We start from the raw sequence: 129,400 nt of genomic DNA on the forward strand, positions 1-129,400 counted from the left end.
AAGTTACTTTCTTTTTGTTTTAAGTTACTTTTATAATTTATGTAATAGTGAAATCTAAAAGTAATTTAGATATATTATAAAAGTAATTTGTAATTTTTCATCAAAGTATAATCATGTGAGATCTTGTTATAAAGATTTAATTGTTATGAATACAACGGCGCAATCGGATCATAGATCGGATAAGTAGTTTAAGAGAAAATTTTAATTTGAAGTATAGGTGGTTCCTATTTGCTTGAAACATAGGGATAAACTACTCTCTCTCTAGCGTAACAGAGTGCGTCACGTGGCTTCCGATTCGGTCTGTTCTGGCCTTCTCGGCAATATCGACATGTGGAATAGACGACTACACCAGCGTGTGGGATCGGACGGTCCTAGATATGTCGCGTGATAAGACCAAATCAAGAGGCCTCTCAAGATAAATTTTACGTTTCTTTTTGATGGATTTTCACGTCGACATCAGGTAAACTATCTCCAATTATTTTTCAGGTCCAAGTTGCCTTTCTTCAATTATTGTTACGAGTCGTAAGCTGCATTCATGCAGACTGACGGTGCCCGCATGGAAGCATAACATAAAAAAATTCTGCCAGCTGCTAGTTTACTTTGCCGTATGCCCGTATGGAAGCATGCATGCATGGAACACCATTCTGTAATCAGTCAAAACTGTGTTCTCGGAATTAACTTGTCATGATTCTCTCACAGATGCTTCTCAACAGGGCGGTTGAATTTGCATAGCCTGCAGTGCACGCCACTCCTGTTGTGAGATGAGGAATCGAACTTTTAAGTTGCGATATGTTCGGTAGCATTATCGTCACTGACGTGTTTTTCTTTAGATTTTTATTTTTCCTTTTTGTGTTAGGTGTTCGCTTTCAATTGAGTTCAGTTGTCTCTACGAGCCACCAAAATATCAAACTTGTCAACGTCAGATTGAATTTTAAAAATCCTACAGATGTCGATCGGCGTCTCTTTTCATCCGGAACGACTATTGACCCAACAGCTGCGGGGGAAAAAAATCCACGACGCCGAAGAGTGTAGCACGTCGCGATAGCAAAACAGTGTTCGTCCAATGGCAAGTGCTAGTACTAGTAAGATCAATATCACTTTTGCTTAAATTGCAAAGCTCCAGATAGCTTCAAATCCTCGGCCACCGTAAAAGCAACGCCACAACAACACAGACGAGGCTTGTTGATGGATCAACTCGTGCCGCGTTCCTTTCGAAGCGAAAAACGATAATGATATGTTAACTGTTGCATTGTCGCTCCCCCTAGTTAATTAAACCTGCTCTATTTTCGTCAAGAGACGCGATTAGCTAATTATCTCGATGAGTTTTATGTCTCATAGGACAGGTGACAACGATGGAAAACGGGAGACATAAAACTCGATGGAGCGCTACGCTGTTCCTCTCCTAGTTCTGTACCAGCAACATCATAGTACTAGCAGTACACGGAATATTCGCGTGGACAACGTGGGAAACAGTAACAATTTTACCCAATCCGGGATCGCGAACCGCGAGCGGCAGCACGGCACGGCGCTATGCCTATACCTCGCTGGAATCCTGAGACGAAACGAAGCGAAGTGAGCCGCCCGGGAGGAGGAAAACCCAATCGCATCCGGTGTCCACGAGCGCACGCGCGGAATCAGGCGGCGGATAGCGCCAAGGCCACGGTCGTTTGGTGCTCTCGTGAATCCGATCGGGCCCAGGGCGGGGGGCGGCCGCGGCTTCCGTCACCGCGAGCACACACACCCTCATCCGCACGGACACGGGGGCGTGCGCGTTCTTATCCATTGGACCATTTCCCTCTTCTTCCGCCGCGGTGAGCCGGAGCGGCGCGGAAGGGTGGGGCACGCACGCCACGCGGCGGAAGCGGTGCGCCCGATCTCCTTTGCCCGCGTCGATCCACGTCGACCCGGTCAAGCCATTATCCCCAACCTCACCAATCCTCTACCACTATTATTATATCATCACACACGTCATCGCGCCCCCTTCTCCTTCCTCTCCTCTTCTCTCCTCTCCTTTCCCCAATTGCTTCCTCCTCCTCCTCCTCCTTCTGCACCTGTTCGATTCGGTTCGATTCGGTTTGATTGGGTTCCAATCTGCGGAGGAGCGGCAACGAGCTAGGCGGAACAGAGGTTGGTCGTCGGATCCGTGGCATGGAGATCTCGTTCGAGGCGTGGGAGGGCGTGCAGCGGCACGGCCAGGACATCGCGGACCGCCTCGCGCAGGGGTTCACCGGCCTGCTCCAGGCGCAGCCGCCGCAGTTCCCGTGGCCGGCGGCGTCGCACAAGCGGATTCCCTTCGAGATCGACCTCCCCGTGGTCCCCTTCGGCGCCTCCCGCGGTGCCCGGGCCGGGAAGGAGTTCTTCCCCGCCGCGGCCGTCGCCTCCGTCATCGACATCGGCGGGAGGCTCGGCCAGGCTGGCGTGGAGATTGGGGCGTCCGTCGGTGGCGCCGTGCAGCACGCCGTGCGCCAGCTGCCCCTGCCGTTCCGGAACGGCCAGATCCGGCGCCGCAAGCTGCCGCCACAGCCTCAGGCGCCCTCGCCCGCGGCTGCGGTGGGTGAGGCGGCGGTGGGGCTCTCGGTAGAGAGGGCTGTCGACAGGTGCCCTCTAGAGGCAGCTGCGGCGGCCGCCGCTGCCGCAACCGGTAGCGCTGCAGCGTCCACGGTCAGTGGTGCTGTGGGCGGAGATGACGTAGATGAGGAAGATGAGGGATTCGGCTGCGAGATTGGTACTTTTGGAAACTTTAAGAAGTCTAAGGTACGATCCAATTCGAATTTTTAGCACGGATGCTGGCTTTTAGTGTAATTTGCATCTCAATTTAGTGCGCAGCCATAGTTTAGGATTGTCTACCGTCAGAACTGAAATTAATTATTCAAATATCCTTATAGGAAGGGTGTGATTTGTCTCGATGTTCAATCTAATTTAGGTGTTTCATTTACTAAAATGTTATGTTTATTATTAGAACAAATATAGGCAAATGGTCACGCATCTGTGACGAATTAATTTAAATCAGTGATGCTTGGAGGTGTTTGGTAACTAAGTTGTGATGTCTTGTTGGCAGTGCGCATGGTAAATGGATGATTTTACATGTAATTTATGAATTGAATACATAACTTGTAACTGCAGTTTAGTGATACTTTTAGTATTAAAGTGTTCTTTTGACTGATCGGACTTACAGTTGTCAGTAAGTACTGAAATTAAACTTCACAAGTATGAAGAAATAGGAGTGTTAATTCTTCTGCGAGTTATGATTATCTCAGCTAGACTTCTAGTGTGAGGTGTTGCAACCCTATACCTGAATTACTCAACATAGTACTTAGCTCTTCTGTTGGTCTTCAGGGTACAGTAAATGTCTCGGCTTCATACAATACCAGGAACCACGACATTGAGAGTTCTGTTGTTGCACGTGGAGACCTTTGGAGGCTGGAGGCATCACGCAGCAGTTCAACTTCCGGAAACGATAGCTCACCTCTATACCTTGTTCAGTTGGGACCGTTACTTTTTGTCCGAGACTCTACACTCCTTTTGCCTGTTCATCTATCGAAGCAACATCTGCTTTGGTATGGTTATGATCGCAAGGTACTCATATCTTTCTGTTTCTTTACACATACTGATTTTCCCTATGAGCCGTTATAATGCTTTTTCTATCCTTCTGTGTTCTCTTTCTTTTATTATTTTCTTGTAGTTAGTAAATTTCTCACTAAGAATGATATTATTACAGAATGGAGTCCATTCTCTCTGCCCTGCTTTTTGGTCAAAACATCGGAAATGGTTGATGATGTCAATGGTTTGCCTCAATCCAGTAGCTTGTGTAAGTATGACTATCTTTTGGTTGAATTCTGCATTATAGTGTTCACATTATCTCATATCTCGTCACTGGTTATAATGAGTTTACCAGTAATCACCAACCTACATGAATAACTCTAAAAGCACCCAAGATTTACTGACCTTTAAGTTTCTTTTGTTGCATTCTGTTGTGCAATTGAAGACCGTGCTTCTTTTTTATGTTGATAGTTTGTGTGTGAAGTCTGTTTAGTCAGCTTCTGCTTCATGCTTAAGCATGCATTATCTTCTTGGCAATCTGCTAGATCTGTTTAATATAACCTCCCACCATTGTTTTTTGTATTTGAAACTGGAATATTGATACTATCTAACAGAGTAACATGGTTATTTGTTGCAGTCCTTCATGGACCTGCAGTTCCCCAATGGACAACTAACATATGTTGCTGGCGAGGGGATTACGGCAAGTGGTTTTCTTCCATTATTTGGTGGGTTGCTTCAAGCTCATGGGAAATACCCTGGAGAAACTAGAGTCAGCTTCTCTTGCAAGGTTAGCATGCTCCCTATTTATCATTTTCTCATAAATTAGTTAATTGTGATCTCTGAAAATTGTGAGCTGCTCCTGCAAAGCTGCAGTGCCCCTGCTTTTTCTTAGAAAAAAAATTCTAATGCAGTGTGGAGTAACGGTATGATTTAAGCAATGACTACTTTTAAACTTCACATCATTGTTAATCGGCTTCTGATCAGAAATATGTTATGTTTATTGATAGTAACACAACCTTTTGGTTGGAACACTCTGCACGCTCAGATGTTTCTCATTGTTTATAGTTCATTTCATGAATTAGGAAGTGTGCACACTTGCTTTCACAAACATGGCTATTTTCTGTTATTTGTGTTATTATTTATTACTATGACAACTTCTATATGATCAGTGTACCATCATCTTTTCTTTTTACAGCATAACCAGCACTGATCTGTTTTAGCTCTCTTCTGCTGTGTTCGTTCTATATGGTAAAGTGGTCTTTCACCTGTGGTAACTCTTTTTTTTTTTCTTAAAGAATAAGCAAGGCACCAGGTTCACTCCTATGTTTCAATGGCCTGACAAGTCTCTGTCATTTGGAGTTACTCAAGCCATAGCATGGAAAAGATCTGGTCTCATGGTGAGGCCCAGTGTGCAAGTCAGGTAGTTTACTTAGAACACTCAAGCAATTCCAATCACTTTTTTTTGTACCATAATTTACCACTTTTGAGCCGTTGAACAGAAAACAAACAGTAATTACTTTGCATTATCTCTACAATTTTAGCCTTGGTATCATGCTAAAGGCATGCATCTATTTTGGTTGAATTTGTTAAATGACTAGCCTCGATAGATGTTATTGTTTTGACCTATTGCAGAGTTGATGCTTCTTTGCCGTTGCTCGCTCTTTTTATTACCATGTAAAATAGTAGTTCTTGTGCTTGCCAGTATATTGTATTGATTGCTAGTGATCATTTGTTGAGTCCTATAGCAAGCACCCTTTTTTTAGTTCTCTATCCTTGATTTTCCCTTTTTTAAACACTCATGTTAATGGTATTTTATTGAACAGTTTATGCCCTACATTTGGAGGAAATGATCCTGGGGTACGTGCAGAGGTTATCCATTCATTGAAAGATGAATTGAATGTAATGTGCGGTTTGTCTTGCTCAAGACATCCATCAGCCTTTACTGCTCTGTCTGTAAGTTCTTATCGAAGCAAAGCCTCTGCTTGGTTCTATTGAGTTGCTTGGCTCTAACTGAACTTTTAAATGACAGATTGGGAGATCCAAGTGGAATGGTCAAATGGGCAGTTCCGGAGTGGTCGTTACCTTGGAAACACCCCTTAATAACATTGGAAGGCCATCTTTATCCGTTCAATTGAATGGAGGTTTTGAAATTTAGCATTCTGCGCAGTAAGTTGTACATACCACTGTACATAGCCCTACTAATGTCCATGTCCTATCTCTGTGGAGATGGCTGTGCAACGCCTATGAATGGTATCTGGAAGTGGTTTCTGCTCGTTTTTGTTGTCAGACTCATAGGTGATAAGTCTCAGCTCAACAAATCAACTGGTTTATTCCCCATGCCAACAAAGGCATCCATATATATACCTTAAAGAGATGGTGATCAAGTGTGTAGGCAGTTCAAGGTTTCTTTTGAAGAAATTGGAGAGAAAAGCTGCAAGATCAGCACTTAATACTTTTTGGAAGTTGGGAGAAGGAAAAGGCTATGAGGTGTTTTGCGGCTGTGCAAGAAGCCAAGACGAATGTGGCTTTGCAAGAAGCCGAAGATGTTCACCCAGAAGCTATGTTCCTTTGGAGCAGGACTGACCATACTGGATGTTTGCTGATAGTGAATTGCTTACTGGCTTTTGCTAATTGTGATGGATAATTATTATCCATCACAATTGATCGTTAGACGGTCTCATTGCTGAGACAAGCTTTGATGGATGAATTGGTGTGCTTTTTTCCCCTGCACTCTTGTATTCCTCATGTAAAGACTCATGATCAGTGAAGCTAAGAAATGTCTACTGGGATGGGATGGAGGACCTGTCTGGTGGCATTGTCAAACCCACATTGTTCTTGAACACATGCTGAGTGATTGCTGTTTCCAGTCACTGAAAAACGAGTTCTGAAGCTCAAAAACGAGTTCTGTTTTCTTCAGAAGGAACAACAGATCGTAGGTAGATTTCTATCAGAAGAAAACGACGTAGGCCAGAATAAATTCTACTCCCTCCATCTACTTTTAATAGTCATATTTTTAAATCTGAAATATATTTTTGATAGGCATATTTCATTCCAACAACTTATCATTTTAATGGCTTTCTTGGATTTAACGTGTGATTTTTCATTCTTCCACACTATATTGGCTATATGTGCATCGAGAAATGTAAATATTAATGAATCGCTTGTTTACGAGGAATGACTAGTAGCATACTTCCTCCGTACTCGTAAAGAGTCGTTTAGGACAATGTTTAAGTCAGACCTTGGGAATATAAATCATAAATAATCCCCCTATTCTAAATTGATCTACATATTTCATAGGTACACCAAGACCAAGAAAAGCTAATAACTCTTTCATACTATATTTACTCTAGCAACAAACTCAATGCATGCACCATCCGTAATATTTCCTAGCCAATAGCAAATCAAGATATTGCATGTGGGTTATAAATATTTGTGTGCATGGATGCATGCGCCATTGTCTATTTACTCCAATACACAAATAACGAATAGACTCTAATAAATGAACACAAATATGTAGATCATTTAGGAATAACCTCAACAAAACTATATGTAGATCGATTTGGAATGGAGTAACTCTCAAGTTGTTGAGTTTGAAAATGTAAAAATTATATGAATATATTTGTCTTGAAAAATACTTTCATGAAAGTATACATATATCATTTTTAATAAATATTTTCATAGAAGAAAGAAGTCAAAGTTGTGTTTTGGAGACCATGTCGCTGTCCAAAACGACTTCCTTTATGGGTACGGAGGAAGTGTTTAAATAGATGATGGGTAGATATAAGCACGGAGGGAGCATTTAAATGGATGATGGTTAGAATTACTTATCTTTAGTCTGTGTGCCAAGATGAAATATAACTATTAAAAGTAGATGGAGGGAGTATTTAGTTTCTTTTATGTAAAGGCCGGAACTTTAATACCAAAGACTATTCATCGGTCATCTAATCTTTCCAAGAAACAGTCGATCTATAATCAGAACTGGATATTCAGTGCTTGCCATTTGCCTGCCCCTGATAACGTTAATTTAGAGCAAGTTTAATAGCATAGCTAACTACTAGCTCTAATTAATCTATAGTCAATCTAATAGCTCATTCATACAATAGTTACATATTACACTATTAATACTTGGTCCCACCTATCATACACACTGCGTCTTGGAGTTCGTGCTACAGCTGGCTATAAATCTATAGCCCGCTGCTTTTCTCTCTTCTCATTTATCTCCTTAAAATATTTTTGTAGCTGGCTTATAGCCTGTTATTATACCTGCTCTGAGAGCACCCGCAATGGTAAAGTAAGGCGCTCTTTATAAAACATATACATCTCAGAAATAGACTAGATTAATAGTAAACCACCTCAATAGTATGTCTACATGGGTATCTATAGCTCTCTTATGCATTGCCTCGTTTTTCTCTATAGACTATCTCTAAGTTAGTAGATAGCTTTGCTCTCTCTTTTCATTTAATATCTTCTAAGTAGGAAAATATGCTGACATATATCTCTTATAAAGAGTTTATAGATAACCATTGTGGGTGCCCTGATAAGAACGGAAGAGTAATTAAGAGACATGTAACCGGGCCATTTCCCATATAATAAAGGCACCAAGCATACGGATGGAGTAGTACTCTCTCTAGTCTTAACACTGGCAAGAACATCCTGCCCGCCGTTTCGGCCTCAAAGCCATGGAGATCGTGATCGTCGCTCCGTCCATTTTGCTTTCGCTTCTCCTCGTCCTTCACTCAACCGCCGCCGCGCGCTCTGCTGCCATGGCCCCTGCCGCCGCCGACGAGCTCGCGCCCTCCGCCTTGGGCCCTGCCGCCGACGAGCACATTTCGGACGTCTACATTGTCTTCGTTAGCCGCGACGACTACGTCGATTCGGTGGACTACGACGTCCGACTGCTCGCCTCCGTCATCGGAAGGTCACTGCTGCTCACTTGCTCCGGCGTGCACCGATGCACAGAAGACAACCTTACTTTAGTTCCCCGTCTTTCAGAGAAAAAACGGACTCTTTACTGACGGTTTCCCGATTTTCTGCTACATATGTACAGCGCATCGGAAGCAAAGACGGCGATGATCTACCACTACAGCGGCCTTGGGTTCGCGGCGAGCCTCGCACCAGAACAAGCTGAGCGGCTGTCAAGTGAGTGCCTTCTGCTGTAGCTCTGTATGCAGAGAAGTGTCAGCGAATTGGATTGACAGTTTCCAGTTGTTGTTATAAGCGTTGTTGTATTCCAGGGAAGGAGGGCATTGCAATCTTCAAGGACAGGATGTACCATGTCGAGAAGGAAGAAGATGGTCGCTTGCCTCGCTTCTTTGAAGAGAATGTCTGACCGACAAGGAAGTTTACTCGCTACGAATTAGACTGGGAAACCATGATTCAGTATACTAGCACGATCTGAAACTAATTATAAAGCTGTGGGCGATTTGCTAAGCTCATGATTATTCAAAATAAGTTCGTTCCTAAACTCGCACAACGTATATACTAGTAGCATAAAGCGTTGGTTTTGTGTATTGACGGGCATGCTATCCGAGCGAAGGGTGGGTTAGTAGGAATCAGTGCGAGCTCCTGTGGATGGACAACCAGGCGTACAGCAATAGAAACCGTCATAGCTTATAGCAAGTTTAGGAACGTTGACGAGAAACTGGACGTGCCGTCTCGCTTTCTTATGTTCGTTTCTATGAACTTACAATTGTGAAAAATAATTCTAGAACAACACAATCTGATGCTTTGCTCATGTCTCGATCTCAAACCTCCTATAATTATTCACTCACTTATTCATTCATAAATAGTATCTCCAAAAATGAAAACCTTCTAATTAAACCAAACGCATCCTGTTCTACAGCGATTTAACAAACTCTCAGTCCCCTAACCTCTTCCTTAGACATTATACAGGTAATGATAGTACTTCCTCTTGTACCACTCATGGTGGCTAACATCGTGATGATTATTCACCAGAGCGCCCTTGAAGAAGAGGAAACGAGCGTCCAAGGATGCCCGGCTGTCGAGGCACAGTAGCTCCTGCTGCTCCCTGACCCATTCTTCACCGAAAAGCTCGCTGCAACCTTTATCTCCCTGGCAGTGGAACTCCATGGCCTTGAGGAACCTGGCCCTGCCGTGGAGAAACTTGGCCATCTCCCTCTGCCACTCGTGCCCCCGGTAAACCTCAAACACCACCCTCTCAAGGTGGTTGTCGATGCAGGGGACAGATCTCAGCACGTCCCAGGACCCCGGTGCGGCGGCGCGGACCTTGGACCAAGTGTCTGACTGCAAAGGCAAAGAAATCAATAAGTGATACACCAGCGTGAGCAGCCATGATTGCAATGCAAGCGACAAAACTATTGTATTGTTAATGAACAATGCACTGAACAGGTGGGTGAATTTACCCTGATGTAGAGCGTTTCTAGGCAAGGGAACAGCTTGAGGAGCTGCATGAACCAATTGATGTACCCCTCGGACGTGTAGCTCAATTCGATAGCGAGTGTCTTCAGGCTTGGCATCAGGGTCTTTATATCGAAATCATCTTCCTGCATGAATTAATGCAATGCTGATAGATTCAGATTAAGATTTCAGGAGCCAAATACACCATGGCCATGGTTTGATTTCTGAATTCCTGTTGATCCATAGGTGATAGAGAATTAGAGACATGGAGTACGCTTACCGTGAAAACGGATTGCCCAATCTCAATCGTGTCGAAGCTCATGCCGAGGTAGCCCAAGAACTCCAGCTTCGGTGCGTGCGCGACCTTGAGGTGTGTGCTTCTCATGTACATGTAGTTGCCGTACACCTGCTCGAGGTTAGGAGCGTGTTCGATTAAGAGCTCATCGAAGTCGCCGCAGCCGCAGAGGGTCTTGAGGCTCTCAGACCGGACGTGGATGCGGTGGCACCAGCCCATGCTCCGCATCCTCAGGTGTTCCAGCGCCGTGCACCGCGACAGCAGGGCGCCGAGCGATTCCTCGGATATGTTGACCCCGAACAGATCGATCTCGGTGAGGGCGGCGAGCGGCGCGGGGGCCTGGGTGGCGTCCGGGAAGGTGCAGCTGCTCGCGTGGAGGCGCTTGAGGGAGGTGCAGGCGAAGAGCGACGCGGGGATCTTCTGCCACCTCTCCCGGAAGGAGAGGGAGAGCTCCTTGACGCCGCGGCCGGCGAGGTCCCGGAGCCAGGCCTCGACGGAGGGGTTGTCCTCGGGCGGGAAGTAGAGCAAGCCGGTGCGGAAGGAGCGGACGAGCGCGGCGGGGTGCGCGGCGAGGATGGTGTTCACGGCGGCGACGACGTCGCGGCCGGGGGCGTAGGCCCTGAAGTCGAGGAGGGTGTAGGGGAAGAGGTGGCGCCAGCGGGTGGAGAGGACGGTGGACCGCGCCGCTTCGTCGAGCCGGAGGAGGGACAGGATGGTGACCAGGACGTTCTCCGGGAGGTTGCTGATGTAGTCGGAGTCGCACGGCGGTGCGTCGCCGCCGTCGTCCGCCATCTCCGGTGCAGTGGCGTGATCGCCGGATGCCGCGGCGGATTCTGGGATTTGGGGAGGGTTCCGGTGGCGTTGTGGGGGTACGGTCCTATATACTGCAGACGGGGCCACGGCCCACGGCCCACAGCGTTATACGATCGATCTCTGCCGTTGGATCACAATCGCATCCGAGTATCCGACGGCTTGGCTTCGGTGAACTAAGTAAAAAATCTTGTTTTCCGAGTTTAAACTTTGGAGAAACAGCTGCTGATTGGTGACCAACTTCTAAGTACTGAACTCTACAATTATAACTTCTTACAATCTACTAAATGAAAAGTTGAATTACTTAGGAGAGCTTGCCCAAAGCCATATGGTAAGTATTTTATTTTACAAGTAACTTTCACCTTTTTTGAACGGATTTGCTATTGCATGTCACCTGGCTAATTTTCTTCTACAATATCAATATACCATCTTTCGAATTCAGAGCGCCATCACCAGAATAACTGGAATTGAGCTATATAAAACGGCACATACACGTATGTTTTCATGCCGCAAAAATATTTTTAGGGCTCCTTTGAAACTCATGATTGAAAAAAATGTAGGAATATAGAAAACAAAGAAATATGATAGGAATGCATATGCAAAACAGAGGATTGAAAAACACAGAAAATTTTTTAAAAATGAGTATTTGATTAGACCGTAGAAAAACACAGGAATGGATTTGGATTAGAGAGCCCCTTTGTTTTATAGTATTGGCAAAGATTTTTCATAGGATTAAAATTCCTACGGATTTTTTTTCCTACATGTCCCTTTTGATTCATAGAAAAGAAAGTAAACTTTCCATAGGATTGTATTCCTATGCTTCACATTTCATAGGAAAATCAGCAAGATATGTGGCATCTTTGTGAACTTTTCCTTTTTTTTTCTCATAGCACTATCTACTTACACACATATAACCTACACTAATTGAATAGACAAGTGGCCATGAGCTTCTAGATTTGCCTCGATCCTAAGCGAGATAGAGCAAAAGCATGAGCTTAGAGTGGATGCTAAATTTCCTATATTTTTCCTCTAAAATTATAAGAATAGAAAAGTTTCCCGTGTTTTTCCTTTCCTCGTTTCTACGAATTAAAGGCATGAATAATGTAGGATTTCAATTCATTTGTTTTTCCTCTATTTTTCTTTCAATTCAAATGTGCTCTTAGGGCCCATTTGAATCGTAGGAATGAGAAAATGGAGGAATAGGATAAACATATGATTCTGACAGGATTAGAAGTGTAAAACAGAGAATTGTAAAACACAAAAATGATTATCTGATTGGACCGCAGAAAAAACACAGAAATCAGATGAGTGAGATAGACTCAAAGGAATTTTTACAAGAGGTTGGACCTCTTGTTAAATTTCCTCCAAAATCTACATGTAATAAGCCATTCCATAAGAATTGTATAGGATTTAAAAAACTCCAATCCTTTCAATCAAAGGATAAATAGCAAAATCTCCTACAGGATTTCAATCCTATGAAATTTCTGAAATTCCTCCATAAATTCTTGATTCAAAGGGCCCTTTAGCGTAGTTTGTACCGTTTGTACCGTACTATTGGAGTTGCTCTTGCCATCGTGCACCCGTGCAAGTCTACGTAGGAATCAGAACATTTCATTCAAGGATCAGATACGCTATTGACTAGTACTATCCACTGAGAAAATGATGGTCAGTTAAATAGCATCAGTCAACTACTTTCTTGAGATAACGATGGTTAGTTATATAATAATATTTTGAAAGACATGCTTCGTTATACAATCACCTACCTGACATCATCGTGCCTACGTCAGGAACCCAGTGTAATGGACTGAAACGAGTACTCCTTCCGTCCCATTTTAAGTGCAGCCATAAATTTCCGTATCCAATTTTAATCGTCTGTCTTATTTAAAAAAATTTTTGAGAAAATTTAAAAACATAAGTCACACATAAATTACTATTCATATTTTATCATCTCGTAACAACAAAAATACTAATTATAAAAAAATTTCAAATAAGACGGACAACTAAAATTGAGCACGGAAAGTTATGGTTGCACTTAAAATGGGACGGATGTAGTATTTATCATTTACTAGCTACTACCTCAGTCTCAAAAAGAATACATTTCTAGCTATGCAATAGCCAGAAATACGGATGGAGTATGATCAGTATTCCTCCTTTACTAACTATGAATTCTAATTAAGAATGGGATCTATGAAAAATTTCAAACATGACAACACATTGTTATATTGCTAACTGCTTACTGTACATCCAACGAGGACACCATTTTTTTTTCTCTCAAAAACACATGGACACATCTTTGATTCAAAGGAAATTCATATGATTTTAGAGGATTTTATTTTTATAGAAATTTTTCCTAAATAGCCCTTTGAATTAAAGAAATGAATCCTATGAAATTTATATGGAATGCCTAATGTCATACAAGGTTTGGAGGAAATCTAACAAGAGGCAGTGAATCTTTATCTCTCCTCTAATTCCTGTGGTCCAATCAAACTGTCATTTCTATGTTTTTCCTGTGTTTTGTAATCCTCTGTTTTTCAATTGCATTCAAATCAAAATCCTTCGTTTTTTTCTATTATTATGTTTTCTCAATCGTGCGATTTAAAAGGGCCCACAGACAGCTAGCCTGATTATAGTAGTATATGCCAATATGCAGCTTCTGAGATTGATCGCTAAACTAAATTAAATGCTGTTCTCGAGAACATGAAAACTAATCAAACTGTTCCTCAGATTCAGACACAAGAATCACATAACTTATGCAGCCACTGAATGGCGTCAGAAACTTTCAGACAACACTACGGATTAACCCACAATCGACAAAGGAACATCGCCACTTGTTCTTTGTGCTGCTTTGAACAATTGAACTACTCTCAGTCTCACACAGTTTCAGACCTATAAAACGTCAATAGCTTATATATACAAATTATATGAGAGCAACTATCTCTTCCTTTTGGCATCGCTGGGGGCAGCAATGGCACAGGTATAGGCTACTGACCGGCCAACTACTGAATCTGTAAAAATGGAACCTGACATCGGCTGAGGCTCTGTTTGTATAGGCTAGTAGCTCTATCTGGTTACTTGCCCAATCTTTGCTTTCTGAACAGTGGAAGTCAATATCCTTGAGAGCTCTAGCCATCCCAAGCAGAAACGTCAGAAACCTCCATTGGCAGTCTTCCCCTCCAAAATCCTCGAAGATCAATTTGTTCATGGAATGTTCAATGCACTGGACAGATGTTATTGTGTCCCACTCTTGAACATCGACCGGCCGGCAAATTGACCGGCTGTCTGGCTGCAAAGATCAAACGTTGCAGATGAACAATCAAGATTCAAGACAGAACCACCACGTTTTGATTTCTGACTCAAACAAGTGGTGCTAAACTGCTAGTAACTGCTAATCACAGCCAATGTATTTGATACCTCGATATGAAGGGCCTCAAGGCATGGGAAGCATTTCAGCAATTGGGCAACGAAGATGGTGTGCCCCTTCTCTGAGAAGGGCACCTGAATAGCCAAAGTTTTTACGCTGCTCATCAGGGTCCTAAATTGCACGATGCCTCCCTGCAATATTCAGAAAACAAAACAATGTCAGAGCAACAGCATCTGAGTGACAGAAGCAGAGGTGCAAGAAACAGAGGAGCCAAGAATTGTTACATCAAACACGGTGTCATGTATCACGAGCGGGCGGACGCTCTTCCCCAAGTAACCCAGCACCCGCAGCTTCGGCGCGAAGACGATCTTGACCTTCGCTGCAGCGAGCGGGAGGCCGATCCCCACCAATTCTTCGAGGTTGGGGGCATCCTCGACGACGAGCTCCTTCAGGTAACTGAAATCACCGAACAGGCGCACCAGGCTCCTCGATCGGACGCATATCTTGTCTAGTCCGGTGATGTTCTTCAGCTTTGTGCACTCTAGCGATGGGCAGTTGGACATCATAGCCTGCAGGAAGCCCTGGGACATGGAGACGTTGGACAGGTCGAGCGTCCTGAGGACGGGGAGCCGAAGCATCGGCAGGGAAAGATCGAGGAAGTTGCAGTTGAACACCCTGAGGATTTCCAGGGAGGAGAACTCGAGAATGGAACCCGGGAGGAGCGGTGCCGGGACCGTGTACAGCATGTCGACGTCGAGCTGCCGGACGCCGCGGCGCGCTAGGGTGCGGAACCAGCGATCGACGTCGGCGAGGTGGTCCGCGAACCCCTGCCCATACATGACGAAGCGGAAGCTGCGGATGCGGACGTCCGGGCGGGCTGCTAGGATGTCGGTGATGGAGCGGATGACCCACTCGCAGCCGCGGCCTTCCTCCGGCGGGAACGGCTGGCACGCGTTGAAGTCCAGCAGGGATTCGTCGAACAGTTTCCGCCACCGCCTGGAGAGCACCGCCGTGCGACCGGCGTCCCGGAAGGGGAGGAAAGAGAGGATCGACAGAAGGACGGCGTCGGGAAGGTCGCTGATGCGGTCCCTGCCGTCTCCGGCCGCCGCATCGGCGCCGCCACCGCCGCCGCCACCACCGGGAACCACGCGAGCGCGTTTGGCCGGCTTGGCTTCGAATTCCACCTCAGGGTGGACGGCCGGGGCCCGCGTCGACGGCGGCGAGTCGTCGGAGTACGATCGCAGGGAGGGCGGCGAGTCCGGGGCGATGATCTGACCCCGCCGCGACGAGGTCGCGGAGGCGGAAGGGGAAGGGCTCACGCAACACATGCCTGCGCGGGTCTCGCATGTGGCGTCATCAATTCTCTCATGCGAAGGGAAACCCTACGGCTTATTATATCACGTCTACTCCCTTTGTCTAAAAAGACAAAACCTGATTTTCGTGCCCAACGTTTGACCGTCCGTCTTATTTTAAAAAATTATAAAAAAATTAAAAAGACAAGTCACGTATAAAATATTAATCATGTTTTATCATCTAACATAAATAAAAATACGAATTATAAAAAAATTTCATATAAGACGAACAGTTAAAGTTGGACACGAAAAGTCAGGGTTTGTTTTTTTTTTTTTGAGAGAGGGAGTAGTCTTCTTCGACCGTGGTGGTGTACAGGTGTTACGCCAAACGTGGCTGGACAGGTACGGGTACGCCTGGCCGCCTGGGTACGATGTTGTGGCCTTGTGGGCTTGTGGCCTGCTATACTTTAGTACTTTCCAGGTGTCACGCCTATAATGTAAACAATGTGATCAATCAACGTTCCAAAAAATATAATACTAGAACGGTGGAAACCGGCCCATATAGTACGGACTGGTTAAGGGGGTTATGAAATCAATCCCTTTCTTTTCTCAAGTTTTGTCACGATCCAACTGGTTAAAGTTACATTTGAATTTGATTTTTTGAGGAAACTATGAAATTGACTGATTTCACCGTTGCCACATAAATGTGGGAAAACCGGTAGTCGAAATTTAAATGTGACCAGAGAAGCGTTCCTTATGGATGATTGGAAGGGATGTAATTACAAGTAGTATATATGTGGTGGTATATGTGCATGTGTGTCTTTCATGCAATTGAAAAAGAAAATTGATCTAGCCATTATAACCACTGACCGTGTTGAGAATCAGCAATGGTGATGACGATGGTTAGGAGTTCTTTAAAGGAAAAAGTTCGAATTGCCCCATGAACTATAATTGCAGTATGAATTACTCCCTCGATTAAAAAACAAGATATTTTCCACCTTCAACTTTTTATATCAGACGAATCACTCTCCTAACAGACTTCGGAGCGGTTTTGATCCTACGTGATGCACATATGGCAATCCAATCAGTATAAAAAAAATATAACAAGGGAGGGCCCATATGTAGTGACTGAGAGAAGATGCAGAACTGACAAGTAGACCCCACCATTTGTTATTTTTTTTATGCTGACTGGATTGCCACATGTGCGCTACGTATGTGCGCTACGTAGGACCAAAACCGTTTTGGAGTTGGCGAGGGGGTAATTCGTCCGGTATAAAAAGTTGAGGTGTGAAGAATTTCTGGTATTTTCATTAAGGGGTAATTCATACTTCCATAATAGTTTAAGGGAGCAATTGGGACTTTTTCCTTCTTTAAATGATGACATGGTTAAGAGTTCTTTAAATGAGATCGGCTAGAAGTTTATTCATGTACGATTGGTTTCACTAAGTAATTTAGTATGCCCGCGAGACCAAAGGTCTAACAAGTTGACATTCAAGGTCCACCCATGAAAGGGTACGGACGGCCCGTTCTATGGAGCGCCGAACTAACGGCCCAGGTTGCACCACGTTGTGCTGGTCCGTCGCTACCCAAGCCCAGCCTCGAAAGTTCCACTTGGCATTTGTTGGCTCTGCACCACGTCTGCCAATACTAGATTCGTTGTGTTAGAAAATATCACCTCGAATATTAGATTGGTTTTAATTTTAGGATGGATGGAGTGTTCATTTTTTAACGCTCAAAAAGACGTGTGGTGTTTTACATGCTTACCATCCTAGCTCAGCAATGCCTCCACCAGCTCATCGGCGTCTTACTCCCCCTCGCCACGTGCTCGTGCCTCGTCTCTACCACTGAACACCGTGTTCGTGAGGGTTCAGCGGAGCAGAGATGGCCTAGAATGCCATCGACGGTAGGTGGTCAGTGAACAATGCATTGCACTCCTTCAGTGTCGCCTATGTGAGGGATGCCTCATCTGGCAGCAAGCCTAGATGGCGGCAAGGGTAATTTGTTTTTGCACCACGACTGGCAGGTTCATGGATCTCTTATCTAACCTTGGGCTCCTACGGGACGGCCCCTCGTTGTTCTTGTTCCATCAACGGCGCATAATTGGTAAAGGCGGGTATAGTTTGCTTGAAGATGAAGGGCAAGGGGTAGGTGACGATCAGCACCCGGCCTAATCCCACCTCATCGCCAACCAGCTGAGACGAGACCGCATCCGCATGCATGCTATTGACCGCGGAGTGTGCTTGCATGTTCTCGCCTTGTTGGGTTCACACCGGTGTGTACTCGATGGGTGGCGGCTCTAGATCATCGGCCTGCAGTGGAGGCATCATGTCTAGCTGCTGAGAAAGAAACGAGGGGACGTTAGTGTCCCCCCGTGCCAATGCGTCCCCTAGCAATGTGACTGGATATTCATGCGGAGCCGGAGTATGGGCCATTGGTATTGTCAAAAATAATACCAATGGAGTACTCAAAATAAAAACGAATTTGTTTATATTTCATATATAAAACATTGCTTTATTCTGAGAGGGATGGAATCTATTAGTCTTCACTAATTTGTTGGTGTGTCTTTCATGTAATCGAGAAAAGAAATTGGTCTGACCATTCTAACCACTGACATATTGAGAATTAGCAATGGTGAAGACGATGGTTGAGAATTAGCAATGGTAATGACGATGGTTAGTAGGGTATTGCCCCACGTAGTTTTGTACGAAGCTAAATAATTAACGTAGAGTTAGTTTAATAAACAATTCTAAAATTTTTTTATAGGTACCATTATAAGTAGAAGTATATTTGGATTTCATATATTTTCTATAATGTTTGGATTTCATATATAATTCTTAGATCTTATTTCTATAGATTTAGTAGATTTTATATACACCACTTAACTTCTAATTTTATAGATATAATTGTATATTATGTATAAATATATCAATCAATCTATACTGTTATAATCCAGACACATCATGATATAACAGTTAAGATATTTTTATTTCTCGCCGATTATTTCTCTAGAGCGAACGAGATATCTTATTTTAAGGATGTCTAATACTTTATTCGTTCCAAAATAAATAAATTAAATACGGAATGTGACACAACCTAGATCTCGTAGTCCTACTAGGTTTGCTTGTATTAGAAACGGAGGAAGAGCGTATATGAGATTGCTTAGGAGTTGATTGGTTTCACTTTGTTTAATGCTGCCTGGCAAGATCAACAAAGGTCCAACAAGATAACATTCCGGGTCCATCCATGAACGAGTACGAACGGCCCAAATTCGTTCTGTCACCGTCGAGGAGATCCAAGCGCCGACCGCCCAGGCCGCGCCGCGTGGCGGCCTGGTCCGTCGCTGCCCTGGGCCACCCTTGAAAGTTCCACTAGGCATACGTTGGATCTGGACCAACGAGATAGACCTGACACTTATCTTAAGCTTTTGTAGTTGTAGGCCTCACCTGCCATACTCATCGACCAAGTGCACTTGCGAGAATATTTTGCAGATAGGGCACTTATCTACATCATCATTTTTCAACGCTCAAAAAAGCATATGGTGTCCTCCCTTCTTGGTTGTGGATCGAGAGGATTCCCAGGGGACCAAATTGTCGGCGTTTGATATCGCGAATGGTATGAGAATCGTTGGTATCAGGGTATATGCGAGATTGTAATAAAATAGATGGAGACAGATATTTGGATTTTTATACAGGTTCGGGCCCCTGAATTGTCAGTTAATAACTCTACTCCTGTTGGCCGAAGCCGGTTGTTGCTCTTATTCACCATAATCACACCAGTATAATATTTGGGGTAGTCTATCTAACTGTTGTCGACTTGGCGGTCTGAAGTGCTGACTCGTTGTTGACAACAAGGTAGCCTTCCTTCTCGAATCCACATCCGGCGAGATCAAAAACAACGCTATGTCTCTCCTGACAGTATCCGTAGACACTGTAGGGGACTAGCCATGCTTATCTCTGAAGTATCTTGTCTTGGCACATGTTGGCTTGTATGTTGATATCGTGTCTTGATATATTGTCCCGTGTCCCCTCTCCTCCTAGGGGCCTTGTATTTATACCCATATGTGTCCCCTTGTTCAAGTAGAACTAGGAAAATCAATATGGATACAATCTGAGCATTACTTGTCGTTTCAATGTAGAACTCTATTCATCCTTCCTCATATAAAACTCCTCCTATATTCAAAGATTGTTTCCATATAAGACATAATATGTGATAGGTCCTATCAAGATTTAGTCAACGTATATGGTATCCATAACTGACACAAACATTATCACGACGTTTTCACGGAGTACGCGATCTTTCCATCGCCGTGAGACCAACAAAAAGGAATTGCCGTAAGCTGGGGGCACCACCTCACCGGACCGAACCGTTCTCGATGTGCTAACCGAATTATGATAGCAGCGCCGCCCCCGCCCGCCCACGGCCGTCGAGCCGGCTGGAATGCGATGGCCCCCACTCACCGTACGGGGTGGGGCGGGCCCCGCGCTTTTGTCCGCGTCGGGCGCCTTCACGGCGAAAAGCTGCCAGGTGGGCCCACGGTCCCGCGGGTCAGTGGGCCGTCCAGCTCACGGTTCGGCGTGGCGCGGGGGTCTTATCAGTTATCCCAGCGCTGCACCCACGCCACCACCCCTTCCCATCCCTTCCCTTCCCTTCCGCCGCTTTCCAACGCGCACCCGGCACCCCACATCTCGCGTATTCCCGCATGTGCGCACGCACACTTGCGTCCATTAATTAATCTTCTTTACCCTGCACCTGAGGAGGAGGAATGGCTGATGCCCCAGGCGATTGAATCGAATCGGGGGAGGAGGGGGAGGTGGGGAGCGGGGGGGAAATCTGAGTGATCGGTTGTTCCTCGTCCGATCGCCGCCATGTTCTCGCGATCCTACACCAACCTGGTCGATCTCGCCAACGGCAACCTCTCCGCCCTGGACTATGGTGGCGGAGGGGGAGGGGGCGGCGGCGGCAACGGGGCCGGGGGCCGGCCGCCGCGGGCGAGGCGGATGCAGCGGACGATGACGACGCCCGGGACGCTGGCGGAGCTCGACGAGGAGCGGGCCGGGAGCGTCACCTCCGACGTGCCCTCGTCGCTCGCCAGCGACCGCCTCATCGTCGTCGCCAACACCCTCCCCGTGCGCTGCGAGCGCCGCCCCGACGGGCGCGGGTGGAGCTTCTGCTGGGACGAGGACTCCCTCCTCCTCCACCTCCGCGACGGCCTCCCCGATGACATGGAGGTCCTCTACGTCGGCTCCCTCCGCGCCGACGTGCCGTCCGCCGAGCAGGACGACGTCGCGCAGGCGCTCCTCGACCGGTTCCGCTGCGTCCCGGCTTTCCTCCCCAAGGACGTCTTGGACAGATTCTACCATGGCTTCTGCAAGCAGACGCTGTGGCCGCTCTTCCACTACATGCTCCCCTTCACCTCCGACCATGGCGGCCGCTTCGATCGCTCCCAGTGGGAGGCATACGTCCTCGCCAACAAGCTCTTCTCCCAGCGCGTCATCGAGGTCCTCAACCCCGAGGATGACTACATCTGGATCCACGATTACCACCTTCTCGCCCTCCCGTCCTTCCTTCGCCGTCGGTTCAACAGGCTCCGCATCGGTTTCTTCCTGCACAGCCCGTTCCCTTCGTCGGAACTCTACCGTTCCCTCCCTGTTCGCGACGAGATCCTCAAATCACTGCTAAACTGCGATCTGATTGGGTTCCACACCTTTGATTACGCGCGGCATTTCCTGTCCTGCTGCAGCCGGATGCTGGGGATCGAGTACCAGTCGAAGAGGGGATATATCGGTCTCGATTACTTTGGCCGCACTGTTGGGATAAAGATCATGCCTGTTGGGATTAACATGACGCAGCTGCAGTCGCAGATCCGGCTGCCTGATCTTGAGTGGCGTGTCGCCGAACTCCGGAAGCAGTTTGATGGGAAGACTGTCATGCTCGGTGTGGATGATATGGACATATTTAAGGGGATTAATCTGAAAGTTCTTGCGTTTGAGCAGATGCTGAGGACACACCCAAAATGGCAGCGCAAGGCAGTGTTGGTGCAGATTGCAAACCCAAGGGGTGGTGGTGGGAAGGACCTGGAAGAGATACAGGCTGAGATTGATGAGAGTTGCAGGAGGATAAATGCACAATTTTCACGGCCAGGATATGTTCCTGTGGTGATTATCAATAGAGCCCTTTCAAGTGTGGAGAGGATGGCTTATTATACCGTGGCAGAGTGTGTCGTTGTAACTGCAGTGAGGGATGGGATGAACCTCACACCATATGAGTATATTGTCTGTAGACAGGGATTTCCAGATTTGGATGGTTCTGGGGATGATGGACCAAGGAGAAAGAGTATGTTAGTTGTGTCTGAATTCATTGGTTGCTCACCATCACTTAGTGGAGCAATTCGGGTAAACCCTTGGAACATTGATACAACAGCAGAGGCAATGAACGAGTCGATTGCTTTATCAGAGAACGAGAAGCAACTGCGGCATGAGAAGCATTACAGATATGTCAGCTCACATGATGTTGCCTATTGGTCCAAGAGCTATATTCATGATTTGGAGAGAAGCTGCAGGGACCATTTTAGGAGGAGGTGCTGGGGTATTGGACTAGGATTTGGATTTAGAGTAGTTGCTCTTGACCGCAACTTCAAAAAGCTTACTGTGGATTCTATCGTTACTGATTACAAGAATTCTAAGAGCAGGGTTATACTGCTAGACTACGATGGAACGCTAGTACCACAAACTACAATCAACAGGACTCCAAATGAAAGTGTTGTTAAAATCATGAATGCTCTTTGTGACGATAAGAAGAATGTTGTTTTTATTGTTAGTGGACGAGGAAGGGATAGCCTTGAGAAATGGTTTTCCCCTTGCCAGGATCTTGGCATTGCTGCCGAACATGGCTACTTTATGAGGTATGTCCCAACTCGTTTTTTTTTTTTTTCACATATTTCAATCGGTACATTACCATTCTTTAGTGGGTCTTGATTGGTTTTGTGCCCTCTGGCATAGTTGTTATATAATGCTATGTAGTATGCCTGGTGATAGGTTGCCTGTATCAAATCCCTTTGCTGTTATTTTTTGTAAAACATATTAGATGATGACTATATTGTAGCATGTGATGTGCTGACATTGAAGAGTGATCATGTGAACAGACTACTTCAAAGCTCTTGTCATAACCCAAGATTTTGATGATACACATTTATTGAACTTTCTTATATGAGCAACATGTATAAATGATTTTTTTTGTGTAGAGTATGCTAAGGAATAACAAAAGTATTTGTTGTATATATATGTTTTTATTCACTGATTCATATGGTTTATGTGTCAATTTGATGAAGATGTTACCACTTGCTACATCAACAGATCAACTCATCAAAAACATCAACTAGAAGAGGAACCTAAAATTCTAACATGTTAAGTAGGTTAGCCTAACACATTTAACATTGTGGGAGTTGTGACATTGATCATGAAAGCGCTCACATTTTAGGGTTTTAGAAGCTGTAACAGTATATAGTTGGTCACTATCACTTGTGATTCCATCAGTTGGCAGTGATTAATTAACATTCATAGGAACACACTAAAATGCATTTCTTGAAATTCCAATTCGTTATCCTGCATTCCAGAAATTCTTCTTTGTGAAATCGAGCAAAGTACAGCCTGAAAATTTTGCATGCGTCGATGGTCTTACATTATTGTTCATGCTTATGACGGTTAATTCATCGAAAACATTTTACTTCTTTAGCAAGTTTTTATCAAATTCTCATCAGCTACCCTCTCTTCTGTAGGTGGACCAGAGATGAGCAATGGCAATTGAATAACCAGTGCTCAGAATTTGGATGGATGCAGATGGCCAAGCCAGTTATGAACCTGTATACAGAAGCAACCGATGGATCATATATTGAAACCAAAGAGAGTGCTTTGGTCTGGCACCACCAAGATGCTGACCCTGGTTTTGGATCTTCACAAGCTAAAGAGATGCTAGATCATTTGGAAAGTGTTCTTGCTAATGAGCCTGTCTGTGTAAAGAGTGGCCAACAGATTGTGGAAGTGAAACCGCAGGTATTTCATTTCTCACACATCATCCATCTACTTTTGTGGTGTTGGCATTGATAATTATTGTGTCAACTAATTTTGCTTACTACTTATAAGGAACCCTTAGAAGGTGCAATATACTTCTAGTAATGATGAATGGTTACATCATTACTCTGTTTTTTTACATGTTGAAATTGTAACTCTGCTTTGATCTACTGTGATTATGAGTTCATAGCAATAGCATCCAAATCCAATGCATGATAGTACATGATGTGGTGTGGTGGGCAACAGGGATAGTGAATCTGTGAGTGCTTAACTTTTATAGGATAGGAGTTGCACTAGAAAAAAAAAAGGTCCGATTTTTTGTCTACCAACAACAATTTACTTATCTTGCTACTTCAGAGTTTACATTCTTGCTTTGTTGTATTGCAGGGTGTCAGCAAAGGATTTGTTGCTGAGAAGATCCTATCAACGCTGACAGAGAACAAGAGACAGGCAGATTTTGTTCTCTGCATAGGCGATGATAGATCAGACGAGGATATGTTTGAAGGAATTGCTGATATCATGAGAAGGAGCATAGTTGATCCCCAAACATCATTATATGCGTGCACAGTCGGCCAGAAGCCAAGCAAGGCTAAGTACTATTTGGACGATACTAATGATGTTTTGAACATGCTTGAGGCGCTTGCAGATGCATCAGAGGAGACTGATTCACAGGAAGATGCAGAAGAGATAACATCTATCCCGGACCCGGAATAGGCGTGATGATGTTTTAAATCTCCTGGAGATGTCAATGCGTCAATTGCCACCAGCAGTCTTCCTGACTAAAATTGAAGCTGATTGCCATCAGCAGGAAGTGCAACTTTAGTAATACTCAGTTAGACAAATCAATGTCAATAATCTTAGCGCTGCTCGATTTTCTGCCATTTTTCTGATTTCTCTTATGATAGTTTTGGAGTAATTCTCATAATATTGGTAGATAGAAAGGAGCCTGGAGGGAAAGAATCCATGGCGTAGTACATCATTTTTCTTTTACCTTGCTTGTTAGGTACAGTATGGAAGATTGGAGTATTTGCGGGAGTACAAGTCGGAAATTTGGTGAGCAATTTTGTATTAGATCCTTTTAAGTTTAAAGCGATAAAACACTATTGCCATTTAAACTAGAGTAAATTTCATAAACCCTATTTATTATGGTCGAAGTTGCACAAAATCATAAGAATTTTAACATGTGGCACATAGCCTCGGTATTATAGTCATAAAGTTTCACAAAACCCCACCGTTAGCCATTTTGATATACACCTATATCAAAATTTTGAACGTGGATGTAGCATTACACCTATATCAAAATTTTGAACGTGGATGTAGCATTTATATGATAGATAAAATCCTCACAAGTTTAAAATGTGATTGTAGATTTTAAAATTGTGATCGATTAAAATCAAAATGAAAGTGTGGTTCTGTGAAACTTTAGATCACAATACGTGGAGTTATATGACACGATAAAATCCCTGTGGTTGTGCAAGGTTTTATAAAGTTTAGTACTACATGGAATTGGGTGGCTTTTTAGAAGGCCCAAGCCTTGTACAAACTACTGCTACTCCGACAAAAGGAAAAAATAAAAGGAAAAAAGAATAGTTTAAAACCATACACCGATAAGCTTAAGCAGACAAAAGGAACTTCTCACCCACGTCAGAGATCATAGAACATGAGAACGTGCAGTGATGTAGAGATAGCAACTTTTCTAGTGCGAGCAGTTAATTTTAAATAAATAAAAAATAGGAAATTATCGCACTACTTTAATTTTAAATAAATAAAAAAACAGGAAATTATCGCCCTGATGTTGAGTTTTCTAATGCTTTGGCTTCTACATTTTTTGATAGATAATGACAATTCTAGTCTTTGCTTCAACCCAAACTACAACCACTAGTTCTTTTGAAAAAATATATATATACGAGATGTTCTAGTTCTTTTGAAAAAATATATATATACGAGATGTTCTTCTACCGTCCCGTTTGTGTAGTGTTTAAAATTCTCTTCTATGTATTTAAAATGTTTTAGCAATAAGAAAGAAAATATTAGAGTAGTTACAAATATACGAGAAATAGACCAATGATCAACGGTAAATTACTGACCTTACTAAACTAGTGTTGAAAGTGTATCCGCATTTATCTAATATTTTAGGGTTCATTGATCTAGTTTGATGGGTCGGTAAAGCTATACATCTACAATTTTACCACGATATACTGTTTAAATTATTGATGCCTTTTCAATGTCTTGTATTGTGAAATGGTAGAGGTAGAATTAAGCGTATTCTATTGTAAAATACTAGTAGTATATTAAATTGAAACTTTGTTAGGACTGCGCACCATTGCACCACACCAACTATAACCAAATGGCAGATGCATAATAAGTGCAAGTCAAGTTGGAGCTTGATAACTACGAACTGGGGTGTGGCGAACTGCGTACACCCATGGCTCGCACCAAATATATATATAACCATCAAATGACATTAACATATTACACAAAGTTTATCATGTCAACTTATGCTACAAGGACACCTATATACAAATACAACGAGAAAAAGACGTACGTCGGTCCAAATGAAGCAACATGGTGGTGCTTTCGATTTCCTTTTTTAGTAACTGGATAGAACTCTGGAACAGAAGCAAATCTTATCTTATCTTATCTTATCTTATATAGTTTACTTACACGAGAACGCGCCACATCATCATAAATATATTAGCCGTCAAATAAAGGATTTGGATAAACAATGACCATTGTATTAAAAGGGTATAGTATAAAAAACCCACAAATGCCCCGAAAAAAAAGAGGACTTTTACGGTACACTGTATTGCAAGTATATACTAGCAGTTTAAACGATCTAACGGTAAAGATGTATCTGATATTCCACCCTATTAGCTTTGCAGTATAAATTCGAAAAGGGTATATTTGTCTTTTCATCTTTTTGCGTGGGGGTATTTTTGTATTTTCGCGTTTTGTTTCTTGGTCAGATCCCGATCGAGAGAAATCCAGTCGGTTTGTCGTTGGAAAGAAACGGCGGCTCGAGAGAAATCCGTTCCATTCTCCTTCCTTCATCACATGGGCTACCGCCGCCGCCGCCGCCGGCCACCGTGAGCACGCCGCGCCTCGGGCCACCCCCAAACCGGGATTGATTCAATTTACTGTCCTCCTTTCCTCCTCTTCTGTCATTCCCGCGCACCTAAGAAGCAGCAGCAGTGTAGGGCATCCGGGCGGCGGCAGCAGACCAGGGGCAAGGCGCACAGCCAGGGATGGGCAGGCAGTAGGAGGCAAGCCCAACTCGCCGCCTCTCCATGCTGGAATAGAACTGGCAAATCATCCCGTTACAAGTACTCCCGATTGAAATAAATTAATCTGAACTTCAAATGACTAAATAGCCCTTTCTAGCTGTTTAACAAATACCAAACATACCCTTTTATATACTGCTAGTATATACTTATAGTACAATGCACCATAAAAATCCTAAAAAAAACCTCACAAATGAGCTAAACATATGGAAATTTCCTGAGGTTTCTAGTATCTCATCTAGACACAGGATAAAAAAGAGAGGGGATAAAGAGAGAAGAAACATGAGACTTCTAGTGATTTCTCTTATAAACATATGGTACAACTTAGTTAAATCTATAATTGGCTAGGAAAATCAATACTACTTTGTTAAAAAAATAACTTAATATGTTAAAACCTTCTTAAAAGCTTAGCTAAACTAATAGACCATAAAGAAAAGTTCTTAAATAGGATTAAAGTCGTGCAAAGCGCGACTACGTGGCTAGTTAATTAATTATAGTGAAAGCAGCAAGTTTACTTACACGAGAACGCACCACATCATCACAAATATATTAGCCAGCCGTCAGATAAAGTATTTGGATAAACAATGACCATTGTATTAAAAGGGTACAGTATAAAAAACCAACAAATGAGTTAAACTTATGGAAATTTCATGAGGTTTCTAGTACCTCATCTAGACACAGGATAAAAAAGAGGGGATAAAGAGAGAAGAAACATGAGACTTCTAGTTATTTCTCTTATAAACATATAGTACAATTTAGTTAATTCTATAATTGGCTAAGGAAATCAATACTACTTTATTAAAAAAATAACTTACTACGTTAAAACCTTCTTAAAAACTTAGCTAAACTAATAGACCGTATAGAAAAGTTCTTAAATAGGATTAAAGTCGTGCAAAGTGCGACAACGTGGCTAGTTAATTAACATTTTGATTGGCAACCGGAGTCCGGAGAAGCTGATCAAGCGACCTACTCCCTCCATCCCAAAATGTTTAACGCCGTTAACTTTTTTAAAAATGTTTGACCGTTCGTCTTATTCAAAAAATTTAAGTAATTATTAATTCTTTTCTTATTATTTGATTTATTGTTAAATATACTTTTATGTATACATATAGTTTTACACATTTCACAAAAGTTTTTTTAATAAGACGAATGGCCAAATATGTTTTGAAAAATCAACGGCGTTAAACATTTAGAGAAAGAGGGAGTACGTACCTAGCTAGTGCCCAACACCAGGGCTCGGAACGGACCGCATCAGTCGCTCCGTCCTCGCCGCCGGAGGCGGCATTGGCATCGTCGTGCGCGCATCTTCCCCGTCGCTGGCCTGGTACGCCCTGACCACCACGCCAACGCTCGCTTCCAAGCACACCATCCTGCCTCCTCCCCATCCCATCCCCGGCGACATGCGGCCCTGGCACAATGAGCCGCAGCACAGCAGCAGGCCGCAGCACAGCGCAAGGAGCTGCACCGCACGTTGATCCCTGTTGCTGCCTACACCCCCGGCAATGAGCACCATGGCGAGCAAACGCAGGGGATCGAAGCAAAATTAACGGCCGCGGCTGGATCGGCTCGAAGCTAAGTAATAAGCTGAGGCTGAGCTGGTCGGGATCGAGATAATGTTGTTTGTTGTCTCGGTGACGGGTGAGATCGGTCAGGGTGATCTCAGAGGGTCGGGTGATGTGGAGTAGTCGGTCACAACTCCACGAGACGGCGACTGCGTGCGTGCGTGCGTCGGCCTCACAAGTCACACGCAGGGCGGAGCTAGAGTATATATTGAGAAGGGGGAGGGGTTGTGAGAAAAAATTATAACTATATATGACCTATTTTCACCATGTATATATCCTTAATATAAATTTAAACACTCACATTAGCTTAAACTTGATACTCCATCCATTCCAAATTGATCTACATATTTCATAGGTACACAAAGACCAAAAAAAGCTAATTAATAACTCTCTCATATTATATTTACTCTAGCAATAAACTCGATACATGCACCATCCTCATTATTTTCTAGTCAATAGCAAATCAAGATGTTCCATGTGGGTTATAAATACTTGTGTGTATGGATGCATGCATCAATGTCCATTTATTCCAATGCACAAATAACGAATAGACTTAATGAATGGACACAAACATGATGATCATTTAGGAATAATATAAAAAAAACTATACGATGGTCATTTTGGAACGGAAGGAGTATAAAGCAAAGTAAATTAAATAAGTGACATCCTCCTCCATACTCTCTCCATACTTATAAAGGAAGTCGTTTAGGATAATGTTTAAGTCAAACCTTGGGATTATAAATCATAAATAACTCTCAAGTTGTTGAGTTTGAAAATGTAAAAATTATATGAACATATTTGTATTGAAAAATACTTTCATAAAAGTATACATATATCACTTTTTAATAAATATTTTTATAGAAAAAATGTCAAAGTTATGTTTTAAAGACTGTGTCGCTCTCCTAAACTTTTTATTAGTACGGAGGGAGTACAGTTCTACCTCCACCCCTCCTCACACCACACCACCGGGTTGCGCGAGCCGCCGGTATATAAGAGCGCGCCTCGGCACACAGAAACTCACCGTTTCCGCCGGGTTTTCTCGCGCCAATTGGTCGCGCCGCGCGCCGCCGGGCATGTAAGCGTCGTTCTATTGGTTAACCAAACTACGCGTAGGCCGCGCTACGTGCGCCGGTCGGCCCCGGACGACGTGGCGATCAATTGCTCCTTTTCGGAACGGCGTGCGTGGGTCAAATTCTACTCCTGCCAGGGCTGCCGTTTTTTGCGACTCTTTTCATGGCAAAGCTCAGCTAATGCTGATCGAGTGCTGACGTTGACGTGCTACGTCGGGATTTGGTTAAAACTGGATAACCTTTGACCTCGCCACGTCGGTGAGCTTCTACACTTGGGTTACTCCATTGTACGTCTAAGAGCAGGTACAATAGCAGGCTATAAGCCAATTACAAACATATTTTAAGAAGATAAATAAGAAGAGGGAAGAGCAGTGGGCTACAGATTTGTAGCCATCTATAGCACGGACTCCAAGACACAGTATGTGTATGACAGGTGGGACCAAGTATTAATGGTGTAATATGTAACTATTGTACAAATAAGCTATTAAATTGGCTATAGATGAATTGGAGCTAATAGTTGGCTATACTATTAAACTTATTAAACTTGCTCTAATGTCTTGTCTTAATTTTATTCCTAAAATCTAAGGAACCAGCAACCCCAATATATCCTCTATATCAATCTAAAGCCACATTACTATATCATATCCCAGGTGAACTGAAAACATCCGCGAGTGTGAGAGGGATGTGCGTATACCTTAAGATGGATATGGGAGTTTTGGAAGTGACTGCTGCCTAAATAATCCCAGCTTGGTTCCAAAAGGAATGAACAAGGATGAGCAATTCCGTCCACATGAATTTGAGATGCACTCCAGCAATTACCACAACATCAACACGGCGACGTGACAACAAGGACCACACAACTTCACCGAGTGGATGACTTGTCCTCGAGATTTTTACTGATGTCTTGACCATGTTGGTCCTTTCTCCAGACGAGATAAACGAAAGCGGAGGCACACAGAATGCCAGATCAGAATAACATTTCTTTCATCTGTATGACTCCATGCCCTTCAATATCCAGATGATTCTTTCCCCTAGTACCCTTGCATGATGAATGATACAGGCATTTAGTACTAGTTTCTCACCTAGGACCCACACCCTCATTTCTATCCACATTTCTGTGCCCTTAAAACAAGAATATCGCCCATTTCTTTTTCACCTTTATTAAATTGAGCAAGGAAAATGACTTTTCACGTTCTTCCAGTGGAATATTTCTTCCAAGTGCTTCACATCTTGTCAAATGGACATTAGGGTCTACATAGGTAAAATTACTATGGGTGAAAAATGGATAAGGACAAACCATTTTATCTGATGATATTCATAAAAATAACACTGTCCGTGGTCACATAAGGAAAACTATCCGTATTAAAATTTAACAATTTCTACCACTATTTGGGAATATCTAATTTCACATGGAGGTTGTCCGTGTTAAGGAAAAAAAAAGGGGGAGAGGGGGGGGGGGGGGGGTGGAGTGTATCTATTCAACAGAAATAGGATACTATCAGGTGTATTATTTGTGTCCCATCCAAATGTCTTTTGTTCTTATTACATATGCATTTTTATATGAATGTTAAGCAAAACGTAGTTTTAAATCCTTTATATTAGCGTAACTAAACTCGTGTTTTACACAGTATTATGTAGTAAAGTATCTGGCATTCAACTGATCTGTGCATATATTCGACTTGATTTTTTGTCAAATTCAACAGCAAGATGCATATTCATTTTTGGCACCTTTTGAACACATGCGATGTTTAATATTTGATAAGTTCTCACGAACATTTTACATGATCTTGCGAAAATCATGCACCTTGAAGAAATCTTTTAGAGCTCAACCTTTTCAAGCTGCTTTGTTAGATGTTGGCAACTTTTAGCTATGCAAAAGTTGGGAGCGTATCCTATGCACACAGGCCCTCACGTGTACACACCGTGTACACCAACTAAAAATTATCACAAAAAATTCTAGGAAAATTCATACATGTACTTTCAATAGTATTACATCTACGTGCAAAGTCGCATCTTCAAATTCATTCTACATAGAGAATAACAAAAAAGATAAAATTCTGACAAAATTGTAACCTTAAAACTGTCAGATTTTTTGTTTTTTTTTGTTACGGCTAATATAATGAATTTGACGTTAAGATTTTAACCCTAGGTGTAATACAATTGAAAGTATGTGTATGATTTTTTCTAGATTTTTTGGTGACATTTTTTAGTTGGTGTGCACGTGAGGGCCGGTGTGCATAGGATATGTTGCCGCAAAAGTTTCATAGAGATGGAGGTCATCTACATGCATGCTTTTCAAGCAACAAAGTAAAAGTTGGCACTTGGCAACCATTCGTAGTGCTTGTCGCGGCTGCCTAATGTAATAGAATAAGCTTGTAGCTACCGATATGATAGGCCTGTTTGTTGACCCATACTTGGCCCAATGTGCCTGGTGATCTTGGAGTCACAATATGTGCAATACCACACATCTGGCCCATAATGTGGTAAAATGGGAGTATCTCTCTCTCTCTCTCTCTCTCTCTCTCTCTCTCTCTCTCTCTCTCTAGTTTTGACAGTTGCTGTGAATTATTTTGTGTGCGCACTTCCACACTAAAAGTATTTGGCTGATCAGCCAAAGCTACCTCCAATTCAGCCAAACTTCAATGCAAATTGGTTAGCTTATTTTTGCTTAAATGGCTGATCAGCCAAAGCATTTGCCATCCGATGAGGGCGTACTATTAAAGTTTCAGCTTCAAAGTTCAACTTAGCAAGACAGAATGAGAGAGATTAAAGGTGGAACTTTAGTTTCGAAAAATTATGTGCCAACACAAACCATGTCTTAGCCATCAGATCAAAAATATTTTGAGTAGTTCACAATATCAAAAACTAAAAAAATTATGACCAGTTCCGATCGAATTTCAATCAAGTTCACTGTTTCAAATTTGAAATTGATCTAAAAAACCATTCAAATTTCTCCTTGAGATCGGTTCTCGGATTGGCTGAGAATCTCAAAGTTCCAAGATTTTCTATCGGTTTTCATCGAAATTGTAAATCCTGGTTATTGTAACGCCAAAACTAAACTGAAATTTCGTCGACAGTGAGATGCTCGTGGTGGCTTCATCAATTTTAAGATATATCAGCCCAGTCTTTTGAAGGTACTTATATAGATAGGATATGCACGTGTGAGTTTAGTACTGCATTTATAAAAAGAAAAAAAGAAAAACTAAACTAATGTCATGGAGAAAAAAAAACATTCAAGGATCTCCACGTAAATATAAAAGATCGTAAAGGTCAATTTGCAAAGAAGAACAAACGAGAAAAATCGCGGGAGAGGAGTGGCCCAGAAAAACCAAAATAAACAGAGTCCGCCAAGAAAACCACCAAAAAAAAAAAAAAAACAGAGCAACAATCCCCGTTACCCCACGGGATCCAACCGGATTCTCCTTGTCCTTCTCCCTTCCTCCCTCGCCGGAGCCCGATCGAAGGTACGCCGCTTCCCATCGGATGGCTCCTCTCCTGTCGCCACCGCTGCTTGCCGACTCGGTTGCCAAGTTCCATTGCTCCTCCACACCCACCCCCTGCTCCGGCAGTGTCCGGCGATGGGCAATCACAAGGTTCGCCGGGGCCGGGAGGAGGAGAGACTGGCACCGGAGACGGCGGACGTCCGGAAGGGGGGTCCTGACGGTTTCCGCGGTGGCGGCGGAGTCGCCCAGCTCCGGTGGTGGCGTCGCCGAAGACTACTACGCTGTTCTTGGCGTTGTAAGTTTGATTTTCCATTTTCTGTGCATTAAACCCATATTACCTATTTTCAGTTTTTCTCTGTTTTATTTTCTATACTTTGGAATTGTTAGAAAAGAATGGTAGATGGTACATATATATTGCATTATTCAGTATTCACAGTTCTGCAGAATACCGAGAAGTTAATGAATTCAACTTTCAATGCTTTCAGATGCCGGATGCAACACCTCAGCAGATCAAGAAAGCGTACTACAATTGCATGAAAGCATGCCATCCTGATCTCAGTGGCAATGACCCCGATGTGACGAACTTCTGCATGTTCATCAATGAAGTTTACACGGTAATCTGGACTCTACAGAGATCGAAGTCTGCTGCTTTTTGGAGCATTCTGTATGTTTTAAAAATTTATATGCGAAATTAACATGAGCAAGGGACTGGCAGGTACTTACCGATCCCATCCAGCGAGCGGTGTATGATGAGATTCATGGCTATGCCGCAACAGCAACCAACCCCTTCTTCGATGACAGTGCCCCTAGGGATCATGTGTTTGTCGATGAGTTTAGCTGCATAGGTATTATTAACTACTATATAACCAAACAGGAGTTTATCCTAGTCTATGTACTCTTTGGTAGTTATTGGCTTCTATTTAATTTCTTCACGCATTTATACAGGATGTAAAAACTGTGCTAATGTGTGTTCTAAGGTCTTCGAAATTGAGGAAGATTTTGGTCGGGCAAGAGTTTACAATCAATCAGGCAATGCCGAACTAATTCAAGAAGCTATTGACACTTGGTGAGATTGTTGAATTTCAAAATTTTGCTAAAAATCAGGAAAAAATGTTACAAGTTTGCTGAACAAATTTCAGTGTTTCCCCCATTTGTATGCTAGACTAATATTACTGCTCTGAATTTCTGATACGCAGTCCAGTTGACTGCATCCATTGGACATCAGCTGCACAACTTTCACTCCTTGAAGATGAAATGCGAAGAGTAGAAAGAGTGAATGTAAGGAAAACATCAAAGATATTTCCAATAACCTCATGTCTATCAGGCAGTAGTTTATATGTTTGTTATTTCCAAACCTGCCAGATTGTGATATCTTGCAAAAGCATATTATTTTTTTCTTCCATTTGAGCAGGTTGGTTTGATGCTAGCTGGGATGGGAAGTTCAGTTGATGTGTTTCGGATGGTAATTTCCTAGTACTTAATTTGTAATTTTATTATCCATTCTAGTACCATTCTAGTACTATTCTGTACTTTTGCAACACTCCACACTCAATTCAAAACATGGCATAAGTTCATCGGAAAAGAACAGATTTTTTTTTTCTTTTGCATCCAGAAGTAGATACTCCTACCTGGTACAGTAGACTAGTACGGTGTGGATTTTCTGAAGTTTGAGCCACCGTTTCTTCAGAAAGTCCTTAATTTGTTTTTTTATCTTCTCTGTCTGCCAGGCAAGTACACGATGGGAGAAAAGACAGGCTAAAGTCTTGGTATAATTCTCTGTTTCAATACATTGCTTTCTTTAGACAAACATAAGAAATAATAATTTAAGATTTTTAGGATGAACCTTCGTTACTCCTATTTCATTGTAGTATGTAAACTGTCTGTTTTTCTTTGAAACCTGTCTGTCTTGTAGGAAAAGGTCAGAAGACGTGTGAGCCAAGAAGATTCTGGTAAGGGCAGCTCATGGAGTGATGTCTGGGGAGCACCAACAAGATATCGAAAGAACGGTAAAGCTAGCGTAATTTGCCATTGGCAATTGCTACTAATTTGCTCATACCATTTGGATTCCCATCCAGTACCCACATAGCCGTCTTCTTAACTCTCCTGCTAACACATTGAGCAGAGGACGAAGCAAGGGAGAGAGCAAAGCGAGCAGCGGCGGCAGCGAGGAGGTGGAGAGAATACTCGAGGAAAGGTGCAGACAAGCCTCCTACATTCAAACTTCCAGAGGCAGTGTCCAACAAGGAGTGAGAGAACAGAACACAATCAAATGAGAATTTTTATCAAAGCAGTGCTACCTAACCCCATTGAAATCATGTATAGTCTAATTATTTGCAGAGAGCTGTATAGCATTTATGCTCTCTCGCCCTCCATTCCACATGATGACCAATATCTTCCAATATTCTGCTAGAGATGGTTGGTGTTGGTCACCATATAGAATACAGAACTACAGATTCCAAGTGTAGAAAGATACTGTACCATTGCTACTCATACAGTTATGTACTTATGTTATGATGAAACTTAGAAACTTGGTTTATACTAATGCTGGAATTGTGCAAACACAGATCATAGCTACTAGCAAGTTGTGAACCAAACCGTAAGAAATCTTTATTTTTCAGGATAGAGCAAAGAATGAAGAAATGGCATACATCACTGCTACAATATTCTGAACTAATTAATCATCCCTAAAAAAAATCATGAATTAGTAGGGGGTTATGAGTGACGAGTCTTTCATCTGACCGAGCAAGCAACGGCATGAGCCCACGACCTGAGATGCGCCCTCATGGCCGGGCCGTCGCTCGTGCGCGGCATCGGCAAAGGCGAGCACCGCGCCGGCGCGGCGGCGGCGGCGGCGGCGGCGACGCGCATCTGCCGGCACTGCTCCTGCCACATGTCCATGCGCTCCTCCTCGACCACCCGGCCTCTTGCAGCCGCAGCCGCTCTCCTCCCGCCTGCCACCGGCGCCACCGCCTTCCTAACTCCTCCGGGATCTTCATGGCCGCAATCGCCGTCCTTCTCGTGGATCTCAGGAGAATCCCGCTCCTCGGGCTGCAACTCTCCGGGCCCAGGAGGAGGGCACTTCGTCTTCTCCTTGACAGGCGGCGGGAGGAGGAGGAAGACGCTGGAGAAGAACCAGAGGGAGTCAATGCTGGCGAAGAACTCCTCATCCTCCTCCTCCTGCCCTTCCATATGTTGGGGATTCTTGGCTGAAATTCTCTGGGATTCGGCGAGGGGGGAGGAGGAGGAGGGGAGAAACGGTTGGAGACCGAGGAGGGATTTGTGCTGGGAGTTCGGCGCTTCGGCCGCGTTGGTTTGAACTGGAGTCTTTCGAGTGTAACCAACGGCTTGGAGGGGGGGAGAAAAGGTCCATCTTTTGCACGACTTTTCAGGAAGACCAGATTGGATTCCAGGTCAGATCGCTTCGTCAGGGGGTGGGCTGCCTGCAGAATGGGACCCGCTTGAGCTGGCTGTATCTTATTTTTCTCATTTTGCGAAATCAACAAGCTGTAATGCCAACGTATCCTTCCATTTCAAAAGCACGCCTAGAATGTTTTCATAATGTTATGTAGCATGCGTCTAGTTTAATGGTGTTTTTCCTCTGAACATGTAAGCAAGCTTTGCAACAGCATGCATTTGAATATGCACATGCAAATCTGCTAGGATATCCTTAAAAAAAGGATAATCTAGTATTAGAAGGTGATATATCCTAACACAATAAATTTGGACATAAGAGAGTACTATGCCTGATCGTGCGTTTTCTCATAGTTCACAATTCTATTGGAATCCGGTTCAGATTTCGCAAAATATACACCTTTTGGTTCGCATCGAAAACACACGCCATTCAGTTTTTTGGTCTAGTTCAAAAAAACCAAACTAAAATTTATTTTTTTATAAAATTTATTTGAATTTTATTGATTTTTATCGGTTTATCAACGGATTTCGCGAAATCCCATGCCGCTGCTTGTGAACAAATTTTGATTAGATATCAGGATTTGTGAACCCTGCGTTGATCATAAGCCAACATAACGTCATAACGAACTGCTTTGCAGGTAAGAGTGCTGCAATGCTGAAATGCAGGGAAAAAAGGGTAAGATTTACAAGATCAGAAACACATGTAGGATGATGTAACTTGACCCGTCGAGCATTCATGCATGCAAGCAAACAAGAAATAATTGTGTAGTAAGAACATCTCCAACAGCCTCTTCATCCCACTCTCCAAGCCAAATTTTAGCCATTCTAGCCAAAAAAAAAAACGTACTCCAACAGCCCCTCCAACCGGATAGCTAAGTCATCCGGCTGGCCAAAACCCTACCTCCACTAGCTAAATTTGGCCACTCTATTTGGCTGGCCAATGGTGGGTCCCACACAGCCAAACTCCTCCATGGCTTCATCCCCACACGGGCAACCAGGGAGAGGCACGGGAGGAGGACGGACACGAGGACGAGCACGGCGACCGCCGGCCTTCGCTCGCCGCCGCACCAAGCCAATCGCCGGCGCCGGCCACCGCGCGGCGCCGCTCGACGCGGCCGCCGGCCTCCGCGCGGCGCCGCCCCCCGCCGCCTCCGCTCGCCGCGGCCCCCAGCCTCCGCGCGGCGCCGCCCGCCGCGGCCCCCGAGGCTCGGCGCCGCCGCCGCTCACTGTTCTCCGCCGGAGAGGATGCAGTAGTCCAGCTGAGGGAGGAAGAAGCAGTACTAGAGAATGGGTTGGAAGAGGAGGAAGAATAGTAACAGGGACTGACATATGGGTCCCATTTGTAATAGACTTGTAATAGAAATGGTAGATAGAGAGGTTGTTGAAGTGAACAACTAATTTGACTAGCCAAATCAGATGGAGAGTTGGCTATGTGGGTGTTTGGAGAGTTCGATTTGGAGAGACTGTTAGAGATGCTTTAAGGCCGCAAAGTTGCATTGCTGGGCAAATCTCCTTTGGCAGTGGTGAACTGGTGATTGACCGATCACTTGCAGACCGGTACTGCCGATTCGAACACTGCCAAGGAAGACTCACCCGGTAATGCATGTGTCCTGCTCATGCAAGCTTCTGGGTAAGATTTTCCATCTTTTGGTAGGGTTCAGCTGCTGCTTTGCTTGCTGCATTTCCGGGATCGCCTTCCGCGTGTATTTATTATAGATTGGTGTATAGGGGGTGCCGCGGTGGACGATGGAACGAAATCAGTATCTTTCGATTCGGTCCTTGTATATGTGTTTTGGACCCTGCTTTTCATTTGATGACTCGTTAATATAACTCATGTTTGTAACAGCTTTGCACTTGTGGCAGTAAAATCGACATTCATGCACGAATGATTCTCCTTGCGTATAAAGTAGCTCGAATTTAGGAAAGCTAGTGTCGCGTCTCACTCAGGCTGAAAGGCGAAGACGCCATTTTTGCCTGCGAAAACAGGGAAGGGAAAAGATCCTGCAGAATGTGCCCTCTCGCTGTAAGTTCCACGGCGTTCTAGGTAGTATTCCATTTCCACGGAGGATTTTATCTGTGTTAGATGTGTAGAACAGCCGAGTCGAATACCTAAGATGCCAACACTTCATTAATGCAATCTAACTTAGTGTAATACTGTACTGCTAGCTGCAGAATCAGCAGCAGCTGGCCGGGAGCTGAGGTTTCAACATGCACGCATGTAATTAAGCCTGAACTCTGAAGGTTCAGTAGAAAGAGGAGCTCGATGACTATAGCTAGGGGATCATTCCGGTCGGCCGGGGGCAGCACATTCCAGGGAAAATCCGGCGAAACACCTCCAGATCGCCAAGCTCCCCCGGAATAGTCTCTCCGCCGAGCATATGCCATCTCGGATCCATTTCCCTAAGGCTGCTAAATGGCTCACTCTTGCTAGGCTGCTAGCTATATATATGTCAGTTAATTTGGTCATGTGACAAGTATCAACTATAGTGGTAGCAGTGTAGCCCAGCGCCGGCTGTGAATTACAGGGCAGTTCACCTTTGGCACAAGGGCAAGCAGTAGAAACCATGCGTGCTTGCTAGAGCTGGAAATGATGCTGGTAGCATTGCATGGTTCAGGGATCACAGATCTCGTGCCAAAGGAGAATTGCCCTGCGATTTTGTCTGCGCAGTACTGTCAGATTTGGCTGCTTATTTTCTCGCGGTATTACCAGCTTCTCTTGGCCTATAATGTTCGTGGAGGCTACGTTTGTCAGTACCGTGGTCTGTGGCTTGTTCAAGCAGTTTGGAGTAAGGATCATTGCATATCTCATATCTGCTTGCAAACGCTGGTTTTTCTCTCTTGTGCGTTTCTTTAGGTCTGCATAATGTCTTTTACTTGTTTCAGGCTTTGGTATGCTATCTTTAATTTAGTACTGTTCACAACCTTGTCGAATTACCTGCTCTGCAAAATTACAAAAACTTTATGAAAGTTTACTATAGAAATGCACTTCTATTGTTTGCAATTGCCACTGTTGTCGCATCTGCTTCGTTGGACTAGTACACATGCTTGCAGCTCAACAATTGATTGTCCAGTCAACTAGTAGTATATACTTTACATACTTACAATAGGTTGTTTACATGTCATTCAAATGGTTACAAAAATATTAAAAAAACTTCAACAATAAACATTAATAAGTGATAGATTACTTCAAAAATATGCTAGGTAAAGTTTAACTTCTATATGTTACAACCAGCAAAACAAATTTGATTGTAAATATGTGTTAACTAGCTGTAGTTTAATTTTTTTTTGCAACTTGTAAATGTGAAATTTTAACTTGTATTTTTGTAAAGTGACATATCACATATTAATACATCTTCTCGATTATTTTTTTAATTTTTTACATATTTAAGTGGCATGCAAACAACGATGAAATATGGACTCTAGAGTTTCAAATCCACTCTCTACTTGCAACTCAAGCCACATGTTTTCGCATTTTGTTTGTGCTAAGTGTACCCTGATCCATGCTGCTAATTCTGTGCAAAGTGTTGGTTGCAACACTCCTATCACCTCAATTTCCGTGTCCTACGGAGTGAAACCGGTCACGAGTACTACGAATCTTTAGTCACAATCGAGCATCCTAGGAAATACTGTACTAGCATCATCAACCTGCCCTTTGGAAGAAAAATACCATCAGTACCACCAGCTCTGACAAATAGAGCTTGATTAGCTGTAGAACGTTTACTTGGGATTGTTAATTGCCTCGTGCAAGAGCCACTTGGTTCGTACTTCGTGATTTCTTTCTGATGAAGCAAATTAAACTAGCATGTGAGCACATTGGAAGAGGGAGTCAAACGATAAGAATACGCGATTTGCTGTCAAGTGTTCGCTGCTGCAACACGCCAAACCACAAGAAAAGTTGAGGCAAAGCATATATATATATATATATATATATATATATATATATATATATATATATATATATATATATATATATATGAATGACCATTAGGAGTACAGATCAACAGAAGCATAATAAAATGTAATTTTATTTGATTCATCTGTCGTTGCAATTCATATATAACATGATGTTCCGTCGATCAGATCGTGAACAAAGACAGCCCTTCTATTGCAGACAATGCTCAGAATTTGGGTCTGACACGAAATCGTTAAGTGGAACTTTTTTCTGTAGTAATGAACAATTCAATGTTATCCATTTGCGCAACATGACAAGGACATAGGCAGAGTTTTCAGAGCAAAAAATGGAGTTTCAATCCTTCTGTGTTTCTTTTTTCCAATCTTTATTTATGTATCCATTGATGGTTCCAAAGGAGAAAACAAAAATCTTCAACCAAACCATTGACAAAGTGACTTGTCTCTCTCAATCCTTTCTCCAATCAACAGTGTGCAATAATAATATTGTACCGATTCTTTTCTGTATGCTACTGTAGAGAATAACCAAAATGAGGAGGGAAAAAAACTAACCGACAATTGGCAAGTGAACAAGAAGCCAAAAACTACAGGAGCTTGTCTGGTCTTATTGGAGGCCGGACCGGGGCCCACCTGTCTGTGCCAGCATCATGTCATGGCCGTGCTCTCCGCCGGCTGCTCGATCTTAACCCCTCCTCCCATCGCCAGCCCGTCGCCGGCGCGCCGCCGGAACACCATGGCGCACTCCGGCAGCTCGCCGAGCCCCTCGAACAACGCCTCCTCCTCGCCCAGCCCCTCCCCGCCTAACCCGCCGACGTCGCCGAACTCGTCGGGGAGGAGCGCGGCCGTGCCGACGACGGCGCCGCCAAAGAACATCGGCTGATCGTACAGCTGCATCTCGTCGGCCGCGTCGATGTCGGAGGGCGAGGTCGACGAGGCTGGGACGGACACGACGTCGTAGAGCCACCGGAACTCGTCGCGCACCTCGATGGCCGCCGCGCCGCCGCCGCCACCGGTGGCAGGCCCGGCGGTGACGCCGTACTGGTGCGTTTCCTCGGGTTCCACTTCCACCACCGGCTCCGGCGGACTGCAGGCCTGCGCCTTGGGCTTCTGCGGCGCCGCCTGCCGGTTCTGCGCCCTGGGCACCGTGGCGGAGTGGTTGTGCTCGAAGGAGTAGGTGACGATCACCGTGTCCGGGTCGTTCCGGCTCCTCTCCACCTGCTTCCTCGCCGGGCACCCCTTCGAGCTGCTGCACCGGTAGTAAGCCCTGCTCATCACGAAGCCCCAAGCCTAGCTAGATCAGCACAAAAACCCCTCCAATTCATGGCAAAACTTACAAAAGAACTCGATCGATATTCGATGCCATGGCATCGATTCGTGTGTCGTGGTGTGTATTTTACCTTGGAAAGGGTGAGCCTTTGATGGGCTTCTGGCCGTACTTCCGCCACGCCCACGAGTCGGTCGGCGTGTTGCCCTCCCCGACGCCCTTCGGCCGCGGCCCGGTCACGTCGGCCAGCGGCACGGTCACCACCCGCTTCTGCGCCGACCGCCTCGACCTCCCGCTAGGCGACGCCGCCGCCCCAGCCGCCGACCGCTGAGCAGCTGCCGGTGACGGTGACACCGGCGACCCCGGGCAATCCGCCGCAGCGACGTCCTCCCCGCCCTTCATCTGCTCCCGCCCGCCGCCGCCGGACATCGTCGGCGACGACACCGCCGCCCCGTCGCTCCACTCGCCGTCCATATATATACACAAGAGCCGGCCGGCGGCGTGATCTGTCCGCCGGGAATGGATGGATCAAGGAGGCAGTTCTTGGATGGATGCCGTCACCAGCGCCAGCTACGACAAACGAGGCAAACGCCATGGGATATAAAGAAACTGGAGCTGAGGAGGCCGTGTCATGTGTCGTCGTGACGTTGTAGTAGCGGGAGCTCGGTTCGATCGGACGTGGGTTGTGGCCGCGCACGCTGCGTTTCGAAGGGGAGACTAAACAAACGGGAGAATATTACGAGAGTGTGACGGCGACGCCTCCCCAACTATCTCATGCATTGCCTGTATGATCAGCACTATACACCGTCTAATCTATCAAACATCAGCTGCTTGATTATTGCTTCCTCCCGTAGGCAAGTAGACGAGTAGTAGCACTAGTTTAATGTGGAGCAGAGAGTGTGTTCATATTTGCATAGGAGTGGTTGGCGAGGATCGAATAGTATACCTGTCACTGCCGTTTCGAAGAAGATAACTGCAGAAGGGAGTCACGGTTCTGGAATATCTGGATTCAAGGTACTAGTAAAATTTTCAGTCAACAGTCAAGATAGAATCATAGAATCAGTTATAAATAAATTTCTTGGTAATTCTGGGCTGGACTTGTTGTTCTTGGTTTCTTTTGCTAGCTTGGAGGAGAAACTAAGATGTTTGATTTGGATTTGTTAGGAGTGGCAAATGTGATGCATCCTAGCTAACATGTGGTTGGTTTTCTTTTGAAAATCGATAAATTATTCTGACTTTTGATGTTATTGGCCTGATCTCTGCATCTTGAACGCTGAAGGCTAGTTCAATGCCGGTGTCATGTCAGAGATATTCCTGGGTAATTTCCTGATGAGATTGACAGTTCTAACTGCGTTCATCAAATCGTGGTGTCCCACACAGAATTATACTAGAAGCCGTACCGCTTCAAACTCGATCTGAACGCTGCTGGGCTAGCTAGAGACAGATTGTGCATTTGATCATCGTGTATATATAATGCGACTATATAATATTATTATCCTATGGTTGATCAGTTCAGTTATCGCGTCACCATCTTTTCAGTCTTGCTTTTCTTTAATCCTCGGATGTTCTCATCACCTCATGGGTCTTGACTTGTTCCCACTGCGGTCTCAATTATGGGGCATCACCATGTCATCATGCAGCGCTCTGGCCTCCATAGATGCACAAATTAAACTTCGTCGTTTTGACGAAGAGCTCAACCAACCAATTAAGTTATCTGGGAGATGTTGCTGCTAGTTCGTCATGGCCAGCCTCTCTTGGATACCAACGCGGAAACACAGCTGTTTGTTCTATAGAAAACGAGACTGCAAGAGATGATTCTGGCAAAGGCAATGACTGCATGCCTGACAACAGTTCACACACCGCAATCTGTGGCTGCAGGTAGCTTGCTTAGATCTATAATGTCGGAGGAATAGAAATTGAGGTCATCGGGACACAAACAATACATGCGAAGAAGTACAAGATCAACATCTTCAAGGTGCAGAAGCAAAGCATATCCAAACAAGGGCTTCATTTCTAAATCGTGTTGTCATGAACCTCTTCATCTTCGACCTTTTCAAGAAGCTCGTCCAAACCTGACAAACAACCTATTCATAGCAGTAGGGGGTTGCCAAGGTCCCCGGGGGTGCCCTAACCCGGTGCGGTGCTCTGGGGATGTAAGGCGTCCGAATATGATGGCCATCCAAAAGCGAAGCCTACCTATCTACGGGTCCCAGGCAAGGGTCTTAGCGCTCTTCGTGCCCTGGGCGGAGGCCCGAGCTTACCTCTTGTCCCGGGGCTCTCCGTGGTGTGCACTGTCACGCCAGGGAAAAGTTGATTGAGCCAGGGAGTTGTTCAATCACTCCCTCATATTAATGACGATATGGCGCACGTCTTGCATCCATCCCTTCGAGAATGTGGGAGCACGGGGGTGCCTATGCAGGGCGTAATCCTAGCAGGCCCACAATCAGTGGGGAGAGGTGCCCTTTTTTATTATCGGCGCGCTCCCCCCATCAACCAACGGGGAAACATTCTCCCTCATTTGGATCGAAAGACTTTAACAAGACTCATCATGACTCATTTAGTGGTGTAAGGCTCCAGTTCAAGACTCGGGTAACAACATTGTGGACTCCTCTTAAACTATAAAAGGAGGATCCAGGCAACAGATAGAGGATTCTGATTCCCAGCAACTAGCATACTAACAAAGTTTCCATTGTAATTCATCCTCAATCATCCATAATCCACAAAGAATAGGGTAGTACACATCCATGCGGTCCGAATTTGTATACCCCCCCCCCCCCCCCCCCCCGCGTTCATTACTCTTGCGATTTGGACCCATACTCGAATGACCCCTGACCGAATCTCTAGGGGGAGTATACACTACCTACTAGAGGGGTTTCACACTTTAACATATACGCTCTCAACTGCTCAACATTTGGATCTTTAACGCGAGACTTAAGTTCAACCCATTGTCTATCATAGGAAGTTGGAGCTGCTTAATCATGGCAACAATTCTAGTGACGGTGACACGCCCATTGTGGAGTCGGAGCTATTGTGTTGCTAGGCAGCAGGCTCGATAACGATGGCATATATTTGCGAAGTTGGAGCTACTGGGTTGTTCTTGTATCAAGCTTGGCAACGATGCTCTATATTAGACTCCACCGTTTGTTTAGTTAGCGGTGGAATAGTGTTGTAAGTTGTGTGTGCGGTGTTGTTGTTCAGCCGGTCGTAGGTAGTTCTTTTTTCTTTTTTTTATAACTTGTCTGAGTTTTTATTCTACTTATTAAAATATACTTGCTATTTTTTCTGCATGTTTAGTTAAAAAAACTAGCTGGGCCTGCGCAATTGCGCGGCTAGTATCCATATAAAATTATCTATTTTTAATACAATTTTATTTAAAATTTACTAAATAGTTATCTCGTTATTTTAAGACTTTTAAAGACCAAACCATATCATCCCCGTGTTTAATTTTATATTTTTTAAAAGTCACCCTATTCCTTATCTGTTTGCTTGATTTATTACTATTTATATTCATTCTCCTTGGAAACTTTAAAATTTTGATCTTATAGTTTTTAGAGTTTATTGTCTCATTGAGTTTCGTTTTTATAATTTTTAGAAGTCCCATCAAACACTGCCACTCTATTCCTCTACCGCCCATCCGCTGCCTCCTCTCTTTATTATTACTGGGATTTTTAAAATCGAACATAATTATCGTTTGGGTTCATTTTTTACTTTTTAGAAATCTCATCAAACCATTAATGGTTTTGCCACTGTACTCTTCCACGGCTCGCCCGCTACCTCCTCTCTTTATTATTATTGAGATTTTAAAATCAAACATTATTATCATTGTTTTATTACTTTTTAGAAGTCCTAAACCTTTAAAAATAGGACCTGGTAGTTTTTAGAGTTTATTATCTCGTTGAGTTTCATTTTTATAATTTTTAGAAGTCTCATCAAACGCTGCCACTATACTCTTCTACGGTCTGTCTGCTGCCTCATCTCTTTATTGTCATTGGAATTTTAAAAATCGAGTTTGGGTTCTTTTTTTTTTTTACTTTCTAGAAATCCCGCCAAACCATTAGCGGCTTTGCCAGTGTACTCTTTTATGGCTCGCATGCTCCCTCCTCTCTTTATTGTTATTGAGATTTTAAAATCGAACATTATTATTATTGGGTTTTTTTACTTACTTTTTAGAAGTCCCGAGCCTTTAAAAATTGGACCTCGTAGTTTAGAGTTTATTGTTTTGTTAGATTTCATTTTTATAATATTTAGAAGTCTCATCAAACGCTGTCACTATACGCTATGTACCATTGTTTAGTACTGAAGATGCAATTGTATTACATGTATTTATGTTATCAATCTTCACCGTTCTAATTTGGTTCTACCACAGTCTAACGGCTTGGATTTTATTCTTCGATTAACGTGATAGTTTATAATTAAAATAGTCTTCACCCATTGCAACGCACGGGTATTTTTTCTAGTATAATAATACTTCCGAGTTTCTTTTTTCACTTAACAAAAACTAACATGGCGGCCCGCGCAGATTGCGCGGCTAGTATCATTATATTTTCTCTCATATAATAGCATATATGTTTTCTCATTATATTATTCAAATATATTAAAATGACAATATAATTTTAAATTTTGCAATAACTTTAGAAAACTACTAATGTGTAATATTCATTTTATATTTTATATACGTGTTAGTTATTAATTATTTTTAATATCAAATTTTAGTTATTTGTAAATTATATATATTTCTATATGAACTCTAGACTCGTCTTTTAATATTTCTTTTTTTTAATTCCGAATTTTCTGTAAATTGTATTTCTATATAGACTCTATGCTCTTCTTCCAATATTATTTATTTTTATTTCTGAATTTTTATTATTTCTAATTGTATTTCTATGTGGACTCTAAACTCATCTTTCAATTTTCTTTAATTTTTAATTTCGAATTTCAGTTACTTCTAAATTGTATTCCTATATTAACTTTAAACTCTTATTCCCATGTTTTTCTTAATTTTGACTTTTAGTTATTTGTAAATCATATTTTTATACGGACTCTAAACTCTACTTTTAATTTTATTATGTTTATTCCAAATTTTAGTTAGTTTTAAATTCCAATATGGACTCTATACTCTACTTCTAATATTCCTTATTTTTAATTCCGAATTTCAGTTATTTCCTAATTTTATTTCTATATGGACTCTATACTCTAATTATAATATTCCTTATTTTTAATTCCGAATTTCAGTTATTTCCTAATTGTATTTCTATATGGACTCTATACTCTACTTCTAATATTCCTTATTTTTAATTCCGAATTTCAGTTATTTCTTAATTGTATTTCTATATGGACTCTAGTCTCCTCTTCTAATATTCCTTATTTTTAATTCCAAATTTCAGTTATTTCCTAATTGTATTTCTATATGGACTCTAGTCTCCTATTCTAATATTCCTTATTTTTTAATTCTAAATTTCAACTATTTCTAAATTGTATTTTTATATGGACTCTAGTCTCCTCTTCTAATATTCCTTATTTTTTAATTCCGAATTTCAGCTATTTCTAAATTGTATTTCTATATGGACTATGCTTTTTCTTTTTCTCTGATTAATGTGAGAAATTCTAGGTCATAAGAGCGAGCGTGGAGGCTCTTTTTTCTATTCTTTTAATAATATAATAGATTCTAGCATGAAAAAAGTTACATAACTCTTAAAATTTCTACTATTAGAAACCATATATAAATGCTATGTTTACTAATAGAAAAAATTCCTAACAACACAATCACCTTGAAAGATTGAATGGCAACATATACTAATATACAGTAACCCATGTAACCCATATATGTAGTTGTATGAGCGTTTGCTTGTGAATTCATGTTTTTTTTTTTGCTCAGTTGGTTGCTTTAAGGATAGCACGATCCATTAATTAAGTCCATGTCCGTTTCACACGTTAAACAGCCCCATTTGAAAGGAGTCCGGATCCAATACAAAGTTGAATTGTATGCTTATACGTCTAGTATTTGCCCGTGTGGACTCCTAATAGGATTTATGTAATTTTTTTCTCTACGTATATATTCCATCAATCTCAACCATTAAAATCTAGACGTATCAAGATCTAACGGCTAATATTTTTTTCTTTTTCTTTGATTAATGTGGGATTTTCTAGCATCTACATCAAACGTTGTGCCTTCTTTACGAGCTGTTTTAATAATATAATAGAATAGATAGATAGATAGATAGTAGATAGATCTAGAGTTCATTTGTTCATGTCGACTGTCAAGAGGGAAACTTAATGGGCTCGGCTAGGCCCAAAGGTTCTATGCACGGCCCAACATGTGGACAGGGGCCGTTCGGTAGAGGTGGAGTAGAGTCTGACATATCCGGTATATATTTTCCTCAGAAAAATAATCTGGGATTTGGGTTTGAAGAATTTGAAATTTTGAATGTGACACCTATGGCCATGGTCGAACTGTCCAGAAATTCACTTTTGGTTGATTAAGAAAAACATTTTTGTTTGGACATGGGCCCTTGGACGACAGCAAGGTTGGACGTGGGCCCGAACTGCAGTGACACACGGCCCAGAGGATTCGTGGCCTCTCAAACCTTATTGGAGAAATCTCCCCAACAAGCTCCGTCTCTGCCACACCCACACTGTGCCGCAACGCCTCACGAACTCCGCGCGCTTCCCCTCCTCGCCGCCGCCGCCGCGGCGTGGGAGAATGAAGGCCATCGGTAGCGGCGGCGAGTGGTGGTGGAACCTCCCGTCCCTCCGCCGCAAGCCCGACCGGCGCCGCCGCGGCCGGCGGAACACGGACCCGCGCGGCCGGCGCCGCGGTCCCCCACCGGAGCCGCTGTCGTCGTCGTCGTCGGAGTCCATCGGCCAAAGCCGCGGCTGGCCCATCGACTTCCCGTTCACGCAGGCCGTGACCGCCGCCTCTCTCACGCTTACGGGTGACACCATCGCGCAGGTCCGCCAGCGCATCGTCGACCGCCGCCTCCGCGGCCCCGAACCAGACAGCAAGGTCACACTCCTTTTGTTCTAAACCCTAACATTTACTCTTCTTTTTGAAACAGCAATAGGTATGGAATTATGCTTTTCTCGAAACTCAGCTCGGGCTCGCTACTGGTGCTAGGGTCGTACAAATAGAAATCGGCTGAAATTAAACTAGGTTACCAGGAAGAGTTGCTAAGTTGATGAAATTCGACTTAAATGTTGAGTCCAAACCATTGCTTTGTGTACATTAGCTCTTCCTCGCAGTACATTGGGCAATTTGTGATATTGGACGCTTTGATGGTTGCTAGACATGGGTTGTGTTTAGTTCACACCAAAATTGGAAGTTTGGTTGAAATTGGAACGATGCGACAGAAAAGTTGGAAGTTTGTGTGTGTAGGAAAGTTTGGATGTGATGGAAAAGTTGGAAGTTTGAAGAATTATTTTGGAACTAAACACGGCGATGGTGTTTCACGTTGTGAATTCTGACATCTGTAGAGGTCCTCCTTTCAGGGTTTGGTACCGGACTTATTGATGAGCCATGATTGGCTACGCGCGCTTCGTATGGCTTCATATGGATTTCTTCTTTATGGTCCGGGATCGCACGCATGGTACCAGTTCCTTGATCAGTGTATGCCGAAGCCAACATTTGCAAATCTATCCACTAAGGTGTGCTTTGCTTCCTCCATGTAACATGTTACGCTGGAGCATTTTGTTTCACAATTGACCAGTTTCCATTTTTGTTTGCTGTTTTCCCAGGTCATACTGAACCAGATTGCGCTTGGTCCTTGTGTTATTGGTGTAATTTTTGCCTGGAATAACTTATGGACAGGGAAACTGTCAGAACTTCCATCTAAATATCGGAATGATGCCCTTCCTACACTTCTTTTTGGTAAGCGTTCTGCCCGAATACACTGTTAAAGAAGCACCTGCATAAAGATAACTGGTATTACGGCATTGTTCACTTTGTTGTGAAATTGCAGGGTTTAGATTTTGGATTCCTGTATCGATCATTAACTTTTGGTATAGTCCCAAACTTAAAACTTCTCTCTCTCTTTTCTTGGCATAGTTGGCTCATCTTTGTTGTACTTGTCAATGTTCTATTGAATCTAATTTAATTGCTACTCACTCTAGTAAAAAATATCCTAACATCAAATACTTTTGACTGGAGGGAGTACTACTTCCATCTCATCAAAGTAGCTGGTTCTCATCCAAGTATTTGATTTCTCTACCAGGATGGTTCCTTTGTCTGCTCGTGTTGCCTTCATGTCCTCTTGTGCCATTTTTTGGAACTTCTACCTGTCAACCACTATGAGCAAGTGAAACCTCTAGTATACCTTCAGGTTGGTCTTGGTACATTCTATATTTTGTTTGACTTGGTGCACAGTAGCTGCAATTTAAGTTCTGCAAATTTGGATGAACCTATTTGTTGCCAGACTGACAGCACTTAATGCACAATTGCATTCCTTTTTCTGTAACTTTTGCTGAACAATACGATAATGTTGTAGGGCATGTACAAGCCTCATTTGTCATGATACATGTGGTTCCGTAGCAAATGTTTTGCTTGGGTTATTGTGGGACTAAATGAACTGCTACGGATGAGGGTTTGAAGGAGCTAATTTTTGCTCTGGTGGTAGAGTACATGGTAGAGTCACCTCACCTCCTGGACAATTCTGTCGCCTGCCTCGTCATTGACGGAATTCTGGTAGTGGTCTCGAGGACAAAGTCGATGGAGAAAGAAATTGTGTTTCTCTAAACATGTGTGAGCCATCTACCATCTACCTCTAATTTGATAGGAAAGATGCTTGTAATTTTGATCATTTGTTCAATAAGCTAAACTTGTATGCAAGTACATACCGATACCCAGACTCTGAATAGAAGCACATTATTCAGATGGAGCAATTTTCACTTGTATTCCTTGCGTTTGGTTTTGAAGTTTTGAACTCAGCTGCATAGAGGCTTTTTTTTAAGGATACTAGGGGGACACCGGACACGGACACATGCCAGTTTGATAGCACCACTGAAAAAAGGGGGATTTGGGCGAATATCACTGGCACGCACAAACGCCTAGCCCGTAGGATTTTGAATAGGTGACTCCTGCGAGAATATTTTGTTTGTTTCTCATAGTTGCCTCCGTAATTGAATAGCGAAAGCATCGAAACATTATATTCAGTACAAAAGACAAGACAGTGTGTGCAGTGAACTGTATAGATTGTAGGCCAAATTAACTTTATTAGCATGGCTTCCAGGTACAGGTTTAGCTGCCCTTCAAAATAATTACAGAGAATATTTGACATAAAAGAATTGCTATGCCATTTCTATCATTTTTTACGATGTCAAACAATATACAGACTAGCGAATAACCTACAAACTGACACAGTTATGGCCTACCAAGGTACAGAGTGAATAAATTACGGATGCTGAAGTTTGCTTGTAAAATCTACCACTTCTAACGTTTCTATCTCGGTGATTTTGTGGAAATGCATCTTCCGCACAAGATAAGCCTTGATACAGCTCGTGACCTTCGAGACCTGACCCTCAACGAAGATAGCTGTAGAGAGATGATTCAATGAGTAGCCAACGAGACAGACAACCATGTAGAAACATAAGAACCGTAATTTAATCAGGATTCAAATACTCTTCAGAAACATAAGAACCGTAATTTAAGCAGGATTCAAATACTCTTCAGAAACATAAGAACTGTAATTTAAGCAGGACTCACATACTCTTCCACCAATCTATCACACGCGCACACACCCTTTGTGGTGAACAACATTCCTGTGTAATGTGTTCAACTATCCTATATTCTCCCCATTATAAAACAAGAGCACCATAGAATGTTCACTTCAAAATCTACGGTCATATCAGTCAGATGAAAAAAAAAACAAAAGTAAGCAAGTTATTTTGATTTTCCGTGTAGTCTATCGTGAATGCAATGGGACATTTTTTTTTTACTTTCCATTTTGATTTCCAATTAACACAGTATGCTCATCTCCAAAAAAAAAGGGCATTATTAAACTCCACGTGGTCAGTTCAAAAGGGGGCTTACCATAGCTTTTGATCTCTAGAAATCATCTATTGAGAACACAAACTGCCCATGGCTATCTCTATAATTCCACATGCACAAATGACTTTTATTTAGACCAGTACCATATGCTAACGAGTAGTCATAAGGGAAATACTAGAACAAGTTGATGTTCCACGTTATATTCATCAGAACCCAGCAGCATAAAATTCGTGAGGACACAATTCACGACAGCACAAACAGACATATTACCTTCCGTCGAGTCCTTGAAGTTCTCCAACAAAGTATACTCCTTGATCTAGGCTCCAATCTCCTGTGCACAAATAAGCAAGCCGAATTAGAAATATGTAACGTAGTAGTAATTCTGATTGGGCGGGTGTGTTGTCAAAAAGGTAGCGTCTTAATGGCTTAATGTTCACACAGCATAAGTAGTACTGACTGCAATGCCTAATACTCTTGTATATCAAGTTATTACTAGTGAGCATATGTAGTTACTTGTGCTGTTTTTCCCCTACAATGCAATGGTGTAAAGGACCGTCTTTTGTAACATTTTTTTTCTTTTGTAATAAAATGCTGAAGTATTACACCCTATATTTTAGACAGTTGGAGAGCATGAATTGATCATACGATAACATTACTTACAAATTCTCTTGTTCCAGTTTTTCTGCAATTGACAAAGCTTTTTGTCTAGACCAGCCTCCTCGTTGAGAACAAGCTTCTGCCTTGCCAATAACATGAGCAAGAGATACCTTTCCTTTGACTATGCTGTTCTGTCGACGCTGTTTATTCCCATTTCTTCCTTGATTAGCCTTGCTATTTGGTGATGCCAAAGATTCTTCTTCCCATACATTGTCCTTTCTTCTTTGATTTACATTATGCACATCATTATTTGTTTCGTCATGCCAATGCATGTGTGAAGGCCCAACTTCAATGATTTCTCCTTCTGTCAATATATGAGGATCAGATTGCATCCATGTGGTCTTACTAGAGCTTGCTCTGTCTTTTTTAAGCCTCCTTCGGAGATTCTCACCTCCAGAAGAGAGTGGACTATGTTTAGTGAAAGACCTCCTTAATGTCGTGTTGGAAGACTCGTTCTCGCCGTGAGAAAATACAGCTGGAGCATGACTGGCCCTCACATCATTCTTTGATTCATATCGAATTTCAAGAATTATGGCAGAACGCAGAACAGACTCAAATGCCTGCAGGATTTGTCCTCGGTAGTTTTCAGCTTTGGACTTGTTGACACGTGAGCTGAATATCAGCTGCACTGTTGGTGCTGTAGGAATAAAGAATCTAACGTCAGAAAAAAAAACAGTTTGAAAGATAGCTTAGCCATGCTTTAACTCAAATATATCCTAAGAAAAGACAATATGAAGGTGGCCATGACTTACTAAATGAAGGTGCCACTGGCATATTTGTGCTATATAAATAAGATTTCACACTAAAACTAAAACAACTAGAAGCTATAATTACTCTATAGATCACTATTTCCGTTCAAATGCTTTGACATACAAAAATATTCTGATGTGTGGATTATATAATATAAAAGGATGTTATCAACCCAATAACAAAAGTTTTGACTTTATCGAGAGGAAATATTAAATTAATTACCCTAGATGCCTTTTATTATCCATGAATACTGCAACTGACTTCACTTCAACAAACTGACAAGAATTATCTTAAATAACCAATACTAAAACATAAACAGCTGGCTTACTACCTGCTTACCATATTTACACAGTACCGCATTAGGTTTCTCTATCTCATTATCTCAGTTTTGTAAGTATTAAATCAATAGTATATCATTATCAAGAGCAACAGGAAAACCAATCTCAGCTAACAAACTTACGACACGATGTACTCTTAAAAACTTAACTTCAAGCCAGGCAGAGAATCTTACCTGTGCCTAGGCTGACGGAGCTTAGCCTTCCCTCTTTAGCCATAATTTTCCTCAGTGTATCTGACTGAATACTCTCAAGCACAGCATGCCAAATCAGTTCATTTTCGATTTTACTATTTCTAGATTGTTCATTTGCTCTGGGAGCACTGGTTGATAACAAATGGCTATTTGATGTATGTTCAACAGGTCTCCATTCCCTATAAGAAGTGCTTGCCATGTTACCGTTATGCTCGAGAGCCGAGTGTATTGCCATATCCCTATCGGGAAAGGAACCGGCTAACACACCATGGTTTAAACTCGTACTCGATGAACTTGGCAGCACATACTGTTTGTCAGGAGCAAGCTGAAGCAGAGCAGCTGTAAGCCAGGTTGTCTTGTCATTAGAGACCCTCAACTGCTTTTCAGCTTCAGATAGTGTTTTCAAAGCCTGGCGTAGTTTTTCCATGTCATCTTTGGACACTGAAATTAGTACACCAATACAATGATTATGTGAATGCAAATATTTACTGTAAGAGAACAAGGCAAAACTAGATAAGTAACTTGACACTCATATGCAGGATGAAAAAAAAGCAAATTTATATTGAGCTATACACTAGTTTTAATGAAAATGTTGCTTACAGGTTGGACGTTTGAAGAATTTTCTCCGTAGTCTTTCTCGTGTGAATGTATAAGAACCAGCAAGGATGTCCGTAATTATAGTGGCAAGTTGAGACATCAATGCCAAAGGATCGACCCCAGTTTCTGTAATGACTCTTAGAGTCTTCACTGTATTTACAGTGTCAGCAGAAAGTGCCAAATCAAGCAAATCTACCAGTTTATCATCAGACACCAGACCAACCTGTTAAAATGGACAAAAGAATTAACGGTTTATTATTGCGAAAAATAGAATTGCAAATGAAAGCATGGAGTGACAACTAATTCTTTAGTTAGGGTCCTTTTTTAGGGTGGAGACTTAGGCAGGTACACTCCTAGCAAGTAGTAATACATGGAAATACATGTTTAGTGAAAAAGCAAGGAAAGTACCAAGTTTATACCAAATGGATAAGGTTCAATGCACACTGACTATTCTAACTGTTCCGCGAGGCTCTGCTTATTAGACTATATGTGGCAGCCGAGTTTGCATACTACTTATTTAATGCAACAACTATCAGACAAAACTAAACCATTTCAGAGAACTACACATTTGGTTGCATTCTCCTTAAATGTGTCATTTTGTGAAACGTTTGCAACTGAAAGTGTTGTTTAGTGCACCTACTTAAAAAGGCAGCTCTTTTATAGTTTTTTGTGCATCAAAGGTGTAGTTTTGTGAAATTCGCTATTTAATCAACTAAATTACACAAAACTAAATGTCTAGCCCCGGCCCCCTAGCCAACATAATTAGCTAATATTTTCTATTCATGCCCAGATGGGGTAATACGATATTGACAGCAGATACAGAAGTATAATTTGGTTTTCCAAAAAAAAAAAAAGCAGAGAGGGAGTAATATTAAGCTTGAGAGATATCTTACAAGTTCTTGGACAAGAGATAAGGAAATTCTCTGCCCCAGCAAACTCAGCTGATCAAGAGTCATCTCAGCATCCCTCAATGATCCATCTGAACGGGATGCAATTAACTTCAGTGCATCCCTATCAACATCTAAACTTTCGCTGGTCGAAATCCATTGCAAAGTGTTAACAATGTCGCACTCCTTCAACTTGGGAAAGAAGAACTTCTGACATCTCGATAGGATTATATGAGGAAGGTCGAGGTTGGGACTGACGAGGATGAACACCACGCGGCGGGGCGCCCGGTCCACCACTTTCGAGATTAAGCTCCAAGTGTCGGCTGGCAGCGTATCGCAGTCATCAAATATAAACACCCTGTAGTGCGAAGGCGCCGGCGAAAGCATGACGTTGTCGAGGACATCAACGATGCTGTCCATGTCGATGTTGCCGACGGGGCCAATCTCCATCACGCTCCTGCTCTTGCCGAGATTGTGCGCGATGCACGAGGTGCACGAGTCACAGGGCCTCGGGTGCTCGGGGGAGTGGCAGTTGAGCGCCTTGGCGAAGACGCGCGCGCACGACGTCTTCCCTGTGCCGTGCGGGCCGTAGAAGACGTATACCAGCCCGATCTTCCTCCTCAGGACGGCGTTCGACAGCGCCTGCACCACCAAGCTCTGCCCGACCACGTCCTTGAAGGTCTTGGGCGCGAACTTCTGCGTCAGGCTCCGGTGCCGTCCGCGGCCGTGCTGCGAGCCACGAGACTTGTGCCCCGACCGCCCCTCCGACAGGAGGTCGGACTCCATCTCGCTGGTCTGGTTGGAGAAAATTCCAAGCTCGCCCGAGTAGCTCCCACCGATGCCGCCGTTACGCGCACCGGTGGCGGCCGCCTCGACGAGCAGAGGCAACGCGTCGGAGTCCGAGCTGGTCGAGGAGGCCAGCCTCTCGGACTTGACTGGGAAAAGCGAGTGCGAGCCGTTGAGGTGGCCACGCGAGGCGCCGGCGCCGGCTTCGGATTTGCGGCCCGCCGCTGACTTGGGATCGGATAGGCCGCAGGCGAGGCTGCGGCCGGCCATGTCGAGAATAGACTTGCCGCGGTGGTGGAGGCGCGACCAGTTCCACGGAATGCCGCAGACGTTGCGCGAGTCCTGCGGCGGCACATGCTGCTGCAGCTCGTCGAGGCCGTCCTCGCCATCGCGGAAGAGGTACTTGTTGCCGCAGACGGCCTCCTGGGAGCTGGAGTTGACGGAGAGCGCCGCCGCGGCGGCTGCCGAGCGATCTGGGGCCTTACTGGCGGCGCCAGCGCGGCGGCCAGCGCCGCGTTTAAAGCGGCGCCGCGGGCGACGAACCTGCTTGGGTTGAGGGTTCTCAGCGAGCTGGTCGAGGAGCGTCTTGAGCGCCCCGGTCGTCGAGGCGCTGAGCCGGGACTTCGGCGGGAGATCGGCGTCGTCTTCGTCGGTGTCGGCGTCCGGGTCGGCTGCCACCTTGGAGGATGACTCGACGGAGCGGCGCGTGGACGGGTCACGGAGCGACCGCGAGCGCTGCAGCGCGAGGAGGTCGCGCATCAGCGCCGCCGACGCGACGGACGTGGGGCTCCTCCTCCTCCCCGACGACGACGCCCCTCCGCCTCCACCGCCGCCCCCGTGCGCGTGGTGGTGGCGTAAGTGGATGCAGTTGGTCAGGTGCGCGTGGCCGCGGAGGTGCCCGCCACCACCACCACCACCCCGCGCGGTGGCGCCGACGGCACCGGCACGGTCGGGCGTCGGCATTGCTTTCCCCGCAGCACGGAGCGGCAGTGAGATGCGAGGAGAGCTCCGGCGAAACGCTACGCCATTTGGGCGTCGGTTGGGCTGGTGCGTGGTGTGCGTGTGCGTGCGAATTATGGCGGTATGGTTCGGAGATTTCGCCTTTTTGGTTGGATCCCTGGAGGATTTCACGGGAAGGGAGAGAGAGAGCCGCGACCGAGTAGCCGAGTTGGGGAGGAGAACTGGGAGGAGAGGGTGGGTGGCGAGTGGCCTCGCGCTCGTGCCGGGTGTAGGAACAGGCGGTGCTTTCGGGGCTCGCGCCCGCGTCGCCGGGGCAGGAAGGGATAGAGTACGGCGCGGGGGAAGCGGATCCGCGGCTCGGCGACGGGGGCGGCGGTGTCACTGACTGAGTCACTGGTGTGGGCACGGAGACCGGGTTTGGCACAAGCGCGCGGCCGCGGCTGGGAGGGGGCGATTCACTGTGGTGCGTTCGCTACAGTGGCATTGGCGGCTTGTTGCTGGAATTCTGCCGTGGTTGTCGTGTCGTCCGCGTCAGCGGGTGTTAATAGGAAGGCGAGCTGTTTGGTGACATGACGCGACGCCACCAACATGTACAGTTTGCTCCAATAGAACAGCTCTGTTCGAGTATAGTACTAGGAGTATAGTGCTACGTACATTGCGTGATGCGATTAGCCGATTATTACTCCACAGTAACAAAGCTTCTGCAGTTGACGCAGCGGCGGAGCACGTGAGGTTGGAGCAAACTTCGCGTGCACAAAGCAGCCATCCGGCCGGTAAAAGAAAATGCGTGATGGTGGTGAGCAGGCAGCGGAGTCCTTGCCGCAGGCCCAAGTAACCGTACTTTGTACCTGATCGGACGCAAGGGGCTGTAACTGTACTCTGTACAAGATCGGACGAGTTAACGTTGGCGTGTACTGACACGGTAGGGCCCAAGGACAGTCAATCACGCTGGCGGGTGGAGACCACCACGGGGTTTGATTTCCCATCGCGCGCAATGATTCGGGGCTCCGGAGCGGGGATCTGATGCCCCTCATCAATTGCCCCGGCCGGATAGCGACGGCCACGGCAGACTGACCAGTCGAGCGGCAGGAAGTCGCACGTGGTTGCCTGTCTCGCCGGACGTTGGCCTATACGATCAGCCGGGACGCGCTGGCCGGCAGGATGGCTCAGCCCAGCTCCCCACTCGCGTAGTAGTAGGAGTGTAGGACTAGTGACCGGCTGCCGATGCGGCACGATCATGGTGGCGACGAGACGACTATTGAAATCCAAGCGGAGCAGGAGGGTGTGTGTAATCGTCACCGTCTCCGCGCGGCGCTATCACGGGCTAACGCTAGCTTAACAAATCATCAAGAATCTGTGGGGGCATCGGACACCACACACCAGTAGGAGGAGACGTGCGTTTTCGCTTCTCTGCCGGCTCAGCGCGTGGCAAGAGGGCGCTGAAAGCGAGGAGAGGCCCATACCCAGGATACCCTCCTGCGGCCTGCGGCAGCCGCCGTTCAGGTGCAGACGCGCAGCACGCTTCCGAAATCAAAGGGAGAGCGTCTGCAGACACCATACCACCAACAAGAACCCTGTACAGAGCATAGCAACTGCAGGAGATAGGTTCCGCACCGGCTACGGCTACCACATTAGGAGCAAGCATAATAATACAGCCAGCTGTTTAGTTATAATTTATCTATCAGCTCACTCATATAATGGCTAACTCTTCACTATAAACATATAGTCCACATGTCTGTCTTACAGATTTTTTTTTGTTCCTGTGCCTAAACCGGCTGTAAACTTACAGCCCGCTTCTCATCTCTCTCCTCTCCTCTCTTATCCACCTCAGTATTTAGTCTTTTTATAGCTCTCTATTATACTTGCTCTTAGTGGTAGTAGGAGTATGGTACAGAGACCGTAGTTTGTGTTCACTGGTGACCGGTGAGTACGTACTACTACTACTCAACGAAGCATGCCGTAGTGAGGTACTGGCTGTTTATACACGACCTCTGACTGCGCAATAACTATGCTGGTACCATGTGATTCATCAATTTACTGTGCACTGTACGTTTTCAACTTTTAGCGGCAGGAAATCGTCTGATGTTTTACTGTCGTCCAAATAAAATCGTTTACTATCGGATGCAGGTGTGTGTGGTACACCAGCAAAAGGTAAAGAGTAGAGAGCAGTAGTGCATTGCCTGGCAGCGAGTCCCTCAAATCTAAAATCTTTCTGGCTACTCAATCTATTGAGAGCGAGACATCTTCCAAATGAAATCCTAACTACCACTCTAGCATAATCAAGTAAGAAAAAAAGAACCAATTTTCGCCAGCAAAAGTTGTTGGCAGGGACACACCCAAGCTTAAATCACTTGATTAATACCCCTAGTACTACTATAGCAAAGCTAAATCTTAGTAGACACTATGATTAGAGGCGAGTAGGAGTTTGATAATATGGTCCAACATATGGATAAAGTTGTGGGCTATTGCAGTACTTAAAACTAGAGCAGTTAGCTCTAGCAGCTCTAGGAAGAATCCTTGCCTAATCTCATCTCTGCATAAAACTACACCACTTCAGCTGGGACTTGGGAACCAGCGCTCCAATCAGACGAGGCTTGATGTCCAGCTCTTCATCGTAGGTGCTACAGAAGTTATAGTAGCTTTTCACATCTCCAATCTCCATGCACATGGCACCTCGATCGGCCGGATAAAAGTTGCTTTGGAGTTCTTTCTCTCGCACTTCACCACACTGCACTGAGCTCACTCATCAGTGGCCAGGCTTTTTATTCCTCCTGCCTTATTAGCTTTTGCTTTCCTAGGCTTGATTTTGTACTGTTTCCTGCAACTAGTCATAAACTGACAGTTTGGTAGGAGCAAAGCGTGCACGGGGCAGCAGATTAGAAATGGTCTTTGTCTGTACCTGTAGGCCACGCATTTTTGTGCTACTGATATCAACGTGTTTATTATGTGTGTCATGGAATCTATTAGTACTGTTTATGAAATAAAATAGGGTAGGTTTATAGAATCCAGATAGATTATTGTACTCGCTGTAACTGACCATACTAGTATTTCTTCCCTTGATGCAATAAAGTCTAGTGATATCCAAGTTATTTTAAGCAAGATTCCTGCTCTAGTGTTAGACTGTTCGACTGTTTTAACGAGGTCAAGAACACTACGGCCAACCGTGTCGGTTTTAACATGGCAATTGTCAAAGATACTAGTAGTACTTTGAAGTTGAACAACACTGCAAGAAGCATCCTAGGCCCAGAGACTGGAATGCTGGTCCAACCAACTGCTCCTGCTAACCAGCAAGCTTCTACATCCTGATCCATTTGCACACACTACATGAACCCAAAAGTTAAGATCATGTGATCCTTCACGATAAAACTTGAGCGCTAGTCGGATCTCAGATCCGGCATACGATCGAGCACAAGGAATCCTATACAAATCATTCGTAGCAAAGGCCCTACACCCTGCTGCTCTGAAGTCTGAACTCTGAAGTCTGAACACTGAAGGATGCACCCTTCCAAATTAAGTTTCTTGGATACTTCCAGTAATGGCCGATGTCTAATGTTTGTTTGATCATCCCGCAATGCCGATAGCTCACCTGTGTTTCTTTTCCCCCCAACTATAAAGGGAGAAGAAAATTGATGCCCGTGAATCCAGGCATCATCATGCATTCTGCAGTCTGCAGTGCTCACTTTACAGACCTGAAAGAAACTTCTGTCAGAGATAGTATGCATCTACACCTAGTAAATGTCAGAGATGTAGCCTGTAGGTACGCGACTTGCACGACAGAAAGCAATGGAGCTATCAGGCGAAACCACCAGCATCAATTTTCTGAAAACGCAGCAGGTGAAAGTGTGCTGGACACAGCAATGCCGGATCCTGCTTCTTTGACAAAAGACCATCCACAACCACCAGAGGAAATAACACTGGACACAGCAATGATGGCAGATCCCGCTTCCAGTACTTGCTAACATGCACTGCACCATTGAAGACTAAAGCAAAGATTATGCAGTTCTCAGACAGCATATTGTTTCGCATTACGATCAAAACAACTAATGCACCAAAGTTTATTGCATTCTCACACGCGTGTTTGAAAACGCAACAAGTCAACTTTTACTGTGAATCGGGGCTCACTGTTATTGATGTAGTATTACAGCCCAATAAAGTGTATACAGGAGTCAGGTCAAGATGATATAGGAGTACCAGAATTAAAGTGCGAACAATATCTTCATTCAAATTTCGAGCAAGTCAAAGACTGATGTCAGTGAACAAATGAGATTTACATAATCTACATGGGCCCTTCAAATTATATTACTTAGCCTTCCCTGATCAAATTTGTTGGCTCACTCAGAACATACTTTGGTAATTCATATTTGGCACCTGCAAGACGATTTCCAAGAACAGAGTTAATGCAGCACTCAGAGCATGACTAAGGAAAGCAAACATGAGTACCAAATAATTGAGCAGAGATAAACGGAGCTTCAGGGTTGAAAAGCTTGATTATTGGTTGTCAGATTGATGAGAGGGATAGAATAGCATGGCCGCACAATAGGAAGAAGACCTTCTCTACTAAATCCATGTACAGAATTATGACCTTTGGTGGAGTAGGATATAAAAATGATGGAGGTGTGGAATTAAAAATCAAGCTTTTCCTACATTTGGTAGGGAGGAATAGGCTGCCTTGTGCTTCTCAGCTAATTAAGAGGAGTTGGAGAGGGGGTGATGAGTTCTGCAAACTGTGTAAGAAAATTGAAACCACCAATCATATTTTATTTAGGTGTCCTCTGGCCATCTTTGCTTGGTGTATTACCAAAGAAGTTTTGGGCCTGGAAAAAAATCCCTGGTAACATCTGGGAGGGTTGATGAGGGAGAAGAAAATTTCCAGGGTTTGGATTGTGTTAGTGGCTATTATTTGCTGGGGGTTGTGGATGGTTAGAAATGATTGGGAATTTGAAAACATTATTGTGAATTCTCCTCTGCAAATCATTTACAAATCTATATCCTTTATAAAAAAATGGAGCATCTTGCTAGGGGGAGAAGATCAAGTGCCTTTGGAAGATTGGTGTAAGGCTATCCTGGAGAGGTTACAGCAAGTGAGACCGCGGGTTTTGCCAGATGTTATTTAGCTTTCTCCGTAGCTGTTTTCCTTGCTTGGTGGTGGTGGCTGTAAAGTTTCTGCTTTGAGGAGTTGGTTGCTGTCTGTGGCTTGGTGCGGTCCTTGTTAGCTGGTGTTCCCAGCCGTAGTTCTTAGTGGTTGTTTTTCTGCTTTTGTTTTGTTTCCTGTAAATGACTCTGTATGCTTTGGGCTTTCTCAAAAAGCCGGGTCAATATATTGATCTGTTCTAAAAAAACAAAAACAAAGAACGAATTTTCACCTCTTTCATCGTAGCAAATTGTCATGTCAGAATTTGATACAATGATTCCGGCACTGTCCACTATCGTTTGTGCAAGAGATAACTCAGCTTCTGCAGCAGCTCGAAGCGCATCCCAAATCTCTGGCAGAATACAAGTAAAAACACAATAACTATTTTCCCTTGAACTTTGTTGTTATTCAACAATAACTATGTATTTCACCAGTATGAGAAATAAACAGTTTATGATGTAAAACATCTATAACACACCTTTGCTAAATTAAAAAAACATTTAAAAACTGCTAATTGAGAAGCAAATCCATAATGATTTTGTATGGTCAGCCCAAGTACAAACCTTCAGAAATACCCACTCCATACGTGACTTGTATCAATAATACTAAGGGTGTTGAATCTTAAAAAGATAAAATTCCTGTTTGCCATTTTTGTTTTGCAAATCATTTTTATCCACTTTAACTACTATAAGTGAACATGTCAAATTTAACAGAAGGATTTCAAAGAACTTATCACACACGTCTGATAAACACCTAAATAGAAAAATCAGCACTACCTGGGCATTCACCTTCAAAGAAATTAATCACACACATGCACTATTTAGCAAAACTATGTCAAATTCGACTACTTTGAAGCATACATATAGTAATAAAAAATACAAAACTGACAACACAGTACCTTTCTGCCCACCATAATGTGGAGCAGTGTCCCAGAATTCATCACGCATCTGTTTGAGTTGTGTTGTTGTTATTGCTTGATTGTGCTTCCAAGGCTTGGGCTTTTTCAGCTTCTTGCTGTTATCTGGACTCAAGAGAAGGAATTGAGCATTAACAACTCAACACGTCCAAGTGCAATGATGCATTAGAACTAAATCATTGTAAATAAGCAATGCACTTAACCTAAATCAGATAGTACTGCTTATCAAGCAAATATCTTCAGTGGGAACACACTTTAAAAAGAGGCAGAAGTATACAGAGAGACGAAAACTAACAATTATACTTCCAACAGTTGCAAATATGGGAGATGCCATATTTGTATATACTTTTTTTTGTTAACAATGCTCCAAGCATATTGAAGATCTTTTTTCTGAACAAACTTAAAAAGTCAGAAGGCCATTTATTATCATCTTCTTGTTCTTCTTTTGCCTGAACTTTAAAAAGAAAATCATCGCCCTACCTTGGCATACAACTTTTTCAGTTGACTGAGCATTTCGCAATAAGTTTGACTACCTTAAGTAAAAAAGTTTTGACTCTTATAATATGATGCAGCAGGAATCCAGGATCAGTCAAAAGAGTCAAGTTATTGACATTTCATTGAAAAAACATTGGATAAAAACGGCATAGTGCAAAAGGTTATAAACAAACAAGCAATACAGCCTACACATGCAACCTTCTGATATTGTAGTCATGTAAGAATTCAATCAGCGCAATTGATAAAACACCTAACAGTATAAAGCAATTGTTCTGAATCACTTGAAACGTCTCTCAATATATATTAAGAACAAACTATCATTACAATATGTCTCTTTTCCAAATTTAAGGTTAAATTATCATTTCATATTCATGTCCACGACCCCCTGTTGTAGGACATGCCTATTATCATTTCACATTTGGCTCTCAAGAAACGGGATGGTCTTTGACGATATCACCTCCCCACTGAAATGATACGTGGGCATCCCAATGACACCCTGCGGGCTGCTAGGAGCCCAGGAGAAGACATAATACTCAAGCTCAAGACATTGGGGTGTCAAGTGCTTGCGCATACTTTTCCACAAGCCATGTGCCTTTGTAAATAAAAGTTGACAATGACTGAATTTGTTTTCTGCTGCTTTTTTTTAAAATAAAAATTCAGCTAGAGGCTTCCCTTCTCGATTTACTAAAAAAATGTACTTCATCCTTTACTAAAGAAAAACTATTGTTTCGATATGTCTTTCATTGAGATCATTTCAACATATCTTTAATGGTGTCACAGCTTTCGTTTTATCTTTCATGGTACAAGCAGACATGATTTCTGCTGTACCAAAGAATAAGTGGTGTGCAGTGGTGCAAATTCTTCTTGTGGCTGGCAATTCAACAATGCTGCCAGACAAAGGACATGCTCCCCATCGAAGAATTGCTATCCACTCACTTGTTTGTTTTGGCATAGAGATGGGGAGACGATCATATCTTCGATGAATGTGTAATGGTAATATTCAACCCAAACCTACTAAATCCTATTAAAAAAACTGCCATAAGTTTATTTAAAACTTTTAAATGTAACTATAGTATAATATAACATAATTTCACCTAACTATACTATAACAATAATATAATTTAGAGTGATTTTACAGTCCTTGAGGAGGTACCGGAAGGTACCATATTTTCTAGTGTAAAATTTGATATCTATCGGTACTATGGTACTAGGAGGTACGAAAATTTGCACTAAAATTTTTGAAACCTCTCAAAAACTCTAAAATTTCTCTATAATTTAGATATAAAAAATTGCATATTTTTAAAAAACAAAAGGAAAAATGACAAGTAAGCAAAACATTAGGCCTAATGAGTCTGCTCCCATTATAAAAAAACTTAGGCCATCCTAATGAGAACGCTTTGACTAACCACCATGGTCACTCCCAAAATAAGAAGGCCTCGAGTTCATTAGGGTTCAGAAAGCGGCCACAAAAAGGCTCCTGCAGGAATCCATTCCTTTTTTGGCAGCCACACCACACTTTTGGCAGCCACCGTTTCTTAGACATGTGTTTCGTTCAATGCCACAGTTGTGGCTTGCCACACTTTTTCAATAGCATATGTCCCACACATCATAGACTCAATTTTCTTGCCAACTTTGCCACATTTTATGGCTAGCAATTTGTCCACCACACTTTTGTGGCTGCCACAATTTGCCTAATCTTAGTTGTGGTAAAGTGTGGCCAGCAACCAAACACACCATAAGTAGTGTTGTGAGCTACAAAACTCAGCCGGTGTCTTATCTATTAAAAAACAAAATATTGGAGTTCACGGTACAAGCAGAAATGATTTTGCTGTACCAAAGAATAAACTGTCAGTTCCATTGCCTTCCATAATAATTGACTAATCGTATCTCGGCCACTCCACAATAGCTAGATTTTGTATCTTTTGTCCTTACAGGTGAATAAAAACATCCCTTCAATTTTCTTTCTAATAATGATCATTACCTTCTGTCCGCGATAAAGAATTTGTACTGCATTCAAATGATTGCGCTGATAACAACAGCCAGGTAATTTGTCTTTTTATTCTAGTATAAGTGGAACTAGTAGACTTTCCTATGTAGTTTCTGTGGAGCTAATTTTAAAAACAGAATTAGATTTCATATGTTTCCATAACAATTGTACTTTATACAGCTATATCAACCAATATACACCCTTGTAATCTATCGGTGCAGATATTTCGCTTTTTCTCTGATTAACATGATGAATTTCTAGGCCTTAATGAATGTGATGGCTCCTTTTTGGACCTCTCTTAATAATATAAGTAATAGATAGATATTCACTTATGGTTACTCCACAATTATGTTGATTAATATTCCCTCCTCATCGCAAAATATAGCAACCTAAAACTCGAGTAGACACCACCTAGTACTATACGAATCTAAATAGACTCCCACCTAGTACTACTAATCTAAATAGACCCTCTAGTTATTAGGTGGTATCTAATCGAGTACCAAGTTGCTATATTTTGGAAGAGAGATAGTACAACATAAGAAAACTCAACACGGAACAGCATTCCACAATTACTCGAAGTAATTCGTTTTATCAGTAATTCTCTCTACCCTGCAACCCAATTGATGATTCTACAACTGAATTCTTACATGACCTTCATACCGCTAAACATCCAATAGCTAGCTAAGCTAACCTGACTTGGCGACTACAAACACGGTCGATCCAGAACCAAGTGACAAACCAGTTAGCTCCTAATTTGCTGTTCTTGGCACCAAATTACCAAGATCTCAATCTAAGATTCCAGAAAACGAAAACGAAAACGAAAACACGGATAGCAAAAAACCGAGAAAGACAGGGAAAACGACGATACCATCGGTTTTAGGTGTGGATCCGGCGCAACCCATGGCGACGGCCGGTCAGACGCTCATGAGTGAGAGCGACCTTCCCCCTGGGGAAGCTTCTGGAAGCTGGCGCGGCTTCTGGCGTGTGGATTGGCGGCTGCGGGTTCGGGGGAGAGGACGATGCGAGAGAAAAAGCGGTGGATTAAAAGGGGGGAAGTGGAGCAGCAGTGGGGGAGAGGGACGCATCTCGGCATGTGATTAGCTAAGCTAACCAACAAAAACCGGTGCGGGGGTGCAGAGGTGGCGCCGAGCCGAAGGCCGAATTCGTCGGTACTAGTATTTCTTTTTACCCGATTTCCTTGGCCTTCTCGATGCACCGCGATGGAGCAGCAGCGTTCACCGTTCCCTGCGACTAGAAGGGATATAAAAAGGGATTTAAAACGGATGGAAATTACCTTTACAATGTTTATTTATACTTAGAAAAAAATACTCGTGCGTTGCAACGGGTGAAGGCAACGAAAACAGAAAAAAAACAAAGAAATCCTACGGATTGAAAGTGGCTGTAGATATAAAAATAAAATCAAATATTATCAAATACATGTATGAAGCGAATACGGATTAAAATACGGTCACGAATATTTATCTAAACATGAAAAATTCTTTATACCATGCTTACAAAATCAAAAAAGACATAAAGGTAGGGTTTTTTTTTATCCAAAAGAATATATTAAATTGTGCTAAATATAATATGCCATTGTAGATTAGACTCTTAAGTATTTTTTTTTAAAAAAATGAACATAATATATGAACTAATAAACATAATATATGAATTCATTATATATACATATTAATGATTTAAATCTTGTGAAATTTAAATTATGTAATCTACAAATTTAAAATATTCTGGTCGGTTCATTCCAATACGGGAGAATAGCCTATTTGGTCCTTCAACTTTCGCTCTGAGATCAATATGGTTCTTGATACATCATTTTGTTCGAATTGGTCCTCAAAGTCTATCTTTTAGTCTACTATGGTTATTGGACCCAAAAAAAAACACCACGTAAGCATGCCATCTCATCATCTTTTACAGATCTGCCATGAAATGCCTAATATACCCTTACATACAACATAAGAGAGAAAAAAGAAAAAGGAAAAAATATCATACACACTTACATTCGCAAATACTCAAATATATCGATTTGTCTATAAATACATGTAACATAATCAATTTTGTGTGTATATATCAATTCCTAGGATTAGATCAAATTATCTAATCATATAATATTAATTAGTTATAGTATTTCTTATCACATACGAATGGACAAATTAGATATTTCACCATCCATTTTTAATAAGATGACGACATGGCATGTCTACATGGCGTTTCCGGTGATTCTAAGGTTCATATTGGACCATATGACAAAGTTTAAGAATATGATTGGATAGAATAAAATATCAAGTACCATATTGACCTTAAGGCGAAACTTTAGGGACCAAATGGACTATTCTCCCTTCCAATAACGACCACAAACTTTCAACCGGTTAACGGTATTTGACTGATATTTTTGAACCTTGCATATCCACTATGTAATTATGTTTAAACATTTGATTTTTTTTTAAAAAAAACTCCAAGGTATTTCTCTTGGAACACATTTTCATCGAACCCAGTCCATAATTAACTAATATTGTTTTGGTCTCAGAACAATGCATTGCAATGGGATGGATAAATTCTATAGCGAGTAATATCATTGGCAACCTTTTTCGCGGGCTTAAGGTATTGGATATGGGTGACAAACACCCAGGGGTTTTCCGGCTAGCTCCACAAGATGGTGGACTAGACGACTTGGGTTTGAAATCTCACCCCTTCTAATTATTTGATATTAGGTCATTCCCTAACATTCGCGTCTTTTTTATAGGTATGGGTATGGCTCCTAATTCTTGACGCTGCGCCTGACAAGTGAGGAGAGTGATATAGGGTTCCATCGAGTTCTTCCGAAAATGCTTACACCCGGGCGACCGACAGGGGTGGAGAAAAATCGGACGCTGCTTTTGTACATACCACTGCATGTCTGCATGCAAAGAATCTTTTCCCCCATACTCCCATCTTTCATTCCTTCAAAAGATTTTTTCTCTTAAACTATTTATCTAATCTACGATCTGATTGCACCACTAAATCTTTACAACAACAACACACATGATTATATTTCGAAAAAAAATATTTTAGTTTTTTATTGATTTTTTTAATGTTGTATATGGTCTCTTTCGATGTTTCAACCAGTAGTTTTACAATGTTTCAGCTAGTGTACTCATGATGTTTTACTATATACGGATCAAATATTGCAGTGGATTTTGATATTATGGAACACACCGTTGCAACAAATCACCCACATATTTTGGAAATTCCCTATTAAGGGAATTTGGTTTATTTTTTGTTTCACAAAAAATGTTTCACCTAGTGTACTCATAATGTTTCATTATGTATAGATTTAATGCTGCAGTGAATGAAACATTCCATTGCAACAAAAAAAACCCACATATTTTGGAAACCCCCTATTAAGGGAATTTGGTTTATTTTTTTCCACCGAAAAATGTTTCACATAGTGTACTAACAATGTTTCACTGTGTACATATCTAATGTTGCATTGAACTGAAACATCCTTTCGCTATTTGCTGAAACATTGTTTTTATAGATAGTGAAACAACACCCAATTTAAACGAGTGAAACATTTTCAATATACTTAGTGAAACAATTCCGATATACCTGGTAGAACATCGTGCAATATTTAAAAATAATTCAATAATAAGCTAATTTTTTTTCGTCGAAATAATCCATGTGTGGTCTTGTTTTGAAGATTTAATTGCAACGAATTTAGTGGTGCAATCGGATCATGATTTAGATAAGTAATTTAGGATAAAAATTAGTTTAAAGTAGTTTTGCATGTAAATCGGGCGCTGACGTCTGACGTCAGCGTCCGATTTTGCTCCCAGCCAATCGGGCGCCCGAGCCGTAGATTCGTCCGAGTTCTTCTGTTAAAATCTATACCGTTGCAATAAAAATCCTTAATCGTTTTGAATTCGTCACAAGAGCACCTCCAAGTTTGCAAATGTTAACGCGACCATGGCACGTTAGCGACTGAGGGATTAAGATGGATCTTTGATAGGTGAGCTCATCCTTATGGGCTGGAGGCCAGACATGTATAATGGGCCACGAGATTTGGCTAAAGTACGTATGGGCTAAAGAATACGGCCCTGAAACTTTAACGGACTGCAAGAGGCCACATCCAGGTGTGGAAGGCCCGTGAAATAAATCCACTCGTGTTGCATAATACAATCTCCTCTGAAAATGAAAATATAGTTATTTTCAGTGGTTAAATTTCGTCTTTGCTGCCTCCACACCTATTCATTTATCTTAACCAATTATAATAATATATCTAATTATAATAATATATCTTATGTTTAATTTATCCACCTATGTTCCTATCTCAACCAATTAATATCTTTTGTTTAATTTAGCATATCTCTTCGTAAATAAAAGTCCACACAGCTTGACAGTAGCATTGTAGTGGTATCCGAAACGTAAAAAAGCAGAGCAATATAAAGAAAAGTAAATTTCACAAAACTATATATATTTCAATCAAACTATCGTAAAATTATAAATTTAAGACGTTGTATCACAAAACTATAGATTTAGCACCATATTTATCTCAGGAGTACAGATTTAAGGTTAAGTATCATAAACTACATATTTAATATTGAAGTTATCACAAAACTACAACTTTTAAAGTTTAAATCCCTAGCACCATTATTATGCTGGAGCTATAAACATTATTGTTTTGTGACTAAATTGGTTCTAAAGATATAGTTTTATGATAATTTAGTTACTAATAAACATGTAGTATGTGACACTTCATCTTAAGTGTGTAGTTTTGTGATAAAATTAGTGTTCAATGTGTAGTTTTGTGACACACCAAGTTAAAACTGTAGTTTTGTGATAATTTGGTCATAGTATCTGTAGTTTTATGAAATTTACTCTATAAAGAATGAAAGAAACGTAAGCATAGACAGTTTTGTAAAATTAAGGAGTTGATTTAGATTTTGTGATGAAAATATTGGTGGTTTGCTGATGATATTTTGGAGATTTATAGATGATTCGTTTTGTGAAGTGAGCAATTTTGGTTGACCCTGGCGGTCAGACCGGTTGGGTGTCGCCAGTCAGACTGGCCAACCCAACGGTCTGACCGGTAGGATCCTGATCGTTGTTGGTTTCGGGTTATCTTGTTGGATTTGCATGTTTCCTTCGGGGTTTTGACTTCTAGATGGTATCTATGCGTATGGATACTGCTGCTTATACTAATGTGAGTCAAGTTGGGACGAACTTGTGCTCGGAATATGGTTTCTTGGTTGTTGCACGTACAATTGTTACTTGAGGCCTCGGGAGAGTATTGCCGGTGATAGATCGGAGTTGACTTACGAGAAGTTGATGTCTAGGGATCAAGAGATCATGCGGGATACTAAAAAGGCTAAAGAACAATGCACGTGGTGATGAATAATCTATATGGTATATAAGAGGGACCGTTATGGAAAGAGGAGTCGAATTTGGAAGGGAGTCCGAATTCGGAAAGATTGATAGAGATAAGGAAAGGGATAAGTTGAATACTTGCAAGAGAGGGTTTCCTACGTGGTTAGGAGTCCTAAGTTGTGTTAGATTTGTGGCTTTGCACAACTTACCTCATGTATAAATAGAGCAGGATGGTGTGGCCTCCTGGTATCAGTTTTAGAGAGACTTGAGTTGAGAGAAAATTAGGATTTCGAGTTTAGTTCGAGATTTTGGTGAGGAGTGTTGTTGGTGCACTTTGTAAACACTAGTTGATGTGATAAAGTCGAGAGTTCTAATCTATCGAGTTTGTCATCTACCGATGTTTCTGGGTCTCGATGGTCTAACCGCAGGCGTGCGTGCGGTTTGACCGCATGTGTCTGGCGGGTCTGACCGGCGAGGCTTCGACGATCTGACCGGAGGCCAACGGGCAGTTTGACCGGCGACGATAGAGCTTCGCCATCTACTCTGTTCTAGGTAAATCTTTTATTCCGTAAAAAATTTTAGGTTTTTGGTTTTTCTACCATTCGCCTTATCTTATCTGTTAGGTTTGTTGATCTAATTCGATTCAACAAGTCAACCAAATAAAAACGTAAGCACAGACAGCTTCCGTCGCACGGATGTCAAATCCAATCGTATCACCTGGTGCGCCTTTTTTTCTTCCCACATAAGTGGATTAGTATCACTAAAGCAACTAAAGAAGTCAGGCGTTGTGACGCCAGCTTTAAAATCCAACCGAATCGTACAAAGCATTTAACAACACCATAAGCACACACGCTACACACGAGCAAATAAACGTTTTCAGCCGGTGTCACCTCCATCACGATGGCGAAACGCCGGGCGGTTACAGCGACGACAGATGAACGGGGCACGTTTCGCTATTCGGCTCGACCATGTCGTCGCCGCTCGATCGGTCCCTTTCACTCCTCCCGCTTCGCGGAGGCGAGAAAGGGGCAGGCCTGCGACTGCGGGGCCGCGCCTGACGCCGACACGATAGCCGCCTCGCCGAGCCTCTCGCCGAGCTGACGCGCGTCCTCCTCCTCCGCGGACGGCACCAGCAGGGGCCCCTTGAGAAGGCCCCCCAGTAGCTCGCCTGGGTCGTAGTACACCTCCACGTCCTCCGCCCGCAGCTGCTCATCCACCTGCACGAGCGTACGTTACGTGCAAGATACACAATTACACATACCCTTCACGAAAGTTGCCGTTGTGATCTGATCATAAGTGGCAGTAAAGATTTGTGTACATGGGTGTGCACCTTGAGGACGGCGACGCCGTAGAACTCGACCTTGTCGCCGGTGGGGGCGTGGCCCTTGTAGGGGCCGTCCATGTGGCCCCAGTGCCGGAACTTGAACGTGATCACCGGCGGGCCGGAGTAGACGCGGATCACCTCCCACGCGAACCCGCGCGGGAAGGCCGCGCGGAACAGATCGTGGGAGGACTCGAACGTCTCGGCCGCGGCGTCGTACGCGCCGGCGCCCGGCAGGATCGGGCTCGTGAGCAGCGCGTTGTAGCTGCCCACGGCGAGTGTCTCCTCCCCGGTGAGCGGCCGCCCGCCGTTCACGGAGAGACGGAACCGACCGGGGCTCACCGACTTGAAGTCCTCGAGCTTGGCCTTGTGCGACAGCTCCATCTCCCACGTCTTGATCGCGTTCTGCACCGTCTCCTCCAGCGACCCCGCCGGCCACTCCTGCACGTGCGCGCCGATCGACCGTCGAACACCACGCAAATTAGCGCGGGCGCGCGCGTATACGTGCATCAAACTGATCATAAAGATGGAGAGAGATCGAACGAACCTGGGTCCTCTCGGCCTCGAAGAGGCTGTTCACGGCGTCGTACGTGGGTGGAGCGCCGTGCCGCCACACCGTGTTCTTCTCGCCGTCGCCGGTAAGGTGAGACCTGTAACGGTCGCCGCCGGAGGAATCCGCTGCTGCCACCTCCATCTGTGACGCAAGCCGGGAAACCGGGAAGGTAAGAGGATGGTGGTGTCTAGTGCCGTGATTTGTCCTGTCACCGGTCACGGTACTGTGCTTTATATGAAGGGAGTGGGAGATGGGGTTTTGAAGGGAAGAGACCTTTCTATAGTGATTTAGTAAAATCCTTTCAACTATTACAGTTGATACAAGGATAAGATAAGCGGTGTACAGTAGTGCAAATTCTATTTGTGGCTAGCAATTCAACGGTGCTGCCAGACAACGGACATGCTCTCCATTAAGGAATTGCTATCCACTCACTTGTCATTTTGGAACAGAGATGGGGAGATGTCTTCGATGAATGCGTAATGGTAATTTTCAACACAAACCAACTAAATCCTATGAATATATCAATTCCTTTCCTGAGTGCGGCGTTTGGGAGGCATGCACAAGTAGGGATGAAATCATTTCGGATATTTTTTACTCGGACACATTTTCGAAACCGGATAATCTTGGATAATTTTTTTTTTGATAGTAGCAAATACGGAAACGAATATAATAAAAGCAGTATCAGTCGAAAATTATCCAGATTTTTTTAATACACCCCCATAGCAATAAATTTTTAGAAAAAATATGTATATATACATAACTTTACCATATAAAGTCAGATGTTATATCAAATTGCAGTGCTCAACGAGATCTATAAGTTCGCGGTCAATAGCTATGTCATTTGAAATAATTAAGAGGCCTAAGGCTGTGTAGCACGCAAAACAAAACAACGTTTAGTGCATGATTAATTAAGTATTAGCTAAAATAAATTTGAAAAATAAATTAATATGATTTTTAAAGTAACTCACGTAGAAGTTTTTTTTTAAAAAAAACGCACCGTTTAGCAGTTTGAAAAGCGTGTGCGCGAAAAACGAGGGAGATGAGTTGGAAAGTAGAGATAAAAACTCAGCCTAAATATTCACCACAAAGTCTCACATCTATTGTAGCAAAATTTTAGACCTACGATTCAAACGACCTCCGATGAAAATATGCTCTATATCAATATTATAGAGCTCGATGTGATCACTACTTTGTAGTTTATGACCCTTTTATTTATAAAATTATTTCAAGTGTAAAACGAATAGTACAAGATTCAAAAAGGGTAAATAAAGGGGGTGATTGGTTTTGCTGGTGATTGGGTTGTGGCAACATGTGGTTGTTGCAGCCACAGCCGATGTTGCCACAACAATCACGGTTGATCACCCTAAAATGAATAACATCTTTAATCTAGATAACAAGAGCTTGATAAGTGATACAGTAAGCAAACTATTTATAGAAAAGAGATCGTGTTACTTCAATGGACCAGAAAGTGGAAAAATCATTTTCACACGTGAGTCTCTTAAGAAAACTGTCGTGAAAATTAATTTTCACAAACCACCTATAATATATTCACGAGATAGAATTTAGAAATGTTGATCTATTATTTCAGAAAAATAACAAGTGATATTTTTTTCGTTAATTTAGGAAGCTCAATTTGAGATGTTTTTATATTCCGGCCTAACATTCATTACCGTATTCGTATATGTATTTGATAATATTTGGTCCCATTTCTATATCCGATCGACTCCGATACCAACCCAACAAAATATGAAACGGAAATTCCGATAGCGATAGAGAAAAAATAAAAAACGAATATGAAAGACCCAGTTTCCGTCCGTTTGTGATGGTTTTCATCCCTATGCGCAATTTATTTCGGGCTCGACGGTCGAATCGCTACCGACCACGACCAGTCGGTGTCCGTTTGGCCGGGGCGCGTGAACTGCCAAATGCTCATTCGGCGCACCTGCTTGAGGGTTTGATTCGCGTATATGTGTACAGGTGCACCGCATGTGCATATGTGCATCTTCCGTGGATGTAGGCTTCGGCCAGCTGATACGGTATCGGATATTTGGATTGGTTTTCTGCAGTTGCATTGCATCAACCTTCAACTTGTAAGCAGTAGCTAGCCAACGAGAGTATGGACAATGATAACGACGATTTTGGCTTGTTCTAAGGGCATCCACAGTATGGATGAAAAATAGGTAGTAAGACCCTTTACTAACTACTTTACTATTGTGGAGGTGGGTAGTAGAGGAGGTAGTAACTATAGCAGGTAATAGCACTACTACTTGGTAATAAGCATAAAAAAACATTAAACTCTCTCCTCTCTCACTCTCTCTCTTTTCTACCCAATAATTACTTTACATGTGGGTCATATCTTACTACTCACACATTGTGAAAGGTAGAAACAACTATAACCTAGTTCTGTGGGTCCACCTTACTACCTACTTGATAAACATACATTGATGATGCCCTAATATGAGCCAACTCCACTCTAGCACTTTGCACGTCAACAAGAAATAAGTTCATTTTAACTTCCTTAAAAGTGACCCGAATCTAATCCGTGACTCTTAATTATAATACCGGATATCTCGACTCCTCAACTATTAAAACCGACATAATTTGACTCTCTCGGCGGTTTTGGAAAGCAGTTTCGCTGACGTGACGCATATGTGACGGCATTGACTTGGTATTCCTTCCACGTGACGCTTATGTGCCGTTGAAATTTAAAAAGATATGTGTGGAACCCATTTATCATTCACACAAAAATAAATATAGGACCCACTGACATGTGGAGCCCATGTGTCATCCTCTTGCCTTCCCTTCTTCCTCTCTCTCTTTCTTTGCCTTCCCTTCTTCTTCCTCTCTCTCTCTTTCTCTCCCCACGCCGACGTCATGGATCCCCGACTACCCGTCGCCGGCGCCTCCACCTCGCCACCGCCAACGCCCTCCCGGCGTCGTCCTCCCCGAACGACCGTGCGCACGTCTCGTGACCGGTGTCGAGGGGAGCGGCCAGGCATAGAGGCATGGAGCTGGTCGTGCTCGTGCGCACGATGCGAACGGATGCGGTGGTGGATGCCGACCACCGCCACTGCCGCCGCGTTGGATGAGGGGTTCGGCGGCCCCGCGGCGGAGAAACTGGCCACCGAGATGCTCTGGCTCGGGCGGAAGATGGCCGAGTGCGGCGCCGCCCGTTCGGCCGCCGCGTCGCGTCTCGTCGCCGAGTGCTCTCGGTCGGCGGCGGATCGCTCCACGGTGCTCCTCCTGCCGTCCCGTGGCGGAGGCGCGGGCCCTGACAGTGCTCTGAAGGACAAGGGTCAAACTACGCGGTGCCGGTGGAGGTGACGACGGGGTCCGTCCCCTCGGCGGTGTGGTGTGGAGAGGCCGGCGGCGCCGTGAATCCGGGTGAGACCTGTCGCCTGAGCTGAGGGTGAGCTCGGTGTGTTGTCGGGGGCGATGAGGATCATGGTGCGCACGCTGCGCGGGGACTGGGTGGCGCTCGACGTGGACGGCGCCACGACGACGGTGGCGCAGGTCAAGGGCATGGTCATGGCCCGGGAGCGCATCGCGGTGGCCATGCAGCGGCTGTTCTTCGCTGGCCGGTGCCTCGACGACGACCACAGCACGCTCGCGGACTACGGCGTTCGGCACGATTCCGTCGTCTTCCTCAGCCTCCGCCTCGCCACCGACGCCTATCAGTACGTGCAAATTTCACGACGAACTATTATGAATTTTTCGACAAACTGATAGATCGATCTATAGCAGGAAGGAGATGTGGTTGATGCAGCCGGAGACAACGACGACGAAGAAAGAAATGCATCAGCAGCAGTTGTTGCATGTCCATGTTGCCGCAGCCGACGAGGAGAAGGTAATCAAGAGGAAGCCGGTGTCGCGGCGCGCGCTCCGCAAGATCCTGTCACGGCTGCGGGTTGACGCGTGGACGAGCCAGCACGACGCCGGGAGGGCGCCGGCAGTGGCGAGATGGCCGACGGGGACTCATGACGCCGGCGTGGGGGAGAGAAAGAGAGAAGGAAGAGAGAGGGAGGAGACGTGTGGGTCCCACATGTATGTTTTTAATTTTAATGCCACCTAAGCGCCAATCAACGGTAGACAAGGTCACCACTGCCATGTAGGCGTCATATCAGTGAAACCGTCCTCCAAAACCACTGAGGAAGTCAAATTGCACCAGTTTTAAGAGTTTAGGGGTCGAGATATCTAGTTTAGTGGTTTAGGGTCACGGATTAGATTTCGATCACTTTTGAGGGTCACAAAGTAAACTTATTCCCGTCAACAACAATGTTAGGGAACCGCCAGCCCACGAAAGCCCGGCCTAATTACTCACTAATTGGACCCATCACTAAGAGCATCTCTAACAGCTTCTCCATCCCACTCTCCAAGTTAAATTTTAGCAATTTTGCACAAAAAATCCACTCCAACAGAATGGCTATCCCACTAGCCAAAATATAGCAATGGTCAAAGATGGGCTCAAGATAGCCAAATATGGCCAGCCGTCAGCCACCCTCAGCCACTGGCCATCCGTGGGCTCCACCATCTTTTTCCCCTCAATCCCCACCATCTCTACCATCCCCTGCTCTGCCTGTGCCCTCCCTCCCTCTGCATACTGCGCGGCTAAATGCCAGCAATGTGAAAATGAGCATCAACAGCAACAAATCGAACCTAAATCATCTCAACCGATCCATCCTACACAACCGAATCGATTGATGGTCATTTCAACCAAATCCATGGGGGGTCTTGGAGCACTTGCAGCCTTGATGTGTTCGGCGATGGCGCGACCACCGAGTTCTCCATCCGCTGCCGACGTGGCCACCATCTCGGACTCAATCACGTTGCAATAGAGTACGGGGAGAGGCGGACGCCGGTGCGGTCGGCCCTGGCCTCCGCCGCCGTATTCGCCGCCATCGGCCACCAACACTAGCGTGGGAGGGAGGGCATGGCGGCGGGGCAGCGACCAACCTGCCTTGTAACCGCATGGATTTGTCATCGCCATCCGCCGTCGTCGCCATCCGTCGTCGCTGCTCGTCGTCCCAATCCGTCGTCGCCGCCAGCCGTCGCCATCCATAGTCACCGCCACACGGATCTGTCGCCGCCGTCCGGCGTCGTTGCCATCCGTCGTCGTTGCCCGTCGTCGCCGCCATCCGTCGCCATCCTTAGTTGCCGCCGCACGGATTTGTCATCGCCGTCCGCCGTCCTCGCCGTCCGCCGTCGCTGCCCGTCGTCGTCGCCCACCATCACCGCCAGCCGTTGCCATCTTTAGTCGTCGTCTGCCGTCATCGCCATCCGTCGTCGCCGCCCGCCATCGCCATCCATCGTCGCCGCGATAGAGAGAGAGGGCCAAGGAGGAGTCGGGGATGCCCAGCAGAAGAGGAAGAGGGGTAAGAAAGAAGGGGAAGAAGTTGGGATATGTAGAGACTGACACGTAGGGTCCAAATGTCATAGACCTAAAATAGAGAGGATAGATGGAGAGTCTATTGGAGTGAGCAACGAGATTAACTTGCTAAATCAATTGGAGAGTTGGCTATATAAGTGTTTGGAGAGTCTAATTTAGGTAATCTGTTGGAGATGCTCTAAATATGGAAAGTGGGCAAGGCATTGCCCCATAAATAGAGAGGGTTGGAGGAGATAATTTGTACACGTAATGGATGAATGAACGAGAAGAGCTACACCCCCATATCTTGTTTTTCACTTTTGTAGACATTATGCAATCTATCTAGACTATGAATGTAGTACATGGGTTGCATAATACGTTATCAGCACAATATTTTATCGGATACTGAGGAATAAGAAGGGTAAGAACTTAAAGGACTTTATTGCATCTCGCCGGTCTAATCGCGAAAACGAACTCCTCTTGTGACCCTTGTTCCGTTTCTACTGTTCCAAGAGAAATCCGCCAATACTGACTTGTAGTCGCCGGCAAACACCGATTGGGGGATTTCCGGAACGATTGGTTGGCGCACCAACCACGGATACCGCATCGCGCCGGCACACAATATGGCAGCAAGCCGACGACCGCATGCCGCCGTCGGGCCACCAGCAACAGGCGCATGAATCGCCGCGCACTGGTGACACCCTGCAAGGTGTTGTGCCACCACACGCTGCACCCCCGTGCCGTGGAGGAGCCGGCCGGAGTGGACAAAGAAAAGAAGCAAAATAAGAACGGAATTGCTAACCTTCTTTTGACAGATTTTTGGACACCGGATGGGCTTCAAGATTCATGTTGTACGCCTTCTCCTCCAACTCCGACGACCTCCTCTTCTTCTCCGGCGCCGGTGAGGACCCTACGGGTTAGGGTCCCGGGGTGGGGTGGGGGTGGGAGGGGGAGGGGGGAGGGGAAGAGTTCGCCGGCTCTAGAGGGATGGCTGGGGGAGGCGGCAACTCGGTGGTGGGCGGCGGATTGGGCGGGCGGCGACAGAGCCGTAGGGCTGGAGGAGGGCGGTGGGCCGGCGTCGGTGGCGGGGGCACCTCGCCGCCGATGGCTCGAGGAGGAAGGAGGGGAGGAGGGGGGAGGGGGAGGGGGAGGAGGCTGGTCGGGGCGTCTCGCCAGCGCCATTAACGCCCTCCGGCCAGCTGGCGAGGCGGGCGGCGGTGGCGGCGGGAGATCGGGCGGAGCCGCTCGCGAGCGCGAAAGGAGGGGAACGGGAGGAGGAGAGGTAGGGTTAATGCATCTGCACGAATCTTAAAGCACATCCAATATAATGGTCTAAATTTAAAAGATGGAAGGTGGGATTTTCTGTCAACATATGTATAGGTAGCCCTTTAAAATAACCCTCAATCCGTTGCAACTCACGGATATTTTTTCTAGTTAAGGATGAAGCACCAAAATAACTCACGGATATGCTTTAGCTGCGGTTTGTTTAGCGGGTATATGTATTCAACAGCGGGACAGTGCAAATCCGAATCGTAAGCATTTGTCCCCGAAAAGAAAAGGAAGAAATTAAAGAAACGTAAGCATACGACTCTTCCGTCGCATGTCGATGTAAAGTGTACGTATCTGCTTTGGGCACCTCTTGGCCCTGTTTTTCTTCCAACACGAGTGGATTGCAATCAATTAATTAAGTTCGGCGATGTGTCGCCTCCAAAAGACACACAAGTCCTGCGAGCATACATACACCACCAGAAAATACACGTTACACATGAGCAAACAGCCGGCGTCCGCTCGATCGGACGATCACGATGGCGATAAACCTCGAAACTCCGGTGGTTGGGCACAGCGCGCGCGCCTCAGATGTGGGCACATTTTATTTCGATTCGACCACGTCGCAGAAGTCGCAATCTCCCGATCGACACGATCACACCTCCCGCTTTCCGGAGGCGAGAAAGGGGCAAGATTGCGCCTGCGAGTCCGCGCCCGACGCCGACAAGGTAGCCACCTCGCCGAGCCTCTCCCCGAGCTGACGCGCGGCGTCCTTCTCCACGGACGGCACCAGCAGGGGCCCCTTGAGAAGGTCCCCCAGTAGCTCGCCTGGGTCGTAGTACACCTCCACGTCCTCCGCCCGCAGCTGCTCATCCACCTGCACGGGCGTACGTACGTTGCAGTTGTGATCTGATCATAAGTGGTAAAGATTTGTGTACATGCATGGGTGTGCACCTTGAGGACGGCGACGCCGTAGAACTCGACCTTGTCGCCGGTGGGGGCGTGGCCCTTGTAGGGGCCGTCCATGTGTCCCCAGTGCCGGAACTTGAACGTGATCACCGGCGGGCCGGAGTAGACGCGGATCACCTCCCACGCGAACCCGCGCGGGAAGGCCGCGCGGAACAGGTCGTGGGAGGACTCGAACGTCTCGGCCGCGGCGTCGTACGCGCCGGCGCCCGGCAGGATCGGGCTCGCGAGCAGCGCGTTGTAGCTGCCCACGGCGAGCGTCTCCTCCCCGGTGAGCGGCCGCCCGCCGTTCACGGAGAGACGGAAGAGACCAGGGCTCACCGACTTGAAGTCCTGGAGCCTGGCCTTGTGCGACAGCTCCATCTCCCATGTCTTGATCGCGTTCTGCACCGTCTCCTCCAGCGACCCCGCCGGCCACTCCTGCGCGCGTTGTCGTCGAACACCATGCATGCAAATTACTATACGCGCGCGTGCGCATCAAATTGATCTAAAAAGATTGAGAGATCGAACGAACCTGCGTCCTCTCGGCCTCGAAGAGGCTGTTCACGGTGTCGAACGTGGGTGGCGCGCCGTGCCGCCACACCGTGTTCTTCTCGCCGTCGCCGGCAAGGTGAGACCTGTACTTGTCGCCACCGGAGGAATCCGCAGCTGCCATCTCTATCTGTTACGCACGCCGGTAAATGGCGAGAGGACGACGGTGTGAAATACTTGGTGTAGTGGTTTCTCCTGTCACCGGTGTGCTAGCTAGTATATATATATAAGTGGAGTGGCGAATGGAGTATAGGGCAAAAGTTTTCATAATAGAAACTACACCAGTTGTACCCCAAACGAGATGGGTACAATTTAGTTGCACATCTTGTAAACCAAACCGAGTCATCAACAATTTTGTTTCAAGGGGTAAATCTCATCAAGGACATACCACGTGCTGGTCGCCTCTCACCAGCCATTCACCTTCGTATAGCACAACCGGCTCAGCTATCTCACAGAAATCATGCACCTTCGTCAGCTCTAACCCTCTAACGAACAATGATATCTTATTGGAGGACTTTCAGAGTGTATAATATGCACCTGGCGGCTAAGCAAGCAAGATGCCACTCTGTAATTAATGTTTAATCACTCTGTCAGCAAACGTTTTCGTATCAAGTTCAGTATACTATACGATGTTTCCTATAGGAGTTTAGTGGGGCCCTCCCCCTTTCTCGGTCTAGGAGCAGAAAGTCTCTTTTTTCCTTTTTTTTTCCCCTATCACTGGCAAGTGGCAATGGCCTCTGGCCGTTGTGTTATAAAATGAATTTCTGTCTCTTCTAATATATTGATGTGCAAATTTTTTTTGCGGTCGCGAAATATTATATGATGTACATGCATTTCATACCGTAGGTTGTAGCATAAACAAACGAAAATGTAAAAGCATATTTGATATATATTCATGATCATCAAGTGATTCCTCTCGTTTGTTTAAAAAATATTCAAATATATAGTTACAAAAAATTCTTAAAAAATTGCCAACATTCATACAATATACATATACCATTTCACAAAATTTTATGTCCAAACTTAACTCACATGCTGAGATTTGAAGAAAAATTGTATACGAGAGAATGTCCTCTCGAAGGTTTATAATCTGTTTTCATATTCATTCCAAAATTGTGGGAATAGATTTTAAACTCTCAAGAAGATATTCGCTTAATTGGTTAATTAAAATAATTGACAATATAGATTAATATGTGATATAGCAGTACTTCACCAATATACAAGTTAAATTTTGACTTGTACAAGTTACAATAAAAACAATAAGCTAGTTAAGGTATAATCACTGTTAAATTTGATATTACATGTTTGTGGAGTAATCTATGATATGTTAATTTATCTTCTTGATTTTTTTATAACTATTTAAATAACATATAAACATTGAGGGGATGTACTAGGTTTAAAATAATTTTCCCTATAATTGCACACAAATCTCATTTGTTACCATAATTTAATTAGACCCTATTCAGAAAAGCTTATGCTAGACGTTTCAGCGACTTCAAATAACACGGTTCCTCAAATAGTCTACATTCATACTTTGGATCATAAGATTTGGTAGCTGTAAAATTTAGGGATAAACTACTAGTCAGAAGCTATTCAGATTCTCAATGACTAGCAACCTCATCTTTTGGCTTATGTTTATAAGCCAAAATTTAAATTTTCATCCTTAAATTTACATATGATTTTGGGGTTTTTTATAGTAGTTTATTTTTTTAGCCTTTGTTAAGGGTACCTTTCAACGATTAATCAGAATACGGATGATTAATTAGAATTATACGGAAATTTAATGTTTGCGAATATATGTACAAATATTATATAGTATTTGAAGATTTAGATGTGTACAACTGTATAAATCAAATATGTTCATGTTGTTTTTTAATTAAACGGATAAGTAAAACACTAACTCTTCTAACACCGGATTTATATATCACATGGTGGTAGAATTGGTTGCATTAAATAAGCAAAACATAAAAATATATGTTACAAAACAAAAACAATTCTAAATTAAGTAAAAAGATTACTCTAAATCATCATCAAATACAACGTACAGACTTTTATCCGGGTGATTAAACAAAAAACGACCAACTAATTGCTAAAAACAGAGTTTTAACGTTCATAAACGATAAATGTACAACGTATTACGTTAACGGTACGGTTTTACTACCGTTAACATATATACGGCCGATTAATTGGTCGGTACGGCCGTTTTCCACAACAATAAGAACACGTATACAAAAGTTTTATTTATAAATTATTTTCTATTTACAATATGCCGCGAAACGATGGAGTCCTAGATACATACTGGTTGTTTCTTAGTAGAATGTAAGGCTGTTCTAAAACCTTATGATACGCTCTCATCATCTCATGTTGTCTGTTGAAAAGATCGACAACTGATTCTAGTAGGTTCTAGACGAAAAATTGAATACGGTGTTTTGGGGCGTGCGCTTAAGTAGTCAGGCTCCGTTGGTGTGTGTTTGGCTTGGCACTTTGGCTGAATGCCGCCGGCGTCATTAAAACTTCTCAAATGCTCGTACTTCGGCGCACCAATTTGATTCGAGTACATACAGTTGACTGCTTCATTTCATTTTCGTTCAGCTAGTGGAGTAGGAGTACTGTTAAGACACTGGACTGGATTGGCTATCAGTTGTCGAATTCAGCGCGCACGCAGGGCGTGGGCGACGGTACCAACGATTTCCGTTTGTTCCAAGACGATGATTCTACTCCCCCAGTTGGCAGCTTGCATGTTTGTTTGTTTGTTTTTTTGAACTTGCACGTTGAGAACGAGCAGAATTGGCCCTGTGCTCCTTTTTTACATACTTATGAGAGTCGTGAGCTGTGATAAGATCACAAATTCACAATGATGAGAACCAAACATGCATGGGAACAAAGCTAGTACGTGCCACCCAGCCAGTGAGTGCTAGCGCAGAGGTGGCAAGAGTGAGGCACATCTTCGTGTCTGCGTCCCCTCCATTCATTGCAGTATTGCACCAAGTGCAATTTAACTTGACATGGTCACTAAACTCTGTAACAATTATGAATATGACAGTATCTTGGTTGTACCACTATATTTACCAATTATTTAACTGCTACTTGAAAATCGCACGATTTCAAAATCCCACCAGAAGGAAATAAACAAACCTCTTGAAAAAGCTCCAAGATTCTACTACTATGTATAGACTAGACCCCTCATATCATTGAGATGTATATAGGGTTACTGTCAAGTGATGAATGATTGTAGGCCTAGTAAAAGAGAAGATAAAGCCCCATCATTTGGCCTAAACAGTCAAATAATAAGCCAAAATTTAAATTTTTAAACTTGATTTTGAACTTGATTTTAAGATGCTTTTAACGTAATTTTTGTTAGTGTTGGCTTTTAAGTCGCTATAAACAAATCTATAAAAGTTTTACTTATAAATTAATTTTTATTTTCTAATAAGCCGTTTTGGCTTATTAGGCAAAATGGGCAACCGATGGGAGCCAAATTCTTGTCTGGTGACAATCTGTCCAAGCTCGTCCAAGTAAGTAAATTAAAGAAAAAGGAAAGTTGAACACAAGACCTCAACTAAATGAAAAATTACAATCAGTATGACATGTAGTAAAGCATTTGATGTACGAGTAGAGAATGTAAAACATGAGATGACTACAATATTTCCTCGTACAGACTACTGACACAACGAAAAACTCTTTCCAAGACCATTAACAAGCATGGCGTTTGGGCCGATTGGATGCAGAGGCTGGGTTTATCTTATTTTCTAAAAAAAAATTAACAAGCATAACGTAATAGGTAGAGCATGCCAGCTAGACTACACTAACCAGAAAATTTCGGAAACTACACGCGTCAATAAGAGCAACGCAAAACATCCATCATTTTGTGGCCAGCTGAGTAGGCAGAGTAGCTGATCAGTTGTACAGTCTATCTTGCTTTTCTCTGATTGCAGGTGTTACGGCGACATGAAACTGTACTACAAAAACAAATGGTAGTTGATTGCTCTCATACCATCCAACCACCATTGGATATGGAAATCGAGCTTCCAGGATTAAAGTGATCTCCACAGAATACGAATCAACGAAATTCTTATCCGTTGAAGTCGAACCAATAGAGATATACGCTGTTCTTTTGAAAAAGCAAATCTGTATTAGTAGTACTGATGTAAATGAAATGCTTAATTGAGTTAATTCCAGTTAGGACCAGGACTCAGCTCAACACTGCAAAAACTGTAAAATAAAAAAAAAAAAGGAGAGGCAAAACATACATCATATGGGACATCGAGAAAAAAATATATATTAGGCACATGATTCAGTAGGTCAGAGCACAGGGCACTTCTCTGGGCAGGCCCTACTAGTATATGGTTCTTATTCTATGTTGTGGAATCTTAGTTAGAGGAATCATTAGTTTCAAGTTATCAAAATCTCTTATGTTTGTACTTTAAAAAGTTGCATAACTTATTCAGTTTCATTTCTTTTTTAAAAAATGTTAAACAATATACAATTGAATTCTAGGAAATCATATCTCAGATTGCAAATGCAAGGTACAAACAATTGGCACCAACTGTCCAAGTAAATGTTTGAGTCTTTGCTACTCATTGTTCACTACGTACAAAATACATCAGTTATATAGGGTTACATATGTAAACGATGCATATTTTACAAGGTTTTATCTCTTCTCTTGAATGGATTTAACAATACTTTGTGCATCCTAATTAATTATGATTGGTATTTAGCCATTTTTTTCTTCTTTATTTAACATAAATTGCTAGTTCAACATCGTAACGAACTCATGACATAAGACGAATAATCAGGCGGTATTGAGGGTAAAAGCATGTACCTGGTGTATGTAGAGACAAGAAACAGGGCGGAAACCTGCAATTTCATAGTTCACCGGGTAATTATCATTTCATAGTTCAACTAAAACCATAAGAATAAAAGCCTGATCCAGAAAAGGGGTTAAACACAGTCAACAAGCTTACGCAAGATAAAAAAGAAGTTATATATTGTTTTCATAAAATATTTACCAGAGTCCCAACTTTTTGGCAAGTGGTTCGGATCATAACATTAACATTGCCTCACCTTCACAACATGAATAATCTTGTTGCTAATGTCAGCAATGGAGATAGAATAAAGAAACCAATCCATTGAAGCAAAGCAAAGCATAAATCCAGAACATGTCATCTTCAATGACAATATCTTGTTAATAATTATGACATCAACACAACGAACAAAAAGCTGCCTCTTTTGGACAAGCATTGAATTACTACTTGCAATGATTTATTACGGAAGTAGAGGTCATTCCTGATGCCTAGATTGCTTGTGAAGCTACCTGCAAATTTCCCCAAATCCATACATCTATTTGAAATTTTGGATGCAACCTACATGCTCATGCACAAAGAAAAAACCGTAATTAATCGACAAAGAAGCTGAAATATGAAACAGCCCAGCTGAAACTTTCTGAATCTAAAAAAACAGAGCCCCATGATCTGAAATAAATTAGTAGGTTCCATACTTTTAAATTGGTCAAAAAGTCCTATATTTCCAGAATTATTCATGTATGCCAGTAATCACTCCAGCACTTATTGATTATGCTAGTTCCTGCTCTCAATTGTCTCAGCCAAAGTGGTCTTAACTTATAATTGATTAATTTCTTGCTTCTATTGGGCTGTTCCCACTTTTTAAATTACCTATGTGCAATTCGAAGCAACATTACATGAAATTCCAATATTTTGCTTTTGTGCTGCAATCACTTAAATGGCTAAGGGTCAGTCCTGCCATATTGAGTACAGGGGATTACATGGTTACCTGATCAAACTAAGAATGATAAGTCAAATGAACAACACTATATAAAGGTGATTAAAGATTTCAAGTAAAAAGGGGAGCATGAGAGATCCGAAGGGAGATTTGAAGTATATGTTTAAGGATCTATGTTGTGACTCTGCCTATACATTTCTACACAACTCATCCTTTTGATGGTAGCCAAGAAAACAAGTTGAAATTCTACATGACCCAATAATGGCATAAAAGTCAGAACATATTTACACGGAGAAACCAGGGAAGCATAAAAGCAATCAGCAAGCATGCTAGCAAGAAATTACAAAAAGGCTGCGTTCTCCAACAAGTACTTTCCCTCTGCGTTGTAGTTCGTGTGTTTGCCAGTCTTGGACCATGCCATTCTTCCATGAATTTTTTCACTTCCAGCCCAATAATGTTTTTGGCATCTGAACCACAAATCTCACAGCGCCTGCACAGTAATTGATGTTTTTAATTTCTTTGTCAACTGGTGAGTTAGAAACAAATTGTTAAATATGCTGTCTAATTAAATTAGACACAATTTGTTGGGCTGTCATAATATCCAGGTGTTTGTTGTCAAAAGGGAAGTCTCTCACATGTCCAGAAACTAAAGGATAAGACAGCCACGGGTTACCAACACCAAAAGCTGAAAAGCACCAAAAGCTTATCTATGTTTTGCTTAGAGGTCTTCACTCAGAAACCTCCTTGTGAATATGCTTTTGCTTTGCTCTGAATTTTTTGCCTATACTTAAAAACAGCGAAGGCTTATCTACGCCAGTAACCATCTCTCGGGAAAACCATTTAGTCCCATGGACCTTGGTTCATCTATGTAAATAACCATTTCTCAGAAACAAAGAGTTGCCACGGGTAGTTCAATAATCAAAGAGTTGTCACGGGTAGTTCAATAATCACTTTGGTTAAAAGAATGTGCGTTCAGGTCGACTCTAACCTGAATCGTTTCAAAGAGCCAAGGTGAAACTGCGATAGGAAAAATGTCAAATCGACCGCAAGACGAATGCATGCTGACAGGCTCACAGCATTGTCAGATTTCCAGCCGTAGATGGCAACCGCTGTTCTCGTCATCTCGAGCATACAGCATTCCTCTCGCGACGGAAATAGCTAGTCCTGATATCACTGCTAACATCAACACCATTACAGTGCCATTTGCCGAATGGCAGGTACCGAGAGGGATGCAACCCGGTACCAGCACGGTGCTCAGTCGCGGCAAGCCGGTGACTCTACTTGTAATTACAACAAACACCTACCACGCAATCCTAGCACAAGGCACAAGGGCGAACGATTTCGGGATAGAGCGATGTATACCTTTCGCCCTTGATCCTGAACCAGGCCTCGGCGCAGTGGCGGTGCGCGGCGCCGAGCTCGTCCTTGCAGCCGCACCCGATCCGGATCACCTCCGACCCGGGCCCGACGCCGCCCTCCGGGACGAGGTGGCAGATCCGGCACGCAGCGCCGGCGGGGACCGCCGGCTCCCCCTCGACGTCGATGACCACCGCCTCCACCGAGATCGGCGGCGAGGCGACGGCCGCCGTCGGAACGGCGGCCGCGTCTCGCCGCATATGCCCCGGGTCGAACGATCGGGGCCCGGTCGGTCTCGGCCGTATCAAGGGCCCTCACGGGGGGATATACTGAGTAGGAGGCGGGAAGGCGGTATAAGAGGCGGCGCGCGCGTGCTTGAGTGCGGGACGGGGTTGGCTTGGCTTGGCTGGCCGGCTTCGCCTCGCTACGGCCTACGGGGTACGGGCGCGGGAAGCGCCAAACCGGGAGGCGACCGGGCGGGGGCCGGTAGCTTAGCCGTCCGAGACCTGTGTAGACGAGACGACGCGGTGAGTCGGTGAGGTGATTGTGATTTGGTGCGTAGGCCCTGGACGAAGTGGTGATTCGGACGCCTGCCGGCTGCCGGCTTGACACATATACAATGCGTGCACTATCCGCATCCACTGCGTAACCTTTTTCTTATATTTATTAGCTAAAATTTAAATTTTCAACTTTAAATTTAAAGTCGATTTTGGATTTTCTCATCATAGTTTTTTTTAGTCTTTGTTTTTTATCGTTATTTATCGTTAAGAACATGTATATTAAAAAAATTATTTATAAATTATTTTTTATTTATAAATATGCCGTTTCGTTTATTTTATGTTTATATTCAGCTATCAGTTGCGGTAGTATTTTGTACGCTGCCGGCCCCGTTGTCGCTAGCAGTGCAGCTGTGATGAACTGATGATTTTGTGATTCGTCAGCTCGTTCTTGTTCGCATAAATCTTTGGCTTAAAGTTGGTAAAAGAACTGAATATGTGGTAGTAGCAGAAGCATAGAAGATTCAATGCTTTGTTGTCTGTCAAAGGTGTAAGTCTCCGCGTGTAGTCGGAGGGATCAATCCTTGGCTTGGCAGCTCGCTTCAAGAAATATCCCCCGCACTGATGTCTGGCTTGTCCATGGATGCTTCTCTCGACGAGAAGCGAGGCAAGGTACCATGATCATACCGTGCAGAGTGACACTGTGCCTGCGCGGTAAACTTTCCACCTTTTCAGTCTACACACAAAGAGGAGTTGATGAAATGAATGATGATCATCTGCAACCTTGGATCTCTCAGTCGAAATCAGCTGCAGCCGTTGGATCAAAAGGTAATGGTCCAAATTGACAAAGAAAAATACTGTAGTGAACCAACCGGCCTTTTATAATAAAAGGGTTAATTGGATCCATACCATTATAAATTTGCCCATTTTGAAATACGCCATTACAATTCAACTATTTAAAGTCACGCCATTACAATGTTACAGTTATTGTATATATGCCACTACTTACCCCTTCAGTGCATATGCTAAATATAGTTAGGACCAAATTGTCCATGTCTTCTTCCTTCATCCCCTTCCTTTTCCTTCTCTCCTATTCATCTTCTTCACCGGTAGAGATCTAACTAGGGTTTACATTACCGTCGGTATCCGCGCGGTTACTGGCCTTACCGCGGTGGTACGGTAATAGAAAAACCACGGTAACCTCCTTAAATTCAAATAAATTTAAAAAATAATTTGAATTTTTGATAAATTTTACATGGTTTCGTACGGTTTTTTATGATTACCGCGCGGTAACCGTGCTTACCGCCAGGGCGTGATAACCCCGGCTCTGGCGGTTTGGAATTGGGAAACCCTGGATCTAACAACCGGTGTCATGGAGCTGCAGCATCCACCATCCCGGCCACGATTTCATCCTCCACCACTGGCGCCTGTGCTCCCAGCAGCAAGCAGGTGCCAACGACAGGGAAACCTAGCCTCAGTCAGGAAGTCCTCCATCTGTGTGTCCATCCAGTCCAACCGCTTCCGCTCGAGCCTCGATGAACTTTTCAGATGGCAAAGCTTTTGAGAGCTCCTTTTAGCTGATTGGATTATTTACTTTTGACATGTAGAAGTCAGGAAATCTTAGCACGCATGAGCAATTAGCAAATAGATAGACGAAGAATCAGTCACTTTTCAGAGCAGGGAAGCGGATTGATGACCATCGCGGCCACGACAAACAGTGTCCAGTTGGCTAGCAGCGCGAGCTTCACCCCTAACATCGGTGGGAGGCTAGTAGCGGGAGTTCCAAATCCGGCTGGCTGGTTTGGGATAAGATGAACAATGGAGAGAATGAACAGAGGAGGAAGATAGGTGTAATTTGGTCAAATAGTTTCGGAAAATACATCAAAGGGGTAAGTGGTACTCCCTCCATCTACTTTTGATAGCTATATTTTCAAATCTATCTACTTTTGATAGTTATATTTCCAAATCTGAAAAATTTATTTTTGATAGACATATTTCAATCCAACAACTTATTCTCTTAATGGTTTTCTCGGATTTAATGCGTGACTCTCCATTCTTCTACACAAGATTGGTTACATGGGCATCGAGAAATGTAAATATTAATGAATCGCTTGTTTATAATGAATGACTAGTAGCATGTTTAAATAGATGATAAGTAGAATTACTTAGCATGTTTAAATGGATGATAAGTAGAATTACTTATTTTTGGTCTGTGTGTCAAGATGAAATATAACTATCAAAAGTAGATGGAGGGAGTAGCAAATATCTTATAAGTGCAAAATTATAATAGCATGAGTCCAAATTGTTGAATCGTAGTGGTATTTTTCAAAACATGCAAATTTATAATGGCATGAATCCAATTAACCCTTTATAAAAACACAATTTCTACTGTCGATGTTTCTGATCGGACAATTGGACGGCAGCGAGCACTGTACAACACATTTCTATCGTTGATGCTTCAGATCAGACGGCAGTGGAGGACCATAATTACCAAAGTGGCAATCCCTGTTATAGCTGTAGCAAATCCCTATCCCAAATCTTCCTTATCCTTGATCTCTTTTCATGTCACCACAGTCCACAAGCCCAAGGAAGAAAGCAACTGCAAATCGGCAGTCTCACCATCCCCTTGTCTGTTTCACTCCTAGGGATGGAATAAGCTTACAAAAAGATTTTAAAAAGCCAAATGACAGAAAGATCAAATATTATCCATTTTGATATTGTAGGAACAAATAGATGCAACAAAAATTTGTGCAATACTTCTCTCTCTTTTTATGCATCTCACAGACATCAATTTCAGCCCACAGTTCACCTCGAGGTAATAGAATTGAGAAATACAAAAATGACCAGAAACACTTAACTTTGTCCGACAATTGGCAAATTCCTGTAGATGTTGCGGTCATTATCAAAACAATAACACACCCAATCGTTGAGCTGCAAACACAAAAGTAGTTAATATATCACGGTTTTTTCACGGACAAGAAACTTGTGACCACACTCACGGCCAACTTTGGCATAAATGACCTGCACACATCATCCTTCAAATGAAATTGATGATTGATGAAGACTAAAATTTAAAATAGTCAATGGGTCATTTGGCATGCACTAGAACAAGAATGCATCCACAATAGCAAAGTTTGCAACCTCAATTTTATCCCTGGAAACAACAAATCCAGTGGTGCCTACAGTCTTAGATGATTGTGAGTACTTGAAGGAGGATTACCACTAATTTTTCACAAACTTAGAAGCCTGTTAGGTCTCAAGTCATATGTGTAATACTACCTCCGTCCCAAAATATAACAACTTTTGGCTATGAATCTAGACACACAGTTGTCCAGATTCATAGCTAAAAATGCTTATATTTTGGGACGGAGGGAGTATAAGAGAACACAGATCACAAGATGAAAAACAAGATGACTTTGTAGTGTAACTCTATTGACTGAAATCAAATGTCACAAGATCAGTGGCATGTAACTCTATTGATTGAAATAAGATGATACGACAGAAAAATATTGTAGGCGATGAGAAGAGTCAAACAGATCTAGTTTTCCTTAGTGACAACAAAGGATATAAAACCATTCCATACCAAAAAAAATTGAAAGCATCCCAATATATTCCATGATATTATCAACAGAAGAGTGAACTTCATGAAGCCATAAAATTTACAAGGCAAGGCAGTTTCAAAAGAAACACTAGAAACTGAGATAGACTGAACTATGTTCTCTTTGGAAAACGTAAAACTGAAAGACACAAGCCCTTTCAGCTATGCATATTATTTTGGATCAAGATCAAGCACAATCCATATGACAAGTCAAGCGAAAACAATTACTTACGTTTCTAACAACCTGGATAAACTAGAAATGCTGATAACTTATACCTAGAGAAAAAGTTGCAGGTACACTACAGTTCTACACTGAACACGCTCTTGTATGTTTAACTGTCGGCCTGTCGCTACCTCATACAGCTCGTAGAGTGAAAAGCTGAAGGGAAATAAGTAAAATGCAGTGATCCATTAAGCTCGCAATGTAGACTGTTGTATAACACAATAACAGGTTCACCAAAATAAACTACACCGTAACACACATATAATACCAGTATTTGTAATTAATTGCAACTCAAAGTCTTAACTCTCATCAGTAGCTATTCGGGGAGACCCAAAATTAACAAACATTCAAACAGAAAGGAACTAAAATTATGTAGAAGAAATGCAATACAGGTTGCCGTATCCAATAGACGCGCATCCACGCGGGTCGTGGTGAGGAACAGCCGAATAGCAGCTGGCGAGAATTGAGCTAGGACCCCTAGATTGGGGAGAGGAGCTGGGCGAGGCGGGGCTTGGGCTCGGAGTTCATGCCGATGAGGATGACGAGCGGGATGAATCCGTAGTGGGCCACTACCTTCGCGTTCTTCATCACCCACGTGGTCCACTCCGCCGCGAGCCGCGCGGCGGTCGCCGCCGCCGTCTGCTCTGTGTCGGCCGGAGCCTTCCCCTTCTCCGCCGCCGCGGACGCCATGGCCGAGAAGATGGGGGGAGATTTGCCAATTTGGTGGAGACTGGAGAGATGGCGATGGCGAGGTCAGGACCGGAGCTGTTTGCGGTTTACATATGCGAACTGGGGGGCTTATTGCAAAATGACATTATACTGTTTGCTCACCTAATTGTTGCAAAAACTAAAAAACCAATAATGTGGGGGGTTTATCTGAGAAATAGCCAAACTAAGGCGAACTCGTATTGGAGAAGGCACAAGCAAATCCGCCGCAGCTTCGGGCTCTGCACCCACCGGCGGCAAGCAGGGGAGAGAGAAGAGGAGAAGATGGGTGGGGGCATGGAGGTGCACAAGAACCGGTGGATCGAGGAGTGGAACGCCGGCCGCGAGAACCTCGAGTTCAACTTCCGCTGGACGCGCCGCAGCCTCGCCGTCGTCGGCCTCTTCGGCCTCGCCGTCCCCATCCTCGTCTACAAGGGCATCGTCCGTGAATTCGTACGCGATCTTCCAGTCCCCTACTCCCTTCCCCTGTCCTCCCCGCTGCATCGTATTCCTGTTTGCTTGTAGCTTCTGTTAGATTCAGATTGGGGTTGCTCGGAAACTGCTGCCCACATTTGCTGCGGTGGAATGAACTTTTTAACTCCTAATTGAAGTAAAAATGCAACCTAGCTATCGAAAGTTAGCGTCATTCCTCGGAAAACGTCTTTATGCAGTTAACTGTTCCTGCTAATCAGGTCAAAGAGATTTGAAGTCTGAGTTCATCGTCTAAGGAGGATCAATTAATCAAATGTGTTGGTTTTTCCTTACAAAATGAACCTCTGATGATCGGTTGATCTTGAGAGTATGTAAGAGAATAACAGATAAATTACCTTCTGAACAAGAGCTTTTAGACTACACAAGTACCTTTTTGTAGGCATTAACACCTATCATGGAAATTATCTACTCCGATCCCTTTTGTTACAGTAAGTCCTACTGTTCTAGCTTGATGTCTCACGATGGGCTCCGTTGTGGTAGCTTAGGTTAGGTTAGTTGGTGGGTTGTTGTAGTGTTGGTTTTCACTCAGTTTCCCCTAATTAACTGAGCAATGTAAGGTTTGGTCCTATTTTTTCTTTAAAATGGGAGGCCTTCTTCTTTATATAAAACGTCGGGAACGGTCAGCCATTCGAAAAAAAAAAAACTGTTATAGCTTTTTTGTGGTTTCCTCTCTGTTTCTTATTACGGATGCAGACAACTCTACAAGTTTTTTAGAACCATACTGTCCTACAGGCTAGGCTACAGAGTCATCAAATTGGGTTCTTTCACATAATGTCATAGAAATCATCTGCAACATTATCCATGGAGCTATGCTGGAGAGCATTGAGGCATTTGGAGCATCTAACTAGGATATTGCTGGAGTGCCTCTTAGATGGAACACTAACTTTCTATCCAAGATCTGTATATAATTATGACAAAAGGATAAAAATGGCTCACATATCCTACATAAACCTTCTCCTCTAATGACCCTGATGTTTGGTAGGTCTACTTTAGCAGGTGCTGTATTATCTCCATTTGTTTGGCATGAGTGGAATTACTAACCAGGATTGAGGGTTATGTAATACCTGTTTATGTTTCATTTCAACCTTCACTCACTGTAGCTGATTAAATAGGAAGCAAAAGCTAGATGACAACAAATCACAAGGACTGTTTATACAGTTTATTCTTCGATTTCTGTTAACGTTCTGCTTGCTTATGCTTATAGCCCCCAAATCTTGTATGTTATCTGTTATTTTTCCCCATTTCCTACTATGATTTGAGATATTTTTCGCCTAACATTCCCATCACCATCACCTATTTTCATTCATAAGCTCAATTTTCTTAGCTCATCCTTCTTTCCTACCAACTGTATATTAATCAGAATCTACTGTTCTGTTTTGTACCTCTTCCGATTACAAGTGTTTCTATAGGTGGCCGTTGAACTTTTTGGACAATCACCTTTTTTTTTACTTCTTCATTTTGGTTTCTTGTTTTAAATTTGCTTCTGTACCTTTGTTGTCTCCTATATTTCAAACTGACTATTCTAGTCCAATTTTTATCACAGAGTGTATGATTTCCTGTCCCTTTTTTAATCAACCCAGCATTGCTGGTTTTATATTGAAGATAGAGTAGCACTGTACTACAAGTTACAATTGGGGACCTAGAGAAAAACAGAAAAATGTAGGCTTGAGCATAGTCCTTAACTCCTTATGGACCATGCCTGTATTCTTTCCCTGGAAAAGAAGAGTAGAACCCTAGAAGCCTTAAAGGTCTGCCAAATTATTCTATGTAGATCTGAATGTTACAGTTAGATTTTTCCTTCCATGTGTGGCGGATCTGGATTGCCCCCATAACCATGTCCTCCCTGTCGACATTCACTGATAGGAGTGCATCGTTATGTTGCGGTGGTTTCCATGGTACCATTTTGCATTGTACAACATTATGGCTCGCTATTATTTTGAATTTTCTCTGTTCAACCTGTTTGCCGTTAACAAGGCAGCTCCAAAATGATTATTTGATACTGAAGGCAACCTACAGCAATATGGTTGCTAAGGAAAGAACAATTATGTCTGCTTTGTCAGATGCTCTAGATCTTCATCTCAAACAAGCTTACTATTTATTTTTTGTTCTCACATTGACATTGAAATGTTATTGTTTTGGATTTACATCTATGCACATGATACATCTTTTTGTTGATGTGCATACATGTGAATGGGTTCATAGTCCCGTCTTTACTATGGTAACAAGTAAAAGCTATTTCTAGTGTAGTTTCAACAAAATTTCTGCAGATTTTACTTGATAGCATTATCTAAGATAGCCAATTGAAACAATGTGGGAGTTATAGTTGGGTTTTTACTTTTTAAAGTTTCTGAATCGCAGCACATGCAAGATGAGGATGCTGGAAGACCACCGAGGAAGTTCTTGTAAGTTGTAACCAGCCAGAATCATGCTAGTTTTGTTTTAAGAAATAAATGCCTTTACCACACGGCACACCCTGGCGATTCCAATCTGAGAAACATGGTGACACTCAGTTCTGCACTTCTGCTTGTAAGCTTTTAGCTGCTGTGCTCTGCTCCAAGTTTTGTTCTGAGGTATACCTATGTAACCACCGTTATATCAAGAACTACTCTCTTCCGCATTTAAGCCAATCCAAACACTATCTTAATCGTGCTGCCGTGCTGGTGAGTACTGGTTCTTCAGAACTTGGCCCAAAATTTACCTTGCCTTTGGTGGTTAGTACCCTATATATTGCGCGTCTTAAAATTCAGCTATTGTTTCGTTGAACAAAGCTGCGTTTATCCTTTGCCACTAAACCGTGTTGCTCTCGCAAGATGTTATAATTATGTGAAGCTGCTTATATTCATAGCATTGGAAAAACATCGATTCACTGGTAACCAGCCTTTTTACGCCCTTTACCTCGTCGATTCAAAGATACAAACCGATAAAAAAAATCTAGGCGAAATTTCCTAATCTTTCCTATTTTCTTTGAAAGAAAATATCAGGGCCGTTTGATTTTCGATCGGACGGCTCACACCCAGCCATCTTCCTTCCGGCCCCACCCAATCCACTCCCAGCCCAGCAGAGCTCCAGTACTCCCCATTCCGTCCGTGCCTCCCCCTAACCCCAACCCGCCTCCAGCTTCGCGCCGCCTCCAAACCCCCACAGTCCGCCGCCGGCGGCCATGCTCCTCCACCACCGCCTCCTACCTCGCCTCCTCCTTTCCCCCTCGACCCCGGTCACCACCACCCTGCTCGTCCACCGCACCTCCCTCTTCCCGACCCGCCGCATCCTCTCGCCCTGCTGCTCCGCGCTCTCCCAAGTGGCGGCGGCGCCGGAAACCGTCGACCACTCCGACGGCGACGAGCCCCAGGGGGAGGTGCAGGTTCAGCTACCTCTCGACCGGCTCTTCGTGCCGCCCGGGGCGAGCGTGTCCGCGGGGGACGCCGAGGCGGTGACCGCGCGGGTCCTCAAGGGCTCCAACATCGTGCTGGGCCCGTACGCGCGCGGCGACGCGAACGTGATCGCCGCGGACTTCGTGAAGAGCAGCGTCCGCCCCGATGACTGCCCCAGGGACGGGCTACCGGAGTTCGCCCTTGTTGGCCGGTCCAACGTCGGCAAGTCGTCGCTGCTCAACTCGCTCGTCCGGCGCAAGCGCCTCGCGCTCACTTCCAAGAAGCCTGGTAGGCTGTTGTACTTTTGGGGATAATGGCTAAGCGGATGTTAACCTGTTTAATGTTTTGCATTATTGGATTTGGGGGTTTACTGGCTAATATAGCAAGACGTTTATTTACAAGCTAATATCGGTATTAAGAAACCAATTCTTCATTTCTTTTATCCAGTTAATTAATGCATGATTTTTCTTGTTGCAGGGAAGACTCAATGTATCAACCATTTCAAAGTAAACGACAGTTGGTACCTTGTTGATTTGCCTGGTTATGGGTACACAACTTTTAGCCCACTTTCAATTTTGTTAATTTCCTTCTTTATCTTGGAGTTTAATACATTGTGTTTAAGCATGATTTAAGGAATTAAGTGGATGTCGATTATAACATAATGGGTTGAGTGTGTGTTCTTTGTTATACACGTAGCAATCGGACATGACTCATGACATAATATAATGCAAATTGCATTAGCCTATATTGTTGATAAAATATCTCCGTCTATTTGGACTTAAAATAGAGCTTGTTCAACAGGTATGCTTCTGCACCACAAGAAGCTCGCACGAATTGGGATGAATTTACTAGAAATTACTTCCTCAGCAGGGAGAATTTGGTATCAGTTTTTCTCCTAGTAGATGCAAGTATTCCAGCTAAGAAGATTGATCTTGACTATGCTAGCTGGCTTGGTCAAAACAAGGTAAGACATAATTCTTAAACAACTAAACTAACCCTTCATTTATCAATTGACTATACCATCATCCTTCCATATCAGTGTTAGTACCAGTCCTTGGTATTGTTAGGAGAAACTTTAGTTGATCAGAACAAAATAAGAAGATTACTGAAAGTCTACAAGCAGGATGAAATGTCAATGTCAATTTATTAAGTTGCATGTGTGCATGATCATAGAAATAGAATGATCATTTATCAATATCCTGTGTGAATGAATGATGTTAGTCTGTCTTGCTAATTTAATTAATTTACTCTTAAAATTGAAAGATGTATTCCTGTGACCCTGCTGAATTGACGATCTTCCGTTTTGTTTTCATGAAACAAATTACTACACTATAAATTTCAAGTCCCTCTTAATGTGTTATTCTTATGAACTCTCAGAGGGCATGCGTCATGTTAAAAATTTTCAAGTAAGCATAAGTATAAATACATTAGTGACTTAACAGGTCACAATTCTCTGTTTCTTGTAATCTGTCATTTCTATTAATGGAAATGGAGGGCTTTTTTGCCCTTTGCTTAAAAAAAAAACAGGTCACAATATTTTATTTCACCTATCATGATCTGATGCAATATTGGAAGGTTTGAACATTATGATTTAAAACAATAAAGTTCTTCAAATATAGAAAAGTACACTCAGCAGTCAGAAACTTAGTGTTGATTGGCATATTCGACGGAAGTCTCATTGTTTACAGACCAAATCTAGTCCTTAAAGTGGACTCTGACTCTGAGAATGCCTTCCACAAATTTCCTTTTTTGCATAGTTTGAAATAATGTCAAAATCTTTACTACAATAGTTCTATAATTTTCTTAAAAGAAAAGATGAACTGCATGTCCACATCTACTCTATTATAAACATAGCAGTGTTATCTTCATGCTTCATTTGTGGGGTCAATTGTTTGAACCTTCTAATAACATGAATAGTAAAATATGATCCAGCATGAAGCCTTATAAGGAGCCTCAGATGCATATAAATCAATTACAATTGACAAGTCTTATGCAAACAGAAGCCATAATAAATACAAAGAGTGCAAAACTACATAGAGATGAGTAGGTTCGAATGAACAGCCAAAGCTAAAAAAATATGAGTGCATGGCTAGATAGAATTATGAAAAGAAGATTGCACAAGGATAGGAGAAAACACCAAGAAACATGAGCACAATAGCCAGAACATTTACTTTGTATTTCCAGAGTCAAGCTGGATGCTGCAGGTTTGGTTTGGTTTTGAGAGAGATCTTTGAGTAATAACCAGAATCCAAATACCAGGCTATACCATGAGCTCAATGGTATGCATCAAGCCACCAACACAGTGAGTCTGCTGTATAGTTCTATGTTAAATTAAAAAAAATGCTCACATTGTCATACTCATAGATACATATCTAGCAAGACAAACATGGTAGTACCTGACCAGGAACTCTGTAAAAGTTAGAGCTTCATGCACTATTTTGCTGTTCTGGAGCCTGTTCTCGTTTCATTCCTTGTGTAGTACGCAGTCATTCCTTGTGTAGCACTGCAGTGCCCCCATCCACCCACCCGCCCACCCGTTCTTTGCAATAAGAGCAAGTATAATAGTAGGCTATAAGCCGGCTAAATGCTGAGATGGAGGAGAGAAGAGAGGAGAGAGAGGAGAAGCGGGTTGTATACTTACAGCCGGCTTCGACACAAGAATCAAGAAACTTAGTGAGAGAGACAAGTGGGCCCTGTATTAATTGTAAAGAGCTAACTATTATATGGGTAGGCTGAGAAAAGGCTAAAAAAAACCTTATAGCCAACAGGTTGGCTCTATTATTAAACTTGCTCTAAGGCTTGACTCTGAACTTTTGGACCGCTTGTCCTACGCAGTCAATGTGAAGAAAGCGACCTTTATTAGCTATATATTTTATCCTTTTATTGCTGCCTTCCCCCAGCGATGCAATGACCGTTATTACACCCTTTTTGAGTTTCGACTACTCCTTTTATTCTGTAATTCAGTGCAAAATACAGAAATCCTCTCAGACAAGTAACTACGTTGGAATTAACCTAGTCCCGGAGACACCATTAAAGACTTCTTCAAACATACAGTAATGAAGTGACCACATGTACACTTGATAACAGGAAAGCTCCATATTGTGCATTATTGTCTTGCCTAATTGTTTCTTTGATGCATCTATATGTGTAAATCTAATCAAAGATGTCTGAGTGTATTTATGAATGTGTTGTGTAGGTGGTATTGATATTGCATTAAACATAAACTATTATTGGCATGTGATGTGCATACCATTGGCACTGCATCAAACATTAACTGTTATTAATTGATGATATTGATAAAGACGTGGACGGAAAATCGTGGTATTGTTCACTTGTAATGTTCTTATGTCCATTTGTTCAGGTCCCCATGACGCTAGTGTTCACAAAATGTGACAAACGCAAGAAGAAGAAAAACGGTGGCAAAAGACCGGAAGAAAATGTAGAAAACTTCCAGAGCTTGATCCGTGAATATTTTGAGGCAGCACCCCCTTGGATCATGACGAGCAGTGTCACCAATCAAGGCCGAGACGAGATACTTCTGCACATGTCTCAGCTCAGGAACTATTGGCTCAAGCATTAAGATGAAATAAAAATACTAATACTAGAACTCAAGCAGCAGCAACGCATGCAAACCCTGTTGCTCATTGATGCCTCGGCAATTCAGCACCTTTGCAATCAGGCCTTCACCAACTGACTTGCCTTTTGAGCTGTTGATTGTAAACTATTGCCTCTGTACATGATTACTCAATCAACAGATTGGAGAATTGGGGAATACAAACAAGCTGCTACATCAACTACCCTAGGTTTTCTATTTGTATATCGTACAATCTCAGCTTTTTCTGTTTGTTGTTTTCTGATTATAAGCTGGAGCATTCTGTTGGTTAAAAACAACTGCTATCAGCTGGTCATGATTGGGAATCCCAGTTTTTGTTTGTTATGTGCTCCCTTGGACCCTGCATCACACACATGGCAAGGAGTACATGCATGATGCATTTGGCATGTTAAAGAATGATTTGTGTGATGTACAGAGTATTGAAAATGCCATATTATTGGGATATGTTATACAATGGTTTCTTTTATCTTAAGGTTCAAGACCTTTCAAGGAACGGTTTCTGTGATGGGCAGAATGCATGGAACAGGCCACATTATTGGGATCCATCATACAATGGTTTCTTTTATCACATGCTTAATCAAGTGCGTGCTGGCACAAGTCCGCCTGGAGAATGGAGATAGAAAAATGCTCAGGTAATTGCAGGCTAGTTTGATAGTACTAGTAAACTGTTCTTATTAGTAGGATCCCATGCTGATGTGTGTTTCGTTTGTTAGGCCTCTCTCCTTTCTTAGGTTTGCCCTGCCCATCTGTCCTCAGTTCTGTATTACTGCTAACAAAATACTTAACACCTGTATGTTTGTCTTTATAAGGTCAGATCTTAAAAGTCGCGCGCCGTCTACGTGATAGATATAGTAGTTAGTACTATAGTAGATAGACACTATTGTGCTTATTAAACCCCAAAAGAACAGCTCAGCTGGCTCCCACTCGCACAGCTGGAGGACGCACTTGGCACTAAACAACGCATTAGGGGCAAATCGACTTCTAATGCCACGAAGAAGCTGCATTCGACAAATTGACAAAGTGAAGCTTATACATGGTTCTGTTCAACGCTTCAATGAACGTGTTGATTGCTTCGTAAAAGTAAAACTACACTAGCATGTACTATTGGTACCGTCCAGTGGTGTACAGGCTACAAACTGAAGAGTTTGCCGTGGTCAACACTAGCACATGCCCGGCCGGCCGACTGTACAGTAAAACTGGGGGGCAAGTTGCAGCCTTGCAGTCTTGCAGAGAGCAGTTCACGCTCAGAAAGAATGTATGCCAAGTCGCCAACCCGCCCACAATTCCTTCTCCCTTTCCCTTTCCATCTCCTCTCCCAATTTGTGTCCCAAAACTGCACCAACACTGCAACGCACCTTGTTCAGCATCAGTTCACAAGCTGCCCTATGGATATGATCCTTTGTTATCCACGTGCACGCAATATCACGAGCCACCCCCCAGCAGAAGCCAACATTACCGCAAGATAATATAAGCCGAAACATCCAGCCAGGAGAGGCCGGGGCCGGGTCGCAGCCAGTCACGCAGCAGAGCGCGTAACCGCCGCCTCGGGCCATTTCTCCCACAAACTCCCACTACGTTACATGTATCCTGTCACGGTCAGCCACGTCGCGGAGGGCAGTGCGACCGAGCGAAGCGAGCGCCCACGTCCCCGCGCACTCTGGACTGGCGGTTTTTGTTCTGTAGCTAGCGGCTAGCGCTTGTGCCACAACCAGTTAAAAGCCCCGCGAGAGGGCGCGCATTACCCCTCCTGGACGAATGAGATAGACCAACCCCCCACTCCCGCGCGCTCATCCATCTATCCATCCATCCATACAAGCAGCGCACGAACAAGACAGAGTCGCGGGCACGAAGTCACTCATGGACGGCGGCGGCTCAGGTGCCGGGCGCAAGAAGCTGAAGCATAGGCTCGCTGCCATCCTTTCGGTCTTCACCAGGCGGGCGGGTGGCAGGAAGCGCCGCGACGAGGAGGGGGCGGCGCCGCCGCCGCCGCCGCCGCTGGCATTCCCCTCTTACTCCCGCCTCGGCGGCGCGGGCGGCAAGAAGGCGGCCGCGGGGAAGCACGAGCGCCGGCTCTCCCTGTCGGTGCCGCCGCTGGTCCACATCACCATCGACTGCGCCGGCCGCCGCTCCGTCGACGCGGCGGACCCGTCCCTCCTCGCGCCGCTCGACCTCGACGCCAGGAAGATGGAGAGGCGGCTCACGGAGACGGGGCTGCCGTACGAGACCGGCGAGTGGGAGGGCCGCAAGTGCCCGCCCTCCACGCCTTTCGCCGCGGCTCCACCGCTGGCGCGATGGAAGGAGCGGGCCAGCGTCTCGTCGCGGAGGCTCTCGACGCACTCGTCGCGCAGGCTGATGAGCAGCTCGTCCTCCGACGACGAGTACGACGAGGACTCGAGGAACCTCTTCTCCTCCAGGAGCTTTTCCTCCGACTCGTCGGACTTCTACAACTGCCCGCGCAAGAACACCAGGGCGCGCGCCTCGGTGTCCGGCCCGTGCCGCGCGCCGCCGCCATCCTCGCGCCGCGGCACGTCGCAGAGCTGCCGGTACAGCTTCGAGCTTCCGCGCGGCTCGACGGCTTCGGCGGCAACCGACGGCGGGTTCGCGGTGGTGAAGCGGTCGTCCGACCCCTACGAGGACTTCCGCAAATCAATGGAGGAGATGATCGCCGAGGGGGCGGCGTGCGGCGGCGGCGACGGCGACGGGGAGCTCAGCGCGGAGCGGCTGCTGGAGACCTACCTCGTGCTCAACTCGCCGCGGCATTACCCCGCGATCCTCGCGGCGTTCGCCGACGTGCGGGAGACGCTTTTCCCCTGAATCCGTCGACCGATCGGCCTGCACCGCCGCACCGGCGTGGCGGTGTGATGTTCATAGGACTAACTTCCATGTCAATGTCAGTAAGATTAGTAGCACAAGAGTTGAGCGGTTGAGCCTGTGACTTCCTGTGTGTACTTTCATGAATGCATCGTTTGTGTCATTTCACCGCTGATTCTCCTTTACCTGCTAACTTATGCCTAATTCAGACTCCGTATGTTCAAAAAAAAAAAAAATTCAGACTCCGTCGTCTCTCTGTGTAATGGTACTCTTCCTTGGTTCCTGATAATCACGTTTGAGCTTGTATAGTACTTCTGTGCTAATCACAATGAATGGCAGAGTTTGTTTCATTGAATTATACTCTGTTTTTTTTTTTTTTGCAATGAAAACAAATACCCTGCTTGATTCACCCTTTCACTTCAGGCTGGGTGTTTTGATGGAACGGATTTCTTCCGTATCTACTTCGGATTTTGATTAAATTATTTCTCGTTATAATTTGGTCACCTAACCAAACGTCTCGCGCTTCACATTTGACTCGAAATCATACTTCTAACTGCCAGGTTTGTTGAACTCTTTATATAGTCAATGTCCTCTAATTCACAAATCAATCTACGACTTTCCTTTCAAAAAAAAAAGAAAATCAATCCGCGACCTTAGCCCTTAGGCACATGTGTGTTGGTTTGCACCAAAACAATATATATATTGTCTTTGACGAACTTGAATATATTCTGTGATTTTCATTCTGACTCTGCTCCTATACAATAACAGACAAAATCATGAAGGAGTAGTCTGGAAACAAAGAAGAAGTGCCAAATCAGCAAGGTCCTCTCCTTTCCAAGTAAACGCGACGCATATGATAAGCCCTGTGGAGGTCTTGTCCTCCCCGTATGCATATGTCTACTCCTACTAACGAGTAGTATTAGCTTGTAGAATGGGGATACTGCACTGCCCCTGCCTGCAGCTTAATTTTAGCTAGCTTGTGCAGCAGGGGAGGGCTTGAGCGTTTGGAGCGGCCATGTGCAACGGTTGGCGAATTGGCGCGGTTGGTGGCCACCACATCAGACGGACCGGTAGATAGACAGGAGATGGTTGGCGGCGAATCGCGCCAACCGGGGACTCGCGTACCGCTTTCTCCTGCGCCGTCGCCATCGGCGGCGCGTCGATCGACCGAACCGTCCTCTCCCCGCGCGCGCAGGCCACGGCCCACGGGCAAAAGCCCCAGCCGGGATTCCGCGCCTTTGTACGCATCTTGGAGTATACGGAGTACTACTAGCGAAGCTGGTAGCTTCGCTTGGCTGGCTCGTGCTGTACGTGCGCGCGACGAGTTACACGGGCTTCTCAGCGCGACGTGACCTCACCGGCGTCCGCGAGCGCGTGACCGACGCGACGCGCTTCGTCGCGGTGCAGGCTGTTCCCATTCACCGTCGAGTCTCGTCTCGTCGCGCGCCGTGTACAGTTTTCGGCGAGTGATTCCTGGACGTACGTACGTAGACTCGTAGTCGTAGAGAGATCGATCGGGTGCGTGCGTTGCGGGCGGTTATCGGGATCTCTTTGGTCGTAGGCCGGGGAGGGGACGAAAAGGTCGTGGCTGAAAGCACATATCGAAGCGTGGCAGATGGCCCCCCGAGGGACTTCTTTTTCCGTGATCGACGTGATGTTTTTTGGCGCCGGCCCGGGCCGGCTCCGGATACCACGAGGTCACGTTGCGGTCGCGTCTTGTCGATGCTCAGGTCAGATGAAGCAGAGACGTGACAATGCACCGCTTATCTTGTGTGCGCTAACTGCTAACCCACGTTTTATGTTGGACCCGGGTTTTGGAAATCGGTAACAGTAACTTTGAGTACTCCATATAAACTCACCATCGAGATGCCCTGTGCCCTCCATCCATGGGGACACAGCTAATTAACACACGACCTAACTTTGTACCGCTACCAAACACTCTGGATTCTGGAATAGTGCATCGGAAATCGGCAGGCACACACACGGATCAGCCGATGCATGCATGTATCGCCATTCGCCCCCTGCGCCAGCTAGAACACCCAACAAAGATTCCGCCGCTCGCAGCCGGCCGAGCAGCTGGCCACCGGACGACGAAAATTCTTTACTTTCGCTTGTCCGTGTGCAAACGAACCGGGGACGAAGCTCACAGCCCTCAATAGTCAATTACTCAAACGACACATGAGCCCTCAATAGTCAATTACCCAAACAACACGTGCAGATTACTTCGGAACTATGCTTTGCGTTGCATGGCGTCTCCTGTCTCGACGTGGCACCAAGGGAGAACGCACGCTGCTGGATCGATAGAGCAGAGTACCGTGGTACGAATAGTCGAATAGCTGTGTGCTAGCTATAGCTAGTGATGAGAATCTAGGATGATTAGATAATGGAGAAGAGTTTGTCCCCCCTAATTATTGCCGTGGCTAGCTAAGCTAGCACGCGTTAAATTATCGTGGCTGGCTGTAGTTTCGGTTTGTCCTCTTCGTGTTTTCTGTTTTTTTTTTCCCGTTCGCGAGCATGAGTTGTGTGCACGTACGTAGCGACAGCCATTACACATTTACACCGACTTTGTCCTTTTATCTACTGTAGCGGTGAGCGTAGAGAAGCCGTAGATGTCGCTTCTTAAATATTGCTCCGTGCTCAGTACTCGCAGTCGATCAACGCAGATTAGCTCACGAGGATTACCAGTATCAGATACTAGTTACTGTGGTACAGTAGCACTGTAGATGACTTGAAGTTGTAGTACACTGTACCCTCAGAAAGCTGTGTGCTGTTAAAAGAACACGCAAAGCTAGACAGGCAGCACAGAAGTCTGAACTTTGTAGTAGTAGTACGTTTTTGCACTTGAACGTTTCTATTGACGCAGATTGCTTCTACCACGTATTTTTGGTAGAATATGCATGGTAATTAACACTGTAAAATATTTGTGTCAAAACTGTCAATTCAGAGACCGGAATCATTTGAACGTGCTGGACTTGGCTCACAATTCTGAAAGCCCAAAGTCCGATTGAGTGGTACTATGGGAAGAAAACAAGTGAAAATCTTACACAATCTTATGAACAGGAACAAGGTTAATTAGTTAAATTCGCAGTAGGCTTTGAGAGGAATGCCCCAAGTGAAGACTTGTCAACTGTGATTCGTGTTGTACTAGCTGTATACACATCACAACAACCGGGTTTTAAGGGCCACGAGCACGACATAGATTTATCCTCTAGACACACACTGACACACTAGTATATCGGTACAGTACTACTGCTACCGTGCGTGCTACGAGATGAATGAATGAATGCACGGTCCAGTTTTGTGGAATGCATTGCTCTATCCAGAAATTTTAGAAATTTACGTAGCTTCTCCTCGTGGTATTTCGACCTTACATTAGTCTTAAATCTGAATGTACATTGTAAGCATACTGTTCATCAACTCATGCATCCATCGAAATAACTCCAAAGCACGTACGTACTCCATCCCATGATTATCTTCAACGGTATGTTAACCGACCTGCATATTATACCTCATCAGTCCATCAAAGTATTTTGAATTTTGTACGTTAAGCTCTTCCATTTGAAGCATTACAAGTTTATACAGCTTATTCGTCATCCATGAAAATCTACTCAGACGGAGGAAACAGAAACACGATGACATTTTTCACAATGATCAGGTTGAGTGGTACTACTTCCTTAGTCTATAAATACAACCTAGTACACATGTGATATATTATAAAACTACGAGTCTAGATATGTGATTGTCCATATTCATAATTTTAGAATATATCACATCTATAAAATGCACTTATACTTAGGACAAACGGAATGGAATAGTAATCAGCAAGTGTGAATACTGACGAAATTATGACTAGATTTCACGCTGAGCCGCTAAAGCACTGCTCCTGCATCTCCATTCTCTTCTGCGGGTCTGCGGCCTGTGAGATGGGATGTCTCGCTGAGCCGATTTCGATACCATTGGGCACTGCTCTAGTGTGGGCATTGGTACTTCGGTGTCAACCACTCGACTCTCTCGGCGAAACAGTGAATTAAGCTGAAAAGGCAGATCGAGTGACAGACACACAGGATACCAATACCGTTCTAGCTGTAGTGATACCTAGATTTTTTTTTTCTCTTTTAGGAGTGTATATGGCTACATTATCTCACAGTATTATAACTTTATTACTATTTCTTTTTTAAATATAAACCATAGGAGTATAAAATGGTGATTGAACTGTTTTTTTTTACAATAATGTGACTTGTAGATTTGCAGGGAACATCTGTCGACACTTTCTACTATCCTATCCAAACGGACGGCGTAGCGCAGTACTTGTGGTCCATCGAACAACGGAGAACCAACTGAAGAAGTTAATTTGTACTGATTTTTGAAGTTGGGGAGGGGTTATACCTGGTTTTGCAGTTGAGGGATGCTGTTAGACCAAGGGCAAGATAAGAAGGGAGGTAAAATAGATTATTCCAACACCAATTGTTACTAACTTGCGAAGTTGCGATTTCCAGCCCATATGTAGGAAGCCCACTTCTCGGCCCAATCTGTCGGCGGGCGCACTACTTTGGGCGGGACTCGAGGAGCTCGTGGCCGGCCGAATCCATCGCTTCTAGGAGAGAGGGGACAACAGTACTACAGTAGCCTCCGGATTCCGGAGGCGTAGCACGGAAGCTTCCGATCGCAATGGCGCCCGAATCCGGTCGAGGTTTCGCCTTCGCCGGTGATCGGAGGCGGCGGAGGCCCCTCCGGGAGCCCAGCGCTCTCCGCTCAGCCGCCGCGGCGCGGTCGGATCGGGCTCGCGAGGCTAGGGTTCCGAAACTGCCCTGATACTAGCGAGGAGGTGAGTCCCCGTTGCTTACTCGCCGTCGCGTAATGTCTGGTTCCGTGCTTGGTTAGTTGGTTTCATGGTTTGGTTGGGGTTTTGAGTGTTGGTGCGCTTCTATTGCTTCGATCGTGAGGAGAATTAGCATGCGGAGTGGTTCGGGCCGGCCGGATCGGGCAGGATTAGTGCGGAGGACGCTCCTGTCCCAGTTGCGTCCAAAGTTTCGAGTGACATTGGCTTTCCTGGTGGATTAGTTTCTAGAAGGTGAGAGTTTGGTACATGGATGCACGGTCCCTGTGATTGGAATTAGATTCAAAAGGCATCCCCTATTGTTTTTGAGGTGTTGGAGGAAGTTGTTAGTACTACTGAAGGATGTGTCGTGCTAGAATAGAAAATGTTGGATGAGACCACCGCGATATATCCCTAGCTATTTCTGGTTCCTCTGCTAGTCACGGAACAGTTGTGCGTTGTAACACTATGCTTTTGGCATCCTCAATTTTCCTAGTTGTGGGACAAAGCATAGGCAAATTAGTTATTTCCTCCGTTTCATATTATAAGACTTTCTAGCATTACCCACATTCATATATATGTTAATGAATCTAGACATATATGTGTGCCTAGATTCATTAACATCTATATAAATGTGGGCAATGCTAGAAAGTCTTATAACCTGAAACAGAGGTAGTATTATACATTTGTCTTCGTGCGATGTAGCATTCCTTCTTCTAGTAATCAATGGGGAGTCTGCCTACAGCAAGCTTGAACCCAAGTCTGAAATGTTACATAATACTTCATCCGTTTCACAATGTAAGTCATTCTAGCATTTCCCACATTCATATTGATGTAATATGAATGTGGGAAATGCTAGAATGACTTACATTGTGAAACGGAGGTAGTAGATAATAAGATAAAACATATCGATTTCTGTGGATATTGTTATGAATAAACAACTGTAACATGTATGTGTTGCGATGTTGTTAATTGCCTGTTAAGCACACAATTATGTCAATTGCTTGCCACCTAACCCTAAACTTTCATGAAATCAGTATTGTGAAGGGAGATTTATGACTTAATGTGTTGTTTGCATTGTTGTTAAGTATGCTTTTAGAATTATGAAACTAATTTACTTCTCATGCACAGCTTAATTTTTTATATTCGATACTCCCTCCTTGAATCTGGTCCATGATAGCTTTAGCCTGCTTATTTATTGTGGAATTATATTCTATCAAATGCCGTGCAACAATGCTAGAATAGCTAAGTTTTCTATTTTCTTTCCACAAATTGTAATTGTTCTTGATTGATATTTTTAATTATACTAGCATACAGCATATGGGCAATCATTTCTGATCACTATCCTCAGGGGAATAGCACTACCTAATAAATATTATTATACTATGACCCATATTTTGTTATCTCAATGGGGTTTTGGACTGCACTCAAAATCTCCATGCCTGTATACTAGCTCACCAGGTATAATTAATTTGCATATGTTCTTTTAGTAGCAAATCTGCTTACATTTTCTTCCTGCGGACGTTTATGATGAAGCATGCAAAGTTTCATGTTTGAACATGGTTTGGAATAAGAACACTAAATTTTGGGCATGCTTTAATGATAGTAGTTTCAGAATTTCAAAATTGAGTTGGGTTGGTGAAATTCGAAACGCAAACTGTAATAATATATTAAAATGGAAGAGAGGGTGATAAATAGAGGGGGAGAGAGTACACATTCCGGAATATGGTTCTTCACTTTTCTTACCATATTGTTTTAAATACGGCCAAATATGGAGATGCCCAACTTATGATGCCCACGCATGAGCTTACGCATGTTGTGCGCACAATAATATTGCTTATAAATACAATTTGATTGAGAAATGAGGAACTCTATACCCTCCAAAATTGTTCCAACTTATAGACAAGGCCTGCTTTCCCTGAAATACCTATCTTTTTGCTGATCCAGTTAGTTTGTATTGTTTCCTCAACATGACTTAAACTATTAATGGAATTGCTTAACTTTTAATAGCTTTGGTGAGAGTTTGGCTATGTAGGAATAACATTCTTGGGAACCAGGATTAATTGTTTCTATCTCTGTCGTCACTAGAACGTTTACTTGCACAACACTAGACTATTATTTGTTCCGAGGTGCTTTTCTGTTTATCTTTGTATTCTCTATGTGATGAAGTTTTGCACTCAGGAGATGGATTTGCCATGTCATATGCACTTCAATCATGAATTACACAAAAAGCACCCCATATCAAAACCATGATAATTACACAAAAGTACCCCATCTCAAAACCAAGATTCGTCCAATTATTTTGTTCCTGTATTATTCTTATTTGCACCCTGGTTAAAAAAATAGAACTTAAGTTCCGAGATATATGCTGTTTTCTCTAATATTTTGATTCAGATAACCTTTGTCACCCTTACTAGGATCAGCAACAAATTCATCAATGTATTCGATTTTTACTGCTTTATTTATTGAAAAGCAACTTACCATGAAAAACAACATTTTTTTTCTGATATTTTGATTTAGATGAACCTTTGTCACCTTTACTGTGATCTATTTGCCGTTGCAAACACACCACGGCCCTCACTGTGCCTCCTTGCTTTCTGTAGAAGAAGTAGAATGGATGCCTCACACAATGTGTGGAGGTGAGTTCTCTCACATATATATATAGCTGAGTTACATCAAGAGTCACACTTAATGCTAGTGGTGAGTTACACTAAAAGCTATAAGTTACATAAGACCAAAGGTCTAGAAGATAAACAGCTTGAGGATTAATAAATAATCCCAATACCCACCCGCAGTCATAGCGGGAGGAGCACGAACGCAAAGACTGGACCGAAAATCAGTAAATAACTGAACCGGTAAGCCTTTGGTCATGATGTCCGCGAACTGGTGCGAGGAAGGGACGTAAAGAACACGTACTTGTCCCAAAGCCACCTTTTCACGGACAAAATGGATGTCGATCTCAATATGCTTCGTCCGACAATGATGCACTGGATTGGCTGTCATGTAAACAGCACTCACATTGTCACAATAGACGATAGTAGCCGAAGCAATCGGGACATGAAGTTCTTGGAGCAATTGCCGCAACCAGCAGCACTCGGCGACGGCATGGGCAACCGCACGGTACTCTGCCTCAGCACTGGAACGGGAGACAGTAGTTTGGCGTTTGGAGGACCAAGAAACCAAATTGTCTCCAAGGTAAACACAGTAGCCGGACGTAGAACGACGAGAATTGGGACAACCCGCCCAATCTGCATCGGAGTATGCTGTCAGGGACTGAATCGGGCCGGAGCCGATGTGGAGGCCGATGGAGAGACTGCCCTTCACGTACCAGAGGATACGCTTGACCAAGGCAAGATGAGGCTCTCGCGGATCATGCATGAAGAGGCAGACCTGCTGAACGGCATATGCCAAATCCGGTCGAGTCAGCGTGAGGTACTGTAGGGCACCAGCAATACTCCTGTACGCTGAAGGGTCGGCTACAGGCAGTCCATCTGTGGCTGAGAGCTTGGCATGAGTGTCCACTGGTGTCGAGGTAGAGTGGCACTCGGCCATGCCGGCGCGCTGAAGAAGATCCACGGCGTACTGGCGTTGCGAGAGAAAGAGGCCATCGGGGGAACGCTTCACGGAGATGCCGAGGAAGAAGTGGAGGTCACCAAGGTTTGTCATGGCAAACTCGGAGTGAAGACGGGCCGTAAGCTGCTGAAGTAGTGTCGTGGTCGAAGCGGTGAGGATGATGTCGTCGACGTACAACAGAAGATAGGCAATGCGATCTCCATCTTTGTAAACAAAGAGAGATGTATCGGACGCCGAAGGCATAAATCCCATCTGTCGAATGTACGTGGCGAACCATTGATACCACGCACGGGGAGCCTGCTTCAGGCCATAGAGGGACTTTTGCAACAGACAGACAGCATCAGGAGCAGTAGGATCAACAAACCCAGAGGGTTGCTGACAGTAGACAGTCTCCTTGAGGTGACCATGAAGAAAAGCGTTCTTCACGTCCAGTTGATGAATCGGCCAAGCACGGGAGGCAGCAATGCTGAGAACAACCCGTATTGTGGCCAGCTTGACAACTGGGCTAAATGTTTCGTCGTAGTCGATGCCGTGTTGTTGCGAGTAACCACGGACCACCCAGCGGGCCTTGTAGCGGGCAAGGGAGCCGTCGGAGTGGAACTTGTGCTTGAAGATCCATTTGCCCGTCACAATGTTGGCCCCAGGCGGGCGAGAGACGAGACGCCAAGTGCCATTGTCGACCAACTCCTTGTACTCGTCGGCCATGGCAGCGCGCCAGTTGGGATCAGCCAACGCGCTGTGATAGTTGGCCGGGACAGGAGAGGCGGCGGCGTGTGTAGCGGTGTATGTCAGGCGGTCGACCGGCCGCAGGGAGCCAGTCTGAGAGCGCGTAACTATGGAATGCGGCTGAGGAGCAGCAACCGCATTAGTCACGGCGGTTGAAGATGATGGCGGGACCGTTGTGACAGGCCGACGAGTATAGACGTGGCGGAAGGGTGACACGATGGTGCTGGCCCGGGTGGCACTACCCGGCGGGGTAGCGTCGGCGGAGGAGGTGCCAACCAAGGGGGCACCAGCCGATGGGGCCTCGCTGGCCGCGGTGACTATGCCGGCCGACAAGCGACGGCCGGGGAGGGGTAGATACGGTTGCTCAACCTCCGTGGAGGGAGCCACCGTGAGTGGTCGCGGCTGCTCAACCTCCAAGGAGGGAGCGTCTGCTGGAGAGAGTCCCTGCAGCAAAAAGTCAAAAGACGAGGCAGCAGGGGGAGTGGCCGCAAAAGGAAATCGCGATTCGTCAAACACGACGTGGCGCGAAATGATGATGCGGTGGGTAGAGAGATCCAGACATCGGTATCCCTTGTGGGAGGTCGGGTACCCAAGAAAAACACAAGCCGTCAAGCGAGGGGAAAGCTTATGTGGAGTCATGGCACTCAAATTTGGGTAACAGAGACAGCCAAATACCCGAAGGTGGGAGAAGTCTGGAATAGTGCGATGAAGAAGCTGAAAAGGCAGTGATTGGTGGATGGAAGAGGAGGGTCTCCGATTGAGAAGGTATGTGGCAGTGGCGAGAGCCTCAGCCCAGTAGGACGGAGGCATGGAAGCCTGAATAAGGAGGGTGCGTATGGAGTTGTTGATGGTGCGGAGCATTCGTTCGGCTTTACCATTTTGAGGGGAAGTGTAAGGGCAGGATAGTCGGAGCTGGGTGCCGCGACTAGCGAGAAAGGTAGTGGTGGCGGTGTTGACGAACTCTCTGCCGTTATCAGCTTGAAAAGATTTTAGTGGCAGACCAAACTGGGTGGAAACATACTCGACAAACTCAACAATATGACGATGAACATCAGATTTTAGTCGGAGCGGAAAGGTCCAACAGAAATGACTGAAATCATCAAGCACCACTAAGTAATATTTAAAGCCTGAAGTACTCATCACCGGAGAAGTCCACACATCGCAATGGACAAGCTCAAAAGGCACGGAAGTGCGAGAGGATGACTTATCAAACGGTAATCTGGTATGTTTGCCTAATTGACACGCATGACATAAGGACATGTCTATTTTATTACAGGAAATGGAAGCTATATTTCGAAGACCGTGGATGGCGGCAGGATCAGGATGACCGAGACGACGATGCCAAAGCGTGGAGGAAGTGGCGAGAAGGCCGTGGGCAGCACTGGAGGGAGTGGCAGCTGGAAGGGTGTAGAGTTCCCCGCGGTTATTGCAGCGAAGAATCACGCGCCGGGTCTGAAGGTCCTTAACAGAGAAACCAAATTCATCAAACTCAATGGAACATTTATTGTCGCGGGTAAACTGACGAACTGAAAGTAAATTACAAACTAGGGAAGGGGCGACAAGGATGTTATTGAGTGCAAATTTTGTGGTTCCTATGGGAAGGAATGAAGTGCCACGACAAATAACAGGGATAGTGTGACCATTTCCAACAGTAATAAAAGTGTGGGAATTAGGCAAGCGAGTAACGAGGATACCATCAGTGGAGGACATGTGAGATGTCGCGCCGGTGTCCAAAACCCAGTTGTTTGGACTTTGGAAGGCCGGGCATGGGGCGCCAGGCCAGATGCTGGGCCAGCGCTGATTGTTGGGCCGGCCAGGGGTTAAAGCAAACCCAAGGCCCGGCCGGCCTCCAGCCAGGGTTTGCTACCCCCTGGTTGCCGCCGCCACCACCAGGGAGAGCGCCGCCGCCGCCCGTGGAGAAGCCGGGACGAGCGCCGCCACCTCCTGTGCCCCCTGTCCACTCCAATATTCCACGCTTGAGACTTGAGGGGGTCTCGCGTGAGGGGGAGTGTTGGAGTGTATAAAGTGAATTGCCCACCTTTCCCTATCAGCTTAGGCTTTTAGGTGTAACTGGCCGGTGCATGCAACTTAACATGGTATCAGAGCTTAGGCTCTTACCTTCTTCTCCGCTGCTCTAGCCTTCTCCACCATGTCGACTGAATCTACTCAGTCCTCCACCTCCTCGGCTTCCAGTGGTGGATCTTCTTCCACCAATAACGAGTTCCTTCACCCCTATGCCACCGTGCTGTCAAATCACATGTCCCCATCACTCTAGAAAACACACTTAATGCTAGTGGTGAGTTACACTAAAAGCTATAAGTTACATAAGACCAAAGGTCTAGAAGATAAACAGCTTGAGGATTAATAAATAATCCTAATACTTTCCACAGTTTTTCATACAGTCATCGCCTCCCGCCTCGAGTGTCGCTGCATGAGTCTGGCAGTCCACTTTAATTGCCACTGCCATCCATCAACTCATGTTTAATGCACTGGGTATTTTCTCAAAACAATGCCTTGCTAAAACTAAGAGCCACACATTGACAACAATTGTTGGTTTTGTTATGCTAGAGGGATCATGCAGAATGCCAATAGCTTATAAATCACCTCTACTTCAAAATGTTCAAGAACGATGTTCTAAGTTTGATGATACTATGATAAGGTATCATGGTTTTTTTTAAAAAAAACCCTATTCTAAGTGTGTTCAATATATTGGCTAAACGTGCTTCTGCACCAGCATGATTATTGCAATAGTTGAGTTTTTCATTGAAGACCTTTCGTGTTCGTGGAGAAAATATGTTTTCCAGTGAAGCAAATATTTCTAATTTTATGTATAAAACTTTTAAAATATAAATTATCAAACCCCTTTGGAAGCTAAAATTAAATCGTTATGCCTTTAGGTTTAAGGTGCTGAGTTCTGACTGGCAAGCTTATTTGCTTGCCTATTCTATCACCTAAGAGTGATCAGTGAGGTGTTTCTTCTTCCTCATGGGCTTTCCTCTCTTTCTCTTGTTCCCTTTTGTTTTCTTGGACGTCAGCCAAGTGCACTGTGCCATGGGCAATTTGGCCATACTGAAAAGTATAATGGAGGTTAACGGTGAGGAGGTGATGGAATTGACATGGAGGGGACCACACATTTCTTAGGAACATGGAAGGGATTGAGTAAAACTCGAGAGCATGCTAGAAATTTTCCCATTTTATTTCATGAGTTCAGGATGGAAGGAATAATACATGAAAATTAGGACTTTAGGGCTTGGGAATTGTATGTTTAGTTTAGTGCATTAGATGAAGGTCCTGTGCACTACGAAACTCCAGTTCTTTTGCTTAATAAATTATGCTATTCTGTCCTATAGCTCTCTTTGTACCTATTTGCAGTCAACTCATTGTTAGTGTGATCGAATATATCGAGTTTACCTCTTCCTTATGTGACATTCTATATAGAGGGTTCACTTTTGGGTTAAAAGTCAACAGTGACGAAGAAAGGTAGGAAAGTTTCTCATGTGCTCTTTTCTAGATTATTTAAAGTTAACAGACTGCTTCTTCACAGGATAGATTCTCTATCTTTTAAAAGGTTTAATTTTATATTTCAAGCTACATGAGCATGCACCTTTGCCATTAGTGTAATCAGTTATCAAAACCCAACAAGCAAAAGCAATGAAAAGGAAATTCTTTCTGCATTGTTGGTGGCTCTGGCTCCTTAGTTTACAGTTTAGATACCCCAAGACTTTCACTTTTCCTAGTGGTTTAGTTCCACATCATTGTGATGGATCATAAAATATGATTGTGTGCTCCTTGCTTCATTAACACAAGTTACGATGATGAGTGCTTTGCTTTCATGTATCTGTTTTCTTGAAGAAACATATAGCTTTGTACTGAGCTTTTCTGTTGCTGACTGATCATGATCAGACCACTGGTTCTTTGGTAGTTTTTTTTACTTGTCTTGATTCTTGAAGAAACGACAGAAGTTTACAGCTTTTAATACATTTAGGGCCATAGTAAACTACAGAATAAAAGCTCAGTGATGGCAACCTCCAGGCTAACTTTGTACTCTTTTCTTATGGATAGTATTTTGTAGGAAGCTCATATGTACAAATACAGGTATCCAATGATTTTGGTGTCTCACCTTCCATCGTTGGTGCTGGACAGCAGACCACTTGCCTTTCGTTGGAAGTTCATATGTACAAATACTGCTTATATACTGAATGATTTCAGTGGCTCACCTCCCATCATCAGTGCTAGATAGCGGACCCTTGCATGAAGAGGCTGCCTAATCGAGGAAACTGTCTTCTCTGACCAGACCTTAGAAACCATCGGCCACATCTTAGTCTTTCCCGGAATCCCTGCAGGTTCGGTGGTTAATTCTAAGTGCCTTTAACCTGAGTACAGACAAGCTGCTTCTCAAGCAGTTAGAACAATTTTGAGGTTGGCGGCTCTTGGCGAGAGGTAGATTCTGAAGCATCTGCAGCTCGGCTTTGATACCATTGAGTGGTGACTTGGATGATTTAGGAGAGAAATACTTCAACCAACTCAGCAAGCCCTGGTGCCAACTATCTATGCGGAGGAAGCGGCATTGTAGGTTGACAGGAGCAACAATCCAGGAGTTTACCTAGTGGTGTTTCTTTTTCCTGGTCTAAAAAAAATGTGAGACTTTCAGTTTGGATTATCTTCTTCCCTTTTTTCCCCCTTTTTCTTGGTTGATCTTCATCCAGTTGGTTGTTTTCTCTAAACTCAAGTTCCTTAATACATGCACAAATACCCAATATTTTGTGTATACCATAAAAAATAATTGATCTGCTGTTCCAAAAATTATTATCACTTATTACGTCAATAGTGTATGTGATTTGTTTTGTAAACCTCAAGCAATGATACTCTTTTATTGTTGATTATTTCCCCCCATTTTTTGTACCATCCATTGATCCATTATTTGTATGCATTGATTACCTTTTCCCCTTCGCAGCATTTAAATTAATCCGTTATGCTGCCTACTGTCAATATGCCCTCATTTGATGCAGGTTTATCTGTTAAGCATTACTAATAGAAACATCATGTGGCAGTTTCTTGGGGATGCCCTTCTGTGATGCTATGAAGATTTGCAGCCCCTGGCCATTGAAGTGATTTTTTTTTCCACATATGTCAGACTTATTTTGGAAGCTCTTGCATTAAGAGAGTGGCAAATGGCCAAATGCTCACTCAATTCATGCTCAAATTACTGAAGGTATCAAGCTGTGAGGTATGGTTTCCATCATTTTTATTTGTTAATTTCAGGGATCCCTCTAACTGGTGGTTTGGTACTTATCATAATCTTTAGGCAGTATCTATTTCATATACTCATATTGATGATACTTATTGCACAATTGTACATTAAGTACATATTTATGTGTTAGTATCAACTATCAACTCCTGTCCCAAAAAAAAAACTGAACCTCATAGGCTCAGACGTCAGTGCAGTACCCTTTTTTCTCTAATACCAGGATGTGCACAATATGGCTACAAATACGGATGTTTAGAGCAATAATATAGTCTAAATATGTGAACGACCCCTAGCACCATATTTTACTGCAAAAATAGCGTTAGGCAGCATTTTAACATCCATGGACTGTAAAATATTCAGGCAACCATAACACGTTGGACACCCAGTAACATGTACACACTACAGTTATGTACCTCATTTCTTCAGAGGGAAGGATGTCTCTGTCAGATCGACAAGGCCATCGCGCTAGTGGGTTCCAAAACTCTCTGGGACTCTAGAAAAAAAAAGGGTAAATGTATGCCGGTCGTCCATGCTACCATCTGCACAAAATTTTCTATTGTCTCACCCTTTTTTTTGGAACATTATTGTCTCACCTTGACCTCTTATTGGGAAGTATATACTTACTCCAAGTCATGTCATGTAGTACTAACTGCAAGAATGCTGGGTATGAGACTTGGGTCCATGACATGTGAAAGGACTGTATACTGTTAGAGAAAGGGTAGATTGGAACTGTTCCTTCACTGAAATAAAGGCAATGGCATTCTTGGAGTGCTGTGACTGCAAGAATCCTGAAAAGTGATGGTTCAAGAGATCGCTATGTACGGTAGTGGTGTGGCTAAAGAGGAATCCAGTGGGAATCCAGGAGGAAGTATACTGGGAGAAATGGCAGGCACGAGCTGCATCTCAGATCCTCCATCATTGGAAGATGGATCCTTGTAACATGTGCTGAGTGTGCAGTAGCAGTGATTTGGGTCTGATTGGCACAATGGCAGGCAGTTGCTGTTCTCTATGGCACAAAGGCCACAATTCGCTTGCACCCACTGAGGAAGCTAGTTGTTGGATTTCCCTTTTTCTGGTGCCCCACAACAGGTGAGATGTTTGGTTTCCTAGGGTTTTGTTAGAGCTGTTGATGTTTGTTTAGGCTTCATCTCTTCCCACATAGTGTAGGAAATGTGTGCGGTCTGCATGTTGATAACAGTAGAATTTCAGAAATCAGGTGAAAATGATTCTATTTTGTGTTGCTACTTGCTACGTTGCCGCACCGATCACGCCACACCAGTGCTACCACCATAAGAATTGCTGCAGCATTTGTCTTAGTCCTGCTGCACACCTGGACCTTTTTGTAGGTTCTCATCTTACCTTTATAGCTGTGATCAACCTCTGTGGCTCTGTGACCTGCTACAGAAAATACTTTTCTTGACCCCTGTAACTTCCATTCTCGTGTTACCCGCCGCCCATATTGTCTGTGCTCCAATTACAGAGCTGGGTAGTGGGTACGCTACATAAAGTCCGGTAAGGTGTAAAGAAAAATAGCAGAAGGCTAAGGCAGTGAGAGGTTGAGGATACCTTTTTTAATGGAATTCTATACTTACTGGAAATAGTCATATCTGCATCATTGCAATTAGATTCTTCCTGTTCTTGGCAAATTTATGTTCATTCTCAGTAGAACTTGGAATCATTTTAAGTGCAGTGCCAATTCTAGGCATCCTTATTTGTTTGCTCGGAGTTGACTCTCAAATTGTTAGGCCCTACCATGGAGAGATGTTGGGGACAGCACTATTTTTTATGTAGGGATCTTCCCTACAATGAAAGGAAAAATGGAAATTAGGTAGAAGTGTACAATGCTTGGTCGGTTTATAGAGATAATTTGTCTGCTGCAGTGCCACGATGATGGGTTCAGCATGAAGTGCTGACGGCTGGCATCTGTTTATGCCTAATAATTCCTCTGAATGGGCATTGTGATAGAAGCAAGATGCTCCATGAACAATCATTGGAAAGTTCAAGTCCAAAATTTCTGATCTGCCGAGGCCCCAGTAAGCGTCCTGATTCAAAGAATCTTTCTTAAATCCTAATTCATCCTATTCTGGAGATTTTTGTGGTGCTAAACACTGACGAAGTTCTATTTGTCTCCAGAAAACTGCTCGGTGATTATGCTCCATGGATGCTTCAAGGAGAGATTTTGCAGGTGAACAGTCTAGCTTAAAGAATAGCACGTATAGCTTCAGTTGCATACTTACCTGTAGGCTTCTGAGCATTATTCCTTTTTAAACTGGGTTTGCTCACTGCTGGGAGAGAATAAATCATGGCACGCGAAGTAACCTATCGCAGTTGCTTTTGTTAATCTATGCACTTCACTTCTTTTTAGAAATCTTGCTTTAGTTAACATAGCTTTAACAATTGAAGAAACGATGACTACGTACTTAATTCCTCGTCTAAAAAAAGTGTCGTCTCATGATGATCTATCTTGCTCAGGATTACGCGGTCATGCACAGTTCATTGATTAAACTATGTCACTCACTACTCACTGCTAATAGGCTCTGATGTCCTATGCATGTTCCAGTTTATTCAGGGCTTGCCACACGTCCATCCAGTATCTACGTAACCCTTAATTGGTACACACTTGTTTATATTATTTTTAAATGAGCGTACTTGATCTCAGTTAAATTATGAGGCTACTTACATGGGGGTATATAGTGGAAAGGAGCCAGCTAAGCTGTAGGCATGCATTCAAAAGCTGGGCATACAAACTATAGACGAGAGCCACCCTCGAGAACTTCCTCTCTTCTTCCGTTCATCCTTTTCCCTCTAGCTATTCTGTACTTAAACAACAATAGCAGTCCCGCTAGATTGCTCCACCAACCTCCTCAACACATCCAGGATTCTTATATATCATTCACTTCTTCACCAAGTCTTCTGGCGATACACAACATATCTGTTAGATCCTTTTCTGCCGTGCATGTGTTCATGTACAACAACGTCGAGATTGAAGCCAACACAGCCATGCACTACTAGCTAGATCGAGCAAACACCATTTGAAAGCCAATATACCTGCATGGACCCTTGGAGTGAAATTGAGGGCAAGAGAGCCCATGATCCTATCTTCCAAAACTACTTCAGCCAAAACTGCCGCCAATCTGTTGATGGTTTCTGCAAGAAGAGGAGCGCAGATGCTGCCGTCGCTCGCGCCGAGCGATGCATCCGGGTTCTGGGGCCAATCATCGTGGGTGCTGGACCATCAGGGCTCGCTGTTGCTGCATGTCTCAAGGAGAAGGGAGTTGACAGTCTTGTTCTCGAGCGCTCCAACTGCATAGCTTCCCTTTGGCAGCTGAAGACATACGATCGTCTCAGCCTTCATCTTCCTCGCCAATTCTGTGAGCTTCCCCTCATGCCTTTTCCTGCCTACTACCCTATTTATCCCTCAAAGCAGCAGTTTGTAGCCTACCTGGAGAGCTACGCTGCAAGGTTTGGGATCTGCCCCACGTACAACCGGACGGTGGTGTGTGCAGAATATGATGAGCAGCTTCAGTTATGGCGGGTGAGGACACGGGCCACCGGCATAATGGGAGAGGAGGTCGAGTATGTGTCTCGGTGGTTGGTTGTGGCCACCGGTGAGAACGCCGAGGTTGTGCTGCCAGAGATTGATGGCCTAGACGACTTCAAGGGAACTGTTATGCACACCAGTTCATATAAAAGTGGCGGTGCATTTGCTGGGAAGCGTGTTCTCGTTGTTGGGAGTGGCAACTCCGGCATGGAGGTGTGCCTAGACCTCTGCAACCACAATGCAAATCCCCATATTGTAGTAAGAGACGCTGTACGTGACTTCTCTCCTCTCTTCTTTATCAGTTCTTTTGTCAATGTTATTGAGTAGTATTACTTAACCGTAAGTGTTCTATAACTTTTATTAGTTTCCTACTCTGAAGCCTAAGCCCTATAAGAATTGATAGTAATAGGCTGTAATGATAGGAGGTGGTGCCCCTGGGTTCCTGTTTTAGGTTATAATTCTCGGAGTGCTTGTTTTGTTTATGTCGGATGTCAGCGGCTCGAGTGTGCTTGCTCATGAACATGGTGTCTGAAATCATTAGCATGAACCAAACCAATATTTTTCAAGGCCCATTTGGTTCTTTGCACCTGCAGCACACTTGCCATTAATTTATGTATAGGTTCAGGGTTAAGAGCAAGCTGTCACTTGAGGAAAGGAGAGATTCTTGAAACGGAAGGCTTCTCTGGCTGCTGTTCGGTCGTTCTTTCTCGGGATTCATTCCCACGCGTGTGTACTCGCAGCTTTTCTGGCCATCTCTGCGTGACTGCGTCCTTCATGTCCATTTTCTTTTGGTTCTTTGATTAGTGTTCTGCTTGTAGTTTTCTTGTCCCAAGGATAGTGCAAAGAGCTTTGTCATCTATACTCCATGGAAAAATAATTATCTGTGAACATTAGCCATGCATGGGTCCCCATCACCACCACGAGAGCATAGCATAAGTCTGTCACTTAAAAAGAAACATTAACAAAATGGCTTGAGAACCTACCTTTCATGACTAGGTGCATTCCTTTCTCACAGCTCTTTCATCTTTCGAAGAGCTTGGCGAGGTTAAAAAAATGCTACCGGGGTTTTTTGCATACTATATTATGTTGTAGATAAGGGAATAAGTTTGGTCCAGGGTGTGTGTTTCAAATGGGTCATGTTGCTTCTTGTAGGTTGTAGCATGCGGAAAGCAGGCCTTGCAAAACAGAGATTTATTCTGAATAATTTTTATGTTCCAATCATTAGTCCAAGTGTTCCATTGCCTTTTTGTTGAGCGCTAACTAAGATTTTATTCATCATTGGCAGGTACACATCTTGCCCAGGGAGATGCTGGGTCAGTCCACCTTTGGGCTGTCAATGTGGCTGCTCAAGTGGCTCCCAGTCCACGTGGTGGACCGAATTCTACTGCTCATAGCTCGGACCATGCTTGGGGATACTGCTCAGCTTGGGCTAAAACGTCCTACCATCGGTCCTCTCGAGCTCAAGTCACTCTCAGGGAAGACCCCAGTTCTTGACGTCGGCACATTTGCAAAGATTAAGTCTGGTGACATCAAGGTTTGTTTCACTATAACTGAAGTACAAATCAGCATGAAAATGATTGTTCAATAGAGAGAATACATTGATCTACTATCATTAGTCAACTGACCTGTAACTTCTTTTTTCTGTCCAAATGATTGAACTGTACAGGTACGGCCGGCCATAAAACAAATATCAGGGAGACAGGTAGAGTTCATGGACACAAGGTTGGAGGAGTTTGATGTCATTGTGCTTGCCACCGGCTACAAGAGCAACGTTCCCTTCTGGTTAAAGGTACGATTACCCTTTTATGGATCATAGTTGCGTGACTGTAAAAAATTTCTCCCTTCATTTATAGAAGTATATTTTCTAGATGATAGAAGTAAATCCGTTTGCAAACTGGTAAACTCCGTGCATCATCTTCGTCCTGATCTCTAAATCAAATGGGGGTTTGCTTTGAAATTGGCAGGACCGGGAGTTGTTTTCCGAAAAGGATGGGTTGCCAAGGAAGGCATTTCCAAACGGTTGGAAGGGTGAGAACGGGCTCTACTCGGTCGGGTTCACCCGGCGCGGGCTGATGGGAACATCGGTGGATGCTCGGAGAATTGCTCACGACATTGAGCAGCAATGGAAGGCCAGAGGGAAGCACCCGGGCGTGTTGCTCTAGCTCCCCGTCCCCTCGTTCGCCACGGTTACGGGAGGCGTGTTCATCGGTCATGCATAAGCTTGTGAATACTAGCTAGTAGGTTTGGTGGTGATACGGTGATATTCTGCCGACTTCAACAACGGTGCGCTTGTTGTGGCCCAAAGGGTGTAATTGCGTGCGCCTGCTGCATGCTGCGTTGGTTCATTTTGATGCTTGTATAGGGTATTGTATTGTCAAGTTTTGTGCCTCCGTTTGCGTTTGATGACTAACCATCCTATGGGCTGCTCTGTATCATCCTCGGTGGAGTAATACTGAAGTGCCCATGTTCGACAATGGAGCTCTGTTTGGCCTCGACTGATCATCAATGAGTCAAGCTTGTTTTTTTCCTATCTGTCGCGTTTACATCGTCTCGATTAATTGTCACGGCTATTTTCATCGTTTGCCAAGCACAAGCAGCTGAAAGCTTCATTTCTAGGTACTGTATTCCGATCGAGATTCCTTCAAACAGTCATGGTTAGTGTCGTGGCCGATAGCTAAGCATATGGTATACACTTAATCGGTAGTTTGCTCAATCAAAGTGACTTTCGGCTTTGAACTTTTATGTGCATGAGAGAGGTCCCTCCTATGCTCTAGGCGGCTAGGCCTCAATAAAGTACGAGATCGGCTACCTACTGGGAATCCGTTTTCCTTTTGGCAACCACATGCATCAAAGTTGGGCAGCAGTTTTGGGTGTGCCATGGGCAAAATGACAGTTTGGCCCTGTCAATGGAACGGACTGGGCACAGAACATTAGGCCCCACAGAAGTCACTTAGGGGGATGATCAAGGGTAATTTTGGAGAGACAACGGGAATTTTCCAGGGATTTCCTTTCGCTGTGGACAAGACAGCATGCGACATACTCCCACCACCATTATAAATGCAGCCATAAATTTTTATGCTCAACGTTTGACTGTCCGTCTTATTTAAAAAAATTATAAAAAATTTTAAAATTTAAGTTACATATAAAGTACTATTTATATTTTATCATCTAATAATAATAAAAATGATGTTTAAAGGTGGGTATAGAAACCTATAGCTGTGCTTATTATAGGACGGAGGGACTAGCAAGGAGTATCTCTCGCCTGTGGAAATCTTTACTGCGGCCGTGTGGCCCTCCTTTTCCATTTGGCCTTGCTTGCCCTGATTCCTGAATCTGAACACCTGAGATGCTTACGTTTCGTTTTGTGAGTATCGGTCGAGCTCATGGGTTCCCTGCATCAGGGTTGGAAGCTTGGAGCCAGGTGTTACGTGGAGGCCGGGCAACCAAGGAGCCCTTGTTGAAGCTTTTACGGGATTTTTCATAATGAAAAATTGCGCTTGTCGGTGTTGAAAATATATATCATAATGAAAATTGCGCTTGTCGGTGATAAATAAAACTACTTGTCCGTGTAAATTATTTTTAGCCTTTATTGAAATTACTTTTATGAGTAAGAAGTAATTTAATAAAATCTAAAAGTAATTTAGATATATTAAAAAACTAATCTGTATTTTTTTCATAAAAATATAATCATGTGAGATCTTGTTATAAGAATGTAATTGTTATGAATCCAATGGTATAATCAGATAGTAAATTGAATAAGTAATCTAAGAGAAAATTCTATAAGAAGAAAAAATGCATGTACTTTTGGGTGTACGGTCTTATATCTAGTAGCAACTGGATATGAGATTAATGTCGCTGGTTATGACAATCCAGCGCACGGTCTCGTCGTAGTAACGTCCACATATATATATATATATATATATATATATATATATATATATATATATATATATATATATATATATATATATATATATATGTATGTATGTATGTATGTATGTATGTATGTATGTATGTATGTATGTATGTATGTATATATGTATGTATGTATGTATGTATATATGTATGTATGTAATCATATCAAAGAAACGGCAGTAACTACTGTAAAAGAAAAATGGTGCAGTGTTTGGATTTTCCAAATTATTAATCCCATGATTTGCCAAAAATGGATGAGTTGCTAAACACGCGTCAAGCAATGAGCAGTTGGAGAATGAAAGGCATGTGCACGCTTATAATAATTAAGATAATATAGATGAGATCTACGACGGACTGTAGATAAAGCAGTAAGATATGTGAGGCCTGAAGCACTGAAATTTCTTAATGCATGGTACAGTGCAGGAACATGCAGCTGTTGCATGGGCGACTTCCTTCCAGGCACGTAGAGCTAGCTGCTGCTGGATTTGACTCCACCTCCATGTTACACGACAAGATGAGTGGATAACAACACTTGCAAATGTGCCGCGAATATCACGGTCATGTTCGACAGACACCGGTCAGCCTCCTCTCTGGAATGTCTGGCCGACCTCTCTCTATCTGGCTACAGCCAAAGCGAACTCTACGGTCTATAGCTGACGCAAACCATATCGGTTATGGGAGATTACACCCACTGCACAGCATATACGTCCATGCTCCCGGCCAAAGGGAACAGAACGAACGAGAGAGTGGCCATTGTAGCATCCCATGTAGTAGCAATAATGGCCGCCTTTGCGATCAAGTTGCAGTAGCCTAATTAGGTTAGAGAATCTCTGGTCGATGTTACAAGTAAGCTAGCCATCAGTCCATCATGATCGTGGGGTCCTGGACCATTATCGATCGCGGTGGCTGCGCGCGAAGATTAATGAATTGTACGTATTGTACCAATTGGTTTCTCCTGGCAAAAACATATATTCGATCGCTCTCTTGTCATCCTAACTTCCCTGAGGCATATCTCTGCATGCAGCGCCTGACGGCGCCGACTGATCACCCATGTTGTTCCACAGTGGCCGGACTCGATCGATCAAGCCGTATCGTATCCATCTCCATCGCCAGATAGCATGGCAGCCGTCCGCATATACGCTGGATCCAGTAGGATCAAACAAAGCTAGAGATAGGTACTAGCTAGCTACGAATTAGGTCGGATGGCGCCTATAGCTCGCGCCAAAAAGGAGTGGACGTGGTATAGCCGCGCCGCGCCGCGCCCGGCCGGCGCGCGCGCACGCACATGCCCCAACAAAAGCGGATCGGCGTACGTGTGTGCCGATCGATCGCGCGCGCCGGCCGGAGCAATCCTGGCACATGCGCGCACGCTGTGCTCGCACCACGTATGCATGACGCATACGTACGTACGCGCGCGTGCAGCTGGGGATGCATGGGCGCACGCGAGTGCGCGCGCCGGCCGCGCTAGCCCATCACAACGGCCTTATCGCCGTCGTCTCCATCGCGTACTCCTCCCGACGAGACAGCTAGCCTAGCATATGCACATGCACCGCCGTTGGCGCGCGCGGCCGGCGCGCACATCTCCCAGGTCCCTGGAGGGGCAGGCAAAAGTAGCCGGCTTTTCGTCTTTTCGGTGTGCACGACCCCCTGCATGCGCTCCTGCAGCTTTCGCGGCACGGGGCGGGGCAGTGCATTCTCGGCATCAAGCGATTCGGTTCTACTCTGCCTAGGCCACGGTGAACGGCTGACAGGAACCCAGCCCGGTGCATTTGCATTTGCATTTGCAAAGTGGGATGAATGCATGCGTGCCGCCTCATGGGGCTTTCGATCTACTGAAAGGCAACGCCTCCGAGGGATTCATTACATGCGGAAGGCTGTGGGTGCAAGTTGCCCTTTTGCTTAGGGGAATATGCACAAGAGATTCTTCTAGCTAGTCATGTCAATGGGGGTAGACGGGTAGTACACTGGTACTACTGGACTACTGAGTGCGCTCTGGTGGTTTCGCTGGCTACCGGCCGCTAGCTACCATTTGCTTCTCGTCTTTTGATCTGTTGCCAAAAGGCGAGGATAGTGTGTTACCATAAATGATCAAAGGCGTGGAAAGGTCAATGCTAACTAAGCAGGCTGTCTGTGCTAATCTAGATAGGTTTAGCTTTTGGCATCTCTCCGCCCCAATCACCTCACCTCCCTCGAGTTGCGCCCTAATGTGGGGCTTGCATCTAGTACGTAGTACTAATAGAGTACTCGCATAGAGCATTAGTGCTAAGGAAATGCTCTTTCGAGTATGGGGTTGTTTTTTTATCAAACTGTCAATCATATTTGAATGATCATGATTGCTCCGAGATTTGTACCGCACTTCTACCCCCATGCATGCATCCTTCCTCCCACGCTTGATCCGTGCGCCCTCGTCTCCTCGTTCGACACCTCCTCCAAGCCACTCCCACTCCCGCGAGACCCACTACTCTCTCTTCATGTGCCACTTCCGATATCACACAAGTCACATACACATCGATATCGCCTCCCCGCTGCCTACCCTTCTTCCTTCGTTGCGACTCCGACTATGACATTACCATACTCTTTTCTATCCATCATCTCCGTCGCGGCAAACCTCTACCATTATTATGGCCTGGCTATACCATCCAAACTCAACGCCTGAGACCTCTCTCTCCTAAACATTGTCATTTCTCTACCATCTCATGTCTCGCGACCTAGCTAGTTTTTGATGTCTGTTATTGATGGGGTTAAATACCGTTAAAAGCAATTCTACGTAGCTTATCTGTGATGCTATAGCTTTAGAGCTCGACTGTGAGTCGAAGAGAGACGACAGAGGTGAAAGAGGATTAATATGAATAATCCAACAGCTAGCCAGTATTATATTTTAGTTGACTGATGTTTTCAGTGGAAAATGATATATAAAAGATCATTGTAGTACTTATTTGCTAAGATTGGAGAGTTTGGGACAGTGTGATCATGTCCCTTCAGGCTCCTTGGAAGGCCGCCGGCTAACCTTTTGTCTGCTCGTTCCTGGGGCACATCCACCACCGGTCGTGCCAGTACCCTGCAGGAGTATCTACTAATGCGTTGTAGAATCTATGCCTGAAATAAGACGGTGCATCTTGCATGCATGCTTGCATCCACTACTTCTAGTCTCATTTATTATACATATATCCTTATTAGTTGTACTGCCTCCATCAGGTGGGGAAAAAAATTGTCTGCGGCAGTGCTGCACGACACCACCCGTGCGACACCGAGCAGACTAGTGACGCGTGTCCAATATTCCTAGTGCAGCCGAGTCTAGCTTTGGAGCCGAGCCGATGTCCGATCTCCTACCCTACACCTCTGCCCACTTGATCGTTGAAAGAGCCGCCGAGTAGCTTCTACCAGCTGCACATAAAGTCTGAATAATTTCACTTTTTAATATGGCATTTTTTATGCAAGCACTGGTGATAATATTTCTGGGGATTTTTTTAGGGTAATATACAAGTCTTACCATTTTCACTGTTTTGGAGATTTAAATTCAGATATTAGTATTAACATCTAAATTTGGCACATAGAAAGGGAATAGAAAAGTAGGATCGAATTTGAAAAGACCCGGCTTGCCATCACGAGACTGGTCTATCCTCTTTTTAAATATCGCATATAGTTTTTACCAAGTTTTATTCTAGTTTTATCCATCTTCGTCGGTTTGTATTATAAGTCGTCCGGTCTATCCCGAAAACCTTCCGTTCTTGCGTGCGGTTGAGCCGTCCAGTTTATCCCTATTTTGTATAAATCGGCTCCCACTACTAAAAAACATTTTTCCAAACGAGCAAAACCTATTCTTGCGTGCGGTTGAGCCGTCCGTCTTCCCGAAAGTTTCTACGAAAATCGCTATTTTTTCATGCGGGTGTGCCACCGCACGCAGAAATTCGATTTTCGCGTGCGAGTGCTTATGCGTACGCAAAAATAAAAATCCCCCAAAATCAAAACCCTATCTAGGTGGAGGGACTATCCCGCCGATTCCACCGTTGACCCTCCCCTCCTTTGCCGGGCTCCTCCCGCCGCCGCCAGCAGAACCGCGCGGGCCGGACAGGGGAGGCTACCACCGTCGGAACTAGGTGTGGGGACAGCCAGCACCGCCGGATTTGCGAGCGACGTGGGGTAGGGTTGTCACCACTCTGGCTACTACCGCTCACTTGTCTGCCAGCAAACTATAGGAGTTTTCGTATAGAAGAATTGTTTCTGTAGTGTCCTCTAGCCGGTTTTGATTTAAAAAACCTTCTTGGTTTAGATTTATCTAAATCGCGGTGATTAATGACTCCAGATCACCGATAAAGTGTTAGGTGTTAGATCGTGATTGGCAGCATGACAAAAAAAGTTACCAACAGTTGATCCATTTTGGAGATTTTCGTTGTTTCAGAGATTTAAATCAGATGGCAAGAGGTTCACAACACCATATATATTTGTACAGAATGTAAATT

At 44.0% G+C, this 129,400-nt stretch overlaps 17 protein-coding genes and 1 pseudogene across 22 annotated transcripts; 9 read left to right on the forward strand and 9 right to left on the reverse strand.

The window, feature by feature from the left end:
* Positions 1 to 1,826: 1,826 nt before the first annotated feature.
* LOC127782885 (uncharacterized) lies at positions 1,827 to 6,363 on the forward strand. The gene is made up of 7 exons (XM_052310165.1): positions 1,827 to 2,754; positions 3,337 to 3,576; positions 3,719 to 3,808; positions 4,178 to 4,327; positions 4,836 to 4,960; positions 5,364 to 5,493; positions 5,570 to 6,363. Exons 1-7 carry the CDS (start codon positions 2,149 to 2,151, stop codon positions 5,693 to 5,695), a joined length of 1,467 nt encoding a protein of 488 aa, XP_052166125.1. The 5' UTR covers positions 1,827 to 2,148; the 3' UTR covers positions 5,696 to 6,363.
* A 2,907-nt stretch (positions 6,364 to 9,270) lies between these two features.
* LOC127759986 (F-box/FBD/LRR-repeat protein At1g13570-like) lies at positions 9,271 to 11,051 on the reverse strand. Its single transcript, XM_052284194.1, has 3 exons — positions 10,199 to 11,051; positions 9,924 to 10,064; positions 9,271 to 9,804 (listed from the first exon to the last, which is right to left on the reverse strand). Exons 1-3 carry the CDS (start codon positions 11,003 to 11,005, stop codon positions 9,418 to 9,420), a joined length of 1,335 nt encoding a protein of 444 aa, XP_052140154.1. The 5' UTR covers positions 11,006 to 11,051; the 3' UTR covers positions 9,271 to 9,417.
* A 2,697-nt stretch (positions 11,052 to 13,748) lies between these two features.
* On the reverse strand, positions 13,749 to 15,732 carry LOC127767906 (putative FBD-associated F-box protein At5g56700). Its single transcript, XM_052293393.1, has 3 exons — positions 14,669 to 15,732; positions 14,435 to 14,575; positions 13,749 to 14,306 (listed from the first exon to the last, which is right to left on the reverse strand). The coding sequence occupies exons 1-3, from the start codon at positions 15,710 to 15,712 to the stop codon at positions 13,941 to 13,943; spliced, it is 1,551 nt and encodes a 516-aa protein (XP_052149353.1). The 5' UTR covers positions 15,713 to 15,732; the 3' UTR covers positions 13,749 to 13,940.
* Positions 15,733 to 20,308: 4,576 nt separating this feature from the next.
* On the forward strand, positions 20,309 to 24,799 carry LOC127781082 (probable alpha,alpha-trehalose-phosphate synthase [UDP-forming] 7). Its single transcript, XM_052307991.1, has 3 exons — positions 20,309 to 22,577; positions 23,451 to 23,724; positions 24,130 to 24,799. Exons 1-3 carry the CDS (start codon positions 20,542 to 20,544, stop codon positions 24,454 to 24,456), a joined length of 2,637 nt encoding a protein of 878 aa, XP_052163951.1. The 5' UTR covers positions 20,309 to 20,541; the 3' UTR covers positions 24,457 to 24,799.
* Positions 24,800 to 33,007: 8,208 nt separating this feature from the next.
* LOC127761915 (chaperone protein dnaJ C76, chloroplastic) lies at positions 33,008 to 35,640 on the forward strand. The gene is made up of 9 exons (XM_052286250.1): positions 33,008 to 33,393; positions 33,584 to 33,712; positions 33,814 to 33,943; positions 34,044 to 34,164; positions 34,295 to 34,376; positions 34,510 to 34,560; positions 34,826 to 34,864; positions 35,011 to 35,104; positions 35,221 to 35,640. The coding sequence occupies exons 1-9, from the start codon at positions 33,139 to 33,141 to the stop codon at positions 35,346 to 35,348; spliced, it is 1,029 nt and encodes a 342-aa protein (XP_052142210.1). The 5' UTR covers positions 33,008 to 33,138; the 3' UTR covers positions 35,349 to 35,640.
* A 22-nt stretch (positions 35,641 to 35,662) lies between these two features.
* Positions 35,663 to 36,428, reverse strand: LOC127761925 (uncharacterized). Its single transcript, XM_052286259.1, has one exon. It carries the CDS (start codon positions 36,285 to 36,287, stop codon positions 35,829 to 35,831), a length of 459 nt encoding a protein of 152 aa, XP_052142219.1. The 5' UTR covers positions 36,288 to 36,428; the 3' UTR covers positions 35,663 to 35,828.
* A 4,320-nt stretch (positions 36,429 to 40,748) lies between these two features.
* LOC127754687 (probable WRKY transcription factor 65) lies at positions 40,749 to 42,559 on the reverse strand. The gene is made up of 2 exons (XM_052280263.1): positions 41,816 to 42,559; positions 40,749 to 41,682 (listed from the first exon to the last, which is right to left on the reverse strand). Exons 1-2 carry the CDS (start codon positions 42,154 to 42,156, stop codon positions 41,064 to 41,066), a joined length of 960 nt encoding a protein of 319 aa, XP_052136223.1. The 5' UTR covers positions 42,157 to 42,559; the 3' UTR covers positions 40,749 to 41,063.
* A 5,738-nt stretch (positions 42,560 to 48,297) lies between these two features.
* Positions 48,298 to 50,556, forward strand: LOC127774926 (uncharacterized). Its single transcript, XM_052301217.1, has 6 exons — positions 48,298 to 48,685; positions 49,168 to 49,323; positions 49,414 to 49,546; positions 49,638 to 49,677; positions 49,890 to 49,997; positions 50,163 to 50,556. Exons 1-5 carry the CDS (start codon positions 48,383 to 48,385, stop codon positions 49,975 to 49,977), a joined length of 720 nt encoding a protein of 239 aa, XP_052157177.1. The 5' UTR covers positions 48,298 to 48,382; the 3' UTR covers positions 49,978 to 49,997; positions 50,163 to 50,556.
* Positions 50,557 to 50,866: 310 nt separating this feature from the next.
* LOC127774919 (protein STICHEL-like 3) lies at positions 50,867 to 57,321 on the reverse strand. Its single transcript, XM_052301210.1, has 6 exons — positions 55,088 to 57,321; positions 54,198 to 54,417; positions 53,580 to 54,038; positions 52,322 to 52,955; positions 51,932 to 51,992; positions 50,867 to 51,205 (listed from the first exon to the last, which is right to left on the reverse strand). The coding sequence occupies exons 1-6, from the start codon at positions 56,828 to 56,830 to the stop codon at positions 51,113 to 51,115; spliced, it is 3,210 nt and encodes a 1,069-aa protein (XP_052157170.1). The 5' UTR covers positions 56,831 to 57,321; the 3' UTR covers positions 50,867 to 51,112.
* A 3,583-nt stretch (positions 57,322 to 60,904) lies between these two features.
* Positions 60,905 to 66,438, reverse strand: LOC127765628 (uncharacterized). Its single transcript, XM_052290604.1, has 4 exons — positions 66,225 to 66,438; positions 62,857 to 62,979; positions 62,191 to 62,310; positions 60,905 to 61,195 (listed from the first exon to the last, which is right to left on the reverse strand). Exons 1-4 carry the CDS (start codon positions 66,256 to 66,258, stop codon positions 61,131 to 61,133), a joined length of 342 nt encoding a protein of 113 aa, XP_052146564.1. The 5' UTR covers positions 66,259 to 66,438; the 3' UTR covers positions 60,905 to 61,130.
* A 4,974-nt stretch (positions 66,439 to 71,412) lies between these two features.
* Positions 71,413 to 72,826, reverse strand: LOC127762343 (pathogen-related protein-like). The gene is made up of 3 exons (XM_052286826.1): positions 72,583 to 72,826; positions 72,045 to 72,476; positions 71,413 to 71,931 (listed from the first exon to the last, which is right to left on the reverse strand). Exons 1-3 carry the CDS (start codon positions 72,727 to 72,729, stop codon positions 71,710 to 71,712), a joined length of 801 nt encoding a protein of 266 aa, XP_052142786.1. The 5' UTR covers positions 72,730 to 72,826; the 3' UTR covers positions 71,413 to 71,709.
* A 2,559-nt stretch (positions 72,827 to 75,385) lies between these two features.
* Positions 75,386 to 76,948, forward strand: LOC127762358 (uncharacterized). 2 transcript variants are annotated; one of them, XM_052286850.1, is made up of 2 exons: positions 75,386 to 76,265; positions 76,330 to 76,948. In XM_052286850.1, the coding sequence occupies exons 1-2, from the start codon at positions 76,024 to 76,026 to the stop codon at positions 76,658 to 76,660; spliced, it is 573 nt and encodes a 190-aa protein (XP_052142810.1). In that variant the 5' UTR covers positions 75,386 to 76,023; the 3' UTR covers positions 76,661 to 76,948. The 2 variants fall into 2 exon arrangements, with proteins under 2 accessions (XP_052142810.1, XP_052142817.1); XM_052286857.1 differs by having other exon boundaries at positions 76,333 to 76,948.
* A 570-nt stretch (positions 76,949 to 77,518) lies between these two features.
* Positions 77,519 to 78,001, forward strand: LOC127752886 (uncharacterized; annotated as a pseudogene).
* Positions 78,002 to 79,642: 1,641 nt separating this feature from the next.
* On the reverse strand, positions 79,643 to 80,890 carry LOC127762349 (pathogen-related protein-like). Its single transcript, XM_052286839.1, has 3 exons — positions 80,700 to 80,890; positions 80,174 to 80,605; positions 79,643 to 80,096 (listed from the first exon to the last, which is right to left on the reverse strand). The coding sequence occupies exons 1-3, from the start codon at positions 80,838 to 80,840 to the stop codon at positions 79,875 to 79,877; spliced, it is 795 nt and encodes a 264-aa protein (XP_052142799.1). The 5' UTR covers positions 80,841 to 80,890; the 3' UTR covers positions 79,643 to 79,874.
* A 3,381-nt stretch (positions 80,891 to 84,271) lies between these two features.
* On the reverse strand, positions 84,272 to 88,306 carry LOC127761384 (uncharacterized). Of its 2 annotated transcripts, XR_008015247.1 has the most exons (3): positions 87,818 to 88,306; positions 85,539 to 86,945; positions 84,272 to 84,928 (listed from the first exon to the last, which is right to left on the reverse strand). XR_008015247.1 is itself a non-coding variant. In XM_052285675.1 (2 exons), the coding sequence occupies exons 1-2, from the start codon at positions 88,069 to 88,071 to the stop codon at positions 86,729 to 86,731; spliced, it is 471 nt and encodes a 156-aa protein (XP_052141635.1). In that variant the 5' UTR covers positions 88,072 to 88,306; the 3' UTR covers positions 84,272 to 86,728. The 2 variants fall into 2 exon arrangements, 1 of the variants encoding a protein (XP_052141635.1); XM_052285675.1 differs by having other exon boundaries at positions 84,272 to 86,945.
* A 7,432-nt stretch (positions 88,307 to 95,738) lies between these two features.
* Positions 95,739 to 100,782, forward strand: LOC127776697 (GTP-binding protein At2g22870). Its single transcript, XM_052303209.1, has 4 exons — positions 95,739 to 96,985; positions 97,175 to 97,244; positions 97,499 to 97,661; positions 100,059 to 100,782. The coding sequence occupies exons 1-4, from the start codon at positions 96,487 to 96,489 to the stop codon at positions 100,275 to 100,277; spliced, it is 951 nt and encodes a 316-aa protein (XP_052159169.1). The 5' UTR covers positions 95,739 to 96,486; the 3' UTR covers positions 100,278 to 100,782.
* A 1,249-nt stretch (positions 100,783 to 102,031) lies between these two features.
* On the forward strand, positions 102,032 to 103,296 carry LOC127769542 (transcription repressor OFP8-like). Its single transcript, XM_052295139.1, has one exon. It carries the CDS (start codon positions 102,168 to 102,170, stop codon positions 103,122 to 103,124), a length of 957 nt encoding a protein of 318 aa, XP_052151099.1. The 5' UTR covers positions 102,032 to 102,167; the 3' UTR covers positions 103,125 to 103,296.
* Positions 103,297 to 107,724: 4,428 nt separating this feature from the next.
* On the forward strand, positions 107,725 to 123,646 carry LOC127781480 (indole-3-pyruvate monooxygenase YUCCA2-like). 4 transcript variants are annotated; one of them, XM_052308460.1, is made up of 7 exons: positions 107,725 to 107,946; positions 117,288 to 119,517; positions 119,618 to 119,669; positions 120,045 to 121,295; positions 122,311 to 122,559; positions 122,692 to 122,814; positions 122,990 to 123,646. In XM_052308460.1, the coding sequence occupies exons 4-7, from the start codon at positions 120,537 to 120,539 to the stop codon at positions 123,185 to 123,187; spliced, it is 1,329 nt and encodes a 442-aa protein (XP_052164420.1). In that variant the 5' UTR covers positions 107,725 to 107,946; positions 117,288 to 119,517; positions 119,618 to 119,669; positions 120,045 to 120,536; the 3' UTR covers positions 123,188 to 123,646. The 4 variants fall into 4 exon arrangements, with proteins under 4 accessions (XP_052164420.1, XP_052164413.1, XP_052164401.1 ...); XM_052308453.1 differs by having other exon boundaries at positions 117,288 to 118,573; positions 119,365 to 119,517; positions 119,618 to 121,295; XM_052308441.1 differs by having other exon boundaries at positions 117,288 to 117,463; positions 118,128 to 119,517; positions 119,618 to 121,295.
* The last annotated feature ends 5,754 nt before the right edge of the window (positions 123,647 to 129,400 follow it).

Source organism: Oryza glaberrima, chromosome 1 (assembly GCF_000147395.1).
Source record: "Oryza glaberrima chromosome 1, OglaRS2, whole genome shotgun sequence".
Taxonomy (NCBI): Eukaryota; Viridiplantae; Streptophyta; class Magnoliopsida; order Poales; family Poaceae; genus Oryza; species Oryza glaberrima.

Excerpts from the sequence above, each read along its gene's own strand:
- LOC127782885 (XM_052310165.1), top strand. The coding sequence starts at position 2,149 with ATGGAGATCTCGTTCGAGGCGTGGGAGGGCGTGCAGCGGCACGGCCAG. Across the intron at positions 2,755-3,336 it reads GAAACTTTAAGAAGTCTAAG|GGTACAGTAAATGTCTCGGC; the intron begins GTACGATCCAAT and ends GTTGGTCTTCAG. Across the intron at positions 5,494-5,569 it reads CAGCCTTTACTGCTCTGTCT|ATTGGGAGATCCAAGTGGAA; the intron begins GTAAGTTCTTAT and ends TTTAAATGACAG.
- LOC127759986 (XM_052284194.1), bottom strand. The coding sequence starts at position 11,005 with ATGGCGGACGACGGCGGCGACGCACCGCCGTGCGACTCCGACTACATC. Across the intron at positions 10,065-10,198 it reads TTGGGCAATCCGTTTTCACG|GAAGATGATTTCGATATAAA; the intron begins GTAAGCGTACTC and ends TAATTCATGCAG. Across the intron at positions 9,805-9,923 it reads TAGAAACGCTCTACATCAGG|TCAGACACTTGGTCCAAGGT; the intron begins GTAAATTCACCC and ends TTGCCTTTGCAG.
- LOC127767906 (XM_052293393.1), bottom strand. The coding sequence starts at position 15,712 with ATGTGTTGCGTGAGCCCTTCCCCTTCCGCCTCCGCGACCTCGTCGCGG. Across the intron at positions 14,576-14,668 it reads TACATGACACCGTGTTTGAT|GGAGGCATCGTGCAATTTAG; the intron begins GTAACAATTCTT and ends TGAATATTGCAG. Across the intron at positions 14,307-14,434 it reads TTGAGGCCCTTCATATCGAG|CCAGACAGCCGGTCAATTTG; the intron begins GTATCAAATACA and ends TGATCTTTGCAG.
- LOC127781082 (XM_052307991.1), top strand. The coding sequence starts at position 20,542 with ATGTTCTCGCGATCCTACACCAACCTGGTCGATCTCGCCAACGGCAAC. Across the intron at positions 22,578-23,450 it reads GAACATGGCTACTTTATGAG|GTGGACCAGAGATGAGCAAT; the intron begins GTATGTCCCAAC and ends TCTCTTCTGTAG. Across the intron at positions 23,725-24,129 it reads TTGTGGAAGTGAAACCGCAG|GGTGTCAGCAAAGGATTTGT; the intron begins GTATTTCATTTC and ends GTTGTATTGCAG.
- LOC127761915 (XM_052286250.1), top strand. The coding sequence starts at position 33,139 with ATGGCTCCTCTCCTGTCGCCACCGCTGCTTGCCGACTCGGTTGCCAAG. Across the intron at positions 33,394-33,583 it reads ACTACGCTGTTCTTGGCGTT|ATGCCGGATGCAACACCTCA; the intron begins GTAAGTTTGATT and ends CAATGCTTTCAG. Across the intron at positions 34,165-34,294 it reads CAAGAAGCTATTGACACTTG|TCCAGTTGACTGCATCCATT; the intron begins GTGAGATTGTTG and ends TCTGATACGCAG.
- LOC127761925 (XM_052286259.1), bottom strand. The coding sequence starts at position 36,287 with ATGGAAGGGCAGGAGGAGGAGGATGAGGAGTTCTTCGCCAGCATTGAC.
- LOC127754687 (XM_052280263.1), bottom strand. The coding sequence starts at position 42,156 with ATGGACGGCGAGTGGAGCGACGGGGCGGCGGTGTCGTCGCCGACGATG. Across the intron at positions 41,683-41,815 it reads AAAGGCTCACCCTTTCCAAG|GGCTTACTACCGGTGCAGCA; the intron begins GTAAAATACACA and ends CGTGATGAGCAG.
- LOC127774926 (XM_052301217.1), top strand. The coding sequence starts at position 48,383 with ATGAAGGCCATCGGTAGCGGCGGCGAGTGGTGGTGGAACCTCCCGTCC. Across the intron at positions 48,686-49,167 it reads GCCCCGAACCAGACAGCAAG|GGTTTGGTACCGGACTTATT; the intron begins GTCACACTCCTT and ends TCCTCCTTTCAG. Across the intron at positions 49,678-49,889 it reads GTATCGATCATTAACTTTTG|GATGGTTCCTTTGTCTGCTC; the intron begins GTATAGTCCCAA and ends TTTCTCTACCAG.
- LOC127774919 (XM_052301210.1), bottom strand. The coding sequence starts at position 56,830 with ATGCCGACGCCCGACCGTGCCGGTGCCGTCGGCGCCACCGCGCGGGGT. Across the intron at positions 54,418-55,087 it reads TATCTCTTGTCCAAGAACTT|GTTGGTCTGGTGTCTGATGA; the intron begins GTAAGATATCTC and ends CCATTTTAACAG. Across the intron at positions 52,956-53,579 it reads CTCCGTCAGCCTAGGCACAG|CACCAACAGTGCAGCTGATA; the intron begins GTAAGATTCTCT and ends TTATTCCTACAG.
- LOC127765628 (XM_052290604.1), bottom strand. The coding sequence starts at position 66,258 with ATGGGTTGCGCCGGATCCACACCTAAAACCGATG. Across the intron at positions 62,980-66,224 it reads ATCCACACCTAAAACCGATG|ATAACAGCAAGAAGCTGAAA; the intron begins GTATCGTCGTTT and ends TCTTGAGTCCAG. Across the intron at positions 62,311-62,856 it reads ACATTATGGTGGGCAGAAAG|AGATTTGGGATGCGCTTCGA; the intron begins GTACTGTGTTGT and ends GTATTCTGCCAG.
- LOC127762343 (XM_052286826.1), bottom strand. The coding sequence starts at position 72,729 with ATGGAGGTGGCAGCAGCGGATTCCTCCGGCGGCGACCGTTACAGGTCT. Across the intron at positions 72,477-72,582 it reads TCGAGGCCGAGAGGACCCAG|GAGTGGCCGGCGGGGTCGCT; the intron begins GTTCGTTCGATC and ends GCGCACGTGCAG. Across the intron at positions 71,932-72,044 it reads ACGGCGTCGCCGTCCTCAAG|GTGGATGAGCAGCTGCGGGC; the intron begins GTGCACACCCAT and ends ACGCTCGTGCAG.
- LOC127762358 (XM_052286850.1), top strand. The coding sequence starts at position 76,024 with ATGAGGATCATGGTGCGCACGCTGCGCGGGGACTGGGTGGCGCTCGAC. Across the intron at positions 76,266-76,329 it reads CTCGCCACCGACGCCTATCA|CAGGAAGGAGATGTGGTTGA; the intron begins GTACGTGCAAAT and ends ATCGATCTATAG.
- LOC127762349 (XM_052286839.1), bottom strand. The coding sequence starts at position 80,840 with ATGGCAGCTGCGGATTCCTCCGGTGGCGACAAGTACAGGTCTCACCTT. Across the intron at positions 80,606-80,699 it reads TCGAGGCCGAGAGGACGCAG|GAGTGGCCGGCGGGGTCGCT; the intron begins GTTCGTTCGATC and ends CAACGCGCGCAG. Across the intron at positions 80,097-80,173 it reads ACGGCGTCGCCGTCCTCAAG|GTGGATGAGCAGCTGCGGGC; the intron begins GTGCACACCCAT and ends ACGCCCGTGCAG.
- LOC127761384 (XM_052285675.1), bottom strand. The coding sequence starts at position 88,071 with ATGCGGCGAGACGCGGCCGCCGTTCCGACGGCGGCCGTCGCCTCGCCG. Across the intron at positions 86,946-87,817 it reads TTCAGGATCAAGGGCGAAAG|GCGCTGTGAGATTTGTGGTT; the intron begins GTATACATCGCT and ends ATTACTGTGCAG.
- LOC127776697 (XM_052303209.1), top strand. The coding sequence starts at position 96,487 with ATGCTCCTCCACCACCGCCTCCTACCTCGCCTCCTCCTTTCCCCCTCG. Across the intron at positions 97,245-97,498 it reads GTTGATTTGCCTGGTTATGG|GTATGCTTCTGCACCACAAG; the intron begins GTACACAACTTT and ends CTTGTTCAACAG. Across the intron at positions 97,662-100,058 it reads GCTGGCTTGGTCAAAACAAG|GTCCCCATGACGCTAGTGTT; the intron begins GTAAGACATAAT and ends CCATTTGTTCAG.
- LOC127769542 (XM_052295139.1), top strand. The coding sequence starts at position 102,168 with ATGGACGGCGGCGGCTCAGGTGCCGGGCGCAAGAAGCTGAAGCATAGG.
- LOC127781480 (XM_052308460.1), top strand. The coding sequence starts at position 120,537 with ATGGACCCTTGGAGTGAAATTGAGGGCAAGAGAGCCCATGATCCTATC. Across the intron at positions 121,296-122,310 it reads ATATTGTAGTAAGAGACGCT|GTACACATCTTGCCCAGGGA; the intron begins GTACGTGACTTC and ends CATCATTGGCAG. Across the intron at positions 122,560-122,691 it reads TTAAGTCTGGTGACATCAAG|GTACGGCCGGCCATAAAACA; the intron begins GTTTGTTTCACT and ends TGAACTGTACAG.